The sequence below is a fragment of the Dreissena polymorpha genome, chromosome 14, assembly GCF_020536995.1.
Source record: "Dreissena polymorpha isolate Duluth1 chromosome 14, UMN_Dpol_1.0, whole genome shotgun sequence".
Classification (NCBI taxonomy): Eukaryota; Metazoa; Mollusca; class Bivalvia; order Myida; family Dreissenidae; genus Dreissena; species Dreissena polymorpha.
In genome coordinates this window covers 39651500-39787146 of record NC_068368.1, presented here as the reverse complement: position 1 = coordinate 39787146, position 135647 = coordinate 39651500, and the positions used below count along the sequence as shown (strand labels likewise).

The following is a 135647-nucleotide window of genomic DNA, read 5'->3' as shown; positions in this document are numbered from 1 at the left end:
GTTTAGTAGAAATTCACTCTTTTACTTGAAGGTTGGAGACTACATAAGACTTTGGCAGATGGTGGGAAACTCTCATCAACAATAGATGGCCGTAAAACAGTGAGTTTTGATTCATGTCGATTTCTTTCTAACATCCGCGAGACCTATCTTTTTATTGCCTAAATAATTAGGCGCAAAAGTTTGACTTTATTTTTCGTTAAAATTATTGCTTGTACATTGAATTTGTTAAGAAATCCTTACCTATATCGTAACATAAAATTTGCGTATAGTGGACACATCATTGAGGCATGCTATGTTGTTCTCGTTCGACACAAGTCGCACGGATCAAACAATATCGTTCATTTTCCGGTACACCTTCATAACGTCCTGTTCCTATACGAAGAGGTGCGACAGCACAGCGGCATTCGACCAAGGAACTACGTTGTGCTCGACTTATCGTGTTACACCTGACGTATGGCTCGTGCTCTGTCTTAAACTGCCTTTAGTTCCGAAGTTTATAACCCCCATTTGCGCCTAATTGTTTATAAAAGTCAAAAATTGTATCAACATTTATACACACACATGCTTATGGTTATTTAAGAGACTTTCTATTTTGAACAATTAATCAGTCGTCAGGATGAAATCCTAAAGTAGGCATATATTTATACATACATAATGTTCCGTTTTAATCTATATGGTTTAAATTTCCCATTATTACTGACATAATTAGTTCATTCTGATAAAATAACCGTATCATTATTTTGTACAGTCGTTTGCATACCTATTCAGACATGATGTAATCCATTATGTTTGTAGAACCATAACGTGTTGTCATCAGAGAAGATGTTTGGAATTATATCTGAGTAGAGATTTAACCCATTTATGCCTGGCGTCTAGAAAAAAGACCTTGGCAAATAGCGTAGACCAAGATGAGGCGTCTCATCCGAGTCTGCGCTGTTTGCTTAAAAGAATTTTTGTAAGAAATATTCTAAATATAGAAATAAATATACTAGACATCCCTAACTTTGGAAATAAATTGATCCAATTTAGAAGGATATGAGAGTCCACTAGGCATAAATGGGTTAATCTGGAATTTTCTGATCGCTAGAAGATCACGTAAGCGAAAACGAAAGAAAGTAGTTGATACAATACAAGTATGTATGTGCGAAAATCAACCGAGTTTTTAACAATGTGCGTTAAAATACGTTGCTGTTTTCTTAAAAAAAATGAGTTTACAAAGTTTATAAATTTTATTAGTCTAGTTTATTAAAGTCTCATCAGCATATATACAATCACAACATAAAAGAAAATATGAGCATAATAATAAATATAAATTGCTGCCACTCGGAAGTATCGATGTATAAGATACTACAGCATCATATAAACACAAGAATCATTATACAATTATAGTGAAATAAAAGGGAGCTAACCCCTGGATTCATATTACAGAAACTGTAACATGAACTACAGAGTTACCTCTCTTCCAAATGCAATAAAATTATATGGTCTCTACTAAAATCTGGACATCAGTTAAAATAGCTTTGTACAATCTTAGAGTTATGAGACTGAGTCACATATGGCTCAGTACAGTTAAAGGCTATATTACATAATAGAATTTTGATTTCCCCCACTGACCTTACGTTATAATTTGCCATAAGAAATTAACCATAAAATACTGAAAGCGAAAATAAAGCACAAGTCAAGAAGAGGTGTCACAGATTTGTTAGCGTCATTGAATACAGGAGCCTCATTGATGCGTTGGGCGGCTTCGTTCAGGCCAGGATCTTCAATGATGTAAATGTCCCCTGTACGTCGCATTGCTTATATTTGAGGCGACTCCATTAGTTTACGTTAATTATTACAATATTATTATAATCAGTAAGGAAGCCTGAAGACTATTGTCTACATGTGTGTTGTTATTGTATAATTGGCATTTTGAGGATTTCGGAATGCACACTGGAGTTGTGAGGCCGCTTACATAGCGATCCTAAAGACGACTCGTATTGATGGAGACAAAATTCATGTTAACTGTTGAGTTTCATCGATGTGTGTATATCTCTATACAATCTTGCAAAATCTTTCCAACGAATATTCAACCAAGTTATTTGGCGTCGACACAAGTAAATCTGATTGCAAGTCAAACATCGTCGATTCGTCTCAACGTACTTAGGGATATGTGGTCCAAATAGCTATATGCAGAAGGGAGTAAACCATACTCGAAATATATTGTTGAAATTGCGCGTTGATTTATAAACTTATATGTTCCTTTCATCAGAGGAATATAGAAGTATAACTAGGTTTATAGTTTAATTCTCACTTTTGATTGACCAATTATAAATAATATCCGACATTTTATTTGCTCTACGTTTGAAATTTCTACTTATGTTAATTTGCAAATATTGTAAACGTCTATGTGCTACTTTATTTAAGTCTGGTTTGATTAGTCCACTATACTTGATCAAATTATACAGGCCATTGCTCAAACTTTGAGTACAGTATTATTCATAGATATATGTGCGTTTTTATTGAAAATACCAACGTTTACCGGATATGAAGTCCCTTTTATGCATGACATGTTTAATTCAATACTTTTAATCAGTTAAAAAATCATTTAAGCTAGGAGAACTAAATTTCATATAATGCATTCCACTCTGCTTTTAATAAAATGATAACCATACTATTTTAAAGTGACTATTTCAAACTTCTTGGCCTTCTTGTATAGATATCCCTGCTTAAATATGACATTATATTACTATCTGAGACAAGATCTAAATTTCGCATATTATAAAACGAATGACACATTTATGCGATACACTGTACGGATAATAAATCCGAGTTTAATGGCAAATATTTCATAAATAACAAAATGTGGGTGCGGCTGAATCTACTAAGAATTTCTGAAACTATAGAGATGATGGATATTAGACAGTTGGGAACTTCTATTAAATAAGAGATATGTCGATATGTGCATCGTAAACATAACCAACCTCCTTATAGCGGCCATTGACTTTCGTACTTCTTACTCATGTAAACAACGTTTCAGTACACGTAGTCCCTTAAGTTAAACATATATGCTTATGTAACTAGAATTTTTTGGTTGGATTCAAATTGTTATGATTTGAAAATTAAAGTTCCGACACAGTGTGTCGTTTTAAATTTCACGTAAATTACTTATTAAAAAGGATACATAAAAAGCTGAAGTGTTTCGGCATATGTTATCAACAAGTATTAAATGCCAGTGTGTGCAATTTTATATGCATGTATGTACAACAACATTTTTATATATTTTCCATCAGAGGGCCATTGGTAAGTATGGCCTATTTTTTATGAAGTATTGTTAAAAATTGTCATAGATGCTCGGCTATCGATTAAACAGTGCATACGGAAATAATAATCATATTAAATGTAACAAACTGCACACAAAGTGAAGTGTATATACTTGTAAGTACATGCTTGCGAACGAAGGCCACAACAATGTTCGGAAACGTCTATGCGTTGTTTTTGTTTTCTTCAGAAAACAGGATTCAAAATGCAAACGTAGTACATTCGTAAGATATTTGTTATAAATACAAACATACAAATACAGTTCAACGCAAACAGGTAAGTTCTTGTACATTTATTGTTTAAAATCACTTCTTTCGATCTTATGATGAGTGCGAATCATGACGAATCATAACGGACATCGGTGTGTTATAACCTCTAAATAACAATTATACAAAAAGTTTTTCGATTCTGTCATGATTTGCGAATGTTTCAACGATATGCTACCTAAATATAACATATTTTCCACTTAAATCCAACCACATAAAAGAAAGTCGACACTTAAGTTTCGTTTACTTTTTTACAATTCTCCACTTTTATATTTATACTATTAAGCATTATGTTTTATTTCTTTCATGTAAAATTAACTTTAATTTTAGCAAATCCTATTGCATTGAGAAACAAAAGTAATATATTCACGCCTTTTTACGCTGTCCCAACGTTTGGCAATTCCTTACAGGACATGGTTTTCACGTAGAATCGTAGGACGTAATGTGTTATTAGTTTAGATGAAAGCGTATCAGGTAAGAATGATAACTCTGATATGAAAAATAAGACAACACAATACACACACAAACAACTATTCTTATTCATCATCGAATATGTTAAATTAATGTTAAATTGAAAAACTTCAACGATCGAACTTTTTGTAACAATTGTCAAAAAAGAAACTGATAGTTTACTCGTATGTTTTAATATTGTATCTTTAAAATGTAAAAGACTATTAAAAATAGCAAAAGCATTTGCTAAAAGTTAAATAGTTAATGACATATTAAAGGGATCTTTTCACGCTTTGGTAAATAGACAAAATTTAAAAAAGATGTTGAAGATTCGCAAATTTTCGTTTTAGTTATGATATTTGTGAGGAAACAGTAATACTGAACATTTACCATGGTCTAATAGAGCCATTATATGCATCTTTTGACGATTTTAAAACCTAAAAATTATAAAGCGTTGCAACGCGAAACGATTGAATAATTTGGAGAGTTCTGTTTTTGTCGTTAAATTTTTTGAAACTACGAAGATTGCTTATATAAGGTATAAAATACGTTAAGCATGTGTACTCGGCGGAATAGCTCAGTAGGCTAAAGCGTTTTTACTTCAGGACTCTGGCAGGACTCCAGGGGTCACTGGTTCGAAACCTGGTCCGGGCAATGTTCTTTTCTTTTTTTTAATTTTATTCTTGATTTTTTACTGGAGCTTTTACGATCCAATGTTTACATTTATCGATATAAAGCAGTTAATGAATAAGTTAAAAAATGCCAAAATCTGTGAAAAGGCCCCTTTAAATTAACATATTAAAATTATTTTTTCTTCTGTATTACGGAAAAGGATAGTTCGATATTACAAAACATGCTTAACAATGAGCGATCATATGAAAATATGACTTAGAAACAATTGGTGTTTATCGCTTCAAATAGAAGTCTCTATTGAGACTATATTAAAATAATATTTTGTACGCCTCACACTTTGCCAGTCATGTCCGAATATCCTCCTCGCATGGCTCTGATAATGCAGAATGCGAACACGACACAGATTATCTGCAAATACATCAAGCTCAGGTGTGTAACATTCACATGGGTTGTTTCAACTCATTTATGCCTAGTGGACTCACACATCCTTCTAAATTGGATCAATTTATTTCCAAAATAAGGGATGGCTAGTATATTTATTTCTATATTTAGAATATTTCTTACATCGATTCCTTTAAGCAAACAGCGTAGACCCTGATGAGACGCCGCATCATGCGGCGTCTCATCTGGGTCTACGCTGTTTGCAAAGGCCTTTTTTTCTAGACGATAGGCATAAATGGGTTAAGAAACATCAAGTTACAATCTTTTTTTATCCCTACACATTATTTTCTCTGTAAAATAATCTTTACAAATAGTTTTATCTTTAAAATGTGTATGGTAGCATGTTTCATTTCATTTGCTACTTTTTATTTGATGTTCAAGCACGTTACGTGATTTTGATGCAATGATGTTGCAACGTCAAGAGACGTATTCCGATATAAATCACTATCCAGTTTTAGCATGGCGTTTAAGTAAATATTTTTCTAAGCTTATTTAAAAGCACGTGATTTCAAAATTCGGACACTTGTCTCTTCAATCAATTATTTACTTAACGCGTCCTAGGTATTTGTTAGTAAGCTCACCTTTTCGCAAATACCTGTTATCGAAATGTATATAATTGGGTTTAAACATGTATGTAAATATTATTTGTAACTAGCCACCATTAACAAGATACTAACATGTATGCATAAATATATTTCAATCCAGCCAGTGGTTTATTTCGACAATGCACGTCTGATGATGGGATAAATCGAATACTACAGGTCGGTGCCGAATAAAGCGAAGTTTATTTTGCTCGTGCTCGGCCCGAAAATCTGAACCACTCACCAAGGCTCGTGGTTCAGATTTTCTAAACATTTCAAAATCAACTTCGCTTTATTCGGTTCTATATTACGTTCAGTTCTAGAATCATATCAACTTGACTAAAGCGTATCGCAATAAATACACTCATATAACAAGTGCAAGAACATCACCTGAATAAAAGAAAGAAATCAAGCGGGAAATGTCTCCTCATTGATTTCCCGAGATTATGCACTATTAATTAACCCATTTATGCCTAGTGTCTAGAAAAAGGCCTTGGCAAACAGCGTAGACCCAGATGAGACGCCGCATGATGCGGCGTCTCATCAGGGTCTGCGCTGTATGCTTAAAGGAATTTGTGTAAGAAATATTCTAAATATAGAAATACATATACTAGATAGCCCTAATTTTGGAAATAAATTGATCTAAGTTACAAGGATGGGAGAGTCCACTATGCATAAATGGGTTAATATACAATAGTACTTTGAAACTTACTTCCGAGACCAAGATTCCGGCTGCTATGCCGATGACGACTCCGATGCGACTTTTCAGGTAGTCCTCAATAGAGGCCCAACACGGCTGAAAGTATATAAATGTTGGGTAATCATTATTAACTAATATATGCCTAGTATACTCTCCCATCTTTCTTAATTGGATCAATTTATTTCCAAACTTAGGGACTTTTAATATATTTATTTCTATATTTAGAATATTTCTTACAGAAATTCCTTAAAGCAAACAGCGCAGACCCAGATGCATCATGCGGCGTCTCATCCGGGTCTGCGCTGTTTGCCAAGGCCTTTTTTCTAGGCATACATGGGTTAAGGGTGACATTTTATTACAGACTTTATACTTGATGTATGACTTAAAGATTCCGATTCTGTATTATTTTAGAAATTGTGTTGATGCATCTCTTGTTAAATACCTTTGATACTGTTTCATGTTCATTACAAACCCATGCTGTTATCAAGTTAACAACAACACAAACAACAGCTCAACATGGCCTTTGAAAAACAAGTTTTTTTCTTGATTTTTTTTATTAACACTCTCACTCTCCCGCTTTGACAATTATCTCCGTAATATGTCCGTATAATTAACTGCTTATTGCCGCTCAGTGCTGTTTCCGTAAACAGGTTTGATAAGACTCAGTGCATTGTTAACTGTTTATTAAAGATACGACTATTTAGTGATTGAACCCTCAACCAAATTATTGTTTGACGTAATGATGAAACGTTATCTCAAAATATAACTGTTTTTAGATTGGATTTATACAACTTCAGAAATACTATCATGAGGAAAATTAATTAAATTATAGTAACATTCTGCTAATCGCTTTATTTAAAAGGGCATATTTCGTATCGCTAAAATTCATGAGCATTGCATTCAGAACTATTAGACTTTCCATATTTTTTTCATTGAACTGATTACTCTGTTCATGATATATCTTAAGTGGTGTAATGGCTGGCAAAACACCACACTCTGAGAGAGACTCTTGCTTTTCGGGACAACAATTCAGATATTGCTGTTTGTTTTTGAAAGAAAAATACTAAAGACAAGGTTTGATTAAATAATAATCAAACGATATGCAAAACATATGTCGAATTGTGTCATATGTGCGTGTCATGCATAATTGGAAAGCTTTATAAGAATGCAAAACATTTATCGACACGGCATTCGATTTTGTAAATCGTGTTTTTGGATAGAATGATAATCATTTGATACTTCACAAACAATAGTGCGGTTTATATTTGAATAAGATCGTAGGAGATTCATAAGATTGAAGTTGTATTTAATGTAATAGTTTCGTTTAATATAAATGTTGTTATATGTGTTTGTGTGTGTGTTTCGAAGTTTGTGAGGTCCTTCCGCGCCCAGGGCTGCATTATTTGAAGACCCAGACATTGTCCCAGGACTCCTATCTGATGAACTCTAGACTCACGAAAGTTGGGACTAATTTTGAAATACAACTGTAATTTATATATATTTGTATTTTAATGCTGTTGTGGGAAACCGGGTACCAGGGGGAAATCTGATCTGTGAGGTATGGCGCCGACCTACCAGCTAACATGCTCTCAAACTCAAAGGGATTCAACCCGGGTCGCCTCAGTGAAAAACGCGGGAACCAACAACTGCCTAGAGTGCCGAAATGTTTTTGATGACTACTTCCTTGAGTAGTGCAATACCAAGAGTTATTAGGAAAGTCATGCTAAACAAATCACATACATACAAATGAAAAACACGCTGTTTTTACAGTGAACAGTAAACAATAATATGCTTGTGTGTATGCATAATTTAAAATTCTTAACTTAACATCAACAACCCACAATAATTCATTTTGAATCATTTGTAACTGGCATGTTCAACAGAGAAACACATCTTCATAAACAATAAAGTTATGCACAATATTGCTTGCAGCTACAAATTTCAAACATTGTTCACAATACACCTACGTCGAATCTTGAGCTCATCGATTTTGTCATTGATACACAAAACAGTTATTATGTTATGAAAGGATACTTTTATTACAATTATGTTGTCGCTTTAAATTCAATATAAAGCCACATGGAACTCGCGACAAAAATTCAAAATGCAACTCAAGAATGTTAGCTTTCCCGACCCAGTTGATTAAGCAACTAAACTCAAGAGCTAGTCGTGAGTATTTTTATATAAGATAAATCACTTCATATTGTAAATAGTTGATAAAAATCTCAGTGATAAGAAATCCAGTGGTTGTGATAATTCAGAAAGTGAATGATTGCCTATTTGCGTTGATATCACACTAAGAACCCATCCGTTAATGTAGACTGCTGTATTCTGTCAGCGCGTGTTACTCGGTATAATAATGAACATTGATTTTTGTAAATCTAACGACTTTACCGCTTCGATTGTTTGCTAATGGATTAATATGAGGTTAAGAGTTAGTTTTATCATTTCATCTTGTACTATTTCGTGTGTGTCATTTTAAATACACATAGATCCAAATTTATGTCATCATTCTATCGCATTGGCCTAATGTTATGTCTGTTATTATTCTTTTACATGTATAGAGTCTCGTTTTTAACATTTAAAAAAGGCTTAATAAACAGATTATAAGGTTGATGACTTTTGGTATGATGTGATATACGACTTGTCCAATATATAGCGGGTTCGCATTCTCGGAAACCTCGCTTTTTCATAAGCATGACCAGCCTCGTCTGATAAACTATGTTATAAAAAGTCACCAACCGTATATACTCTATATGTGTCGTGTTTTGAGAAAACTGAACATAATGCATGTGCGTAAAGTGTCGTCTCAGATTAGCCTGTGCAGTCCACACAGGGACGACTCTTTCCGCTTTTATGACATTTTTCGTTTAAATGAAGTCTCTTCTTAGCAAAAATCCAATTTAGGCGGAAAGTGTCGTCCCTGATTAGCCTGTGCGGACTGCACAGGCTATTCTGGGACGACACTTCACGCATATACATTATGCTCAGATTTCTCAGAACGCGAGTCATATACGAGTTGCACGAACGAGAGCAATAACGTCGTGTTACAATTTTTAATAACGATTTGTATTATATTATTTATAGAATACGTTATAAAAAGACAATAATAATATTTTTGAAAATCCCATTACAGAATAAGCCTTGTTTTCTTACACCCACCTTGTTCATATTAGAATTGATTGCAGTCGGGTTGTAGGGGCAGTTCCAGTCAATCGGCTCATATTTCTGGTGTTTCAATAACGCGTCCTTGTCCTTCAGTTTGCAACAGGCTGGGGGTATTTTCATGGTCCCTTTTTCACCCGTCTTCTTCCAGGCAGAAGCTCCGTTGAAATCTGCGTAGCTGTCGATACCACAGCATTGGAACTGAAATACAAAGTAATACACTAGACTTAAAAATTGTTCTAAGATTTTTGTATTTAAAAAAAATATAGTTTAATTTATTGACCTTAATATTTAATATGTAAAATAGTCCATGGTAATTATAAAAATCAAACCATATTGCTTCCTCTACAATAGGAGAACATTTTTAAGTTTCCACTGCACCGTCCAGCAATTGAATAAGCTCTGTCAGTAAGGACGCATCGATACAAATGTTACAAACTCTTTTGTTTTATTTCTGATTTTAATTATAATTACTTATTTAAAACCGAGATAATTGTTACAGTTGTATTGGTCAGGAGTGTGTTCTTGATTGTTTAAAGAGAGTGCGTGAAAACTTGATATTGAACTGTCCATTTTATAGAATGTGTCATCTTGCTCAATGCAAACCTTTTCAGATATAGAAGAATGTGGTATTTCCGACTATGAGTAGAGTTTTCATCGTTTGTTTAATAAAATTATATGCGATAACAGAACAAAGTTGTTTTATTTTTTTGCAAAAAGAGGTGACAACCCCCTGAACTGCAGAAAGTTGACTAAATACACACGATCGCAATTTCACCTGTTGAATAATGTCTATTTTTGAACGTACCCACATTCAAGCTAAAGTACCTTGTGAATAACGCGCGACATAAGTTTAACAAGTATCTTATGGGTAAAAAGGAAATTACTTGACTTAAAGTTTCAAGTAAAGCAAATTTAGACAAGATACGTCCTTAAGTGCCCATGCTGTTTTATAAGTTTGGAAAGTTTAATCAGTCAACAAATCAATAATTATCGACTTACGCTCGAAAAAAAATAATAATCCGATAGACGGAAGGGCGGAATAACGGACTTAAGTGACTACTTCATAACTATTCCACATACTAGTTTACTTAATGAGACTATTAAAGCAACTTAGATAATTTTGTTATGGCATAATCATACTGATGTTACATTTAGAATTTAAAGTTTATACTTGTTTTCGCATAGAGGGTCACTGGCAAATCGATATTTCCCAACAACCCCCCCCCCTTCCACACACCCACACACAAATACTTAAAGTGTCGGCGCATCTAAAGAACCTCACATTGATAAGTCAAGCTTTACTATACACTGTTCTTTAAACCTAACCAATAAATCTGTCTTCAATTCCCAAAATACTTCCTCTTGATTGAACGGCTCATTTTGTACTCAACGTTTACTTACATAGACCTGGGCGTAATCCAGTGCAAGTGAAAATGGCTCTTTTGTATCCACCCTGCCCTGGTATTTGCTGTTGATGGTCTGTCTAAGGAACGATTTCATCTCTGTGGTAACCTTGAAATACAAGGCAACGTTTACGTAAAACGCCGGTGCTTAAAACTGAATTAAAACCTGCGCATTGCAGTTTAAATCGTAAGTCCAAAACAATATTTTAAATATGAAACTTTTACAAGGGTAATTCTAATTGTCTTTTTTCCGATGAAAAATTTAAAGAACGCAAATAAATTTACTGAAATTTGAATTGTTTATTTATGTATGCGTAAGCTGGCCCCTCCTCTAATTTGGCTTGCGAATGTATTTATAGTCTGTTAAAGATAATCTTGAAGTAGAACTAATGACTTTCCTCATAGGATTTATCTCCCCTATAGGGAAAGAACAATGATCGGAAACATTCAAATACAAAGAGGTTTCATAACGCCGAGTTAAGCTTCATTACATTTTTTTTTTATTGATAATTGCTTTACTCATATGCTTTATATGTATTGTATCATTTCCAATCGTACCGTTTTACATTGTACATTGCGTTTGCCGAGTGGGTAATTCTAAACGGAAACATCAAATATATTTTTAATTTTAATGTTAGAAAACGATTTGTAAACAACAAACTCTGGTGTCAAACACTTGACCTTAATTTTACCGTTTAATAACCTGAACATTTCGGTTCAAGTTTGCTTATGTCATTAGTTACACTGAAAACGTATTTCTATTTCAGCTCACCTTTCCCCTGAAGGAAGCTGCTATCGCAATAGCTGCGATCTCCAGCACAACTATCAACAGCAGGAATATGGCGTACTGGAAATTTATAAATATCATTTGTATTAGAACAACAGAAAACAAGATCTTCTGTAAGCCGATTGGTTAGCATCAACAACTTATGTATATATATTAGCCGCTTAATGACAAGTGTGTATAAATGACCAAACTCTTTGGTAACATCTAATTTGGCAGATGTTTAAAAGGCTTTACGTTTCTTCCGATTCAAACAAAAACAGCGACGATTTAAGTCAATCAAAGTATTTTAAAAAGCTTAAAAAAGCTGACATATTTTCAATTTGGTATTAACTCTTTCAGTGCTGGAACCGTATTTTGAAGGCCTTTGCAAACAGTTTGGATCCAGATGAGAGACCACAAAACGTGGCGTCTCATCAGGATCCAAACTGTTTGCTATTGTGATAGTATTCTTTAAAAAAATGAAGAAAATATTAATTTTAGAAATTCAGCTGACTACATTTTAGCAGACGACAAATTTCCCAGCATGCAAAGGGTTAACTGCCACATACCGAGCACAGCAAGCACTTCTTCTGCATTATTGCACCGCAACATCCGAGGAATCCGATTATCATAACGCACAATCCACCCACAAGTAACACAATTGCTGCCGATTCTAAAAGCCCTGTTATTATGAAAATCGTATGGAAATGTAATATTATACTTCCTAAAAAGAACTTTGTGAGTTCCAATGAGTTCAATAACGGCGGTTGTGGTACTTTAAACACATTTGGAAACGAGACCGTCTTTTATGATGACAGTACGCTTACGTCTTTTTTGTTTCTAAGCAAGACAATATAACCCAGGGTAGTTGTCAAAATCACGACCTCCATTAATGTTTAAAATGACATGCAAATACCACTACACAATTTATATATAATCATATTTAAAAAAGGATATACATGTAATAATCTATTCTTTTTAGTCTGCATGACTTTTATTTGTCTTGATTTTTTTTAATGGCGATTCGGTTGTTTAATTGCAAACAAAGTAGTGGTTTCTTTGCGTTGTTTTGCAGGAGCAAATTAATAAAATACATTATATGATATCAATTTGAATGGTTTTAGTTATTCAAACATGCCTTACGAAGCAACATAAGACAAATGTATTTTATGAAAACCCATTTAAATCTTAGTCATATATATGTATAACCATTTAAGGGCCCATCCGTAATTGGGAATCTTGAAATTCAAAAGTTAAACATATAAAGTAAAGTTATTTTAAATAAAAAGACTCACACTATAATTTCTATTTTTTCAAACAATACAATTCAAGTTTTTATAAATGGTGTATTACTTGTTACTGATAGCCGTACGTGATATTTACTCCATTATGTCAGGGAAATCAATAAGAATAGAAAATACGTAAAGGAGGTTATTTAAGCCTAATTACTGTACAAATTGATCGCTGAAATTCGTAAATTAATTTTGTATATAATTGGCTTATTTACTCAAAGTATTTTCAGTTGTTGTTCTTTTCGTCGCAAATCGGGCGATCGCATTTTCGATCAGGCGATTGGTGAATTTTGAATAGTTTAATTTACAGGATAAATTTATCATTGAGACATAATCAGCCTTATAAGACACATAAACAACTGTGAAGTTTGTACTATCAACCATCCACGTTTGTCGGGCGTACTAAGCGAGATGGTAAATTGAAGACAGTCTGGCCCATCCTCTTGAGTTTCTCCAAAGCCTAGCCACAGCACATGTAGAAGATAGGGTTAAGAAGGCTGTCTAAACACTCACTAAAATATGTGATGGAAATATAGAAGTTGAAGTTGTCATCTATATTTGTGTCAATTATTATAGGCGTAAATACTTGCACTAAGTACTGGTTAACCACTTTAAACCTTTTTGCATTTGTCAAGGAAACAGGTAAGTAGGTTCGCAGCAAGCCGTATTGAGATTAATCTGTCATTTTTTACAAACGGATAATTTAAGAAAAAAAAAACAACTGCCGTACTTACCATTGATATTGAAGTTTGAGCTTGCGGCGCCAATCTTTGTCAAGACATTCATCTTGTATTTGTCGACAAGGGCCCATATTCCAAGACCAAATGCTACCGCACCTAAAGCCTTTCAAAGTAAACCTAGGCTAAATACAATAATAACACAGGGTTATTTTATAATCAATTTCGGCAGTATAATATAATAATCCTGCTCCTCAATGCCGTAATCATCCATACAAACGACATTCATCGCCATCATCAGCATCATTTTCGACTTAACCCTGTTATGCCTAGCGTCTAGAAAAAGGCCTTGGCAAACAGCGTAGACCCAGATGAGACGCCGCATGATGCGGCGTTTCATCAGGGTCTGCGCTGTTTACTTACAGGAATATCTGTAAGTTATTTTCTAAATATAGAAATGAATATACTATACATCCCTAATTTTGGAAATAAGTTGATCCAATTTAGAAGGATTGGAGAGTCCACTAGGCATAAATGAGTTTAAACAGTAAATAACCGCAAACACTTATTAAGTGTAATAAAAACGATTGCAAGCTATCAATATACATTCTCAATTATCATCCCGCGCAGATATGTCATCATCGTCATCAGCATCTGGAACTACGATGCAATGAATGGGGACAATATGAGTCGCGTTCTGAGAAAACTGGGCATAATGCATGTTCGTAAAGTGTCGTCCCAGATTAGTCTGTGCAGTCCACACAGGCTTATCAGGGACGACACTTTCCGCTTTAACTAAATTTTCGGTAAAAAGGGACTGCCGTTAAACGAAAAATACCAAAAAGCGGAAAGTGTCGTCCCTGATAAGCCTGTGCGAACTGCACGGGCTAATCTGGGACGACACTTAACGCACATGAATTATGCCCAGTTTTCTCAGAACAAGACACATGTTTACAGGTTCGCGTTGCATGTTGCCTGATTCTTAGATTTGGCGTTCCAATTATTCAAATTTGCCTAAACTTACACTTTCATTTTTATAAAAAAATACTCACGAAGAATATACAGTTGATAACGAACAACATATATTTCAATGTCTTCCTCCCACAGTCTAATTCCACCATTTTGAATCTGAAATAAGTAATTATATGCAATACAGAGCTATTCAGCTGCTATTGTTCATTGTACTTCTCATTCTGCGTTTAACCTACTACTTCTACACCTACTATCACTAATACTGCAAGTACTGCAGTCACTATTAGAACTACAACTACTACAGGTACAACTTATACTTGTACTGTAACGACAGGAACCACTTATACAGCATCTAATTCTATTTAATAATAATGTATTCATTCTTACCAGTCTACTTTTTTTCTCTCGTGTCACATTAATATTCGTTATTACTACTTATAAATAACACTGTTTCGAAATATAAAGTTAATGTATTGTTGTATGCAAAATATAAAAGGGATTTTTATAACGACTCAATTTTAAAATTTGAATACACTGGGCATAAACTACTTTGTATACCTTTAGGCTTTAGCCTTAGTAATCGATATATATTTTTCTAATATTTCGTCAGTTATACCATCAATATGAAAAAATCTCCTGTTAAATGCACGGTCATTATTCACATTTTATTAAGATTTTTTGTAATCGTCGTTGTTCATGTTCTTATGCTAATATACATGCAGAGCACACAATCATGAACTTCAATGGCGAATACACTTGTGACAAGAGAGCACAAAAGTAGACTGATTCCGATAAATACATGTACATTTTCATGGTAAAATATTCTAGTTTATTGTTTTGAAAATCTCTGCATTCTTTGCGTACTTTCACAAAAAAAAACGTTCTTGGCGATCATGCAGTACAAATTCGACAGTAAACAAGTTGTAATCCGGTTCCTGACATCTTTGCTCTCATTTAATTATAACATTTGATATGGCATGTTATTTTGAACGGTCGTTAAATGCGTTAGCTCAATTGGTAGATAGATAGTTAGATTTATTTCAGTATATAAAATACATATGGCATGGTACACAGCATAATACAACATTTCTACATATCATGAAATACAAATGCAAATATCACAGATAAGCTTAAAGACTAGAGCTTAAAAGCAATTTGATAGGCATCATTTGGTAAACAATACATAATTATTGCTTCTTATAATATCATTTGTTAAAAATGTAAAATTGATGCATCAAATATTAATTACTATCATAGTGTACCAGGGTATGTACTCATATACCCAGGATAGCACAAACATTGAATGGGAATTACCTTATTTGTGGTCCTGGATGAATGATGACATGTACATGTTGGTATCCCCGCATAAGTGTTTTGTTTTCAATAGGTGGTATCCACATATTAAACGACAATTTCCTTTTTACAATCGATGTCAATTACTTGATTTTTTGTCCGAATCAGTTATTAATTTAACTAGGACGATGTGTACACACACCGCCAGACACTGGCGTTTTGTTTGTAGGGAATTCAGTCATCAGGACCATCTATTTTAAGTCCGTGTAGATTAATTGGAAAAATCTTTTAACCTTTTTTTGTATCACACTTACTTTTACTTATATCCGATTTCAACGGGCTTTGAAAATAAATACATGAATAAACGTGCGTAACTAACCCCTTACTGTTGTTTTTGAAAACTTGACGACGTTTTTTAAGAATATGGTCTTATTTCGAAAACATTTAAAGTGAAACTGTATTTATCGCGTTTATCTTTAAATTAACCCATTTATGCCTAGCGTCTAGAAAAAAGGCCGTGGCAAACAGCGTAGACCCAGATGGGACGCCACATGATTCGGCGTCTCATCAGGGTCTACGCTGTTTGCTGAAAGGAATTTCTTTAAGAAATAATCTAAATATAGAAATAAATATACAAGACATCCCTAATTTTGGGAATAAATTGATCCAATTTAGAAGAATGGGAGAGTCCACTAGGCATAAATGGGTTAATGTGTGCTTTCCTTTGAACACGCAAATCTGGTTAAGTGGTCACAAAGGTTACGTGGATATCACACACTTCGTTTGAATTGTATCATTTAGATGTTATTTTCGATACAATATTATTCTAAAACATTTTTCAACAATGTTGAGCATTTTGTGTGTGTGATAATGCGAATTATTCGTTAAATATGACTACAGATTATTTGAAAGAGTATCTGAAGGAAAAAATATCAGATACAATTTGAAGGGTTTTTATATAAAAGATGTACAGCGAAAACATTTCGTAAATGAAGGAAGGAAAGGGAAGGAGAAGGATGACTGAAGTAGAAAGCTTAATATGCAGCCTAGAGGAAAAGATATAGTAATGCATTATTGGTAAACAAAGATACAAACATAAATATCTTTGAATGCTTTTTCTTAATCATAACATACCACGATTACTATTCCCTTCGCAGAAGATAAATACCGGTAGGGCCGACTATTTTTCTTTAAGACGCAAATTGTCGATAATTTTTCCTTAACACTTTTTGTTCCGATGAGACGTAAAGAACACAGCTTTATAACAACAACACTGTACGTCAGCGGAAACTTAATCCACTTCAAGAGATCGGAAAATCCGTTTCCTGTTATTTGAAGATTTACATATTTTAAATGATACTAAACACACTAAACACACATGGGCAGTCTATGAATTTTGTTCAAATTTGACATTGAAATGTAGCCAACAAACGATTTGATTGCATGCACATACCCCGTTACACAATCAAATCAAACTCAATAATAAAGTTTTCCTCCATACATTTATTTCTATTAACGCCCATTATTAAATGTCAAATTATAGTAAATTATACATGTTCTCAAATACGCGAGTACGAATTCGGACATCAAACCTCGCTCAGTGTTAAGTGTGTCCAGGGGTAGAGACATTGCTAGCATTTCTTTTCCTCTGGTTGAATAAAAGAAGTTATATTATTGTTAGAAGATGATAAGGGTATTGCTGTAACGGCTTCGGGTTTTACTTTCAATTTCAGTGTATATGTAAGCTCCACGATTTAAGTGATTTTGAAGGCTTTGAAAACCACTTCTCGAGCATGTCACGCCTTATATACTTTCATCAAAGAACCTCCTTATAATGCCAACAAAGTGCATAGTTTATCATTTAGGGGGTCCAGGGGGGCAAAGCCTCCCCCCCCGGAAGGAAGCTCCACGATTATGATTTTGAGGCTTTGACAACCACTTCTCGAGCATGTCACGCCTTATATACTTTCATCAAAGTAACTTCTTATAATGCCAAAAAAGTGCATAGTTGATAGTTTTGGGGGTCCAGGGAACGAAGCCCCCCGATAGCTCCACGATTTTAGTGATTTTGAAGGCTTTGGCAAGTTTGAATAGGTGATTTAGATCTAGTTAAGTGTGAAACATCAAATGAATTGACTTTATTATGGCGATTTTAGGGGGGGGGGGCGTACGCCGCGTCCGTCCTCACCCCTGGATCCGCCTATGTGTACCTGCAACATCGGAATTAAATTGATATAGAATCAAATCACGTATCAATACTTCTCGAGCAGAATGAATGCATTCATTAACAACTAAATGGTAGTTATACGATATACCTTGTGGCATAGACGAAAAAGACAAAACAGAAACTTATTTTAAAGCTTTTTATTTAAACTCGATAGCTAGGAAAGTCTACGGCTGATTAAAAAGCTCTCGAGTCCGTTTATTGGGTTCAACAAATGCTTGGTGTCTTTGGGTGAGATCTTAAGATCGCTTGTACAGTAGCGATTAAACCGGTGACCCCCAGTAGCTAAGTGGACACCATAATACTTTGCAACGGCCATCTTTATAACCAAAAATTTAAAATTAAGCTTAGAACCAATACAAATTATTATTTCCATACATAAAATTGTTCATAAGCTTAAAATAATTAAATAACACGCATTAATATTCGATATAGGTACTGCATATTATATCTTTATATACGTTATTCTGAATTTTAATAAATATGATATTTTTTATATAATTATTAAACGTGTATGGGCGATAGATTCCGCAATCTACGTAAAACAAATAATAACTTTAACGCCGAAACTGATATGAAGGTTAATCAGCTTTATGGACATAAAGTACAATAAAGTGGCATCGATTTTACATCGTCACAGGATATACATTGGACATATAAGTAGTAAAAAAATTATTCCGAATTTCTGGTCATCTGGACCTATCATTATATATGTGTCGAATGGGTCTATACAGATTAGAAAAATCCATCAAACGGAAAGTATATTTTATATTCGTATCTGATCTTTGACGTTTGATATTAAATTGTGTTTTTAAACATGTTAAGGATGTCAAAGAACAATAATGACTCTTTATGCCCTAGCTGTACTTATAGATACTTGTACATCAAGTGTAATGTCATTGTAAACCATTGTACGGAAGGACACTCACTCTGACGAAGTCACAGATCTGTGTACAGTAAAATATCGTCTTTCCGGTGTTATCACTGATACATCAAAGTCAATTATCATTTTTAAGTACGAAGCCGTCCGACCTGTTTGTTAAAACACTCAACAAGGCAAAACTTGAAAAACGTGTTTATTTCGTAAAACACAACGACCAATTAAACTGTTATTATTTTATATTCTCACTCGCTATATATCCTAGAAAAGTAATGAATATATATATATATATATATATATATATATATATATATAATATATATATATATATATATATATATATATATATATATATATATATATATATATATATATATATATATATATATATATATATATATATATATATATATATATATATATATATCACTCACAGAACAACACTGACAATATATCAGAAAAACTTAAGAAACAATTCGGTAAACACATTTATTTAGTACGTCGTTGTGTGGGTGGTGTGGTGGTTGAGTGGTAACACTCTGGTCTACCATTTCAGAGGTCCCCGGTTCAATTCCTGGCCGGGGCACTAGAAATTTCAGAAATGCTTCAAGTGTTTCCCACCCGACTAGAGATGTACTGGTATGAAACCCAGGTAATTCTCGCGTGTATCGGTACTATACACAGAGCACGTAAAAGAACCAAGGGATCTATTCGCAAAGAGCTAGGGTGTCGCACCCGGATTCCTTGTATCTCAATACTGTCCCTTCTGCTTGCTGTCTCTTCAACAAAAAACAAAGGACCCCATTGGAAATAAGTGCTTGCACTTTCATGGGTTATCCTTGACTGGAAGGTCAAAAGAAATACATACACATACATCAAACAATACATTGTTATACACCTATGTACTAGATTTTGTATTTTTATCATCCAAGTTTAAAGAAAATTAATATTACATTTAAATATTGATATAGATCTAAGGCTACTTTTATTCACACAAACACATATGGTATATTAATAACTACGATAGCAATTCTGCAATCTAGATTTCAAAGTTTGTTGCTTTCTTTAACAACATGAATTGATTTATTTGTGGCTACTTTATAGCTTTTTTAAACTCGTGAGAACAATTAATTGATTATTTTTAAGGATACCTTGGAGTTCAATCTAATGATTCTAATTACAATATGGTAGTGTTTATTAAAATAAACAATACATGTTTCTTTCTATATATATTTATTTACTATTGCTACTATATATGGTATCTATTAATTACAGTGTAGGTGTTGTTATGTTTATTTCTTGAGTTCGAACAAATGCATTGATTTTATTCCTGCATGTTTGCAAATGTTTCACGTACCTTCAGCCATTGCCTTTCCCCAAACCAATGAGTGCGCATGCGCGAAAAAAAAACACGAGTGCAAACAATAACAGGCAACTTGTCTCTATCCGCCTTGTTTCATGACAAAAAACGGCTTCTTTTGCACTTCTTAAGTTGATTGACCTTTGTCCGTCTGAACGTTATTCACTGTCTCGGGCAGGACACAAATAAATTTGTAAAGCATACAATGTTGAATTATGAATATGCTTTATCGATTACATTGACAAAGCAACGTTTTGAAATGCTTTCATCTAGTATTTACATGTTACGTATGTTTCCGCCCGTATTGGTATAAATAAATATATTCTTTGCATCAACCGAAACTTGCTTGTATACTTGTTTTCTATTTGTATATATTCGTTAGTTGAACACAATCCTTTAAACCGTTATGTTTACACATTGAATTAAATAAAAACGTGTAAACACACGACACTCAAAAATGACGTAAAAAAATCGACAGGAAAATACAAGTTAATTATACTGGTTTATATTTTAATTATAAGATGTTCACACGCATTTATGATTATCCCTTAGTTTATTATCCATCGCTATAGGCGGAGGGATATTGTTTTGGCGTTGTCCGTCCTTCCGTCCGTCCTTCCGTCCGTCTTTCCGTCCGTCTTTCCGTCCGTCCGGCACTTTTGTGTCCGGAGCCATATCTTGAAAGTGCTTTGGGGGATTTCATTGAAACTTTGTATGAGTATAGATATGGATAAGAGGATGAAGGCCAAATGGCATTGTACACCATCTGTTAACAACAGAGTTATGGCCCTTTGTATCTTGAAAACATGCTTTTAATGTAAGTTTAGTGCCTTATCTCCATTAACACATGAGCCAGAGCCATGAAACTTGCCATAGTTGTTCTCAATCATCTGGGAGTGCTTCACATTTATCATTCATAATCCTATGGGCTAAGGTCAAGGTCACACATTGAGGTCAAAGGTCACAACTTTTGTGTCCAGAAGCATATTTGCGGGGGATATCAATGCAACGAATTTGCTTGTTATTTCACCAATGCCGCAGAGTGTTTGAGATAAACATTGTTTTTTGTGCAACATAGATTTTTAAGGCAATAATATCAGTACAGTTGTTTGACAGTAATGATGATACACATGAAAGAAGACGAACCGTGATTTGTTTGCTTTTTTGTCCACAACGAATTTCCTTTTTTTTTCCACGCATTTCAAATAAACACAAAAAAACTACGCCACTGGTTAAACCAATTCGAATACTGGTATTTATATTTATTTATTGTTATTAAGTATTCTTATGTTGAAGCTTAGGTATGGCAAATAACTGACAAAAACAAATGCACTAAGCACTCAGGCATTAATTGTAAAAGTTTCGTGTTCCAAATTTGGTAAAGTTGTTAAAATTCGAAAAGCAAAAGTTACGTTTGCTTGAATCTGCTCAGTTCTGCTGGATTAGGTGACCAGAAAAGTATGTCCATTCCTGATCTATCTGTTCCTGTCCCGAAAAAGTATACTCATTTTGTACCCACAACTGGTCCCCAGCCTCAAGCTGCGCCGTAATAGCGAGTGTTGACGTCGTATAGGCGACATTTGATTCGTCATCGGCTAGCACCTGTCCCAACGATTGACCATTTCTTATGAGTACGACGCTTGCAGCATGTCCCGGGGTATTTGTAAGGACCACGGAGAGTGCGTACGCACCTCGGACTGGTGCGGTGAAATGGCCAGAAACTGGACTGTATCCATCTCCAATGTTGGTAATCACGCGGTCGAAAACGATGTGTTGATGATCTCCCACATGTTCTATTGTGTTAACCAAGGTAGCTGTAAAGGCAACTGGTCCCTCAACAACTGTAAAACAGAAACAGCTGCACCAAATCTGTACCGTAAAAGTAACGTTTGTTTATTTTATTCACCAGTCAGTTGACATTCAATATTTTAGATTGTTTATAATTAATACATCAATATGTAAAAATCGTATTTTAGATCGTTAATAATTTTTACATCAATATGTTAAAATCATTAAACGTCATTTATAAACCAGTTATATTCAGTTTTATATGTATTTCTTATTATAAGAACAGAACATAAAACACACTTTTTTCCTATTTGTGTTCATCGGGACACATAAAATAAAACAGCACACGTGCTTTGAAAACGAAAAGGAAATACACGAAGAAACACGAGCTGAAAGTTTTGAAACAAGTGAAGAACGTTAAGCATGCTATTGTATCAAAGCTGAACTTACTAGCACGTTTGTTGTTTTCCAGAGCTGCCAATCTTTCTGTTAGCTCATCAATCTTCTGCAAAAGATCCTGTGCGTCCAGCGGGGCACTTCTTCCAATACCTAGGAACAACAGAAACACAAAAACCTTCACAATCAACATTCTACTATCGGTGCTCGTTTTTCAGTTAGATATGTTCCAAACACAATTGAAATTTTTTAAAGTTTATCAGCACATACATATATATATATATATGAGCACGAATGTTATAACGACAACGGAGGTATTTTAGATAACGAATGCTCTCCGCAACATGAACGGTTTGAACGCACCGGACTCTTTTTATACCACTAATGCTTGTATGACCCTGCCCAAGTCAAATCGTAAACATGATTCATTCAAACGGAGACATTATAAAAAAAACACAAATATAATGTTAACCGAAAGCTCATGTACACTTTTTTATTTCTTGGTATATATTAAGCATCCAAGGCCGTGTGCAAGCATTGTTTTTATAAATGAACTAAATTATTTATATGTTAACAAAACAAATTATATTTTTGTTATTGTATAGTGATTGAATTTACGTCAAACACAAACACACATGAAATAACGTTTTGCAGTTAAATCAACATAGCAATACGATTGCGCCAAAAGCACCATAGACAAATCGCTTGTAGATATTTAATCTTTATATTCCGTGCCGTCTCGCTCTTATTTAGCTGCTCCTTGAAGGATCGTGTAGTTTACCTTGTATACTAAGTTATGTTTTCTGAAAATGGAAACAATTTATTAAATAAATGACTTCATTAGGCACGACCTTTCTTGAACAGTATAACACCCTCTATACCGATGTAAATGTGCATACCTTTTGTTAGTATAATCACATGCTACATAGTTTCATGAAAACCGCCTCAACTAGTTGTCTCGAACATACAACTGGCGACTGATTACAAACATTTATCCTATATATTTTTTAGCATAATTGTAGACATAGAGTTTGCTCACAACATCACATCCTAGTACTGATCATGGTGTCATCTTATTTGCATTGTGTTTGGCTTGTTTACAAAATATGTTGATTCTTGAATTAAACTAGCTGTTCAGTCAATTCCTTTTCTGCAAACTCACCATTCGTATGTTTGGGAATTTTCTTGTCCGATCACTAAATACTTTAAGTCTTTTCCGACTATGGATTGTCTTTATTTTAGGATTCTTGTAGAGTTTTGATTTTTGATTTTAACAATCTCGTAAGTCTACGAAGAAATCTATCTCTTATGCTTAAATGTTCTTGACATAATCTCACGCACTATATAGCGCTTATAACCACCACTAATATAGTCCATTATATTTTACTTTTTACGGTCTGTTTCTGAACGATTCTGCATTAATTTGCATAAAGTTGCCATTTTCTGAACTGAAACTCATAACATATTTCAACAAGCACGTCTGTTTTTATATAATTAATTCCAACCTGGAGACGCTATGTTACTGTTTTGGAAATTGTTTGTTACGCCTTATGGATATAGTTTTGCGTTTGAAAAAATACTTCCCAAATTCGATTATGTGTGACATAAACAATTAAAACAACAATCAACACAAAGAATAATTGCACCATGGAACATTTTGTAATTTACTAGATATATAATTTTGACTACATGGGTTAAAATAAATAATTTTATGTTAGTTTAAGAAGTTGATTGAAATTGGTTAATCGAAATGAACGCCAAAAAGCAACACTCTGACAGCATAAGGAATCGTTTCGGTTTACCAAATGATACCCACTATTTACAAGCACAAAAAAGTTTATCGTTTTATAGAGAATATGTTGTGAGATTTGGTTAAATATCACGTTTATCATGCGATGCTTAGACCCATGATAGCACGAGGCTTGGTAGGAGCCGACTATTGATCTTTATCCCAAACTCACAGAATATTCTATTTATCCTTTTATTTCCTCCCTTGTTCTGTTTAAAACTATCAAATATTGCATTTTTTGCTGATTATCTCTTCGGTAGTAGAAAAAAAATGATTTTCCAATTTTGAAAAAAACGAGTGTGTCATTCCGCGTAGATTTTATAACAAAGATGTCCATGAGATAACAATTTTTTTATTGAACAAACAACCTTTGTAACATAAGTTACTTGTGCTTGAATGTTGAAAACGAGACAACGCTTATTTAAATCAATACTAATCAATCAATAACGAGTGTTCTATATAATTTTCAGAGTTCGCAGAGCTAGTCAGTAGGCTAGGATAATTTGACCCAGCATTTGTAAAAATATTACAAGATATGTACATTTCCGGAAAGGAAATTCATTTCTGCGTTGAATAAGATCTAGTTCATGGAAATCGCTGCACAGCACACTAATGAAGTTATGGCTGTTCAAAGTGATGTACGCTGTTTTCGGGTCATTTTGAGTTGAATACCTTATATATTATATAGTGATTGTTTTCAGTTTTTTTTGTTATTATTTGATTACTTTTTATTTAAAATTACGTTTTTATTAAGTAATAGTATAGCTTCACGCAACGACCTGGGATACTCACCAATGATATAGTTCACGTTCTAGAACAATGCATGTTCGACTCCATTAAATGTATAAAGCGTTCTATAGTGGGCTAAAATAATATTCTAATTATATATAGATTTGATCTACATAGGTTTTTATCTAATCTTAAGTTCGAATTACACTAGCCAAGTATATTGTCTTAACTGTCAGGATTTAACATCATTAAAGCAATTTTGTTGTCTAATTGTCTTAACTAAAGCGTTCGGTAAAGTAATAATATAACAAACGCAAGGGTAATCATACGTGAATAAACGAATTAAGGCGATAGTGATATGTTGTATTTCATCACAATCAAGTCAATTAATTTCCATTGGCCGTTTTCAATGGCCCTTGACAATATTTGAATTTTTCGGGTTAAGGAATAGCCAGAAGCAACTTATCATTAACCTCAAAGAACGCATTCTGGCAGAATGTACGGATATGTTTAAGTTTGTTAATTATTAAAGCATTTCTTAAGTTATTGTTCTCGCAGTTTACCTTACAATTTGGAAAAAAATCTAATATCTTCAAAATTTGAACTACTCCGATGAAACCTGCTTGTTGTATTTAATTTGGTTTACGTCTGCTGTTTAGCTATTTTATATGACTAAACTTTTTTCATAAATAGCAAAAATATTTCTAGAAAAAAGTAATAACAATTTGGAATAAAAATTGGTTTATCCGAACTAAATTGTTTAGTGTGTTTGATTTAAACATTTATATTCGATACTCCTTTGCTTTGTGATGCCGAGTATTTTTATGTGTACTTTATTTGCCAATTTAGTGGTATGAATGAATAAACGTTACTTGATCAGACATAAAGATAGTTCTTCTTGTAATGTGATATTTTTCTCATGTTGGGTTTCTTTAATTTCCAATCAAATAAATAGACGACCAACTATTGAATTATTTTTTACGATATGTAATATATGGATATGATTTTCATAATAATAAAAAATGTTATAAATACTAATGTTCATTTTTTGTCAAACTGTAATGCTACATATTCGAAATAAAATCCATCCAAACAGTCATGCTTTGGACTCTGCCGTTAAAAGTGCGTTTAACAAATTATTTTTCATTAAATCGCTACGTTTCCGAATTTATTCCTCGTCACTTGATAATGAACGTCGATGTTATTTTTGTCAGGCGGGTTACTGAGAAAATCGTAAGACGTTTGGATAGTCTTGCAATTTTCACGGTCTAAACAGTATCATGCTACACCGGCACGTCATATACCATGTCACATGTACACGCTATATAGGCACGTCTGATATCACGTCACATTTAGTGACTGCGTGATCAATGCGATGGGCATCGTAACAAGTTGCGGATAAATGTTTATAAACATATAAGAGTCAACGTTAACCTACAATTTTAAATGAACGCGAACATTTAAATACACGTTAGAGTTGTTAACCTATTTGCTAGATATGCACCTTAACGTTTGAAAATTAATTGCACATTAAGGATTTTAAATTGCTGAATATTATTATGAAGAGAAAACGTTATACTGTGAACAGTAAATAAATATTTTAATTATAAATTTTAAATATTTTCTGATTAAATATTGAGTTTTAATGGGTAATGAGTGAGCTACCTGTGTACATTTCTTCGTTTGGTTAATGATATATGCAACTGTGCTTCCTAGTAAGTTCGCTACGCTTACACAAGTGTCCAAGTGTATTCGTAATGTTCACTAAACAATAAATTCAACTTAAGAGACATCACTATTAATATACATGTAATATATTTCATAGTCAAACGGTATTTGCTTAACGGCACGTTTTTTCCCAGTTTACCGAAAAGTTTAAGAAAATTGCCCAGACAGTCTAACACTCAAAAATCGCATAGACAGGCTGCTGTTCAGCAAATCAGTTGTAAGGCACTCAAAAGCGTTAAACACTAATCATAATAACATAGTTTCGCTTGCCAAAACAAAAGCCATAAGGACATACATAAATGGTATAAATGGTATATATAAATCATACATCATGAATATGAATTGTCAAGGCTAAACATCGCGTTCTTTCTTTAATTTGACAATTCCTTGGTTTGTGGAATGCTTACAATGCGAGACTGCCCAGTTCTGCTGAATACGGTGACCAGAAAAGCACGACTAACCGACGTAACCATGTAGTTGTTCTTTGTCCTAAAACTGAGCCTCATTTTGTACTCAAACCTGGTCCCCAGCCTCAAGCTGAGCCGTGACAGCGAGTGTTGACATGTGTTGATTCGTCATCGGTTAGCACCTTTCCCAACCATTGACCAATTCGTTTGAATTCGACGCTTGCAGAATTTCCCGGATTATTTGTGAGCACCACAAAGAATGCGTACGCCCCGTGACTGGTGATGTGAAATGTCCATTAAATTGGCTGTAACCTTATCCAATGTTGGTTACCACGTGGTCGAATACGATGTGTTGATGATCCATGTGTTCTATTGTATTTACCAACGTAGCTGTAAAGGCAACTCGTCTGTCGAACGTTGTGAAAATCATAAACGAAAGCGCATGTGCCATCAAACTTATTTTCTACACCGATCAATTTGATTATCCTGGATCCTTTCGGTATTGAACAACTTTAATATTTTGAATATGTAGTTTATCCAGATCATTAATATTACGTACATTATTTTTGCTGATGATTACCAGATAAAAAAACAAGAACCCAACATTCGAGCTTCATACATGTATATTGTGGTCACTGACAGATAGCATGCTTAGAAAGATTGCGAATGATCAGTGAAAAGAAATAAATAGTCAAAACAAATTTAACATTTAAAAGGCGATGTCAACATGTAAACCATGCTAAATTTGATATGCGTATCTTATCTGACATTACCAGCACGTATGTTGGTTTTGAGTGCAGCTTCTCTTGCTTTCTGCAGACGAAACGCCTGCAACAAATCCTCTTTGTTTAGAGGAGCAGCTCTTCCCAATCCCAGAACCAACAAAAATACCAAAAGCTTAAAACGGCCACCGGAAAAACTTTGCGAAACCGAAATTTCGCAAACTTAAGTACCCTTTTTCTTAAAGATTTGCTACTTTGAGACATAGTATGCGATAAAAGTCTTATCGTTGATTAATAATTGGTTATTTTCACTCAAAAAACGCGTATTCTTCACTATGAAATTTATAAGCAAAGTTGGGGTTCCCATGGGATTTTTGCATTTTCCCATGGGATTTTCGATTTTCCCATGGGATTTTTTCTCCCATGGGATTTTTTTTCTCCCATAATTTGCAAATGGGAAAAAAATCCCATGGGATTTTGAACATTTTAAAAAACGTGTTTTATTTGCGTTTGCAAGTATTTTAACGTTATTTAAGGACTGTATATTGGTTTTATGCCAATTATATATAAAAATATTTAGTAATAAAAAAATCCCATTTTAAAATGGGAGAAAAAAATCCCATGGGATTTTTTTCTTATTTTGAGAGATTTATTCATGAAACTTTCAGAAACATCATATTTTATGAAATTATGAACAACTACGATATTTTAATGCGTTTAGTCGTGTTTAAAAAAAAACAAAAAATCCCATGGGATTTTTAAATCCCATGGGATTTTTTCTCCCATGGGATTTTTTCTCCCATGGGATTTTTTTCCAATGGGATTTTTCAGTTTCGTAAGCCGAATAAGTTTCTTAATGCGAAAAACAACAATAAAGGAAATAATAATTATAATTTTGAATAATAAATTGAATAATATAAAAAACATGAATATTTTTCAAATGAGTTACAATTAAAGGTTTATGCTAGTAGAACTTATCATTTCTTGTTCGAGCAGATGGTTGAGTCCAATTGGTGAGTATGCCAGCTTAGAACCAGTATAAATGCATCGCAGACAGACAACGCTGTCATACTGTACACACCGCTGAGTAACAATCTTTATTGCATTTCATTTTGCAACAGAAAATGAACTCCGTAGTATAATTGATCTTATATATGCCCTCTGCTTTTGAAAGCGTGCAACACATTAACATAACAATAAGTCCATGCCAAAAACTATGTGCAAATTCCATTCAAAGCTATATACACATTATAAAGGTCAGATGACCCGCGTCATGCGAAAATGGGTCTTATGTCATATGCGGCCGAAGTTGGTCCATCCTAGCTTGTCCAACCGCGCAGTCTGGTCAGGTACTACGCTGACTGATATATAAAGTCAAGCCATGATTCGTGGTCTCATATCCTAACTCGGTAGCTCCTGTGCGAAACTTTCACCGGAAACGACGGCACCGAGACGGGCGCTCGAACTTTGCGGATGCGCGTTATATGTTATATATAATAGCGCGATGTGTTTTTTCTTGCCTCAAATTAGTAAGCCCAATCAGCGTTTTATTGTGTTCTTTGCTTCTACTATTAACAAGAACTTCAACTGATACGAACATGAATTTTATTTTAATATGTTTATTTAATGCTCGGAAAACTCATTGTATATTTAGACTACTACTTATAAAACAAAGTCGGGTTTTCAACATCTGTTTTCGGCATAAAAATTGTTATTCCAAACCAGATTTTACGCACTTTACTGTACAAAATACCGTTAGGGCCACCGTGGTTACTCATTAAAATCCAGAGGGCGAGAATGCGAGAACGCGAAAGTACGATGACGACAGTGCGACAATACGATGGCGACAATGCGTTCGTACGATTGCGAAAACGCGCTAGTACGATGACGACAATGCGACAGTGCGACAATACAATGGCGGCAGTGCGATAGTACGGGGGCGACAATGCGATAGTCATATCGTACTGTCGCCGTGGTATCATCGCAATGTCGCCATCGTTCTATCGCATTGTCGCCATCGTATTGTCGCACTGTCGCCATCGCATTTTCGAATTGCCGCCATCATACTATCGCGTTATCGCATTGGCACCATCGTACTATCGCACTGTCGGCTATCGCCATCGTATTGTCGCACTGTCGTCATCGTATTTTCGCACTGTCGTCATCGTATTATCGCACTATAGAACTGTAGTATTGTCGCCATCGTACTATCTCACTGTCGCCATCGTATTGTCGCACTGTCGTCATCGCACTGTCTGATTGTCGTCATCGTATTATCGCGTTCTCGCATTGTCGCCATCGTACTATCGCATTGTCGCCATCGTATTGTCACCCTGTCATCATCGTATTGTCACATTGTCGCCATCGTACTATCGCGTTCTCGCGTTCTCGCCCTCTGGATTGTAATGTGTAACCACGATGGCACTAACGGTATTCCGTAATACTGCTAAAGCACAGTATGATTAGGTCACTCCCAATGCTCAAATCTCTATGTCTATTTTAGTAACAACACATGTCTATGGAAGGATATTTAGGTAAAAGTTACATCATTCGTGGTGAATATTTACATTATGACCGATGCTTATTCTAATTTGCTTTATGACAATTCCAACATGCTTGTTGTCTATTCGTTTATACTTGATGATTGCTGCAACATTACATCATTCATGAATAATATTTACATTATGCGTGATGTTTATTCTAACATGCTTCATGACAGTTCCAACGTGCTTGTTCTCTATCGGTTATACTTGATGATTGTTTCAACATGCTTGGTGACTATCCAATGTTTGTGTGTTCATTATTCCTGAAACCAGTCATAATCGGTTTTGCCACTAAGCGTCATTAACAACGGCAGTTAGCAACAGGCAGTAAGCAGAATGCAAGTTACTAAATTATGACATCAGGTGGCGCGCGTTTATTTTCCGTATGTTGAATAAATTACTTTTCGGAAAAAAAAGCGAAAACATCCGAATCATTTTGACTAGTAAACTGAATAAGCTGAATTAGTTCCCTTCGTTATATAATCTCCATTAAACTAAATACGTTCATTATTGCCATGAAGACCAGTAAGTTTACACAATGAATTGACTGCCGTGAATGTTTTTGATATTTGTAAGATGCAATTGGCACTCAAGAAATTATACATGTATTTTATTCAGAACATAACGGGGCTGATGTGTTGGAATTGTGGCCCTTCCCTAGTCCAAATAATTACAGTAGACGTAATCTACCGATGTGCATTGCATATCGACCTCATATTTATAAAGTAGCCCAAACCCCCATTGCCACAGACCTGTGCGTGAAACTTTCAGATTTCTCTAGTCTGTTTACCATGCTATAATTACAATTTCTATAAACACATATTTATCATTTTATGACTATATAATGTCTGTGGTATACAGAGAAACCTGAAAGTTACAAGTACTCGTGTCTAGTACTGTACAACTATTGTACTCCTCGTTGAGAAAACAACTACTTCATCTACATGTATTAAAATATCATAAAACATAATTTTCAATCAAGTTGGAAAAAATCAATAAATAAATGTCATATAAACAGGTTTGTCATGAACGTTGACGTCGCTCTTGGTTACCAGAAAATTCCCACGCACGGATTTCAACCGTCATTGTTTACAATCAATTAAGTGCATAAGTACTTGAATTTGTATAGTGTTTTTTAAAAGTGTCCAGCTACAGGTGGTTAGCGTGTGGCTATAATACAAGTTAGTGAAAACATATTTTGGAATGATAAGTAATCATATTATAACGAAAAATCAACTTTTCTTAAAAAAAATAAGTTAAATATATATTCAACAAGGTATCCAACTCGAAATCATCCGAAAACGGGATGCATCGTTTTAAACAGCCATTACTTCATCAATTTTGCAGCGATTTTCACGATCTTGGTCTTATTCAACGCAGAAATAAATTTCCTTTCTGGAAATGTATATGTCTTGCAATATTTTTACAAATACTGGGTCAACTTTTAAAAAATAACACGATACACAACTCGCGTGACCCAGCTGTGATCGATCAGACAGTATTCATGACTGAAATCTTCACGGGGAAATGGGCATTTTCCCTGCAAAGTTCACGAACCTCGATACCATAATTCAATAAAACGTATGAAAAAAAAAACATTCTTACCGTGCTTGCCGTAGAATTATGCATCAAAACTAACTGTCCAGCGCATTTTCAAACCTTTGTTTACATACATTTCAACCAACTGACATTTTAAACACAAGGGTGATTTCATTGCTCCAATTCGGAGTTGTGTCTTTACAACTGGAGATTTCATTCATAAATACGGTCTGATCGATAACAACTGGGTCAAGCGAATTATGTATAGCTTTATTTCTTAAAATTTGACCCAGCATGTGTAGAAATATAACAATATATATACATTTCCTAAAAGGAAATTCATTTCTGCGTTGAATAAGACCGGGTCATGAAAATCGCTGCAAAATTAATTTAGTAATGGCTGCTCAAAACGATGCACCCCGTTTTCGGATGATTTCGAGTTGGATACCTTGTTATATATAAAACGGTAGTGATTTTTTTTTATATAGAAAATTTGATTTTTCGTTTTAATATGATTATTTATCATTCAAAAAGATGTTTTCACTAATTATTATCATAGCCACACGCTAACCACCTGTGTGTCCAGCACGTGTGCCGGGAGAACAGGGCTTAATGTATTTTTTGTTAAGCTCTATAATATTTATATCCAATCTGTATGAAAAAATGTCGGTGAACATTATTCCGGTGTTAATTTTTGAAAATATTGAGGCATTCGTTAATTATGGATCTAAAACGGAACATTAATCCGCAAAAAAAACACCGGGCATATTGCATATTAGATCGGACACATGAAATTATTTCGAAAGAAAGCAATAAGAGTTTCAATTCTACAAGAGTAAGTCTCGCTGTGCACGATTACGCTCTTACTGCTCGTATATATTTGACTCTTGGCAAATACCTAGTGTTTTATTTTGCTTAATCTAAATTGTGTCATGCATCTATATGTACTTAAAGCAGCATGACCAACAGCTCTTTCATATGTGAAAGAGATTGACACGAAATACCTACCCATCTATAATAAAGTTTATATGTGCACTTCAATATTATAGTTTTAAAGCATTTTATGTGGTGCAATATAAAAGTACTCTAGTAAATTTGAAATTATGTAATCGATTTCCTCTCAACATACATGCAAAGTTCCAGATAACTTTTTCAGCAAAATCTTGGTTTACACTCTATAATAATCCAGCCTTAAAGTCTATTATTAATTCTTTTTTTTCATGTAAATATAATTTTTGGCACATCCGCATTTAGGTTTATAGTCTAAGAAGAGCTAATGACAATTGCCGGTTTACAGCAGACTTTTTGCGATAAAAGGACCAGATAATGGAAAACGTTCGGCTTTTCGACTGTTGTAAAGATGGTCTGTTATTCATAATAACGTTAAAGTGCTGTTGATTTCATAATTGTAATGAGGGCCTAGACGAGTGGGAACTCATTGATAAAATGTTTACATTATATGCATTGATGTTGAGTTTTACGCATGATCACACATTTTGAATTCTTATTTTATTTTTCCAATGTGTAACCGTACGCACAGAATTTAAGTCTACTTTTTTACTAAATTTAATTCAATTTTTTACGACTTTAAGCGTCTTATCTGGAGCTCTGCATACATGCATTAGTAGCATATATTGAAATATATCCATAGACTTTCTTTGGTTATTGAAGGTAAATTACTGTACAAAAATTATGGTTAGTCATTAACCAAAAAAAAGTTAAGTCTACAAACACGCGGTTAATTTCGGTTCAGTAGCAAATATCTTACAAAGGTGCGCAACTTCTCCTATAACATAAAATTTCCGTTATACGCCGTAAATTTCCGTAGTCCTCCGTAGCATTTCGGAATGACTGTCAATTGACATCATTGTATCATGCATGATAGTATGTTGCTTTGTGCTTGGGTGAAACTCACATCTTACCATCGCGTTAATTTATTAAACGCATTAATATTTGATTTCATTATGCACTGCGCCTATTGCACAAGTCTCTCTGCACAAACCAACATACACATATGCAGCATGCAATTAACGAACAAGAATGTTGCATCTGTACACATGCATGATACCATTAAGCAGAATGTAAATAGACATTGGACATCAGGCAAGATGTAAGTGTCATCAAGCATGAAAAGGTGTCTACATATTAATTGAAAGTACCATCAAGAATCATGACACAGTCACAAAGAAGGATGTAATTTTTACCTAAATACCCTTCCATATTTGTCGGCACTGTGTGTTTGCTTAATTTTACTGAAGGACGTCTACTGGTAAATCTTACAAAAAAAGTGATAAATAAGACTGAGTAGCAATTTTTTCGGCGTTGCTGTTTAACGTCAAATTTGGCCTTTCAACGAACTTCTTAAAAGCCCATTGAATTTTAATGAAGAAGTTTCCCGCTTGTAGGTCCGAATGAATTAAATCAAATTTTGCAATTGGCAATTTGATAGAAATCCCCATAAAACATTGCACATAGCTTTCTGAAATAAACAGGCCACATTGAACGCATTCACGATATCCAACAGCTCTCTTTGCAAAGACCTATCTAGTGTTTCTTGGCCGTGTAAGATCTATAATTAGAACATCGTCACCTAAACATCTACTAATAGAAGAGCATATTTTGGGGAAACAAATTCAATAAGAGTATAAAACGTCCACGATCAATAATGTGTAGTTTGTTAAAGATATCACGGCAGTAAAAACATAGCACTTTAAAGAGACCACAATCTGGTACATTTGGTCAATTGTTGCGTCCGTGGCGGACAATACATTTTTAAAAAGAAAGCGTACAAAAAAGCAAACACAAAGTTCTTCGTAAGCTTGTTTTAATCTTAAAAACACATAATCGACAGTCATTCCAGTCAAATACAATACTAACAGTCAGCACTCTAGAGATCAAAATTGCGGATATAAATATTTAATTCAGGGATATCAAGTGTATCAAGTTCGAATTCCGGAAAAAATAGCCGGTAGTCTGGGGCATTAGGTCCCTTACAGGGATAAAAGGTAAATCCCCGCCCGAGCCGTAGCTAACTGATTTATTGTAGTCTTTCTAGTTGCAATTTCTGGTGAGTACAATGCGGAATATTACGGATATTTGCAACATGTCGAAGATTTTCGGAAAGTAGCGAAGAGGTTTTCGTCAGTTAATATTCATGTCCGTGCCGGCCGCTAACTTATCAGAATCAATAAAAAAGAACCAGGAAAAATCGGTACCGATCGCAAATTTCCGGAATTCCGATAAAGCTTCAACATAATTTGTTCTCAAATGATCGCGTACTCGAACGAATCTGTCCCTACGCCTCAAACTCCCTTTAAATCTCATCGGACGTACATTGATCTCAAAATCTATCCTTGACGACTCAAATCATATTTCCTGAATAGTTTGGCCTATTGACGTCCCTGTAATTATAACAATGGTCTTTTGGATAAACACCGCTAAGTTGTTGCAATATAATAACCGTTTAAAATAGTTACCGGTTTTCATTTAATAAAATGATTAAGTCATATTCGAGATTTCAGCGATTGCCAATATTTTGCTTTTGTTTCTCATAAGTATATGGTGCTTGGTATCTGCTATTGACTCCTATGTAGATTGCAAATATTACATAACCCTAACAGCGGCCGAGCGCAGATATCTGCATTTGGCCGCTAAAAAGAAAAATCTTTGCGAATTAATTTAATTCAAATCTCATTATCATAATCAAAATCATCATCATCGTCGTCGTCGTCACTACTACCACCACCACCATCATCATCATCATCATCTTCTTCTTCTTCTTCTTCTTCTTCTTCTTCTTCCTCCTCCTCCTCCTCATCATCATTAACAACAACAGCAACACCAACTTAACATCATCATCAAACAACAATAAACATCGGTAGCATACAATGTGCTTCATCAACCATACATAATTATATGCGTTAAAACACCATAATAGAACAGCATGAATGAAGCTGTCTATTACTCTTTTATATTTCCTATACCAATATTTTTTTTTCGTTAATTGAAGGACTAGTTGAAATCTTCTATAAAAGCCCTCCCACCCCCCACCCCCAAAAAAAAATAAAAAATAAATAAAACATAATAATAATAACCCTAGCAAACAACAATAAACATAGGTTAGTTAGTATACACTGTGCTTTAGCAACCATGCATAACGAATGTTTATGACTTCGGACCGTTGTGATCAAATTTAAAAAAGCAAGATGGTATGTATGCGGCACACAACACATAGATAATTATAGTTTTATACCTTAAACGTAGTTCATCAAAATAAAGATAAGTTATTATCTATGTAATACTTAAATTAGGTTTATAACGTATGCATATTTGTCTAAAACTTGTGAAATGTGATTCGTAAGCCGACGACAACATTATCATTCGGACCCTTCTCCCCACCTAACAATCGAGATTAAACACCTGTGGAGATCCCGATCTTATCAATGAATAAACCGGTTCAATGATGTCAAGTCAAATAAAACATACTATTACTATCCAAATAAATATCTATCAAAAAATGTAAATTGATATACCTACTTAACTAAAACTAAACTTAAACGATTAGCAAGAAAAATATATAAAGAAGAAGCAGGCAAAGTAGACAAATTAATTGTAACATATGTTTTCTCAGTCTCCCACTGTTGAACAATATAAATAGTATTTATCGCCACCCCAAAAGGGATCTTTATCACACGTTTGGCTCAACTAATATATAATCGTGACAGGACAAACTGTCAACAAATACCTTGTTAATGTTTTATACATAACTCCAATCAAAGGTCAACTTCCAAGGAAACTGCGGCATGTTAAAACTGTTGATTATGACAAAATGTTGTTTAGTACAAATCAGTACAATAGCGTCTGTTATGTGGCCTATACTAATCCAGTTAAATAAAACTTTAATCGCAGAAAAGTTTAGATTCTTTACACCTTTAAAGGGGCCTTTTCACAGATTTTGGCATTTTTTTTTAACTTATTCATTAAATGCTTTATATTGATAAATGTAAACATTGGATCATAAAAGCTCCAGTAAAAAATCAAGAAAAAAAAAAAAAAAAAGGAAATGTACATTGCCCGGAGCAGGGTTCGAACCAGTGACCCCTGGAGTCCTGGCAGAGTCCTGTAGTATAAACGCTTATGCCTACTGAGCTATTCCGCCGAGTACACATTCTCGACGTATTTTATACCTTATATAAGCAATCTTCGTAGTTTCACAAAATTTAACGACAAAAACAGAACTCTCCAAATTATTCAATCGTTTCGCGTTGCAACGCTTTATAATTTTTAGGTTTTAAAATCGTCAAAAGATGCATATAATGGCTATATTAGAGCATGGTTAATGTTCAGTATTACTGTTTCCTCACAAATATCATAACTAAAACGAAAACTTACGAATCTGAAACAACTTTTTTCAATTTTGTCAATTTACCAAAGCGTGAAAAGATCCCTTTAAGAAAATATATATAACAGTTCTTTCCTGTTTTAACAAAATGATACATTTAAAAATAAATTATGAAGCATCGCTAGCAATATTAGAAAGAGAAGTAGAAGGAGAATTATTATCAATAGTAGCAGTAGCAGCAGCAGCAGCAGTAGCAGCAGCAGCAGTAGCAGTAGCAGAATCAGTAGCAGTAGCAGTAGCAGCAGCAGCAGCAGTAGCACTAGCAGTAGCAGTAGAAGTAGCAGTATCAGTAGCCGTGTCAGTAGCAGTAACAGTAGCAGCAGCAACAGCAGCAGAAGCAGCAGCAGCAGCAGTAGCCCTATCAGAAGCAACAGCAGCAGCGGCAGTGGCAGCGGCAGTGGCAGTGGCAGTAGCAGTGGCAGTAGCAGTGGCAGTAGCAGTGGCAGTAGCAGTAGCACTATCAGTAGCAGCAGCAGCAGCACTGGCAGCGGCAGTGGCAGCGGCAGTGGCAGTGGCAGCGGCAGCGGCAGTGGCAGCGGCAGTGGCAGCGGCCTTGGCAGTGGCAGCGGCAGCGGCAGCAGTAGCAGTAGCAGTAAGAGTAGCCGAAGCAGTAGCAGTAGCGGCTTTTTGCTTTTTTGTTTTAGAAGTGTTTGTCGTATAAGAAGAACGCAAGGAAGACAAATTAATTGTAACATGTGTTATCTTAGTCTCCGTTGTAGTAGTATTTGTTGTATCTACACAGCCATTTTTCAGTCACCTGAGAGACATGTTTTTATAAGAGATTTAATTGTGGACCAATACATCGTGTATTAATATCAGTGTACACACTGGGACACCACATGGGGCGAGGATTAACAGATAAACTAGGCCTTCAATTAATTATGCGCCTAGAGGCAAACAATACTATAACTTACTGATAATTTTAGGATTGGGATGTGTTTGTATCTTATTTGAAATTAGCTAGCTTAATTCAAAAACTAATTATAGCCTCAATATTATCACAAGAACATCATCACATATTCATTGTGCAATATATAATCATATCACCATCACAATATGCCAGAGCGTTAGTATTTATTGTGCATACATATCCTACAGCAACATTTACAAAACTTATTACAAACCAACCGCTCAAGCTTTAATTAAGATTGATTTTAATTTATATTATGACATACATTAAAGATCACTGTCAATTAATTAAAAAATAGCTTGATGCTTCGTACTCAGCGATTTAAATAAAAGAAACGTTGCGTACACAATAATTGGGGTTAATAAAAAAAGTCTGCAATTAAAATAATCAAATTTAAATAATACAAGATTTAGTTTCAAATTGTCGCTCAAAAAATGTATCAGTTATATCAGTTACTAGGGAATCGATTTGTTTAATCTCCGCAATCCAATAATAATTATGGTGTTTGTATGACAAATTAATAGCTCTTCGTCATTGAATGTATGATACTCATAAAAATATTGAAACAATAACCACAACAACAACAACATATGTGATTATGTATATATCTTCTTCAGATACTCTGTGTCATACTTTCAAAATTATTCTCATAAGATTCATAATAATAAAATAAACACTATTGCAATCTTAGTAAAAACCAACTAAGCCGTTATGCTAATGATTTTATGTTCAGTATGCGTGTACATTTCAATATTATATAACAACAAGTGTTCACAAATACCTATGTTTAATAAATATTAAAAACATGAGAACTAATGAAGGTATTTCATTTTAATAGACTAGTTTTACCGTGTGTGTACATTCATATAAAATCTTTTGAAAATCACACTTGAGATAATGTCTTTAGGTTTTGCTATTTCTAATCGATTTAAACACCATAAAACCACCGTATTTTCTCTTACATTCTAAATTTTCTTACATTTCCTTTTTAAGCCAAAATATTTATGTTTTCATGATTCTAAATTTTCGGACATACGGATTTTCGTACAGTCAGTTAAACAGCGCTATTTTATCAGATGTTGACCCTGTTTTTGCTTATCTGATGACCCTGCGGTCATGCATTCTTACAACCGGATTAAAGTAATAAAACAGAATCATGCCTAAGGGCAATCGACCATTACATTTGCGTACTTGGGTAAATTACCTTGTAAACCTCTAATAAGCAATGGTTCCTTCCAACAGCGTTTGAAATGATATCGTATTCAGAAAGCCAAACGTTTATTGTTTTTACTTTTTATATATTATTTCAGTTGATTGCAAAGCTGTTAAGTTGCATTTTTAAAGTAAAGAACGAAGGGAACAACACAATAAAATTATGTACACTGATGTATTATTTCTACTTCAATTAAATAATTGACAAACAAACATAACACACTTGTCTCTAAATATTTTTCGTATTTAAATTTTCCAATACGAAAAACAATATCTTTAAGTGAACGGAAACTTATAATTATTACGGCATATAGTAAAAGCAGAGTTGTCTGAACCATAAGTAAAATAAAAAATAAAAAATGACACAGCTTATTTTTCCCTCAAGTGTTAATGATAATATGGATAAACAATTAAAAATACATAAAGTCAATTGTGTTGATTACTCGTTATTGAAATATTGCAATGCCAATTATAAGACATCTGATTAAAAACAAAATGTATGGTGGAATACCTAATCTGGAAATACAAACTAATGATACTATTAATGCAACAACAACAATCACATCTTTTCAAGCGCAATCAGAAAACTGCTACAGCTTTGTATTAACAAACATAAATATGTTTGTGCTTATAGATTTAGATAAACTTCAAATCTTTAAGCGTGCTATGAATTGAATATAATTTATATTTAAAAGTTTTGCTACTCTGTTGATAACTAGCAACAGCAAAAAGGAAGATACCATTTTTTATCATCTAATTTTATTTATATTTCATTGTTTATTTGTTTATGATCACAAGGATTGTTTGGATAACAGAGTGTGTCTAGATATACCGGTACCCTTAAAAATATTTTTATGAATTGCAATTAAGCGTAGAAATTAAACAGGCCCTAATACAGACACCATTTTTATCGGAATGCGATTATAGTTTCAATAGCAACTCGTAACGCTTTTAGCGACAAATTGACTTGGTCAAATACTGCATCTTAAACGGATAAATAAAATTGAAACCATTTATTTTCAATATTATCAACATTATTATTTGGTTATTAATACATTAAGCAGCAAACTCTATTAATCAAAAAGATTTGATATAACATCCGAATTCACTGCAAAAATGAGCTGAGCGATAGGTTTTACGGTTGTTGAAATTGTTCATGATGAGAATGACGATGACGACGATGATGACGATGACGACGACGAGGAGGAGAACAACGACGATAACAATGACGATGATGATGATGATGATGATGACACTGATGATGATGATCACGACGATGACGACCATAACGATGTTGTTGGTGATAGTGACGATAATGCTGCTGCTGTTGCTGATGACGATGCTGCTGCTGATGATGCGGTGGAGGCGGAAGAGCAGGACGAGGACGAGGGCGACGACGACGACAACGACGACGACGACGACGACGACGACGATGATCATTGTGCACAGGCTAATCTTATTTGACGTGCATTAAGCCTCGTTTTCCATGAAAGCAGCCAATATGTGCATATTTTAATGATAAACACTAGACTGGCCAATGGCGTTTACAAGCTGGTATATACATTCACTGCTAGAGCAGAATCATTTGTCGTCTGCTGCAGACAGGCAGTGGTAATCGTTCCTAGCAGAGTGAGTTGTGGTTCTTGCCGTACTTAAGTCTTCTAAGCACCTACTGATTTGCATTTATTACCCATTCTCTTGAAACGCCGACTAATAAAGTGCGATAAACCGCCTTTAAGCACTTGGCACATTAACAAATAAGAACATTCCACACCTAACCGAGAACCGACGTCTTTAATCGCGAAACTATTACCAGAAATTGAATACCGCCAGAAACAACAATGAGCTCACTTCGATTAAATATAAATACACTATATTCATTGCGTCATACGCAATCAAACATATCAACCGAAAATACCAGCGAATACAGTATTATATATGACATCGATCTTATATATCGCCTCAGACATGCGAGAGCGCCACGATGAGTGAAGAGTGTGTGTATGAGAGTTTGTTTACTGGTCCTACTGGCCTCTTCACGAGATTTGTGTAGCCCGACCTGAATGATGAATGAAATGGATGTAGTAACAATTATATGAACACGATATATCCGTACAAATATCCATGTGAGCATATACTAATAATAATTAATTTTTTAATCGCCATAAGCTTGAAAATAAACGTAAATAGATACAACAAAGACCAATTCGGAGACTTTAAAATTTTTTAATTACCTCCCCTGCAATAGAAAATATATATGGAGACTCGCATTCTATGGAATATCAAAATCTCAATATATCTTTCTCCGAAATTTTTTTCTGGTAAAAATCATCTTAAATTTAGCTGTATATTCGTATGTAATTAATTAAACAAGAGTTATAAAAAGGCATTGCAAAAAATATCGCGTTTTACTTGAATAAGTTACCTCCCTTAAGCCTATCGGAATATCAAAAATACGTATATAAACAAAACGCGTTCCTTGCATAAGTGATAATAAAGCGCGTGCCCGTGCCACTCGTCCTCCAAATACTTACTAAATATAGTACAACGTATCTACAATCATTGCGACTAACTCATACCTCAGTAAATAAGTAACCAGGATAAATATACGTTTAGGTAATTAAGATATAAAACATACATATAAAAATTTACATGTTCCCTGTCTGCCGAACCCGATCCATGGACTATAGCCACAAGAGGTTTCTATGTACCTATGTAGCCGGATTGCGCCCTCAGAGCGCCCAACACCGACACAGATCACGCTACTCTCCGGTCAAACACAATACTGCATAGGACTGCTGCCTTTGTCACCATATTATCAGAATCATTAAAGTGCAAAATGGAAACTTTCAACTGTCCTTTCACTTCATACATAAGCCATTGGCGATCTTCAATGATCGCTTATTTCCGAGAGATGCATTTTATTTTTTTCAAACTTCGAATTTTGATATATGTTTAACTTATTCATTTAGATTACATTATTTTCACTATAAATATTGACTTTGATCCAATTATCATCTGAAAAATACGATTTCGCGATTTCTTCAAAGATCGAGCGAGCCTTTTTACCTGTTTACTTATATATATCTAATTTAAGGTTACACAGATGTAAAGTTGTCGTGGCCGAGTGGGTAAGGCGATAAAATTGAAATCTTTTGGGATTTTCCCGCGCAGGTTCGATTCCTGCCGACATCGCATACTTTTTGCGACGCGTTTTATTTCTTTTCTAACGTAATTTGATTTAATATAGCACATAAGCTATGTTTATTGTTAAATATGTTGAAAATTGTATGCACATCCTTCAATTTTAAAATTAAAACAACGTTATGGCTAAATTGATTAATTTACTGCTGAAAATACGAATGATGCATGTTGCATTTTTATTTTTATTTCAAAAAGTAAACGGTAAATCTGTCTATTTTTTGGTATTTTTGCTGTATATAGTGTTTCTATAAAAACTTAATTTAAAATATAACTTAAATGATACTATTTTGAATTTTATGACACTTTGTTTTTAACCGACCCAATTTTTACTTGGCTGAAATCACTTACATTTCATGGCGCTATTCCATAGATTAAAATTTGTAAAAAAAAAATGTCTGTAAAAGAATACTTATTTCATCTTGTTTAAACTTTAAACACCTTTACTGCATCTGTACACACCAACTGCATGCCCATATTTGGAAATTTGAATGAATTATGGAACTTTTATATACCCCAGGGGTGAAAATAAACTGGACAAAAGCCGAGCGTGAGGGTGGTTTTGAAAAAATCGGTTTATTTTTTTTTAAGCATGGAAAGCTACCTACAAATTTGCATGTAGTTTAGTGAAATGATGCTGATTAGGAAAATAATTAATTAAATTATATTTGGATATGTGCCCATTAGAGGTGCGCAAGCTTAAAAAGGTAGAATTACCGAAATTTCCGTTCTTACACGTTGTAGCATGGATCGGGTATTGAACACGATTCACGTGTGTATTAGCACCCTACTGTAGTCCCGGCGGGGTTATCAACTGCACCAATACACCGGTAAGCAACCAGGGGAATATCATATGAAAAAAGAACTATCATGCATGTTTGATTTGTTAAAGTGTGTCACAAAATTTCCCTAACTGCCGATGTCGGCTATAATTTCGGTATAAACATGCAAAGAAATTAACATATATATAATGTTAATGCCGATATGTTATTGGACATTTTGTATGTCAAATGTTTATTATTTGCATTAAAATTAAGACGATTGTATTGAACACGATACACGTGTGTATTAGCACCCTACTGTAGTCCCGGCGGGGTTATCAACTGCACCAATACACCGGTAAGCAACCAGGGGAATATCATATGAAAAAAGAACTATCATGCATGTTTGATGTGTTAAAGTGTGTCACTAAATTTCCCTAACTGCCGATGACGGCTATAATTTCGGTATAAACATGCACAGAAATTAACATATATATAATGTTATTGCCGGTATGTTATTGGACATTTTGTATGTCAAATGTTCATTATTTGTATTAAAATTAAGACGATGCTTATTTGCCAGAAAGCGTTTATTTCAAATTCAAAACAAGCAATAATCATACATAATACCAAAATATAAAACTAACAAAATGACAACACTCTCGCTTAACGCAACGTTCAGAAGCACGCGCACTTAACAAAATTATTGCAACTAATGCAAGCTGTAATTAATATGTGACTACTTGCTATACAACCAGTATCATGCGAAAATTGATCTTATTTAATTGTGGTTCCCTCTTTGAATTTATGTTGCCTGTCGACTTTTTGAATAATGTGTCAGTAAGAAATGTATTGCTTGCTCTACAACCAGCATCATGCGAAAATGGATCTTATTTAATTGTAAATCCCTCTTTGAACTTAAGTTGTCAGTCGACTTTTAGAATAATGTGTCAGTAATAAATGTTTTTCTTCAGTTTCACATGTTTTTTAAGAAAATTTAGTGAAAGATGCAAACGTGTCTTATTTATTTTTTTCTGTGTCTTCAATGTATCTTATTTATATGTGACTGCGTGCTTATTTTTTTTTCAAGAAATGAAAGATGCAAATGTGTCTTATTTTAATTTTATCCATGTCTTAAATGTGGCTTATTTATATAAGATAAAATGATATACTGCCAGTGTCATGCAAAAAAAGGATCTAATTTCTTAATATCCACATTCACGCTTTGTTCTTTATTAGCACCGTCTTTAATTAGGCTATCTATTTAAAGTACAGATTACTGTGAACTTAATAATTGTGCAACGGTGATGTTGATCCATTATCGTTGTTAATTTAAAATGTAGACAACAAGTTAGCAATTAATGAAATCAGTTATTTTGGAAGTAAATCTAATTGTTTCTGTACAGTAGCCAGGTGGATGTGTATTGAGCGGATAAGATAGGGATCACCACAACAAGTTTCTAATACACAGTATAGACTTCCCCTATTATTATTAATTACCTGATTGGAATAAATAAAGTGTTAAAGATCATTTCATGTGAAAAGCAGGATTTCTGACATAATTTCAATCGTTTTGCTTTTATACACAATTTCATGGAACAATGAATATATTGGCGCGATGGAACACAATTTATAAATCAAGCTGACAGTATAGTATCATTTTTTAATTATGTGTAATTTAATTCGCATCTCTCCCTTAACTCGTTCAATGACACGTGAACTTATATCAATTATAAAACATCACGTGCATCATTAAATATTTTTTTTTAATTATGAAAACATATATGTTCTACATGGTTTTGTTTAGTTTTTTTTCTCAACCAGAGAGACATTATAAAACATTGTTATATATAAAGCGCTTTACTTTTCTACATTACATAAAGATATATCGATTTTTTTGTTAAGTGTACGTGCTTGACATATTTATAAAAAGGCAGTGTTTATTTTTGTAATAAAATCGAAAATTGACATTTAATTTGATGCAATCCACATTGTTTAGCGGCCAAGCGCAGTATTCCGCTCTCGGCGGCCGATGGTGTATTGCAATATATACAATGAAAAGCTGGGTTTCTGACATAATTTCAATCGTTTTGTTGACGCGGAAGTGCTTTTTGGTGGCCAAAAATACTATTGTTCCCTTTATTTAAACCTAAATCAGTATTTTTTTACACTTGAAGGTTTGTACAGCGGGGATTTCGGTACCGGCGCGGGTTTATGTGCTTGTTAAGAATTACCGAAATCCCCGCTAAGAGGCAACATATTATCCTGATTTATGCTTTGATTAAACATTGATAACTAAATTGCAAAAGTGTATAGCATATTGTAAATAAGGTAGTACGATATCATTTGTTTCATCAGATTTGTTTGGAAAATACTTTCTGAAGACTTATTATTACTATGTCATGGTATATTTACATATACTTTTGTGTAACCAATGTTTTAAATGTACATTTTACCTTTTTTACATTCGTTTACACATTTTTCACATTAATAAACTATTTAATAATGGAACAAATATTCTGATAAGAGTGTTTAAATGATTAACACTAATATGATTGTGTACAAATCAACATTAATGCAAAGCCAAAACCCAAACATAATGACATATAGACCCTTTAAGGCGTAATATGGGGGATTGGCGTAAACATGGGTGATTTCGGCTCTGGGCGTACGAATGTAGCAGTACCGAAATCCCCGCTAATTATTTTCCAAAAGAAGTAACCGAATGGGAGATAATACATGTCACTGGTTGCTAATGAAAAAAAACACTATAATAATTTTGTTGACACTTGAAGGTTTGTACAGCAGGATTTCGGTACCGGCGCGCGTTTAAGTTCTAGTGTAGAATTACCGAAATCCCCACTGAGAGGCAACTTAATGCTGTCAAGAGTGCTTAATAATTAAAATTAATATCAAATTTGTTGCACCTTAACATTCATGTGAAGTCAAAAACCATTCATACCGATGACCTATTGACCCTTTAAGGCGTTAATATGGGGATTTCGGTACTAGGCGGGCGAATGTAGAATTACCGAAATCCCCTTTTCATCATCGCACATTAGTGTAACATAAATTTTAACACAATATATGTAGGGAAACTCATATGATTCGCGTAATGTGAAAATGATTATTATGCTATAATTCGACCACGAAACTTGACGTGACTTAATACCGGACATTATGGAATGGAGCTACGCTTGCCGTATTTGACATAAGACCCATTTTCGCAAATTATCTTATCAATGCTTATATGAATTTGATTGCTATAATCTTATGCGTATTCGACACGGAATTATTGTCAAGGTTTTTCATTTTGTCAATATTTATCATAGCAGGGGACATTGCTGACATCAATATGGATACTGTTTTCATTTTCTGTCGAGAAATGATATGACTTATTATCAAGATTATTTTATAGTACGGTAGCGTTCTCTTCACAATTGAGATTTATTTGTACAGGTAAATTGCTCTTATACTCACCATTCGGACTCGACGATCGGCTCGAATAAAAATGTTAGTCGCTTAAAAGTACAAATTCATCATATTGAGCACGATTATTATTATTATTATTATTATTATTATTATTATTATTATTATTATTATTATTATTATTATAATAATTATTATTATTATATAGCTTTTAGAAACTTATACCTTAAAAAAAATCCCATTGGAAAAAAAAATCCCATGGGAAAAAAAATCCCATGGGACAAAAAAATCCCATGGGAAAAAAATCCCATGGGATTTTTTTATTATTTTAAAACACGATATAACGCGTTGAAATCGCGAGAAATGCTCATCATTTGTTAAAAGGTAGTGTTTCTGAAGGTTACATGAATAAATCTCTAAAAATCAGAAAAAAATCCCATGGGATTTTTTTTTTCCCACAAAAAAATGGGATTTTTTTTCTATCAAAGTAAATTGAACGAAAATAAGCACAAATGCTTTAACAATGCTTAAAATCGATAACTAAGCACAAACGAACGTGTTTTATGTTTTTGAAAATCCCATGGGATTTTTTCTCCCATAAAAAAAGCTGGAGAAAAATCCCATGGGAGAAACCAAAATTCCCATGGGATAATGAAAAACCCCATGGGATATTACAAAAATCCCATGGGAACCCCAACTTTGCAAATAAAGTTCATAGTGAAGAAAACGCATTTAACAAGCAAAAATAACCAATTATTAATCACAAGTTAGACTTTTATCTTATACTTTATCACAAATAAGCAAACCTTCAAGAAAAAGGGTTCTTAAGTTTGCGAAATTTCGGTTTTGCAAAGTTTTTCCGGTGGCCGTTTTAAACATTTTCTTGCGACCAGCGTAGGAATTATTTAAAATTTAAAACAAAACGAGGACCGGTGAAGTTAAACATCGCATTGACGATACAACATGGCTTTGCATTGGGATACGTTGGTATTTTTGATAATGAATATACCATGAGTGATAATTTACTCAGCGTTTCAGGCATGCTTCAACCGTTTACTTTATATTAGACCATGGATACTTTTTCACCACGTATTTTTCACTGCGTTTATATGACAACAGCCCCAACAGTTTAATTTATTTTAAATAAATAAGTAAACGCAATCCACGCTTTTATATTTTATTTAATTTTCAACGATGTTTTTCATGTTGATGTTTTTTTCCTTTGCTTATTTGTTTGCCTCGCAAGCTCAAGTATGCGTTTTCTTTTTGTTAAAAGTTGTTACACCGTAATCTTTATTTTAAAGATAATTGACCATACTCAAAGATAGAAGCAAATTAAACAAGTAAGCTAGCTTGACCTAAGATCTCCGCACGTAGATAAGTAGAGATGATTAATAAAAAAATGATTTAGAAAACCTTTTTGATGGATTCAACGATAAAATAATTAATTGTTTACATAATTTCGTACTTATTGTTTTATCTGACGAAACCATATTGATAAGAGCAATTAACAATTATTATAATAGCAAGTTAAGGACGGGATAAACTACTTTGCCTATGCCATGTTCGGAGTCTGTGACCGTAAGGATCAATATCTAACACGCTGACATTGCATCAAGCTTACTTTCATTTTAATATGTGCGTTTTTGTTTCACATTTTAGCAATTTACATAATATATAATTTTGAAATTATCGACCTAAAGCGTAAGCCTGCCATTATTAATTGACATGTATTCTCAATGTTTACTAATAGGTATCGTTGCTTCTTGTATGATGAAGCGCTATATTAAACTGTAACATGCCTGAAATTTAAAATTATTATGAAGTTTAATCTCTAGTCAGAAACGTGAGAAAATCTAAAGCATTATCCTTCACTATTAAGTTTGTATATTTAATCTTATGCATTAAAGGGACATTTTCAAAGATTTTAGCAGATATAGAAATTTGTAATTAAATGCTTTATCTTTATAAATGTAAACATATGATCTCAAAAGCTCCAAGAAACAATAATAAAATGAATGAAATATAAAAGTTACCCTCAACTGGGCTCGAACCACTGACCCCTGGAGTTAAAGTCTAACGCTTAGACCACTCGGCCATCCGTGCTCATGCGATGGTCGACGTATTCTATACTTTATATAAGCAATCCACGTAGTGTCACAAAATATAACGCAACAACAGAACTCTACAAATAATGCAATCGTTTTGCGCTGCAACGCTTTATAATCTTCAAAAGATGCAAATAATGGTTATTTTAGAGCATACTAAATGTTCAGTATTACTGTTTTTTCACAAAAAGCATTACTGCAACAACAAAAATTGCGAATGTGAAACTGTTTTTATTTTGACAATTTACTAAAACGTGAAATGGTCTCTTTAAATAAAATGCAGACATATTTTGCCGTTTGGTGCAATGATAAATATAAATAAGTTGCCCAGTATTTTACCAAACGCTGACTTATGTTTCAGAGTATATTCACATGGTTCAATACAAGAATATTATTATTAAAGAAACATCACATATATAGGAGAAACCTTTGACAGCGTCGAACGGCTTTTAAATTTACAGACAATTCCCGTTTAGTACACAGGACAGTTTAAACAAAGCAGACACACAGTCTTAAACTTGATACTCGCATTTTACAAGCCACTGTTAAGCAAACCTGGTTAAGTTAAACGGCATTTAGACGTTTGAAAAAATAACATATACAATACATAAGTTCAGTTCATTTTGAGACCGTCAATAAAAAATCTCGGTCTTTAAACGTCAATTTCAATAATTAATGAATAGTACAAATTAATGTGGTGTTCTGGTGTGTTTCATCGCAAGCGTTGATTGTAAGTTGTTTGATTTCACGAGCTCGCTGAGTAAGTTGAATACAATTTTACTCAATAAATGGTGTGCAATAAATCATTAAAAAAACAAACATAAAATACTGTATTTATCACATGCAATCGTTGAGTCATAATAAAATGCACGTTTTCTGTAGCATTCATAAGTCCGGCTTATCCGACCCATATCACGTTGAACGGATATCACAGCGTGTAATACGGGACATGTATCTGGCCGTTTGTCTATAGATCAAAACATTAAATCATGAAACTTATTCATGATCAAAAAGTCCTTGGTCATGACCGAAATAACCGTTTAAGTCCTCTTACGTAAAAACATAAGCGATCGTATCAAGACACAGTTTTTTTGCGCTAAATTAAAGAGCATATTCCCTGGTCGTTTGCAATTATTCGTTTTAATTTTGGCAACAGCAAATTATAAATCCTGTCTTACCCTAGATATAAAGCTTGCTTAGGATGCAACTAAACAGGAATGAGCCTTAGTCGAATACCGAATTTATTTAACGTGATCTCTTTTAAAATCACTGATACCAGTATGATATCTCATGCCATTTAGTATCCTTTTGTTATCTTCTTTACATAGTTTTCCTCTACTTAGTTATAAGACCATGTTTATATTGGGAATGAACACACTTATCGTTACTTATCTTAAATCTGGGCTATTATAGCAGATTACAGATTTAACAAATTGCAAAGGCTTCTTGTCGTGTAAGATGCTATTGTATATAGTTATGAATGAACTCATTGGAACACAAAAAAACCATTGCATTTCATAAAGAAGTGTTAACATACGACGCTTGAAAATTAACTTTAAGGACGCATACAAATCAGCAATACGTTGAATAAAAATTATACGATGTTAACAAGCATCTATTCCTATCCCACGGTTTGTTATTACATCGCTGTCGCAGTGAGTATGGAATAAATCATTGTTACTTTCGCAAAATTATTGTAAAAAGCAATACAATTAGCACAAATTTCATTTAATACACGTGCTAACTCATTTGCAATAATTTCTTGTTAGTTATAATACACATATATCCAGACATAAAACAACTTGTTTGCAGGTTTTTGTCAACTTCGAATATACATTTCACGCTTACATAAAAGAAAAACATGAAACTTAGGTCATGGTTTAACAATTCAAATCCTGCGATTTAATTAAGTTTATTTTTCATATTGTTAACTGTTGTAGAAGCATGGATATGGCAAAACAATCGACAAAAAACAAATGCATTGAGCGTTCGGGTAATAATTGTCAAAGTTTCGTGTTGGGAATACATTTCCGAAAGCATATACTCAGTTCTGCTGGATAAGATGACCAGAAAAGCTCGTCCAACCGTCGTAACCATCTATTTGTTCTTGGTCCGAAAACTTATACTCATTTTGTACCCAACCCTGGTCTCCAGCTTCAAGCTGCATCGTGACGGCGATCGTTGATGTCGTAAAGGCGACATTTGATTCGTCATCGGCTAGAACACTTCCCAACCATTGGCCATTTCGTAGCAGTTGGGTGCTTGCTTGGTGTATTGGTAAAAACAACAATGAATGATTATGCCCCTCGGACTGGTGCGGTGAAATGCCCGTGCTCTGGACTGTACCCGTCTCCAATGTTTGTTATCACGTGGTCGAATACGATGTGTTGATGATCTCCCACATGTTCTATTGTGTTTACCAAGGTAGCGTAAAAGGCAACTGGTCTCTCCTCGAAAACTGCAAATCAGAAAAGTTACACTGAACTTGTACCGTCATGTTTCTTTTGTTCATTTATCAAGTTTCCATTCCGTACTTTAGAAGGATTATAAGGTATGAATTAAAGTAATATTCATGAAACGTGATTTATTTAGTACAACATCTATTTCCATGTGCTAAGTATTACTGATACCGACAGAATATAAAATACATGTATGTCTTCTTCAAATTTGAATGGATATTGATTTAAATATATAACCGTTGTCACTTAAAAACAAAAAAAAGAAACATGTACTGAGAGTTTGCAAACAACTTTAAAGCGCTTAGCATGCTTATGTATTATATGTGCATCAAAGATTAACATACTTGCACCTTTGTTGATTTTAAGTGCCGTCATTCTTGCAGTTAGCTGGTCACTGATTGCTGTTAGCTGATCGATCTTTTGCAAGATATCCTGTGTATCCAGCGGTGCTGATCTTCCCGTACCGAGGTACAACATAAAAACAAAACACTTTAACATTCTACTGTCGGCGTTCGTATATCAGATCAGATATTGTCCGAACGAAAATGAAAACTGTTAAATGTATCATCATATATATATACAAAACGGATGTGTTTTGACGACAACGTCGGTATTTTGATAACGAATGTATGCCACACCAACTACCTCGACGATTGTTTTTTTTAGTTAAATACTTGAAACATATGTTAATTGAACTATATGGTTTAAATGTTAATATGTCATGTAAACGGATTGAAAATTTATCGCGAAAAAACAACAACAATGTTTACAGAAAAATCATGGACACTTTTTCTAATTTTCTCATATATTTTCGCATTAAAATGGTTAGGCAACGATTGTTAGAATACTAGACTAAATCATCTACAAAGTAACTCAACAAAACCATATTTAATTTACTGTGAATTAATTGCATTCATGTCAAAACCAAACAAACGTGATATAACGTTAAAAACCGAATCAACAGGGACATTCAGTTGCGCCAAAATCATCATAGACACATCGCATGTTGATTTTAAACCATTATATTTGAAATTGAGCTTTTGATTGGGCTGAAAGTAGAAACAAACAACGTATTTGGCCTTACAGATACCACTCAACACCAGAAAAATTGCAACAAAAGTTTTTTTTTAAACTGTTCTTGGTAGGGTAGAATGTCTTATATTACATATCAAAAGTCAAGATGGCGTTTAAGATGGCCACCCAAACCGATTATTGATGATAACTTTGTGAGAGATCATGCTGTAAACGTATAAAGTAAGGCTGTGATGATCTGCAATCCTGAATCAGATTGTTACGTGCTTGATGGTGGCTTTTTGCGTCATCGTTTACCATGTAAAAAAGTTATGAGGAACGTGCCACACTACCAGGATCAGCGAAAGTATCTTTTGAAGCAATTGTTGTTGTTTTTTTTTTGGGGGGGGGGGCGGGGGGGGGGAAGGTCGAAGTGTATTATTTACCTGACTATTATGCAAATATTCACATAATAAATGTGGTAACATAACCAAACAAACACTCGATCAATTTTGTAATTGCACTATGGAACTGTATATAATTTACTGAATGCGTTAGTGTGATTACAGAGGTAAATTTCATCACGAAAAAGTATTTTCAATTAGTGGTTCGATATTGCATGATCGATATAAACGCATAAAAACATTCAAAGGGAAAACAAAATAATTCAAATTTTAACTTTAATAAAATAATAATACCTTATATTTCATTTAAACAAATTAAACGTAAATTTTTCCTCAGATTAATATTAAACTCACATTTATTCTCAAATCAGTTTTGCGAGCAGTAAATGACAACAGTGACATTGCGAAACATTAATTCCATTACATCTCCACATGTAGCGTTATTTGTTTCTAGCGTTTTTTTCATACAAGTATGCGAATGTAATCGGTATGCTACTATATTAATCAATTATATAAGTCGCGCGTTTCTGACGTATTTTTCATATATGTATGCGAATGAAATCGGTATGCTACTATATAAATCAGTTATATAAGTCGCGTTCTGAAATATAACATGTTCGACTGTGCATAAAGTTTGCAAAACAGGCTGATATAACAGTAATACAAAAAAATATTGCGTCCCGCCGATGTATGATATTTATTCAGATCACGTTTGTGTGCACGCCGTTCGCCTCTGTTTCACCTTCGTGCATACAAATCGGATGTTAATTAGCCACTTACGGATGTGTATGTTCTAATTATATAGTGGCTTAGTTGCAAATAATTCACAGACAGCATATAACGTTAATGTTTTGTAATGATAACCCAGAGCCTTTTTCGCGACTGAATAAGGGGAAAGTAACCATTTAACAATAGTTTTCACAACCACCGAGATCAGCCCACCGAGATCAGCTCCAATTGTGACGATTCCCACGACTGTTAATCGTGCGCAAATGTTGAAGGTCGCCGGATAAATTGTGGACATCCAATAGCGAGGAAACGCGTTTTCGGAGATAGAAAATCTATTGAAATAAAACACTCAATAACAGCAGGGTAAGTTTTGGCCTTTAAATTGATAAAAACGAAATACAGAGGAATTTCGATCAAACTGTCCAGTCTACTTGAGGCACTGGTTCGATTGCAGTCTCGCCATTATGTTTACATCAGTGACGTCGCACTGACGACAACGCTGTCCCAAATATTGGCATAAGTACAAATACTGAGCGCAACTGTTACGCTTTGAACGGCGATTGACTGTTTGCCATCGAGACCATCGCCGTTTTTTAGATCCCACTGCCAATAATCGTGTTCCGAGGTTGAAGGTCGCCGGATGTACAGTTAGTCTGCATGAGCGAGAAACGCGTATTAGCAGTCAATAACACAAATCTATGAAGAAAACACAGGTTTACAGCTAGTATGCGCACAAGTGTGTCAATTATAAAATAAAATAAGTTATTGGGGCATCTCGATAAAACTTTTCAGTAAACAAGGGTCACCATGAACGCTGCATTCGGTCTGTCTTGCTTTTACATTGACGTATTGATATCGCTTTGCATCATAAACATACTCTTTGCAACTGTTTTCGTATTAGGACAGAATGAGATATCTAAAACATGTCTGGTATACAGCAATCAGTCTAAGCATAATGTAAGGGTCAGATAAAACTTAAAGAACTGTATCAGTGATATAATTTTATATAACAACTCTTACATTAAACAGAACCAATAATAACGAATATAAATCTGCGCTATTCTAGAATGATCCAAACTTAAGATTCCGAAATTATGGCCTCTGAGTAAGAAATTGGATTAAAGTTAGTTCAATTGCGGAAGACTGTATATATCGGATAATCACTTTCGGATATTTTATTTTTAGATGTTGTGTGTGCTATTTAAGCTTGATTATGTTATATGGATGTATTCTGTCACATTGCTAGTGTTTATTCTATTTGACGATAATCGCTGAAACACATATTTTGAAGATGATAATAAGAAATGGCATTGTCCTTATTAAACATAAATTTACATAAACCAAATAATTCTTAATGTTAATGAAAATCCTGTTACATGTAGGTCGAAAATTAAACAATATTTATTGCAATATATTGTTTCCTAGTCTTTTTTAATAAAACAGTTCCTTATTCAGTTTGAGTAAGGAATTTGGAACTGGTTCCTTAAACCTTATTCAAATCGAATACGGCACTGGCATTTTCCTACTAAACAATAATAAAGTGAACCAAGGAAACAAATACATCAACGAAAACATTTTAATGAAGGTTGTGTATCAAAAACATTAATTATAGTACATTCCATTCCATAAGTCCTGCCATTTTCTTTCACACACACACACACACACACACACACAATAATGACATGAACACAATAGACTAATACATGAATGATAATCATTGTAAATGTTCGTCGGGAATCAATTATATGTATTGTAGTACAATTCTACACAGTTTGTTTGTGTAATGATAACAATTTCCTTTTCGCAGATGAATAAGGAAAAATGAACAAGTTGCACTTGCTTCGGAAAAATAGGAAATTTTACCACTGAAACCAGGGCAAGTTTGTGAGTTCCAACGACATTTAGTCAATGCCAATGTTGAATGTCGTCGGATTTATAATTGGGATCAAAGATAGTCGAGACACGTTTTCGGAGATAGCAAATATATGCAAATATAAACCCCACAATCACGCATTGTATACGCATTAGTTTTTTAGTAACAAAACAAAATACGGAGGCATCTCGAAGAAACTTTCCACGCTTCAAGAGGCACCTGGGCCGCTGCATTCGTATATGTCCGATTATATTGTAAATGGTTCAATTAAGAAATAACAATGAATCAAACTTGATACTTCATGATGCTATATTCTTAAATCTTTTTCTATGAAGAAGGAATGTAGTTGACACTTGTTCATAGTTTCATTCCATCGTTCCTCAAAACGTTGTAACTTTATTGCTCTGGTATCTTCAATACCATTGAGTAATTAAATGGTAATTAAATTGAATGCGTTTTAATTCCCTTTTATTATTGTTTAATTTGAGTTACAATGCTATGAGGTTAAATTTAATTTACACTTCAATGTATTATGAATATTGCTGGGCCAGGTGTGAGGTTGAGCGCTCCAAAACCGGTTTAAACCCCCAATGCTTTACATTGACCGTTCCAAGGCGGCGACCCCAGCTTTATTCTTATTTGTGTTCATGTTGTTTTGTATTGTGCTGTATTGTGTTGTTTTGTACTGTTTGGGCAATCGGTCACTTGCCTTAAATAAAGGACCAACTAATTGTTTATAATAATAATTCAATACTACTCCGGCAGCTGGAGTTTCACTTCTTTATATTGAGAGACATCACTATGAAGAAATCCTTTTTAAAATCCAAGGGTGTTTGATCACGGCAATTTCTTTTTATGTATACTAAATCAGTTACAAGGCATTCAAAAGAAAAACATGATAATCATAGTCACATATTATTTCAGGCTGTAAATACAATAAGTTATAGGAAATATAAAAATACTTATCGCACAACATTAAAATGACTGTCCAATGTCTTGGAACATCCTGCTACATTATTGAATTTGACAATGTGCTGCGTTTCAGTATATACATACGACTGCATAGTGTTGCTTCAAATTGTATGTCATTGAGATGTGCAATTAGGCAGGTATATCAGATAGTTGTGCAAATGAATTTATTTTAGATAATACACAATATGCATAAATGCAAAAACTTTTTTAAGAAGGAAAACATAATCAACACATTGGTTATTTAATCAACGTTCTCATATATATTTAGAAGTTGTTTGTTAGTTATGATATACAGATATCTCGATAAAATATTAGCTTGCGTAATTGTCTCTGTCCACTGCACATAAACATGTTTTAAATGAAACTACACTTCTTTATGAATGGGAATTGTTTAAAAGATAGAACACTCAATATTTTTTTATTTCGTTTTTAATATCCCTTTTGCAGTCAATTGTGTATGGAAAACAATCGAAAGCAATGCTTTAAGCTTCAAATTATTGCGGTTTGTCTGATGCGAATTATTCGGAAAGCAAGTGCTACGGTATTGTGCATCTGCTCAGTTCTGCTAAATAAGGTGACCAGAAAAGCTCGACCAACCATCGTAATCATCAATTTGTTCTTGGTCCGAAAACACACACTCGTTTTGCACCCAATCCTGGTCCCCAGCCTCAAGCTGATACGTGACAGGGAGTTTTGAGGTCGTTGTGTGTGTTGATTCGTTATCGGTTTATTCGGCTACCACCTGTCACAACAACTGACAATTTCGCTTGAAATCGACGCTTGCAGAATGTCCCGGGGTATTTGTGAGCACAACGAAGAATGCGTACGCCCCTCTTACTGGTGATGTGAAATGTCCATTCACTAGACTGTAACCATCTCCAATGTTGGTTTTCACGTGGTCGAATACGATGTGTTTATGATCCACCATTTGTTTTATTGTATTTACCGACGCAACTATAAATACAACTGGTCCCTCGAAAGCTGTGAAAATCTTAAACGCAAGCTCATGTACCATCAAACTTATTTTCTACTCCGATAAATTGGATTCTTTTGGTTTCTTTCGTTATTGAACAACATTAATATTTTAATCTGGAGTTTATCCAATGTTCGATGTTTGGGCGTAAATTCACGTTTTTGTAAATCATTTTTTTGCTGATGATAACCTAAGAAAAAAATCCAGCTTCAATATTGTGGCAACTGACAGATAGCATTCTTGGAAAAGGTTGCGAATGACCGGTGAAAAGAAATAAATAGTCAAAACAAAGTTGAAATTTCAGAAGCGATTTTAACATGCAAACCATGCTAAATTTCTCATCCGACCTTAACAGCACGTTTTTATGGCAGCTACACATTCTTTTAGCTGACGAATCTCCTCTAGCAAATCACCTCCGTTTAGAGAAGCTCTTTCAAATCCCAGAACTAACACAAATACCAAAACAACGGCAATATTTTGATGGCGACGAACGTAGGAGTTGTTTAAATAAAAAAAAACGATGAACGGTATAGTTAAATATCGGCTGAGCATTTCAGCAATGATTTTCAATTGGACACGTTGGTATTTTGTAACTTAATGTCTCAACTAGTGATAATTTACTCAGTGTTTTAGGCATGCTGCAACCGTTTATATGTTATCAGACCATTGATATGTTTACACTACATGAACATATCTAAACGTTGACACAATTAAGATAAACTTTATTTGAACACATTTGTGACATCCACTTTTATCCTGTTTTTATGTGCAAAAGTCGCGTAAAACAGTGTTTGATTGATATATTAATCTATCTCAAGTCTTGTTAAAGTACATATGTTTATCAGACTAGTATTTTATTTCAACTCGCCGGATAACAAAACGCCATAGCACAAAAAAAAAACTTTTGTTAAAACCCCTACTTTGTGTTTTACAAACACTTGGTGTTAGCGGGGTTATTGTTGTGAATAATCATTGTTAAATCCACTATACCAAGAATAGGTTTACTTATGAAGAAAAGCCAATACATACGTTTCATTTGAATATCGATACATTGAAGAAAACGTAATTCACAATTTTATATTGAATTTGATTTGTCAACGATGTTTTTCATCTTAGGGTGGCAAAAATGCTAAAGTATAAGCTAATTTTCTTAAAAAGTTGTTATACAATGATCTGGATTTTGAAGATAACCTACCAATACGCATACTAGACTAATTGATTTTTTTTCTAATTTTTAAAAAGTTTTCTGATGGAAAATGCTTACAACAGCGTATTCATTTACGGAAGCGTGCACAGAAGCCATAGAAGCACAACGTCATGCGCATAGACGGCAAAACAACTGATTATGTACAAAATTATACGCACGAATGCCTGCTGACATGTTTCCGGCAGCAATCGTGCAGTTTATTCAAGTAACCCAGTTTGTTGTACGATCGCCGCACGTCGATAAGTACAAAGGATTTATATTAAACAGATTCAGGAAACCTTTATGGAAAGTTTTTAAAATGGAAAAGTACTTGCTAACATAATTTCTATTAAAACTTGTTTTTTTTTTAACACAGACATATTGTTTGGAACAGTTACAAAATAGTAAAATAGCAAGTTAAGACCGCAAGGATCAACATCTAACTCTCTATGATTGCACCAAGCACTTTTTTATTTTAACAGGCATGCTTTTGTTTGATATATTAGTAATTCTCTTTTGTTTTCTCCAAATTATCGACACAAAACGTAACCCTTTAATTTTTTCAACGATTATTATTTAGTGATTATTCGTACGTGAATCTGTATGTTAAATCGTTTTCTTCTATTTGTATAAGTGGCCCATACAATTAAATACTGACATAGAACACGGGGTATATAATATTCGATTTGAAATACTTAAAAATGAAAAAAAAGAAATATAAATAAATAAATTAGTTATTTAAATTGCGGCTGCATCGAGATGAAAAGCTCCCATGTATTGAGACATTGTCTGGCAGCCACCTTCACTCAGGGCGACCAATGAAACCCAAAAGCCATTATTATAAATAACTTCTGATACATTTAATGATTTGCAATAACTTAAATTCAAAAGTTCAGCTTATCCGAACAATGACTACTGGAACGAATTTCACATCGTAGAATACTAAAAATTTATCTGGCCATTATTATAGATCAATATATGAAATCTTGAAAACAAGATGATTCAAAGTCATTGGTGAGGACCGCGCTAACCCGATATGTTATGGTTTATAAAACAAGCTAGACCAAAAATGGGATAATAAGCGAACTGTTGTAGTTATCTACATATATGATCGTATCAAACCACTTCCATTTTTCGCGGGTTTGGTGGAGTTCTTAAATGCCCTCATTCAAAATAAAAATTTAAGCTAACTTGGACAGCAATTATATCTGTTCGTTTGGCAAACAACAACTTCCATCTGTCTTTGTGATGACTGTTACAGCAAGTTCTGAACTAACGATACAACTAAACAGAAAAATTGTCGTGGTCATTAAGGATTTATTTAGCGTGATCTTTTTTCAAATTGTTGATTTAAATATGATCTCACATTGGATAGCTTATCTATTTGTTCTCTTCTTTAAAAGGCACACACAGATTGTTCCTCTTTTCTGTTATAATCCCATGGTATTCCTCTTAAACCTCTGGACTAGTATAGTTTAGCCTTATAACATAAATAGCGTAGGCTTCTTGGTCGGCTCTGGTTGCTAAACAAATAAATTGAGCGATGTGTTTTTAGCGATTGTTAAAGCCTTAGCCTTGCTAGATTAGTTATATTTGTTAAAAATGAAACTCATTCGAGAACGAAATACAAATTGCATTAAATAAAACGTATTCACATTTGACAGTTGATAAACAACTTTAAAAACGCTAAAAAATAAACAATAGGGTACCAATACACTTTGCATGTGTTAATTATTTAACGACGTTAACACGCATCCATTCTTATCCAACGGTTTGTTATTGATCAATGTCGCAGTGAGTATGGGATAAAACATTTTTACTTTCGCAGCATATATTTTAAAAGCAATAACACTAGCGCACATATCATTGAAAACACATGTAACGCATTTCCAACAGTTGATAGTCAGTGATTTGTTTGCGTATGGTTTGTACTCTACGAATATACATGAAACACTTATTAAATGAAACGCAATGAAACAACGCCACTTGTTTAAACAATCAAATCCTCTTATTTTGTATCGATATTCTTATTTTTATTTTACTTTTGCAGAAACGTTTGTATTGCGAATCAATCGGAAACAAAACAAATGCATTAAGCTTCGATGCATCAATGGTCAACATTTAGTGTTGTGCTTAAAATTCTGAACGCAAATGTAACGTTTTCGTGTATCTGTTCAGTTCAGCTGAATAAGGTGACCAGAAAAGCTCGTCCAACCGTCGTTACCATCTATTTGTTCTTGGCCCGAATACTTATCTTCGTTTTGTACCCAAACCTGGTCCCCAGCTTCGAGCTGCGTCGTGACAGCGAGTGTTGACGTCGTCCAGTGAGTTGTTTCATCATCGGCTAGCACCTTTCCAATCCATTGGCCATTTCTTTGGAGTTCGGCGCTTGCAGAATGTCCCGGGGTATTTGTGAGAACGACAAAGAATGCGTACGCCCCTCGGACGGGTGCGGTAAAATGGCCGTGCAATGGACTGTACCCGTCTCCAATGTTGGTTATCACGTGGTCGAATATGATGTGTTGATGATCCCCTAAATGTTCTAACGTGTTTACCACGGTGGCTGTAAAAGCAATTGGTCCCTCGAGATCTGTTAAAACAGAATAATTTCACTTAATGTTCATCGTCATCGTAAATGTTTGTTTGTTCATTTATTTGTTTGTTTCTTTTTTTACAACGTTTAAGAAGTATACCATAAAATGTTAAATTCATTTAACGTTATCTGTATACAATTTTAATCCAAGCGTGTGTTTTTAAATATTATAGCGACAGACCATAACACACATGCCGTTCTTAGCATCGTTTTGCACCTGAACACATCCTCATCAAAATATATAGCCCCTGTCAATTATGACTGTAGAAATCCGAACTGAAACTTTGAAAACAAGTTTAGTGCACAAAGAATGCTTATATTGATATGTGTATCAAAGCTTTACTTACTTGAACGTTTCTTTATTTCAAGGGCCGTGACTCTTTCTGTTAGCTGATCGCTGAGCTCTGTTAGTTGATTGTTTTTCGCTGTTAGCTGATCAATCTTCAACAACAGCCCCTGTAGGTCTAGCGGGGCAGATCTTCCTATACCGAGAAACAACAGAAACACAAAAACCTTCAACATTTTACTGTCTGAGCTCGTGTATCAGTGATATATGTTCCAAACGCAAATGAATACTCTTCCAGTTTATCATTACATATGTATAAACAAATATGTTTTAACGACAACGTCGGTATTTTGATAACAAACATTTGCCTAAACATCTTCGGTTGTTAACAAAATTGACCCTCTTGACTGGCGCAGTATAAACCGTAACCAAATGATTAATTCAAATAATTTGAAAATTATTTCGTGATATATTTAGAATCAAAAGGCTTGTGCAAAGATTGTTTTAATAAATAGACTACATCTTATTTATGTAACTCAAAAAATGTGTTATTGTATATTGATGACATTCAAGTGAAAAAAAAAACACAAAAAAACATGATATACATGTAACACCACACAATCAATTCAGCAGAGACATTTAGTTGAACCAAAATCACAATAGACAAAGCGCATCATGAAATTAAACCATCATCAACACATTTCTGTTTATTGCGATGTTCTGCGGTATTGCGATCGCTGAAATAAAAGTTTACACAGCGCATTACCTTCATACTGTCCTTATACTGTAAACGGGTTATGCAATTGTATTTGTGTATGTGTGTGTTGGGGGGGGGGGGGTCGGCGAATGTTTCGTTTATGTTGACACATGATGTGTATACGCCCCAACTAAATATAACGTCCATGGTCGTCTTGACGTACGATTAAGAATATTAGGCTGATGCCAATACATTCTACTAGTGTTAAGTAAGTCCAGATCGGATACCAGAATATCTTCTGATCAAGGCATATTATTCAAGTGTTATCTAGTTCTGTCTTAAAGAGCGTCTCGCAATAACCTTCCTTAATATGGATAGGGATGATAAACAACACTTATAAGTGCTTTGTAATATGTTCTTTGAAAGTGTGAAGTTTAGTTTTAACAATATTCATTATAGCTACTGGCATATTACCTTATATGTCTTTGACCCCTAAAACAAACACTGATTTTTGTAATTGAATGGTTCGGTGTTCATAAAATAATATATTCCATAATTGATTTATACATTTAAAATATAGACACATGGTCAAGATAGGTATGTAATTATAATTAAAATAGTTAATAGTCCGTGTATAAGAAAAGCGTTAAGATCAAATGTCCAACCTACCGACCCTTAAGGTTTCCTACCCTATTGCTTGGGATGTAAGTGGAAACAAATAAACATGTTTTGCATTACAGACATAGGTTTGTGTTTGTTTGAAAGCATTCTCATTAAAGAGTTGTTGACGTAGCCCAAACAAACTCCATAGTATTGTCATTGCACTATGAAACAGTATAGACTTAACTGATTGTGTTAGTGTAATTACATAGGTAAATGTGCATATGTACAATTATTTAAGTTCGAAAAAAATAGCACAATCAACATGTTATTACTAAATATATAATGAAGAGAAAGCACAAAACATAAATTAACATTTCAACACTGTTTCTTATTTTTAGATTCACATATGTTATTGTCGCAGACTATTCTGACCACATAACTTATACTTTTCTGAAGCACGTATCAATAATGAAAATATTGGTAAATTGGATTTTTCGCGAACATGTTTCTTATACATCTATTATTTCATTATACATGTACATGTATATCGCCATTTCTCGCGATTCCTATCACTCCGGCGTTTCTAGATCACTGAGTAATATCCGAGTTTCTTGATATGTGCGCGAAATTTATAGGTCGTTTCTAAAGACAGCAATGCTTATTTATGGAGCGCGTATATTATAACAATAATGTTCGCTACTTCTTGCGCATACAGTTTGCAAATTGACTGAAAAAAACAGTATCTTCTAAAATATTGCAACTCGTTGATATATTATACGTATTCAAATCACGGCTGGAGCACACGACGATATCAACTGCTTGCCGTCCGCATGTATCCCATATTCGTGCATACGCATCGGATGTTAATTAACCACTTAGTAAGTAATGTGTATGTACTAAATATATTATGGCTTGGTTGAAATTAATGCAAATACAGCATGTCACATTATACGGGTTACAGCGATTCACATGTCCTGTCATTCCGCGAGTCCCATATTTTAACATTGTAACTGTCAGAATAAAAAATCTGTATTAAAAAAGCTCACTAAACAATAATGGAATTTGAATATAACATGTGTACATCAGAATTGAAAACATTTTATGGTGGGTAAATGTATACACGATATAAATCCTATGTGTGAACGTTCGTTGTACAATTAAATTTCACTTACTTCATTTTATTGTCCTAAGGACTTGTTCAGAGGCTGTAAAATGACAAATATAAAAATAACAAAAAGTGCAAGATGTTAGAGAATACAAAGTTATAATTTAACACACACACATGTTGTAGAGCACATTTGACTACAATACTATTAAATATCATTTTGTATATAGATAATCATAAATTGAACCATGCTAAATGTTGGAGAATATATCATTATAATTTAACACACAAGAGCAGTGTAGAACACATGTAACTAAACTACTATTCAAAACCATTTTGTTTATAGAAATTCATCAATCGAAAAAATAATATATCGTTTGTAACGCATTTCTTTGGTAATTTGCAAAAAACTCGCATTGAGGCAACAGGGACCAATTTTGCTCGGTAATATTCGTTCGATAACGCCATATTTGGAGAGCGTTCGGCAGCGATTGGATATCTACATCAAAGTCCGGAAATATTATTAAAAACACGAAATAAATTAGTTCGTTTTAATTAAACACATACAAATACGACATAATATGTGTGTTTTTAGATCGTGATGTGTTTAGATGAATTTTCTTTAAAATTAAATTTGTTTGAATTAATTCGTTTGCGGCTGTGGTTATTTTGTTGCAAAAAACCAGGCGGTTTGACACATGGACTTGCAGTTTGGTTTCTTTTTATTTAGTGGTCTCAAATGCCACGTGGAAGCATTGTCTAGAACATGTTCAAGAGGCAAGTTTGAATTAGAGTCAGCCAAAGTAACCCTTGACCTTGGAAAAACGGATCTACGTAAGACAAACTTGTTGTTGGACTTTAACCATGCGGATAAAATAAAACTCATTTACATTAAGGTTATATATTTTTCAGAGTTTCAACATTTTATCATGTTACATCATGCAACACATATGTTAATGTTTGATAATTTGAGGTGAAGGAGTCTTCTATTTGTGAAGTGCTTTTTTGTCCTTAAAATTGATTGTTTCTTATAACAAACAATCCTATAAATCGGTATGACAGTTAAAAAGGGATCATTGAATTCATGAAAAAAGCATTATGTGATTTGTTTTTACAGTTCGAGGTACAGTGATTCCGGATATTACTCAGATTATTGATGTGGATTTGAAAACGGGTTCGAAGTTCTCCACATATGTTAAACCATCAGTGCCGAATTCTGCAGAAGCCACGAAAGTAGATTGCTTCTCTGTAGATGCTAATAGCAACTTGTCTGTAAATGGTGGCATTGTGGATAGTGTCTCCATTAGAACATATACTTTCCTTGCTATATTAGATTTAAAATAAATTGACATTGTCTGTTGAAGTGCGGCTGTATGCATTGGTTTCATTTGGACTTTAGATGACCTTTAGATTATATTATTAATGCATTATTGTATCAATATAAAGCCAGATTTAGCAACATCGAATCTTATATCAGAGTGTGTTACTGTTGCTTTAAATTAGCAACTAGAAAAACCCAAAATAGATGTGATATACAAATTTATACTGAAATCCATAGCGTGATAATTAATGGGGGTAGGCATACGCAAAGTGTAATTTCTTGAGATAGAAACGGTAAAACTTTCTGAACTGTATTATGTAAGAAATATATTGTGTTAAATAAATATGTACACTATATGCATTTCCAACCACTTCAAGTGACATAAAACGTAATAATTAAAGATACTTGGCATTGAACGATTTATTGTCGTTTTTGCCATTTTATCCAGATGAGTGCACATACTATTACAGATCCAATGCACAATTCGCTTTCTGTGACTGCTAGCACATTACAATTGATAAAAAGTTAACTGGCCGGTTAAACGTTTTTAAATTTTGCTGAAAGTGATGATATTTATTTTACAATAAGGAAATGATAACGAATTATGTTTCTAGAAAAGTACCCATTAGGCTCCCGCTACCTTAAAATTGAGTCGTTACAATTAGGCGATAAAAATCTTTGTCTGAATCGTGGTTACATCCAGGTGATCTTATTAGATCTTAGCCAGCATTATCATGTCCTGAACGGTTTAAAATATAATGTACTTACGATCAATTGAGATCATAAGTTAATTGGGATCATCGTCTTAAATTGTCTCATTCCGTATTGTATAGTATAATTTGCATCAATCTTATCCAATTCGTATTTCCGAATTACTGTGATTGCAGTTGATCTTATGCAAGAAAAAAGCATGAAATCGCGGATGATCTGACTACAATTATATCATAAATTATTTAAAAGTATCAAAGAAAAATAAGACAGAAACATATTCCATACGACCCTCTATAACTAGCACATGTTTGCGTGTAATTTTAACGCAAGACAAAATCTTGCACTCTTCATCTCCTGAAAGGAAAACTACAGTTGCATCATATGACACGAACACACTTGTTGTAGAAGTAATAAAACATTTGCTAGATGATATTCATTAAAATATATATATATATATATATAATAGTATAACAAGAGCAGGCACAACACGACAAGACAATTTATTTCGTAATTAAAGGCCACCGACCCGACATACAATATACTTACATGCCGCGATGTACATGATGAGTAGTGAATAGTTTAATGTTTATACTTTGCAAAAAATTTCTTCAATTTCAGAGAATGTTTCGTTTTCGGTATAACACGAATAATGTATATGTAAAAACAACGACGTGAGAGTTCGCAACAGTTGTAGCAGTTGAAGTACGTGCGGAAATTCTATGAAAACCGGACCGGAGTGCACGGACGTGTAGGGTTAGGTTCTGAAGCCAAGCAATACATCAAATTGTTTACTTTAATAAGAAATTTGCGAATTGCGTCAACAGTTGTAATATGTTTGATACGCTAGAGAACCATCTCTTAATATAATTGCTTCGAAAGAAGCTGTTTTATACATAAATCAATGATCCACTAGCTCGTCGCGGAAATCTACGCAATGTCTGCCTTCGAAGAAAAACTGATACGGCGACTCTCTTTGAGCGTGGTCGCATAAAAACGATGATACCACTTATCGCTTAAGGCGCTGTTGTTAAGGATTCGCATGCATGATTTTGTTGGCATTAGTTGTGAACACATTCCAAATGTCACCACATTTCAAAGAGTTTAATGTTATAGGTAACGATATCATAGGTGTGTTCTTCAATTTTCAAAACACGAATATGCCTTCTCCACGTAAAGGGTGTCTTAGTCATTGTCTTTTCACTGTTGGGGGAACGCTTAATATTGCTTTTCCTTATATAAAATATATACATTTCTAGAAGAGTTATGTCAAGAGAACGCCTTGAAAAAAGAGCAACTTAATTTTCGTGCGCGTTTATAGGATTCAAAAATATTCACACAATTTAATGAAAAATTTCCGATTCTATCATCTGACTGACACACACCAAACATGTGGATTCGATTTATATAAATATTTATCTTCTTGTTCTCATTCTCTTTTGATGTATTCGTTTAGTGTTGAACATGTTATATAACTTGGTTTTTGTATTTTAAATTGCATATGGGCTTAATCAGATCTCCGTAACTGTGATGCATAATATGCTTCACAACTACATACAGTCAACTTAAAATGATACTTATTGTGAATATATAAGGGCAGTTCGTGATGAAAGTCACTAAATAAACTTCTTACCTTCATTAAAAATGCATGGTCATTTGAAGCAGTGACCGAGCAATGAAGCCCATAATTATCATGTTTGAATAATACTTTTAATTCATGAAACAATTTGGAACACACGATTATGCTTGACGACGTTCAAATACATGCTTACTTTGTATAGTGAATATAAAGGGTACAACGTCTCAGCTCAGTTTGAATTTCCAATCTGGATAAATATCCAAGAGGTAAAACGTATGAATATTTTTGTGAACACTTATGTTTAAAACAATCAGTGTGGTGATTACATAAATAACTTATTTAAATTCGTAAACAAGCATTCTTCGTCTTCTATAGACTTCGTTTTCTTAAAAATATGACCACATCAATCATGAAACAAAAGTGTTCACCGTATATATCTTGACAAATATTGGCATAGAAGTTATGTCATTAAAGCACTTAACAACCACTTTATAGGTGCGTAATTTTTGTAAGTGCTTAAGTAACCTTAACTTCAGGGCGACATGAACGGCCACCACAAAGACAACGGCGAGCAGCTGAAGAATTTAGCTGCTGCTGATGATGCAGACGAGCTGGATGTAGACGTAGAGATTCTGAAAGACACAGAATGCGGTTTAGGATCATTCCGACCCAAAGGACTTCAGGTAAAACTAATATCCTCTAGAAAGAAAAGAAGTATGTATGTTTATATGATCATTTGAGCAAATAATGCCGATACGCCATTCAGGCTTTTAGTCAACGATCTAAATATAGGATTTAACAAACATGTATAATAAATGAAGAAAGTTCATATAGCATTTGGTCAACTTTTAAAACGTTTACAAAGTAATGAAGAGAATGCCAAAATATAGATGCACTACCTTGGTTTTTATTCAGTCCAATATTTATGAAGTGCCTAAATAATATTGAATTATGTTTATTGCAACGCTTTAACACATAATATTGTATTGGATTTATTTGGACAACACTCCGATTTTGCGATGTAAATTTGCCGTAAACACATATTAAGCAAGTACAAAGGAAACCTGTTCATGCGAAAACGGAAAACTCATTGAAGCTCCAGTCAAGCCTCCGCGCCTCCGCGCAATCTAGTTTGGAGCCACCCTCAAGATTTCGTGGTCTAATAGACGGAAAGGGTAGCTTCTGACCACACTGCGCTAATATGAAGGATTTTCTTGAACGCATATGACATAATACCCGTTTTCGTACGACTTGGCTCATTTATTATTGAATAAAGAATATGAAACATATACATTTTGGTTGTTTAATAAATATTCCGAAGACAAACATTATGCTATTTACATACTTAGTGAAAATTCTACTAGTATACAAGCATTGCGGCATTTCCTCCTTTTTGAAAGCATATTTTGCAACCAATGTGTCATACATCGATACAACCAACATATTAGTAATGCAATATTTCGATATTAGTTAAATTCGTACAATATTTCTTAACTAAAACGCAACATCGAAAATGAACGTCAGTTGTAGTTGAGGTCTGCGCACTGTGATAAAATAAAACGTGTTCTTCCATAGATATGCGCAAGAATCGGAGCTTTCATTGGAGTCTTCAGTGTGTCAGGTCTACTCACACAGACACTCACAACATACGTGAACTCACAGGTAAATCATCGCTAATAATCTATTTCGAAGTAACAATAAAGTTTGTTTGTTTATTTGGATTGTTCCTCATTTTCAAAAAAAACTATATCCTACCTAAAAAGTCCTGAAACCGACTCACTTCTTGGCAAAGCTTGTTTACCAATGTAATACTAGTTTTTGAACTGTATAACATATCATTTATAACATATCATTTATATAGTGTTTAATTGTTGCGTGAAATATTCGATCTAGTTTTAAGATTAAACATTTTACACAGGTTTTGTTTTATTTGCAATTACGCTCATAAACATCTGCTTGATATATCCGATCTGGCAACATGGATTCCAAATTGTACAATATCGCTTACACCAGGTTAAATGCTTCTGCAATCCACATGATCGCTACTCAGCCATTGGTGTACATAATCGAAACAAGGACATTTGCTCATGCCTTCAATGTTTAGAAAATAGCTTTTGGTAAATCCACGATTTTGGAGATTAACCCTTTGCATGCTGGGAAATTTGTCTTCTGCTAAAATGTCGTCTGCTGAATTTCTAAAATTAGCATTTTCTTCTATTTTTTTCAAAGAATACTATCAGAATAGCAAACAGTTTGGATCCTGATGAGACGCCACGTTCTGTGGCGTCTCATCTGGATCCAAACTGTTTGCAAAGGCCTTCAAAATTCGGTTCCCGCACTGAAAGGGTTAACAATTATCCTTCTACGTTTAGTATAGACCGTTTTATGATGTGACAGCAGCTGTATTATGTATGTGTGTTGTGATTGAGTCTAGTGATTTCTTTATTTGCCATGCTGTCGGGCGATTATCCATTTGTTGAACTATACACTATAAAAATGTCAACTCTTAACTTTAACTCAGTGTGTATTTAACAGGAAATAGATTTTGTAACATGTAATTCGTTTTGGAAAAAATGGGCGTAATGCATGTGCGTAAAGTGTTGTCCCGGATTAATTATGCAGTTATCACAGCATAATTAAGGGCAATACATTCTGCTTTTATGGCACTTTTCGCTCAAATGAAGTATTTTCTTATGGAACATTTATTTTAAGCGATAAGTGTCGTCCGCACAAGCTTATCTGGTATAACACTTTACGAACATGCATAAGGCCAAAATTCCCCAGAACGAGACCCATATAATTTAACCATTTTACGTCAGGTATCCATGCTGGAGAAGCAGTTCGGGTTTAGCAGCGCCGAGTCTGGTCTACTGATGAGCTGCAATGACATCGGCTTCCTGTGTTGTGCCCTGTTTGCCGGCTACATCGCGAAAATCGTACGCAAAATTCAAAACACACTATTCTATAAAAGCCACTTTCTTGAAAACTGGATGTAATGCATGTTCGTAAAGTATTGTCCGAGATAAGCATGTGTTGTACGCACAAGATGATTAGGGACTACACTTTCCGCTTTTATGAATGTTTTTCAAATAAACGAAGTCTCTTTTAAACGAATATCCAGTAAAGGCGGAAAGTGTAGCCCCTAATTAGTATATGCGGACTTCACAAGCTCATCTGGGACGATACTTTTACGCCTATAATTAAAGTCTGGGTTTTAAGTTATACAATATTACATGTTTGTAATATGTCTATCTGAATTTTATAATGAAGTCTATATCTTTTACATCTTAGTAGTTGTCATTCTTCTCTTTTTGCTCTGTATAATGGCAGACAAACATTTACAAAAATTCAAATACTTGTTCTTTAGGAAGGTTAAGTAAGTTTAGCAAGACTAATCATTGAGAACCTCGTTGCATATATTAGGTTCACATACCCCGTGGATTAGGAATCAGCACGCTTCTGTACGGTGTATGCGGCATCATGTGCGCCCTGCCATACTTTCTACAAGACCCGGCCTCCTATGCTTTAAAGGGCAACACAAACGGGAATGTGTCAAAGTCAATCAGGTCAGGTAACCTGTAATATAATTACAGTTGAGGACTTTGTTACAGCATAAAACTATTTCAGGGTTTATATCCTTTAAAATAGAAAACCATGCGAACGTGACTTGTTAATTCAGGTCAGGTCATTAAAAGCAGACTGTTGACGATTTTGTACAGCACACAGGACCGGTAGTCCTACACTAAACATGGCAACGCAGGCGGATATGTTACTGGTTCATCCAAATCATGTTATTTGTTACACATACTTATGGCTTTTATTCAGCATACACCACAATTGCTTTGCTCTTATTGACAACGTTAACCAAAATCTAACAATACAAACTATTTCATGTCATACAGTTAACAGGGAACATAATTAACGGAGTTTCCGGGGTTTACACACGGGCTGGACAGAATGTTAAACACCGTTAAGAACATTATTTTCCAAATATCTCAAGCTATTTAAATACATTTGAAAAAAAATCGTGTGTGCATAAAAGACAGTTTTTGTTGCAGTTTGTGCCGATATCTTAAGGTATAAGAATAAATCCTTGAATGCGTATGAATCCAAAGACACAATTTCACGTTGCGTGAAGCATAACCGTGCAGTACACGAGGAATTTTTTTAACAAGAACACAGGTTTATTAAATAAAGAAATTATGATGTATTTCACATTGCCATAAGCCGCATAAAAATCGTCTTTTATGCAAAAGTTGAAATTCTTAAGAATATTGTCTCTTTTTTATTTTTTGAAAAAAAAAGGATCACGTGCCGACGTGTTTACATCCATTAACATTTAATTGGGAACCCTAAAACGTCACGTGCTCCTGAACCCCGGTTAATGCTTTTATACAGCATACACAAGGCGTATTCTGGGCTATCAATGACAACGCAAGCGGAAATATGACAATGCCAAATATGCCATTTAACCATTAAAATGTATATGGGAAATGCATTCTGATTCAAAGTTAAGTTGTGCATAAAAAATAAGACTTCGTTAGCGTTAACTCAAATGATTTCACACTGCAACCTACGACCGAAACAATATTTTAATCCTACATAACAACAGCGTTAACAAAAGGTGTGCCATAACCTTGGCACATATTATACTATTCAAATGCGACCCTTGTTATGTGCAGAATTGTGTAATTGAGTCGCGTTCTAAGAAAACTGGGCTTAATGCATGTGCGTAAAGTGTTGACCTAGATTAGCCTGTGAAGTCCGCACAGGCTAATCTGTGACGACACTTTCCACCTTAACTTGAACTTCGGTAAGGAGGGACTTCCTTGAAACTAAAAATGTCATAAAAGCGGAAACTGTCGTCCCTGATCTGTGATGACACTTTACGCACATGCATTAAGTCCCGTTTTCTCAGAATGCGTCTCAATTTATGTGCAGAATTGTTTAATTAATCAAACATGTGTTAACAAGTACTATTTATAAGTTCGTGTAAGGAGTCGCGTGTTTACAAAATCGAGATAACAATCAGTAACGTCAACAAAAACACTCAAATACTATGAATTATGTAAAGTTTCATTGTAACTGAACGATGTGTTGGGACATTTTCGTTCATATTCGATAATTTTGAGTATTGTGCTTTTTTAGTTAAAAGTATTCAGATTTTAGAATCTTAATCAAATGTCAGATAAACTAACTGAATATCTGAATGTCTGTTTTTCTTTTAATTATAGTTTCCGGTCAGCGGGCAAGGAGGCGCCTATGTGCCAGAACGTTAGTATGTTTCAGGACGACACAAGCTGCGACATGGCAGGGGATACCGCCGAGGCGAATTCAGGTCGCGAAGAACTGCATATCAAAAGCGTCGCATTTGCTTTGATTGCATTCGGAATGGTAATTTCAATCGCATATGACAATTTAGGAAGTAATTGCATAAACACAAAGCCTCATTAATATTTGACAGCTTCCCCCAATTTATAGATTATTGATTGAACAATTATTATTATTTTAGTTGTTTTAATTGTTATTCTATTATTAGTATTATGAGTATGAAAATAATAATAATAATTATTATTATTATTATTATAATAAATAATAATAATAATATTATTGTTATTATTATTATTATTATTTTATTACTATTTGTATTATTTTTAATTCTATCATTATATCAAAATTATATGCGTATGAAAGGCTTGAAGAAACGACACAATGAAAAACATTATCTATGAAAATCATCTAATTGATTTACCCACTAAATCCATAAAATGTACGCTATTTTAAATTTTAATGTAAGAGGTTCAATACTTTCATGTTTTGCTATCACAGTTCCTTCAGGGTGTAGGCAAATCGTTTCGATCACCGTTCGTTACACTGTACATTGATGACGCTGTCGACAAACGGAAAACTGGCTTCTACATGGGAATCCTGATAGGCACAGGGATATTTGGCCCCGCCTTGGCTTATCTGCTTGGTGGAGTGTTTAGCAGAATCTACATCACATTGGAAGGTATAGTGTTTGAAGAAAATATATATAAGGATGTATACGATTTAATGCCAACATTTTATTTTAGCAGTCTTAAACTAACACATGATTAAAATTATGAAAGTTTTGAAAAACTTGCTATCTTGTGTTGGTACAATAAATCAAATGAGGTATAGGCTGATAATGTCAGGTTTGCTTGAATTAGAATGGGCTAGTTGTTTAGATCCGTATGAATAAAATAACTAGTTGTAAGCCCGACATTTCTGACAACACGCGTCTATACTTCTTACAGACGGCTTTTCCACTACGAATTACGATATAAAATATTTCGAATCAAACACGATCTTATAGACGTGTTATGTATTGTATATGGGGCTTCATTTAACAATTCTTTCTACAATGAACATGCACTCCCTCTCATTGATGTGATACCACAAAAAAAAAACATCGATTGTATTCAAAATAATTGAGAGAAAGGCGTCTAATTTATTGAAAACAGTTGCACTTCATTTAAACGAACACTTCAGTTAATGTAACAGTTCTCGAATAAACAGCTTAATAACGTGTGTGGGTAAATTTAATTATAGATAGTAATATTGCATTTAATAATTTTATTACAATACGTTGCACAGGAAATGTCCAAAGAAAGTGTTTCAAAGTTTCCTTTTTTCGGAAACCTTTTGAAGTTGTTTTAAAATAATACGGCTCCGTCCACATATATCGCAGAATAATGGCGCTTGATTTTCTGCTTTGTCTACAGAAAATAACCAGTTTACTGAATATAATATAAAATGTGCATGTATTCATATATAAAAATAGACTAATACAAAAAGATTTTGTCAGGTGTATAAATATTATATTACCCGAGTGTAACAAATGTTCAGCTGTCGAGATATGGCCAAGCGACTAATGTTACCCACGAATTCTTGTTTATGTTGTACTAACTACCAGTTACTAAGCGAATGTTTGTTTCTGATCCAGCTGTCGACATATCTCCCAAAGACCCTCGTTGGCTCGGAGCATGGTGGCTCGGATTCCTAGTGTTCGGAGGCTTTGCCCTGCTATTCAGCGTCCCGACCATGTGTTTTCCGCGATACTTGAAATCCAAAAAACGGAAAGGGGATCTAGTTATTATCGCGAAAGAAAGACGACTGCAACGCGAGACACAGGTGTCCGTTTGGAAATCACTGTTACTTGAAATGAAAGGTATGCCACCTATGTTGGCCGTTCAAAGCGTATCAGATTCGCAAACAAACTTTACAACTACAAAAGCTATCTCAAAATTGTCAGTTTATAACATTCACCAATCATACCACTGACAAATATTAATATTTTTGTAAAGGCATCACCACTAACATATATTTTGTTCCATGCACATGGGATGAGAATTTCAAAATTGAACAACAGAGTCATTCAATGTGCATGCGACTGAAAGGAAACCCATTTTTGATATATTTATGTATTTATATACATGTGTGAGTTTATAATTATCTTCCATATTTAGAGTTTGTTGCCACTGGCGGCCGATTGCTGAGAAATCCGACGTACATGATACTGATTATTTCAACGGTCGTAAATTTGGTGGGCGTTGCCGGTACAATGTCTTTTATGCCAAAGTATCTGGCGTCACAATACACCATTCCGCTGTGGCAGGCTAATATCATCTTATGTAAGTCTTTTTCAAGAAGTTGGTGTTTCAGTGTGAGAATGATGATCCACACAAAAATAATCGGGATAATTCACTTTATCCTTTGCTTATCCGCTATGTAAGGATATTGACCTACTAATGCGTAAAGAACAACGCTTTAAATAAACACGAATAAAGCTAGGAAGCGGTTAATGCAAATCACGTGTGTTGACCTATCATAAGCATGTTAGAAATATTGAACCGTATATATATACAATGTAATCAAATATCTAATTTGTATGTATGCAAATCACAACTCATGTAAATATACGCAATCCAAGACATATTAATACAAGTCATTTGCAGACAGACGTATGCAACAGTGAATCCAATTTTGTTTTTAAATACATAATTATACTTAAGTCAAACATGAATGCATTATGTAGAAATCACGTCGATGCATTAGTATTTATTTTAAATATCACTGTACATTGAATGATCTTTATAACGATAAAAAGGAAAGCGTATCACAAATATAGTCTCATATATTAGTCGTTTGATTTCAACAATTAAGTTATTTGTTCAAGTATCATAATGAACTGTCTTGTTTTAATTGTTGGTAGTTCCTTCTCGTTTTTCAGCTTTGAGTTCGGTGAGTGCGGTATCCTTGGGAACATTTTTGGGTGGGGTAATGACGAGAAAGATTCCTATGATGCCACAGACAACGGTGAAGATGTTGCTGATATTTTACACCGTCAACACCGTCTGTATCGCAGCCGGTTTCTTCCTGGGGTGTGATCAGCCGATGTTAGTTGGGGGAGGGCCATCGAATGCGTACGTAATTTATTGTATTTTATTATATTATTATACATTAATTGAAATAGAAGAATGGTGAAACCGTGTGGACGATACTTAAATGGTGTGAGCGATCATATCAAGCTCAGACATATACTATTTCCTGTTTTCAAGTGTTGCTACGCAAATTTTAAACCTTCTTTAGTTATTATACAGGGATAATATAAAATCACATTACAATACTAAGAGTCGTTAGAAAATAACAGTCAAAACACTCCTTTACTTTCGAGTTAAAATTTTAGCTTTACACTTGGTGTCAAAAATGTATTAATGCAAAACTAAGTATTATCGGTATTGTGGATATGTCGGTTGACCAAATGACCTACTTTTAATAAGCAGGTGCCATCAATATATTTAAGTATATTGAAAATATAACTTGCCATACTCATTAAAATTATTTTGAACTTTTGTGTTAATTAAAAAAACTTGGCATTTATCTAGTTATTATACATACTATAAATATCGGGTAAATGGAATGTTTTAGAATTACAAATCAGTAAATAATAGGTTTTGCAAGTGTAAATGCGCACAATTCTTTTGGCCAGCTGTGGCTTTGTGTGAAAATCGAAAACTGTATTTTCGAGTAATATATCATAAAATAGAAAAAATAAGCTTACAATAAAAATATTAAAACTTTGAAATTGTGGAAATAAGGTCTTAAATGTCGATTTTCCCGATTATATTCTTGTTTCGAGGTGCGCATTATTACTTGCGAAGGAAAAACGGTTATTCGCATGTATAATACCTCCTCTGCAGTGGGAACGCTAGTATGCCCCTGTACCAACACATACAATCACACTGCGTTGATGGCTGCACGTGTGACGCCGAGCAATATTTCCCGATCTGTGGCGACGACGGCCGGTCATATTTCAGCCCTTGTCATGCCGGATGTACAGGGAAATCACCTACGGTATATGTTGTGATATAATTAAGAAAAAAATAATAATCGTTCGTTTTATAGATAGGGAAAGTATAAAACTCATCGAGAACATTTGAATATACATATTACAAGTCTTAACAATCACATACAAAAAAATATTAAAATTAATTTTCGTTAATTCACTTAAATATTATTGACTTGATATGAATACGATAATATAAATACGAAAGTTTATACTAATAATAAATGTCACAAAACAGAATCATGTCATGTTTTGTTTTAGTCTGTGTTTCTCCCAAGAGCTAACCAAGTTATCAAAATAAAAAAATGACTGTGCGAAATTGCATTAACAATTTGAACTGGTAGATATTTTTAACGAAAATCCTGTTGATTTCATTGACGCTTTTTCAGCTTCACTTAATTGACGCTTTGATTTAAAGCATTCGGGTGATACATACACAGATATGTATTAATTTCATTTAATGATCGAACAGTATATCACTAAAGTTTGTAGAAAAATCCTTTCACTTCAATCTTTTCACGAGTTCCGTAGACTCGAGTGTATATCCTGTGTATTATTTGCTTCAATCAAATATAGAAAACTAAACATATGCACGAGATGTTTGGTGGCGGATTAATGCAATGTGAAATACATCAAAATTACTTTATTAAATGATCCTGTGTTCTTTTTAAAAATTAGATATGTACTACACGATTTTGCTTCATGGAACGTGAACTATTGTAACCGATTTCATACGTGTTCAATGAGTTATTCTAATACATCAATGCATCGGCACAAACTGTGAGAAAAAAACGTATTTTATGCACTTAAGATTTTGTGCAAATGTATGTCATTGCTTGAGATGTTTGCAAAAATAAAGTTCTTAACGATGTGATTACATTATGTCCAGCCCGTGTGTAAACCTCTAAAAACCTCGTTGATTCTGCACCCTGATATTGTTCTGGAGTTATGGTGGGTTTGACGGTGCCAATCGAAGAATACACCACCACAACATAATGTGCGAGGCACGTCATTATGGTCGTAATAGGGCCCTTTGCGTCGATCTTTCGGGCGTATTTATGGTTAATTTATGCATGCTGATTTAAATGTGTACTCTGATCAAACATTCGTACATATTTATTCCATTTAATGCAACATTTATTTCTAACGTTTTTCTTTATTGCTTGTGGGTAAATGTTATATGTTTACTGTGGTATGTCATTTTTTGTAGGATTTCTTTAACTGCACGTGTATCCCAAGCGGCCATGCGGAGTCGGGCCTTTGTGACCAGGGTTGTAATGGAAAGCTGTATGCATATGCCGTCTTCACCTTTGTCGGGAAACTGTTTACTGCCTTTAAAATAGTGCCCACTGTCATAGCCCAGATAAGGTAAAACGTGTTCAAAAGTAAAACTTTTGTTTACAAACGTACGTAATAGTACTACACTTAGCAAACTCCGTGAAGTTTAGAAATATTTTCGTACGATCACATATGATTCGAATCTCGTTTTCAATTAAGAAAAGATTTTTACCGCGTTCTCTTGACACATTTCACACTTTATCCAGATTACTTAAGAACTTCTCAATAGCAAATATACAGTTTCAGACGTGTTTATTTAACCTTCTTTTGCAGCTACAATTGTCTTCAAAGGAAACTACCGTTCGTGTTCCTATATTTAAGCGCTAGAGTCTTTACAAACACACGCTTGTCTGTCTATATTAGACACAAGAACAACTCAGTCCAGTTGCGAGAGGTTATCGATGAAATTGTTAGTCGTCATTCATTCGAATGTACTTTCACAAACTAACACTGCACATTTATAAAAACATAAGAAAAATATGGAGGGAAATATGTGTATTCTTTGATTTGTCGAAAGGGGTTCAACTCCGGTCTGAAAAATGCAACTGACCATTGAACAGGATTTTTAACATTGTGTATTTTATTGCAGGTGCGTTCAAGAAACGGATAGGGCTGCATCAACAGCGTTCGCCAGCTTTGTAACCTCCGCGTTAGGTACTGTACATACAAGTGTTCATAGACTCAATAACAGATGGAAAACAAACACATCTAATACGTAGGTCTAATGGTAGGACGCTGGCTTAGGGATCGAGAGGTCCCGGGTTCGAATCCCACCCTGACCACTGGAATTTAATTGAGCAAGAAATTTATCCCATATCTGCTCCTCTCCAACCAGGTGTACAAATGGGTACCTGTGAGGGAAATAAGCCAATGTGCCGTGGCTGAATACTGCGCCAAGATGTTAACGGACGACTTATAAACCCAGTGATCAGGGAAAAACATGTAAAGCGCCTTTGAACGCAAATCTCGAGTATGAAAGGGGCGCTATATCAATGTGGTATAAAAAAAGGTTAAACAACGCCGACAAATGTTGTCCTCGAAATAGAGTTTCTTTAAAATAAAATAAGTTCATAGATCTGTAATTTGTAAGAAATTTGAAAATATTAGCTGTATTTGCACATACATATATACTTACCCCGCACTAAATAAAAGGCGACCGGTTTAAAATCGTCTCATAATCACATAAAGTATAAACGATGATTATCTTATTGAAAACGTATAAGCGTTTATAATGGTTCGGACTTGTTTCTACCTCAGTGTAATATTTGTTTTCAAAGAAGTGGAGATGCGGATAACAACTTAGTTTTGTTCACTTAAGTAAAGGCCATTTCTGAGTTAGCCTATAATTCTTAAACATGAACTAATTTCGGTAGTAATTATTTTGAGAAGTGTATTGATAGCATTTGATATTCTATTAATCTTTTATTCGTGAAAATATTCTCGCTTATTAGTATGTCTTGTTCAAATATAACTTTAGGGACACATGCCATAACATCAAATAACTCTCCACTGAATCATAATCGCTTGCGATTCGGCGCAATATTTATAAAACCAGCATGCTCAGAGGGTGTAATCACGTGACACATAAGATGGCGACGTCCGTGCTGATACAGGTATTTGTTTAAATACCGCTCACTTTCAAGCCATAAATTAGAAAATGCTTAGCGGTTATTTCGTATTTATATTCGCTTTATATCTCGACTTTAATCTCTACGAATTTTATTAGCAGTAGCTGTACTTTTGTGATCCCGCTAAGAAATTTTGCAGCAATTTAAGTCGAGATAAAGAGTGAATATTAATAAGAAATAAACGCTTATCACTTTCATGCTGATATGGCTGGAAAGTGAATGGAATTAAAAAAAACTTATAACAAGTTATAAAGGTTATAAAACGGCGAAAAATACATGTCTCGGAATGGACTTCGGTCTCTTGATCGTCACGTGATAACCCCATCTGATAATATGTAAATATTTCAAATAGGATATGCAGCGCCGAAAATAATATAAACTTGTCTTTATCCGTAGGATGGATGCCAGGGCCGATTATTTTCGGTGCAATTATCGACGACACCTGTCTGTTGTGGAAGTACACCTGTGGGGAACGCCAGTCATGTCGCCTATATGACCTCGCCTACTTCCGGAACGCTATCCTTGGTTACGGCGTGATAACGTCCGCACTGGCGACGTTGATTCTTTCCTCGTTGTTCTTTTACTTCAGGTACAAAAACACGACGGAGTGGCACCAAGGTGCACAAAAAGAGGACCCTGTTGCAGATGTTGAGTTGATTGTGAATACCGATAATGCTAATGATCACGTTAAAGAACATTGAGCATTGGTTATAAACCCTATGATGCAGCATAACAGTATGTGTATGTTGCGCAAATGCTGAACTGTTTAAATGTTTCCGAATTACCGATTGTAAAACAAAATACAACACATCGATGCTATTAAAAATAAAAAGCAAAGAAACAACACAATCAATGCTAATATTTTTAATTAGCCTTTGAATTAAGACGATCACTTCAGAAACAAGTAAGCTATAAGAGTGAACCGTCTAAGTATACCTTCACACAGTGTCCTGATGATCCCAGTTTACTTTGGTTAATGTTTGGTTAATTCTTTGGTAATTCGGACTACTGTAGTTTATACACTGAATATATCGTTCACAAAATCTAACCAACTAGAGAGGTTGTGTATATCATGCTTAAATATCAAACAGTTCATCCGCGATGTAAGTCTTGATTTGTTATGCATATTCGATAGTTGTACATGTATATGCACATGTTCATATTTAATATTACAAAACGTTCATAACTAATGTTAAGGATTTTATAGTAATAAAGTGGAACATTCACATGATTAATATTTGTAACCCCATACTTATACAATCATTTTAACTGTTACGCAATTAAAGGAAATAGACTTAACAATGATTGATGTACATGCCTAATGCATTAGTTTGTATTATAATGAAATTCTTTGCATTATGTGATGTAATACGTGTGAGACGGTTATTGTTAATGCATTGTATAATTATACAACCTATTATACTATGCAACTAAATAGATTCCATTTGTATTGTTTTTATTGGTTTTAATTCAACTGATATCCAAATTAAAATACTAGAAACATTATTTTCTCCCTAACGTATCTGTCTAATAGCCGGACAGAACACACTCTCGACAGGAAACGGAAACTATCGTCTTTCCGAAGAAAGCATGGTTTACTTTCGCTGAAATAGTTCTAATGTGTTACATTAGTCAATACTAATTTGCTGCAAAAAGATATATAAATAATGATATATTTCATAAGTACAAAGTGCGGAGACCGCGTATCAGTTTCGTTCGTTGATGGATTAAGAGTTTCAATTGTCAAAATAACATTCAATCGATACAGGTTTTCAGAACGTCATACTTACACAATTTGCTCAATGTAACCATTTTGATTGTTCAGTTATTTGTAAAGGCATGTGATTTTTACTTGTTAAATAAAGGTACGATTTGTTTGCACTCTACTTTAAATTATTACGCTGACCAAAAAACCGAAACATACGTTTCGAGTTCATGCGCTGTTGAAAGAAAGCATACAAAAAATGTATGGATAGTCATTTAAAATATTAACCTTAAAAATAACGCTTCGGTTCGGCACTGGTCTGTAATATTGAGCTTACACAAATAACAAACAGGTTGTTAGGCTTTATACCAATAAACCAATAAAGGGCAAACAACATATCTTCCTTAAAATGGTAACCACACATTTCGTTAACAATCAACATTAAAATTCATCATGCAAACAACCTTGAGTGCTTATTGATGTTAATTTTTTTATATATAAACTACGATAATTGATCACAGTATCAATACGTATTAATAGAAAACGTACAGTATGATATTGGTAAAGATCTTCGTCAAATATTCAATAGAGAATTTTTAGCTACTCACTGGGTTCTCGTTATATGTGCAGAAATTAATACACAGACTTTAGTTAGATCTTTATCACATTTGCAAATATGAAGGCATAGCTATGCGTTATATCTGCCAAAGATCATATGTTTGAAAAATAGCGTATACCTTGTAACCCGGTATACACCAGATTTGCAAACTAAACAGCATAGTTACATGTATGCAGTTGATCTGCATTAGCCTTTCAAATCAGAGTGCATAGCTGTGTGCTATTTCTTCATCGGATGTTAAGAACAGTATGCAAAGCTATGAACATTAATTTTCATAAGAACAGATTTCAGCTATATAAATAATATGTTAATTAAGCAAAAAGGACCAAACAATCAAGCCAGCGGTGTGGGACACATGTTAGAATGCAATAAGTACCAAACACTCAGTAAACTCGCACCGTAAAACGAAGTTTACGACACAGAATCTATAAGCGTGCATCCTTGTGGCTAGAGAGGAGACCCATTTTGCTATTGTTTTACTTTTCACATTTTTCATTGATGTGTTGCTCTGCAGATTTCGATTTCTTCAGTTCTGTTTGTGTCTAGGAAACATACGACGAACATACAGACTGTCAAGCAGGCAGAGAAACTTACAGGTGAGGGAGCAGGCGGACAATCAGGCATATTTATCATTTTTCTTTCTCTTATCGATACCAACAAATGTAATTTAATGCGATAGCTTTTTATTTGAATGTAACGGAGGTTTATGCGCAGGATAATAATAATATTATATCAGGAAATCAGTGTTTGACTTTTGACGAGTATGAGTTAACGGTAACAACGCCGACTGTGATATACGATTTTAATCCAGCTAGATACAGAGTGAGCGCCGTATGATATGATGATAGTCATTGACATTTGTTTAAGAGCGCATTCCAAAAACACATGACCAATTTAGAGATGAGCTGCATGTATTGACGAACTAACGTACGCCATTTTCAGTAATGTAAATAAGCGACGAACTTTAAATGTATCCAATAAAATTGTCACGTTATGGTAGGAATTTGTAGTTGGAATATTTTGGGATTACTTTATTGAAACATGACAGTCACAAAGTGCACATATGTACTAATAAGCTTATCGATGAGGGAGAGATTAAAGAATAGTTGACACAAGGCCGGGTATCAGATAAAGCTTGTAAATATTTGGGTGGTTTGTTTATCCCGTTCCCAGGTTTTCATTGATTCAGTTTCTTTAGTAATCTAGCCAATTAGCAATAAGCACGCACAGAACACTTACCAATGGGATTCATAACTGAGTTTCACGGGGCAAATGTTAGAGGGAAATAGTGAGTTAGCATTTAGATCTAGAGGTGAACAGATGGAAAAAGACACAATCATGTAGCAATCACAACGTATTTGTACAACTGAAAATATTAGTTACGTCAGACATTATACTGGATTAGAAACTGATATATGTGTTGTTGAATATTTTATCCCACATTATGCAGAGAAATTAACATTAATAGAGAGGGACGGACTTGTCCCATGCGCGACATGGGAAAATGGTAGTTAATGCAAATCTCGTCATCATGGCAATATGCGCATGATGAGATATTGAATGATAGGCTACACACCAGTAGTTTGAGAGTAATGAACATTGCTAGTTACTATGTGTCGACCATGAACTATGAACGATTACGTGACAAAATTAACTATGTTATCTTCGTATAATTTTGAGAAGTGACACGAATTAAAAAATGGTTAGCAAATACTTCGTGATGAAAAAATATATATTCAAAAGCACCTGGAATATTTTACTAAATTCTTATACAAGGCAACACGTTGTCGCACGTGTTATCATTTACATGACACTGTATCGTACAGTGATGTCAATTAGATGTGAGTTTTATAAGCCTAAATTTTTCATGTCGTATATACGTCTCGGTTCAAACAAGTTAATTTATGATTATCATAGATCAACTTAAACGTTGTATCGTGATTGACATGATAGTATCAAGGCAGTTTACAGACCCAGAAACCGAGCATACAAAAACACTTAAAAATTTCATTAGCATAGCTTTACCGAACAAGTTTGATAAACTGAATTGCATAGCTCATACCATCAAACATGACACAATAATAATATAATGTTATTAATTAGTTCAACTCATAATGACAATTGCATTAATTATGTTTATAATATTACTTTGTATTCTAATTTCAGCAAGAAAATCTTAAATTTCACTTTCAAATTACAGGATTTTGCTATTTAATGAAGTATGAAGTTTTGAAAAATAGCAAAATATCTGTTCTATATACCTGTGTCCCTGTTTGTATTCCCATGCACAATGCTTTGAAAATGTTATGTACACCAAAATACCTTTTAAGAGATATCTTGTTAATTTAAAACGAAAAATGAATATTGTTGCAAGAGGAAACATATGCTTCATGCATTTAATTGCAGAAGAATAATTATTATTTCATTAATATTGTAACACGAAGGTTATATTACCGATAAACTTAAAAGCATAGGAACAATAGCATTTAAACTTAGTATATGACGAAAGATGCTTTCAAGACATTACATGATGCACGAAACAAAATTTGACAGGTCGCGAAATTATGCCAAATTTACCTGACTTACATTCCAGCCACACTGGATCCACTACCGTTGTTTTAAATAAAACTCAGAAAGACAATTAGGATTGAAAACTTACTTATTGCCATTAGGAATTGCATTTTTAATGTGTAAATCATCCATGATTTCGAATTAATTTTGCTTTCGGCGCTCACTGAAGCTTGAAAATATTCAAAGTTGATATTTATGTACATATGCTCAAATATTGAACCTTACTGCTGTGGTTACACTGCACATTTGTTAGTGTAGAAAAAGGGCGCTTAGTATATTAGGGGCTAAGTGCTTTAAGTAAACTGCAATATTATATTTTTAAAGATTAAAACATTTGCACCAAAACTAAGCATACAACTTCAAAATGGCGTCCAAAATTGTCGAAAGTTTATATTCCCATATAAGGCCGAGTATTTCCTGGTTTCTGATTGGCTAAATCTCGTATTGGCCGACCTTTTTCCGTATTGGCCGTGTTTTTCCATATTGGCCGCCTTTCTCTCGTATAAGGCGATCTCGTGCTTTATTGGCGATCGATGCCAAACTTGTAACGGGCGAACAAATTGAACACATTCTCGTCTAATATTATAAAGTACATTAATAACTGTTTGAATGTATCGCCGGTCAATATTTATTAGCCCGCCATGTGTAACATGTTGCCAGCGACATAAAAACACCGATTTAAAAATTAACTTTAATACTTCATAAGTATTTTTATCAATATGATAATGACACATCGATTTATTACTCTTTTCTTAACATTTTTCAATGTAACAGCACTAGATTAACATGATAATAAATTTTTGAAATACTTGTTAATAATTGAACTTCCGAATTTGGATACGACACTGCATATTGTGTACGTGAAGTCAGACAAGGATTTCCTTGACAGTGAAGAGCGCACTTGAAACACACGGAGGTTCTAGGTTTAGATTATAAACACTTGTATATGGGCGTGTTTGTTACATTCAAATAATTTATGATACGTACTGTAACTTCTGGATCCCACGCCTAACGCGTTTTAGGTTGATTGACAAGAATCGTACTCGTTGTATGCTTATTACTTACTGTTGATTACACGCAAGTGCATTAACAATGCTGCTGGGATTTATTGTTTGTTTCGTACTGATCAATTTGATGACATGTGAGTTAATATTTTTATGTTTGAAGTTTAAACTGAATGCATGAGATAAAAAAAACCAGTAAATAACCGTCATTGAAATAAGAACCAGTTAGTAACCGTCATTGAAATAAGAACAAGTTAGTAACCGTCATTGAAATAAAAACCAGTTAGTAACCGTCATTGAAATAAGAACCAGTTAGTAACCGTCATTGAAAAAAGAACCAGTTAGTAACCGTCATTGAATGAAACAAATTTCGGCATTCGATAACATCTCATCGCGTACAGGAAGTACGTTTGCAATTATATTATCTTTTAGAAATAAAACATTTTTCCGAGTTATATTCGCTAAAGTGGTTTCTTAGCTATAATAAGTTAAGACTGCTTTTCATTATTTCGCCATCGCTCTAATGGACTTTTAAAAACTGAAGTAATTGAAAATAAATAACAACGCATAACATATATTAGAATACTTTATAATTTAATTTGAAATATTGCATTACCTTTATTTTCTAGTGCGTATATAATGATCATAAAAGTCCGTTTATACTTGTTAACAGGTTTAAATCCCAAATCCTTGGAAACTTAATTCTAAAGCGTCGAAAATCTCACAGTTGCAGTTTTCATTTAATTGGAATTAACTTATATGTGCATATGTCTTTTATAGGTCAGGGAGTAGAACCCTGTGACGGCCAGCTGAAGGCTCTCCATCGTGCATTTGATGGTCGAAACTGGACTCTAGTTTTCGAACCAAAGAATTTTACTGGCACTATGTCTGTAGAGAGGTGGAAAGGATATGTGTACCCGATCCAGTGGTTTCCGCTGCAGAGAAGTGATAAACACTATTCGTTTTGGTCGGATAAAAATGCCTTTATGATGACGATCAATAAAGTTGTCTCATTTAATAACGGGTCAAAATTTATGGCGCGGATGAATATTGAAAAAAAATATTTTTGTGATTCAAATACGCTGACTTTATCGGTCGAAGGTAAGTTCATCAGAGTTTTATCATTCATGAAATGTTATGCATACACCACACTCACATTAAACAAATGAATGTTAATATATCGCGAACCACCTTTAAAAGGGAAATTGCTCAATTTTGAGCTTAACAAAACATTCTTCTTAAAAAGTACCTTATTTTATAGCGATTCTAGGATTTTATAAACGATGAGCTATTTAAAGTTTTTATGATAGAACATCTGATACGTTTGGTACGACACAATTGTGTATGACCCTTTTTATTGTCAAGTAATTTAATATCAGTATGTGTATGTCAATACAGCAAATCCTTGCGGTTCGGTAGTAATAAACAGCGACCGGACGAGTTCACCGATTGTTAAAGATACAGATGTCTACATAAACTACACACCGAGTAATGTGATACTGCATAACAGAGAAGCCATTACCACTTCGTGGGTACAGGATCCAACTGGCGATGGTAGGCAGACGAAGATGATGGAAAACACCAGTAGTTACACGATTTTACAAGAAAATGATGGCCGCACGAGTGTTATGATACGAGGTAAACACTATTTGCAAAAATTAGAATAACATTGAATTTAAGTTGCATTAATCTGATTAGGAACTCCATTTCCACGATGCCCGCAAGCATTCATTTTAACTATAATTCGACCGCCAATGGCAAACAAATAAAACATTCGCACGATACATAAGAGCTAGTAAACAAATGGTATCTCTGATGACGTACCGTCATCGTCATTAATCCGTCGTAAATCCGTGAGGCATATTGTATTGTGGTTGCATCTACGCGGAATTCAATAAGCATGTTTATAAATTAAAAAACTTAAAAACACGAGTTTGAAATTACGATAAAATGTAACAATAATAAGGCATCAATTACGTCAACAATATAATTCGCATTAAAAGTGAGCTCATTTATTATATATAATTTGCAGGTGATATGGCATTTCATTTATAGGAGTGTGATCGTAAAAAATCAAATAATCATGCAATTCTAATACAGTCATTTATTTAAGATCAGGTCCGTGTCCAATTGTATCATCCAATTAACCCATTCATGCATAATTTTAAAATTATACGACTTCGAAAATAAATAAATCAATATCCGGCTGTAAACTATATTAGTATACTTAACATGACCACGGATTTTGTGCGGCTATAGAAGAGATAAAATACCTGAACAACTTTCTGTATTGTTACCCGAATGAAACTAGATCAGCAAGTATACAAATTGACCATAAATTACCAAAGTTAGTACCATGTAGATGCTTTTCATTTGATTTAGAAATTAAACCGCCCATTAATTTTAAATAAATTCAGTACATTGTATAATTAAATTAACAACACACGGAAGTCAAGGTGACAGCACCCTTTCGATTGATTTTAGTATTCTCGGATTGATAGTATTTGTCGCATAATTGATGTTTAGATCGTGTTCGCAATAAAACATGCCCTGGTTTACGTCAGTATGGCCGGAACTCATTAAGTTGTTGACAGTTGATGTACGCTTGTAAATGGGTTCAGTCAGTTTAAATTATGTTTGTTTTCGTGTCGGTGCAATTACTAGATAATAATAAATACGCCCGTATATGCATTTCAACAAATTGGTTTGATCCATCAAGTTGACACGTGTATTTAACGATACATGTTTATAAGCAATGCTTCTTTTGACGCTAATACAAGAAGGATTTTACACATAGGAGGGACGCTAGAGGTTTATATTCAGGGACCCCTTAGGGGTGGGGTCCTATTAGGATGGATTTGGACGGATTGTGTCTTGTCTTGGAAATGTTCTTAGTTACTTGGAGGATTACATGGACTTGGAAATATTGCATTAACAACTAATTTAAAGAATTCTATGGAGTTGGTAACTTTATGTTAACAACTGAATAAAGAGCAAATGACTATCCATCGACCTGTCACCCTCGCGACCGTGTGTTGTTTATATAATTAACCCCGCGTCATCATCGCGAAAATAGCAAGGGATTTAATACGATCTATATTAAGTTATAATCGTGCGAAAAGTACATGCATAACACATTTAACATTAGCATATATATTGCAACACATTATTTTACGATAGAAGTATGTTAAAACATTACTAATTTTTAATAGGAATGCGTTCGGAGCTTAACGGATATTATGGAGTCAGGTGTTTCCAGGTCGGAACCCAAACGGAAACATTCACAAATACAGAACCCGTTATTATACCAGGTAATTTACCAGCCTACCCTTACATAATGTTTCCACATATTTGTGTACACTAAAGATTTTCTTAACAATAGCTAATAGTTATATGAATTAATAAACTGAGATCATTTTCGTATCTAATATATATATGTATTCAAATTGATATGCATATAAACTTATATAATTATTAAACACAAAATAGAAAGTTGAAAGCACATGCAGTGCTTTTTGTAAGAGAGCATTCATGGAGCCATTCATTTAATGAACGTTTTTGCAGACAAACCAACATTAGGAGCCTTCTGTTTTGATGGACAAAGGAATAGTGGTTTTTCATGTGAAGAAATGTTCGCGATCCTAAATATTAACAATACCGTTATCTGCAACACAACGGCCGGTATGCATCCTTACCAGGTCGATGTACTTCTTGACGGGAACGGTGTGAAAACATTAGTCAGCGGAGATTTAAGAAAAGTAGACATTCGTATAACGGACGGCAACCAGCCCTTTCACGAAGTGAATTGTACCGCCAGCTATATCGGTTACAACTACAGTTTTTCTATTGTAAAGAAACTGCATGTTATCGGTGGGTATTGTCTTATTCAAATACTTACACTTAACACCAATATTAAACTGATATATGCTGTACTAATAACAGAAACGCTGGCATATTAATATAAAACACGAATATTTTAAATTGTGGACGCGCTTTTGTATCAAAGTTTTGTGTATTTGATGCATGTTTAATCATACTTTTTATTTACACTGATTGATGTTAGACTATTAATAAAAGCATGTTCATCGATCTGCGTTTGAATTCTTGTACTTGTTAATTTTGATTGAGATATGCAGCGCTCTCGTCATTTTTGCTTTGTTTTGAAACAGCTTGAGTGTATTGGTTACAAAGGACCTACATAAAAAATTCGTTATTCATTGCGTTGGACGATTGTTTGACTGACTTGTCTGTCTCTCTACTTCAAAATATATGTGACGCAAAATATTGTATTTTTGTAGATACACGAAGAAAGGAAACTTAGTATTTATTTGATGCATTATTTTTACAACTGCTAAGCGACCTATTATTATAATATGCCTTTTAGTGCCTGCAGAAAAACCGGAGATGCTGATAAGCGAGTTTAAGGACCTTTCTATAAATATCACGTGTAGTTCAATTGGAAGACCTACTCCATACCTGAGCATCCTTATTGGCAAAGAGGTAGGGCAGGATCTCATCCAAACAAATCAGTTTGATTTGTCAAGAGGAATGAACAAGAGTGTTATTTTTATGAAATACAAACCAGATAAATTGCAGTTGAATAATGTGACTTGTTGCTCACAACAAATGGTGGATATAGTGGGATATCAGCGAAACGTGTGCTCCGACGCAAGGGAGATCAACATAGAATGTAAGACCAAACGCAATGTTATTCAGATGTACACAATACTTTGCCTTATGGGGTTCACAGAAAGAATAAGTACACACAATGGGCGTAAACATAGGAAATGGTGTGTATACCAAAGCCACTAGTTTGAAATGACCAAGTTAAAATAGCTTCCAAAATCATCTCCAAACAACTGTCCTTATTTCATAAATTAATGCCAATGCCAATTAATATCGTATTTGATATCGATCTGTAAATGTTTGTAAACCAGACACTAAATAAGTATATTCCTTCTGTTAGCCAAAAGCAACCCCTTAGTATAAAAGATGGTTCAACAATAGTAACGATGTTTAATAAAAGATACCGGAAACAGACATATAAAACCAATCTCTATAACACACAAATAAAAACTGATAAATTATGTAAGGTCATTTTGTTCACGTTCGTTTAAGGAATTATAACTCATGCAAATACAAGTAAATACGTATGGTAAACCACATTAAACGCCGTTACAATGATACGAACATTTGCGTTTCATCATTGCTCAACGCATCTGTTTGTAACGAATTGATAACCTGGTGCACAGGTGGTTAGCGTGTGGCTATGATATTAATAAGTGAAAACATCATTTTGAATGATAAATAATCATATTATAACGAAAAATTTGCAAAATACGTTTTTCACTATCAAATAAATATTTAACAAGGTATCAAACTCGAAATCATCCGAAAACCGGGTGAATCGTTTTGAACAGCCCATATCTTCATCAATTTTGCAGCGATTGTCACGATCTCTGTCTTATTCAACGCAGAAATGAATTTCCTTTCTGGAAATGTATATGTCCTGCACTATTTTTACAAATGCTGGGTTAATTTGCGAGTTGTGTATCGTTTTATTTCTTAAAAGTTGTCCCAGCATTTGTAAAAATAGTGCAAAACATATACCTTTCCAGAACGTAAATTCATTTCTGCGTTGAATAAGACCAAGATCGTGAAAATCGCTGCAAAATTGATGAAGATATGGCTGTTCAAAGCGATGCACCCCGTTTTTTTTTTGGGGGGGGGGATTTTGAGTTGCATACCTTGTTATATATATATTTGATAGTGAATTATTTTTTTAGAAAAGTTAATTTTTCGTTATAATATGATTATTTTTCATTCAAAATGATGTTTTCACTAATTAACTTCATAGCCACACGCTAACCAACTGTGGCCTGATATGTAGTATTTGGTCGGAGTTATTGCAGATGTAAGTTATCGCGCTAACGTTTTTTTTAGTTTCAGAAAATATAATCTGAGAAAAAGCATGCTTTACACAAATATAAGTTAATGCTGTTTTTTTCGTTGGCATATTCATTATTTAGGCAACTGAATTTGATACTCTTTAATATCTCATGGTAAAATACAATAATATATTTTCGTTTGGAGTCAAATTTAAACGACGATAAATAACTGTTTGCTTAGAATAACGAACTGTTTTAAACACTTTAATCAGCCTATACGGTTATATTAAAAATAAATAAGTGTTATACGAAGCCATTATTTAACATAAAAGAGATATATGATTTGTTAATTTCTAGATCTCCTAGATCTCGCGCCTTATTGTAAAGAATACCCATACATTTCTTAATGATTCAACACCTTGCAAAGGATTTCCTTTATGTAGGACTTGTATTGGGGACTTGTTTGAAATATTTCATTAAATATTGACAAGTACTGAATTTGCTCCACACATCTTCGCAAAAACAAAAGATGCAAATTCAAATACGAATACCGAACAAAATTGAAATATGTTACTGTGTTTTGCATTTCAGATCCCCCTGAGGTTACGTTTGATTTCCCCGATGCATTGGTACTAAAAAACAATGAAACAATTAATGTTATGTGTACCGTCAATAGCAACCCTCAGTCTAATATTCTCTGGAGAACCGATTACAAAGTATTGAAAGAATGCAACAAAACATCTCTGTGCTTGCTTTCGGTTAACGGAAGCGCAATGAAGGGAGAAGAATTTGCCAATAAAACGTTCCGCTGTCATGCTGAAAACAAATTAGGAAACAGCACAAGGGACTTATTCGTCAGTTTTGTTGGTAAAATCATCAGCATCGTCGTCGGCATCGTCGGCATCGTCATCTTCGTCATCATCATCATCATCATCATCATCATCATCATCATCATCATCATCATCATCATCATCATCATCATCATCATCATCATCATCATCATATCATTATCATCATCATCATCAACACTATAATCGTCGTCACTAAAATCAATTGTCTTTAATAGTGTTATAACGCTTGTGTTATAGACTATTAGACTATTAATACTGTCTATTGTGATCGGCTAGGGCTCAACGAACAGGAATCCACCTCAGACAGGAACGAAAATACGAATAGTCCAAGTCTGATTGTTTGGCTGGGCGGCGGTATCGGTGCTTTTGTCATAGTCATAGTAACTGGAATTTCTTTTGTGTAGAAGGAAGAGTTCAGACCGAAAAAAGCTTTTGTCGTCACAATCAGGTAAATGTAGTTGTGTGCTTCAATGGAACACAGGCGGTTTTGCGATGTTCATGTTTAATGTAAGTTGTTTATTTAAATGTAAACTACCCATTGCAAAAGTGTGACTCTTGTTATAACAATTATTTAACAGTATGCATGTCGCGTTTACTCAAGTGAATTGAAATAAGCCAATCGGCGTTTGCAATCATGTTATTAATTTACCTATGCATAACATGTCGATTAATTTGGTAAGCATCGCTGGTGGGATTTCAATATGTGCGTTGTTTCGAACGTTTTTACTACTTATGTACGAGTGTAGATTAATTCCTCCTTGAATACAGCCTGTTGCTCTTTGAAGGACTAGATTTAATTGTTGCCGATACATGGGAAAATGTTCGTTCCCGTTTATGGTTTCAACTAAATTTACCGCATTTTGACATTTTGTATTTGCTTCAAAGACAAACTGCAATATCAGCTGATATACTTGTTAATATCAGATGAAGGTGCTATACCCTTGACCACCACGAGTGCATCTGCCCGAGTTGATGACGGAAGTCAGCAAAACAAAGAAACCGAACGTGAAGGTTGGTTAATGTTTTAGACATATATAAAAAGTGGAAGTTGCCATTGGGAAAGCAGTTGTTGTTGATGTCGTTGTTGTTGCTAATACAAATGCTTGTATATGTTATGATAATTTGAATAGCGTAGACCTCGGCCGCTGTTGAGTTGTTCACGTCGTTGCTGATGTTTACTCATTTGTTTATAAATTTTACGTCGAATTTTGGAAATTCAGACCTCGGCCGCTGACAAAAAAGACGACCAACACGTTTATGATGAGCTTGACAAAACAGCATTATCCCGGCACTCTACAGAGTACGTGGACATTAACTTCAAAGAAACCGAGGAGCTGACCAAGAAAACTTCAGGTTAGAAGGTGCAGAATGTGGACGCTGATGCTTATACATATATAAACAATGGAAAAGTCAAGTCACGTTCATAGGTCTTGTTGCGCACACTTGCAACTTGAATTAAAATGAGCCAATAGGCGTTTGCGATCATGTTATATATTTACATATGCATAACATGTTGATTATTTGGTAAGCATCGCTGGTGGATTTTAATATGTACGTAGTTTCGCAAGTGTTTACTATTTATGTACGGGTGTGGATTAATTCCTCCTTGAACACAATCTGTTGGTCTTTTGAGGACTAGATTTAATGTTTACCGATACATTGGAAAATGTTCGTTCACGTTTATGGTTTCAACTTCATTTACCACATTTTAGCGTTTTGTATTTCATAGTTTCGCTGCAATATCAGTTGTTATACTTGTTAATATCAGATGAAGGTGTTATACCCTTGAACACTACGAGTGCATCTGCCACAGTTCATGCTGAAGTCAGCAATTCAAAGAGACCGAACGCGAAGGTTGGTTAATGTTTAAGAAATATATACAAAAGTTGCATTTGGGAAAGCAGTTGTTGTTGATGTCGTTTTTGTTGCTAAAACAGATACTTGTATATGTTATGCTAAATTTTATTTAGTAGAGCTCGGCCACTGTTGAGTTGTTCATGTCGTTGCTGTTGTTGACTCATTTGTTTATAAATTTACTTCGAATTTTGGAAATTCAGACCTCGGCCGCTAACAAAAAAGAAGACCAACACGTTTATGTTGCGCTCGAAAAAACAGCATTATCCCAGCCCTCAACAGAGTACATGACCATTAACGTCACAGAAACTGAGGAGCTGACCAAGAAAGCTACAGGTCAGGAGGTGCAGAAGATGGACGCTGATGATAAAACATATTATGTGAACAGTGGTGAAGTCAAGTAACGTGCATAAGTCTTATTGTGCACACTTTGTGAATACAGAATTATAGATATTTGACAACTTAACAAAACTTAAGTCTCTGAAATCAATTATACATATCGTTTTTTTGTTGTTTATATAATTTGATAATTATATTTTCTCCGGAGAGTTGTCTTGTCTTAGGGCCATTGAGCAGAGTAGGGCCAAAATTCGACATATGTTCTTATAAAACATACTGCAATAGAATAGACAACTATACCTGGGTCGTTATAGAAATGTCTAACTATTCTCATATTTTATATATTTAGATATTATTGTTCACTGTAATAGCTTCTTTTTTACAGTGATATATGAACGACGCTACGTGTATATGTAAATGGAAAATCATACCTTTTGAAAATATTTTATTTTACTCTAATAAAAATAGCTATACTCAGTAATATTTTGAAACGTGAACACAAGATGGAAAAAACGATAATGTTCCTGAGATCTGTACTTAACACAATACACCCGCAACGACATTTAGTGTTTCAGACTTTCTTAAGCGTGTTAATATGTTGCGCGGACTGAATCTCACCCTTTTTTAACCACCTCGCGATCACCTGCCATGTTTAATGTTAAAACTGTGAAAGACGTCTTTCAATTAACGGATAAAACAATGAACACATGTTTTAATATTTAGTTTTACATCTTCAAAAAATTGAAAACAAAACCTTGTTAGTATATACAGCATATATGATTGTTTTTAATGGCGTGTTCGTTCCTTTTTTTATTTTATAATTAAGTATGTTTTTATGTATTTGTTGTTATTGTGGTGTTTATATGCAAATGTATCATGATACTTTTAATGGCATGCGTACTACTAGTAGGATATCACTGTCTATGTCCTTATTTACAAACAATGTTTTTCATAGCTTTATATTTGTACAACTTGTTTCAGTATTTTGCTTTTCGTGTTATTTACATGTTATAAACATGTTACAACTTTAAGTTTTAGTCGTAATTCTTAACAAGCTTACGATTGAAAGCTTATCCGAATATTCAGTTAAAACTCCACAGTATAAAACATTATTTCACATTTCGTCCCATACAAAAATAGGCCTTTGAAACCAAAACACTAGATACTACAACAAACAATGTTCAAATTTTTAATATTGTTTGCTGGAAGACGTTCATTGTAAAGATTTTTATCAGTTGCATTGTTTGAATTATAACGTATACAACTTTTCAAGTGCATACATTTGTTACACAAATCCTGATTTTATTACCTTATCCACGATAATTGGAATCTTGCACTTTTGGAGGGAATCTTGGAGTCAAACATGACACAAATTAAAAGGACATGAAATGAACAAACTGGTGGAAACGCAAAATTGATCCTCGCGATTGGAGACTGTTTATATAACTATACATTGAACTTTTTGTCCGTATTATTTTTTAACTTGTTGTGCATGTCATTTTATTTCCAGGACATTTATTCACAAAGTTTCGCGACATAAATACACTGCCAGTACCCGGGAAACTCGATTAGAAGAACCGACTAGAAAGCCAGCGAACTTGACATACGTTAATATGCAGAGACAGAGGGATAATGATGTAAAAAGACGGAACACTGACAGACGAGTGCGCAGCCGGACAAGTAAATATTAAAACAAGAGCTGTGTTTGTGAAACACCATGCCCACTACTGCGCCCCTTTGAAGCCATTTATTTAACCTTTGACCTTAAAGGATGACCTTGACCTTTCACCACTCAAAATGTGCAGCTCCATGAGATACACATGCATGCCAAATATCAAATTGCTATCTTCAACATTGCAAAACTTATGAACATGGTTAAAGTTTTGTGACAGACACACAGACATACACAACAATGACAGACAAACAGACAGACATCCAAAAAACAATATACCCCCGATCATTCGATCCGGGGGCATAACATTATTTCTATTTACTTCTTCAGCAGAGAATCTGGTGATCTAACACCAGCAATTCAACTGCGAATTCAGGTTATACATATGACAACAACTTTAATGACAAGCATTTGCTACATTTATTAAAATGAAACGGATGACTGTACGGAAGATTAAAGTATAAAATCAGGAAATGAGGGTTCGCATAATGGATGTCCTGACTAAACGATAACAAGGCGGCATGCTAAAACAAGATTTGCGTCCTATAAGCGACTGAATATGAGAAACGAAATATAATAAACATTTATAATTAAGAACTTGAAATATACGAAACCTTAACCTGATTCACTTCTGAATAACTAATACACGCTCTTTGTCGACAATCGTAAATGCGCGCTTTTAATTTGCATTTAATTCCAAGAATATAAACATGTTTGTAATCGCGAAATCTGAGAAGTTATGCGAATCGAAACGGTTATGAAATATGTTGTGAAGAATATGTTAATATTTAAGCGCCCGTTTAGTAGAAAAATATAATTTCCATTAGAGCTGTGAATTTGTGTAAGCCGATATTGTAGTTAACTCCAAACGCTTATAGTCTTATATTCTAAATGAACGTATATATCATCGGTTCAATGCTAGTGATATAACAGGGTCAAGTCAGTTCACAGACCCAGACACAGCACACATATCTGCAATGGATTTACACTTGAAAGTATCTTGCGCGTTCCTTACCTGACAAAAGTCAATACACTTAAATATAACATAAATTTCTTCTTTATTTCATAAAGTACAAACACAAATTAACTTTCCAATTATACAATGTATAAAAGTTTGAATTAACCGCGAGTCACTGTTTATTAAAGCCTCACATGTATATATCACGACAGTGTTTTTCTGTGCATGTTTTTATTTTAATCATCGACATTACTATAAGGGAAATGAATCAATTTTAAAACGTTAATCGTGTTTCATTTCATAAAGCCAATCAATTTACTTCTCACTGCGTAATAATGATCAGCGTAACTGTATAAGATTTAATTAGATCACTTAAATTTCAAAACAATACACGTTTGAGTTAATATCTTATAAAATAATCTGTTACCTGTGTGCTTATTTTGGGTTTTGCTAGCCGTCAAACGGTAAACAAGAAATATTTTTAAAAACATTTCCTGATTTTAAAATCCCATGAAATCACTTCTTGAATTAATATGTTGCACAACTGCCAAACATACAAAACAAAAACGATAAATGAGCCATACGCAAATGGGGCCTTATTTAATATCTCGAAAGCGTATCTCCTGACCAGCCAGTCATTTTTTCTGGTTAGGATCTTCCCTGTCCGCTTTTATGACCACCATATATTGGGTGATAGTTGAGCGGACAGGGTAGCCCCTGACAAGGATGCGCAGATGGTCAAGAATCACATTTTGCGCATGTCGCTTTAAACCCTTTTTTGTACCACAAATGTCAAATAAGCATACAATTCCTAGGCAATGCTTATTCAAACCCCTCATGTATATCTTTTTTTTTAAATAGATTGAATACAAATATCATGGTGTGTTTTTGTGTTTTTCAATGCGACATCCTATTACAAATTTACATATATTAAACAGCGTCAACTTACCTATACTTGACAAATACATGTAGAAACATATCAAATCCTTTTCGAATAAAATAAATAGCTTCACAGGTTAATCTACATATTCGTTTTTAAAAGCTCCATCAGCGTCAATTAATTTTCGCGAAAAAATATGAACGGCAGAGAATCATATTTATTTAGTGACAACGGCGAATGAAAATCATGCATTAACAGCGTTGAATACCCTTTACTTTTGGAATCGGCGTACCATCTGGTTAGGTCGATAAATAATGTACATATAATCGAACTGCATTTTGAATAATGATTTATGTTTAAACATTAACTAGGGGCCAGATATATTTTGATAATTACATGTGGACATGCTGATTAAAAAAAAATCAGTACATTTTATGCCGTAAACTTTGCGCCGAACGATACATTTAAGTAATTGGAGATTTCAACATCCTGACTAAATCATATCAGATGACATGGTAAATAACAACGTACTTATTTGTTTGGTTTGTAATGACTAAGCATGTCACATATGCATCTTCTGTGTTGAAAAGCACCCAAATGTTTTCTTTCCTGTAATATTTTGGAATTATATTACTGTTTATTACGCATACAACTATGTCAATATGAGAAAAAGGATATTCATTTGTAATTAACGAAGGTTTTACTTATGAATCATTTATGCCAAACGTCATATGAGCTGTTTCATTCATGAAAATACTCAATATTTATTTACTCCATTCAAATCTGTCTCATTAACTTAACATTATATTGCCGTTACACTAATACAATACTAAACAATTGAGTAGTTTAATAGAATTGCAATTGAATACAAAATTAACTTGATTGATGTTGACTTGTATACTTTCTTTGTCCAAGTTATTTTACTGGAGTGTTTACATTAATGATTAAAGTATTGGCATTTTTTGACAGGTTTAGATTCCCAATGTTTTGAAGTGCGTAATGAAACAGCAGCAACATCACTATGTTTTATTGTGATGCGTCTGCGGTTTCTACATGTTTTATACATATATCAACCGCGTCATTCGAAATAAGGTCTTCTGCCATATGCGGCCTGCGTATTTCCAGACAAGTCGGTGCATTCTCGTAGTCTGATCAGGGCCTCGACTATGCCTTTTTAGCGGACACGTTAGTTTCTGACAAGTCCACGCAAGACGAGACTCGACAGTCTGTTATTAATATTAATGAATTAACTTGTGAAGACCAACTGAAAGCGCAAAAAGCTGACTTAGTCAATCGAAGTCTTACGTTCATGTTATAGCCCCCAAACTTTACTGGTTGTATAGATGTGTCTTGGTTGAAAGGATATCACAACCAATTGATTCGTCTTCTATATATGGTATTGCTACTTCTTCATATGATGTGTATACATCTTAATATGCTGTGGATATTTTTTTATATGATGCGGATATTAATTTTAATATTTTGTAAATAATTGTTTATATTTTGTTGCTACTGCTTGAAATATAGTGAATACTTTTTGAAACGATGTTGGTTTGTCTTTCTATCCTTTTGAAACGCTTTCAATTGGTGTAGACACTTCATTATATTGTGTGGTCAATCCTGAATGCAATCTGGATACTTCTTTAACTGGTAAGATTACTTCTTAATACTGAGTGGTAGTACACGAAATAAATATGCAACCATCAAATCAATAAACGGGGCCGTCTTAAGTTTATATTTTGCCCAATGATAAACATATTTGGCGAAAGTTTTATCACATGTAGTAATTAGAACTTTAATCACAATTAAAAGAGCAATAACCACCTAGCATTGAGCAAAATTTAAGACGAACAATATAAAAATTTTAACTCGGAGATATATGGTGATGAAATAACGAAAATATCACGAAATGTAAATTTGGTCAGTCGCAAGGGACTATCAACCCCGATTACTTATGCAATCTGATTGTGAATACTTAAACATGTGCATATATTAAATGTAGGCGAGAGGTTACTATCGTTTCAGTAAATAATAACTTCGCCAAATACACTGCGGGGAATCACGTGATCACAAAAGTACATCGTACGCACAAAAATGGCGGAAAAAGCTCTCGATTAATGACGAAAATCAAGGTATTCTCATATTTTATAATATCAAAATAAATGACAACTTTGCACAGAGTACCCGCTTAGTCGCCTTATGTACTCTGTTAATTGTCGTTTTTCTTAGATTTCTGTAGTTTTCTCAAACATTCAGGAACAATAAACAATGAAAATTGTACATCGTCTGAACATACTTTATTTTGACGTGTTTTTTTTCTATTCAAGACGACAAACAACGAAATAAATACATTTTTTTTTTGCTTGATAACATGCTTAGAATATTTCGTACAAGGGTTTGCTCGTTGTTTAAGCTTTTTTAGATATGTGGCGAGGAATTTGGAAAATAGTACATCGTCTGAACGTTTGATGTTTTCGTACATCGTCTGACCGGTTTTGAGTACATCATCTGAACTGCTTCTGTTTATACTTTTTTAATGCGATGTTTATCATAATAAAATTGTTATAACATCTGTGAGCAGCCAAGCGATTTTTCGTCCAAATGACGTTCCGTACTATGATCAGCAAACACAAAATCAAGTGTTATTTTACATGTTTACATAGTGTTTTATATTATTAAATTAAATTTACTAAATTAAATACAAGTCACGCTCGAGAAAGGTTGCTATTTATATATATAAAAGGCATGACAATAATGTAATACGAGGTATGTCATTTGGACGACAGATCCTTTGCTTTTCACAAATTTATATTTACATAGACCAAATGTAGTTTGCAGTAAAACTATACTGAACTTAACATTTCCTTTTACATACTTGGCACATGTGAGTGCTTATTAAAAATATAATGCTCGGCTCGAAACAGTGGCAGCTCTCAGCTTGCGGTGATTTTTGTCAAGCTTCAATAATATATATAGTATAAATTATTAAATGTAAATCTTAGTCTGAATTGCATATATGTGGTATTCGATATATAAATATTTTTGTTAAGATTTAATATTGATGTCATCAAAAAAGCTGATATAATTAGATGTCTGTTATATAAAGCTGTTTTTTTATTATTTCAGAATGCACAAAGTCAAGTCGATCGCTTCATCGTGAAAGTGCTTGAATACATCGCAAACAATACGATTAGTTACACCAAATGCATTTCGTCAACTGCATGTCACACTGGGTCCGTATCCACAAAGATCCTTAGGTATTTTCTTAGTTATTCACTTAAGTTCGATAAATCACCTAAGGCAAGATTTTCCCTTAAATATTCATCCTAAAAATTCCTTAGGAAAAAGATAAGGTAAGTTTTTGTCTCGTGCATTTTTTCCCTCAGTGAAACATAATTCGCCTTAGGAGTGACTTAAGTTTGTTGTCAGGGACATCCCCGGGTTCCCTGACATAAAAATAGCATCACGATGACGTCGTCATTATAACATACCATGAGATTTCTCGGCACATAAAAATGGCGGTTGTCTCTGTCTAAAGAGAACCGGTCGAATTTTATTACGTGTTTTAATTTCCGTAGGTGTCACAAGGAGTTTTTATGGAATATATAAAGGGAGTAACTTTTATTACATGCATACAATGATTGTGAATTTAAGCAGCAGTAACTGCCATGTTTTATTTGTAATTCCCACTGTCGGCGTTTTGGTTTTTGGTGGATCTTAAAATAGCACTGAAGCGAAACCGGATGTTTATAGCAGACGGCAGTTTGTCAAAACACGAATTACCCACATCTACCCAAATCTACCCAAATCTACCGAAATCTTCCCACATCTACCTAAATCTACATCAAATATATCCTAATCTTGTAATAATAATTATTGAACATCATGTTTGTGTTATACTTCATCTTTACTCGTCACAATGTTAAATTCCCCCCCCCCCCCCAAAAAAAAAATACTTCAAAATCAAATATAGGTTACACAGCACTTACTATTTTATCTCCCAAAATCTACACCCCAAATCTTTTAAAAATAAGTATGCAACGTCTTGTTTGTGTAATGCTTCATCTTAACTCGTCACAATGTTAAATTTCACAATAAAAATACTTTAAATCAAATATAGGTTACACACTACTTAATATTTGATCTTCCCAAATCGACCCACATTTACCTAAATCGGCATCAAATATACCCAAATCTTTTTAAAATAATTATTTTACATCATGTTTGTGTAATGCTTCATCTTATCTCGTCACAATGTTTAATTTCCCCCAAAAATACTTTAAATCAAATATAGGTTACACAACACTTACTATTTGATCTCCCCAAATCTACACAATTCCAAACTAATTCAAGCTACTTTTGTCATAATTTTAGTGGAAAATATTGAAAAGACCAACAAATGTCTAAAAAAAAAATTATAAGATAGAGCTAAATCAAGGTACGCAATAAAACATAGAACAGGCAATCAATATCAGCGTACTGAAAGAGCAGTGTCAGTATCGAAAGCGAACTGTTAAATGTAAGTACTGAAATAATCAATTGACCAGTTAAATTTTCAATTATAGAATAACATGAAACTTTTTTTATTAATTCATTATTCATGGACTATATCGTACGAATTTGATGTTAAGCGCGCTACATAATGTCAATGAACGATGGCGCCCACTAAAACACTAAAACAACATGCCTCAATGATTACGGGAATCAATTGCGTGACAATAAACACATAAATAAAGCACGGAACGCGCATCTTTGTTGTTACAAACAGGGGTTAAGTTTCGATAATCGGTACTATTCGTATGGTATAGTTGCAAACATTTAACTTGAGATCGGGCGTGGGGTGGCGTTTAGCGTAGACGTAAATGGCGCGTTTTTTTTAAACTGGTAAAGGCAATCGATTGAGACTTCGGTGTGATTATTTGATTATTAAATCTTCTCAAATCTACCCAAATCTACCTTGATATTTGAACAATAATTATTTGACATGGTGTGTGATGGGCACTATTGTTTTTGTTAATGCTTCATCTTAACTTGTGACAATATGTAATTTCCCCCAAAAATAATACTTTATATCAATTATAGGTTACACACCACTTGCTAATTAATTTATTTTCTGGCTGCTCTGGTACCCAATACATTTTGGTCATTAATGTTATCGTTGTAGTTTATGTTATTGTACTCTAGACAAAACTTGTTTAACACTTGTGTTTTAATTTGTTTGTTGCCGAACTCAACAATTTCAACAATCACCTCGAAATGTTTGGCTATTCAACTACCCAAATCTACCGCAAATCTACCCAAATCTACACAAGTCTTTTAGAAAATCTACACAAGTCTTTTAAAAATAATTATAGTACATAATTTTTGTGTGATGGACACTATTGTTTTGAATGCTTCATATTTACTCGTGATAATATGTAATTTCCTAATAAAAATAATTAAAATCAAATAAAGGTTGCACACCACTTACTAATTGATTTATTTTCTGGCTACTCTGGTATCCAATACATTTTTGGTCATAAATGTTATCGTTGTAGAATATGTTATTCACTATTGATCTTTAGATCAAACTGTTTCACATTTTTATGTTTATTTGTGTGTTGCCGAACAGTTTTAACGATCAGCTCGAACTGCCTGCTTAGTTTATTACCTAAATCTACCTAAATCTTCCCCGAATCTACCCAAAATCCACCCAAATCTACACAAATCTTTCAAAAAAAAATAAAATTATTTTACATCATTTTTGTTTGATGAACACTAATGTTTTTGTCCCCTACCGGTTTCATCGTAGGAGACTTATGGTTTGCGCTCTGTGTGTGTGTCAGTCAGTCAGTCAGTCAGTCAGTCAGTCAGACGGTCGGTCGGTCGGTCGGTCGGTCGGTCGGTCGGTCGGTCGGTCGGTCGGTCGGTCGGTCGGTCGGTCGGTCGGTCGGTCGGTCGGTCGGTCGGTCGGTCTGTCTGTCTGTCTGTCTGTCTGTCTGTCTGTCTGTCTGTCTGTCTGTCTGTCTGTCTGTCTGTCTGTCTGTCTGTCTGTCTGTCTGTCTGTCTGTCTGTCTGTCTGTCTGTCTGTCTGTCTGTCTGTCTGTCTGTCTGTCTGTCTGTCTGTCTGTCTGTCTGTCTGTCTGTCTGTCTGTCTGTCTGTCTGTCTGTCTGTCTGTCTGTCTGTCTGTCTGTCTGTCTGTCTGTCTGTCTGTCTATCTGTCTGTCTATCTGTCTGTCTGTCAATCCGTGACACTTTTCTGGATCCTGCGATAACTTTAAAAGTTCTTCATATTTATTCAGGAAACTTGAAACATGGATAGATGGCAATATCGTAAAAAAATTTGGGTTTTATGGCATATTTTATATAATAAAAGAAAAAAGACCATTTGTATATACCACTGTTGTCACATATCAACCAAAGTTTAAGCAACACGATAGCTGACGTCGTAAGCTATTGGATGAAACTACTTTACGCGCTACATGGAAAAGGTATATATTCTATTTCAGACACTTCAGCGTTTGTGCATTTAGAGAAGGCTTACGTTGGATAGAGGTATTCTGATACCCAATTGATCTTTACAGCAACATTATACTCAGAAAACGTGCTCAATTACGAAGATCACATAGCGCATGCGACGCAAACCAGCATGGCTTTACATCTGCTATATGCCTTACGAGACCGTTCAGTCGGGGGCAAATTACACTGAAAAGCAACGATCCGTTCGACCATCCGACTACTGATCAAAAGTACCTAGAAGATGAAAGAGATAAGAAAAAAACTGATTAGAGGGATACGTGTATGGGAGAAGCTTATTGAGACACCAGAAATGAAGGCACTAGGTGTTTGAGATTTTGGTAAATGTTCGTTAACCATGTATCCAAATGTCGTTGATCTTTACACTTACATAGCGTTTCTGCTCGAATGTGTATTTAAGCCAATATGTTTTATATGCATATGTCTGTTAATTAGGGGGCATAATGTATATTTCAAGAAAATAATAGAGTTTTAACTCTAAAAACTGATGTATTTTATGTGGAGTCAGAACATGCGTATGGTGTCATATGCTTAATGAAACAATATACACATGTACCACCCATTTTATTTGAACGAAAGATTTTCTATTCGTGTTTGAGATTAATTCATTTTAAGAAGATGATTGAAGTCAATATCATCAGGAATTTCCAAGCATGTTAATAGTTGCTTTAAATGTTTATTTCTAAATATGTCATTTGTACACGACTTCTAATCTTATAGTTACTTGTGAAAAAAGTATTACATTTATATTTACATTCACCCCACGAAGTGTTGTAGATAAAAACATACACGTTGAACGTTTAATTGGATAATAACTGAATTCGTCAATTGAAAATCTTAAGAAACGATATCTGTACAGTTTTATTTATTTTTAAATCACTTTTCCTGTAAACAACGATGTGTCAATAAAAGAGGTGCTTCAGCTTTTTTTTCAAGATTTTAAAGTTGTCGACAACACTTATGATATCTTTTATCGAAACATTGAGGTTTATGCTAATACAGGATCTTAATATACACCCAATATTTATCTATGATTATTTTGCCGGTGAACAAGGATACGTTGAGAGTCGAAGTGGTTCGTGTTTGTTTTTTTTGTTTTTTTAAAGATGTACGTCATAATTTGTTTAGCAAGTGCAATAGCACGAGATTTACTTCAAATATCTGTAACACGGTCAAATGTTTACATCCCTTCCAACCTTTAAAATGCGTGCCACTGCGTAGGTTCTGACCTTGCCCGAATTATAAACGTATATATTTTAAAAGCAAATGACTAATGATTTCCTACCCGGACAGAGTTCAACCTATCCGGAAGACACTTACTGACCAACTGCGTCAAAACTGCATTTTTTTTTGGAAAACAAAAAACGCTGGTATACTTTAAATTACATTTCCATGAGGCGTAAACAAAGTTGTTTGCTTCCCCTAACCCGACCGAACCATTTTTTGTGTGCAGTCCCTTAACATGTTCTGGTATTAATGGTTAAGTTTGTGATAATGTTTGATAAATTTGATCATACTCATAAAATAAACTATTAATTTTTATTTAGTGTTTGTAACATGCGATCATGTTTGCTAAATTAACTTTGAATTAACAACAAATACATATTTACTACTGTTAAATAGAGATTGGGAATGTTTCTGCATGTCTTACATATTCGTATTAAAGTGGGAATCATCAAACACATGTTGAAGAACAAAATTTAGCCGACCTACTTATCGTCATTCTTATTGTGATGTTAGTTGACACAAATTGCATTTTCTATTTTGGCCTGAGGTTGAATCTTTGTACTTGTTCTTTATATGAGATACAGGATATAATATACATTCAGGATATAATACTTTAGCCGATTTTCAGACATGATTACGGATGTTTTGCAAAAGCAAAGACGTCTGCAGATGCAAATAATTGACACGAGCTACTTCATCCGGATAGGCAAAACACTTATTTTGTCGTGTCATAGAAAATATGTAAGTCGTTAAAGGGGCATACAATAAAGTAAGATTATAACATCAATATTAAAGCATTAACAAACACTCCACAACTTTTAACATATCAGTTATTGTACTAGTACTCTGCGATATCAACTTTTTGTTTAAATATATGAGGCTTTATTTTGTATCCCTCCAATACCTTTGCCTTTATCTTTAAGATCTTGATGGCAGTGAGAAACTTTAGACTAAAACAAATTTGGTATTATTTCAAGATAATATGATTACACTTTAATTTAGATTTCGACGTAACTAAGATTGCATAAGTTTGTAAATCGCGGTTTGCCGGTGCAGAACAGTAATTTATTAATTCGGGCTTACTCGCGGGATTTTTTTTTAAATCAGTGGCTATTAAGATCTAATATACTCGCTTTAAACATAAGAGATAGTTTTTACAATCTTGGTGACCCACACTTTTATGTAAACAGATGGAATGTCACGCTGAATGTATCGTCCTAATAACTCTCCTTAAAGACTAGCAGATGTTAACAAGACTTTTTCTCCTTATAATTATGTAAGTGAGTAGCAATTTATTGTTTTCCTATACAAATTTTATATCGATCTATGTGAATTAAGTTTGATCAGACGACACTTTTCGCCTAAATGGACTTATTTGTTTAAGGGAAGTCTCTCTTAACCGAAAATCTAATTTTAGTTTCGTCTGTACATGCTTATCAAGGACGACTCTCGAGGCCAAGCCTCGAAGGCTTTTTTTAAGCTTAACTCATATTTAGTAAATTTTCCAACAATTTTAATACATAGAAAATTAGAGTTGAAGTCTTTCACAAAGACAATACAATAACTGATTAGAATAATGTTATATTTGCAACATTTCAACTTCGTTTACATTATGTAGTCACTATGAATTAACCTCATCCATGTGACATTCTCACTCAAACATGTTGTATGTCATACCTATTTCAAATTGATCTCTCCTCAAAAAGATGTATGTTGTGTATACATGTATAATTATAATGCATTTTTATTGCATATGTATGCTTATGGCGATGAGCTGCATGCTTAAGTCAAAATAAAATATTATGTTCTGTTCCATTTATCTTTTTACACTGACCTGTTATACGCTTCCTGAGCGTTATTAGCAGGTCTTACATAAGGCGTCAACAGCCAGCGTTTGCAGGGATACCCACTATCACCCAGAAGAAAGTGGTCATTCTGTGGAAGCAGGTTTCTTTCAAAACTTGCCACAACCCACTTCCTCTAAGGATTCTGCTATCGTGGGTACTTCCTGGCCATCTGGCGACAACGTCCATTATCATATCATTATGATCAAACACAATCTGAAACAAGCAAATTCATAGAATTTATATGAGGTGAAGAGACAGAGCTTTGGAGGGACAAAATCAATTAAGGGGACAAAACTCATGAAAATCCAAACTTCAATTACTGTGAAACAGCTCTTAAACTTTTGACGGACACTGTCAAATAACATCCAATTGTTTCATATGGGTGTTAATAAGGTAGTACCGGTAAATGACTTTTAAGTATCGCACTCGACACAAGCAGCTATAATGTAGACAAGAGCACCGCATAACGGGTGCAACTCTTGGCTGCAAAAGCTTGTCAGATTTCTTTGTTTTTTTAAGAGGTCACAGAGACCTTGACCTTTGACCTAGTGACCCAAAATGAGTGTGGTGTGTAGAACTTATCAAGGTGCATCTACATATGCAGTTTCAAAGTTGTAGGTGGATTTTAGAGCCAATGTTAAGGTTTTAGCACGACGCCTAGGGTGGACGGCGGGCTGGCTATGACAATAGCTCAGGTTTTCTCGGAAAACAGTCTTGCTAATAAAATAAACAATACTACAATTAAATGACACTGTGTGCATAAAGAAAGTCAAACAATAAAAGGGTTAAAATCAACAATTATACAATTAAATGGCAGTGTGTGCAAAAAGAAAGTCAAACAATAAAATAGTTTTATCACAATGCACATGGTCTTTTCATATGGGGAACACACAATCTGTTAAATACACAATGGTTTACACTTTGTGACATATTTCACAATTTTAAGAAACATTACCAGTGTGTTGATGGAATGGTAACACATTCTGTTCACGTACATGGGTTCATCAATATATGGTGCCTGGATCTGTACATGAGTCTCATCTATGACACCGATCACTTTTGGGAATCTAATTAAAACAACATGCAGAAAATGCAGTTGTTAATAAATTGAACAAATACCTGTTGCAAAGGCACAATTTTACACAATTATATGATATTCCTATTTTATAATAGGATAAATCAAGTATTTTCATTATCAGAAATGGAAACAACATAATCTTATAAAGTGAAGTACCTAGCAATATGAAAAAATCCTTGTTTATTCCTGTTTAATGACTCGATGGTTGTTGGGAATCTAATGTGTCTCCTCACAACATTTTGGGAGCTCAGTGCATCAAGTGTTTGAGAGACTGCTCTCGAAACACTTGATTGAGCTACAGAGTGCAGATCACCGGTGTTGAGCAGTATCACACCGGTAGCCAGGTACCTCAGTGTGATCAAGACCTTGAAGCCAGTAGATAGGCTGTGGCTCCTGCCAGAATTGGGTGCTAAGGCAGCATCCAGCTGGGCAATTATACATGCCAATGTGGCATGGTTGACACGATATCTCTTGTACAGATCATCATTTGTCAACTTTGCAATGTCCATTCGATCACGATACTCGCGAACTGCCATTTTGCTGCAAGCTGTATAACCAAAGTGTTGTAAATATCACAATGTACTGTATGAATTGCTATATATAGAAAAGTAACTTACCATCAAATATATCCTACCATTTATGGATTGATTTTCATTATCTTGCAAGGCAAAGTACATACAAATACTGGAACAGAGTTCGTCCCGATATAGTATAGATTAAGCCCAGCAAGATTTGTAATCTTTATTTCGTACAGTTTCATCTTGGTGACCGGATATTCCGAAACGCCAATGTTGTTTTTTCCTCTCCAAATTCAATACAATGTGCGTCTGTCATTTTGTAACATAACGTTAAAAATGGCAATTGAATTGATAATGGAAAACATAGTCAGTTTTAATAACTGGTTAAAAAATGATCGATTAATGCTTACGAAATAACTGAAAATGCGTAGCTACGAATACGAAACGGCTATGCTACGAAATGACCGTAAACACAATTCAACATTTCCTGATTTTCCTCGTTACTGACTCAAACAAACAAGTATGATTCTTTCATAAACACAAAAACACTTCACACCAACTGCTTTTAAATCAGTGTATACATTTGTATACCAAAATAACAGCTTGAAACCAACGTGCAAAAACTTCCTCGATATAAATGCTATCAATTCCTAATTTTTTTTACATACGGAAGTAAACGTTGCAACTTCCTGTCTCGCTAGCAAATATAAAAGGGTAGAAACAATTATTATTTAAATCAACTGCACTATCGATATATTTATCGACTCGGTCAGCAGCTGGAGCGTGCGCGTCGCGACCGAAGCGAGAGTCCCCCGCAGAGGATCTTCTTAGAGGGAACTTCTGCGAGTGGCTCTGCTAATCCAGCTGAATCCGCTACCCTCGAGCCGGACGTCTTCCACATTGCTGGGATTGCTGTCTTCCCCAAGATGCAGCGGTCGTACATGCCAACTGCTGTTTATCGTCGGGAGCTCGCTTACCCGGAGGGGGACGGGAATAGTGGGACAGCGAGACCACCAGTGTGGAGGAAATACGGGGCGGACTAGAACAGGCTTCTTTCCTGGGGAGGTATTGAAGCATGCCTGGAACTTCAAGGGGGTGGCCTTATTGAGGGACCCCGGGACAGCGGTACTCAGTACGCTCAACGCACTGGGGAAACTGTCTCGGGGATAAAGACGACGGCCGGTGACAGCGAGAGGGGCCATAAAGGCAAAGCTGCTTGCTTGCACTCCTTTGGTGGAGCTACGTACAGACAAGAATTTGTCTTTGTATTGTCAACTACCAATGCACATTAAGGTCTATTATATAAAGCTGTTTTTTATTTCAGAAGGCACAAAGTCAAGTCGATCGCTTCATCGTTTGAAGAGAAAGTGCTTGAAAACATCGCAAACAATACGATTAGTTACACCAAAATGCATATCGTCAACTGCATGTCACACTGGAGTTTGTCTGCAACAAATAACACCTGTGCTAACGCCCATTTAGTCACCATTTAGTTCACCAGTGTACAAAGTATTTCCACCCAAAAGCGAGCAAAGAAATGCATTTCTGCAAAAGCTGTTTTTGAGCAGCAGCCATCTTGTGAAAAAATATGCCGTGGCTTTCATGACGCTACTGGATCATATTATCTTCTGAACATCAACAATGGCCATGTGAGCAAATATGCCCACCCCCTGGCGGCCATCTTTTTCAACGAACCTGAACCATTTTCAAAGAAAGCTGAAATATCATTAAGACATACGTTTTGACCAAGTTTCAAGAAGATTGAACTATTAATGTGAAGTCTAGTGTTAACAATATTTGTCTTTATTTTGACCAAGTGACCAAGGTTTTTACCTGGTGTGACCCAGTTTCGAACACGACAAAGATATAATTTGGAGAACTTTTCTTATCAAGTTTCATGAAAATCAAGCAATAAATGTTACTTTTAGAGTGTTAACAAGGTAACATGTTGACGACTCATTAAGGACAAATGGTGATCCTAAAAGCACACCATGAGCATCTTGTGCTCAGGTTAGCTAAAAATAAGAAACTTAACGTTATATGTTTTATGAAACAAATGTAATTTTTATTTGCACTAAACTAAATTTCCAGTACTTTATATTGGTTATGTCATAGTCAGAGTGGTAAAGATTATGCACATATACAGTACATAGATTGGCATGTTCACAAATTCAAATATATGACTGTTAGTTTAAATAAATTCTTTATCACAGTCATTCTCAAGATTTATTTAAGTCATATCACGGTGATAATTTTCTCATCAATCCCTTGACCGGTTCGGCTGTTGGGGGGAAATGAGGGGCAGCAATACAGAAATCCTCCTCCAGTCAAGCCTGTTGTGTGCTGCTTAGAGTAATTCATCCATGGAAAGGGATGTCCACTCTTGCATCATCCGTCCAGCTTTTCTTCTGACGGCCTCGGCGTCGACCTCCCTCTAACGTGCCCTGGAGAACAGTCTTGCACAGAGATTCGTGCGTGGTTACGTGTCCAAACCAAGCCAGCTGTACCTTAGCACAAATATTCGTGGTCATGGTAGTGAAGTTATTAAAGTGCCCTTACTGAAGCTTGTTTCATTCCGTTCACTGTTGTTTATTTCTCAATATGAAACAATCAAAAGCAATCCAGTGTAATTTGTCCACTTCATATTGATGGCTTAATTTATTTGCCCATCGACATGTAGAGAGAACATTACCGGATTCGATATGCAGTTGGCATATATTGTAAAGTCTTCTTGGACCTTGTGTAGTACAATCTGATCTCAGTTCTAAAATTTAAAGATACCGGTATAATAGCATACAGTTGACAATATAGCAGCAAATACATTTTTAACCCATTGAATAAACACGTATTCACAGATGGGCATGAAGGATTTCTTTGTCTATTAATTTTTGTAGTAAAATAAAAAGAATACTAGCGTCATAAATAAAGTTATTGGCTGATCACAGATGTTATTACAATTTTTATTATGATAAACATCGCATTAAAAGTAAAAACAGAAGCAGTTCAGATGATGTACTCAAACCCGTTCAGACGTCGTACTCAAACAAAAAACGTTCAGACGATGTACTTTTTTCCAAATTCCTCGCCACAGATCTAAAAAAGCTTAAACAACATGCAAAAACTTGTACGAAATATTTTAAGCATGTGATCAAGCAAAAAATGTTGTATTTATTTCGTTGTTTGTCGTCTTGAATAGCTTACACGTCAAAATAAAGTATGTTCAGACGATGTACAATTTTCAATGTTTATTTTTCTTGAATGTGTGAGAAAACTACAGAAATCTAAGAAAAAAGACAATTACCAATGTACCTAAGGCGACTAAGCGGGTACTCTTCGCACAGTTATCATATATTTTGATATTATAAAATATGAGAATACCTTGATTTTCCTCATTAATCGAGAGCTTTTTCCGCCATTTTGTGCGTACGATGTACTTTTGTGATCACGTGATTCCCCGCAGTGAAATACTACCCTTTCAACTACAGAAGTATGTAATTAACAATACTATTGCCAAGTTTTAAAAATCCCCTACCGGTTAAACTCCACCATTTTCAGCAATATTTCTTCTTTATTTTGCCATAGCAACCATAATTCTTGACGTAGGAACAAAATGAAATGACATGCATAATCTCCATATTATCTGTCCATGTTACAAGTTTCATAACAAAATATGAAAAAGATTTTAAAGTTATCGCAAGATCCAGAAACGTGTGACAAACTGACTGACTGACTGACTGACTGACTGACTGACTGACTGACTGACTGACTGACTGACTGACTGACTGACACACAGAGCGCAAACCATAAGTAAATAGTAAATGTAGTGTATAATAAATTATGTTATATTGTGTTTATTTGAACATGTAAATAAACTGATTTATAAAAAATAAAGAATACCAAGCTTCATTTCGCAACGGTTACTCAAAGATTGACAATTCATGTACAGTGCTCTTTAAAGCATGAAACATAAATATAGCAGGTGGTTAATTGTATGTTTTATGCTTGGACCTCTGAAAAGCCTTCGATAGTCTTATAATCGGTCAATTATTTACGACTTTGTTTAAACATGGCGTAAAGGTAAAGCATTTCAGTGTTTAAAAGCTGTGTATACAAGTTAACGCGGATGTTTGCGAGTCCATGATAATAATGCAATTCTAAACTGTAATTGCAAAATTGGTACTAACAACAGGGAAGTAAGCAGCACGTTTATATTTGAACTGTTGATACGAGAGTTATCTCCCTTCGTAAGATCTAAAGGTCATCCGAGTATTTTTTTATCACAGTGTTCGCGAGCTCCGCCGATACAGCAAATATGTAACGAACAAATTGAAAACTATCTATTTAATTTCAAAGGGAACAAGTTAGTCAGCCAATCAAATTTTGCGTAGCATGTGCAAATATTCTGCATGCATATATATAGCTGGCCAAAGCGGGCTTTTACTCTTGATGATTACTTCCCTGTGTATATAGATCACCATGGACAACCATATGGAACAATTTGATTGGCTTACTAACCCGTGGCGTAACTTAGCTAAGTCCAGAGCTTTTTAGTTTTCTGCACACAGCTTTGAAATGATTCAGCAATATAAGCGTTTCTAGAATATGGACTTAATTGTAATGTTGGTCTGACGCACGCGGGTAATATTTACAACATGTGATAAAGGATCAAGAATGAATTCTTTGTCTTGCATTATCCAGTTTTAAAAGTAAACTTTTCTTCGTTTCCGATTTATCGTAAGAAAAGCTGAAGATTAAGACAAAACTGTTTCCGAATGTATCAATATAAAGTTCACAATCATAATGGTTATAAATTTTGCTATACGGTTCTATTTTGTCTACCGTGCTTTTGCGATTAGTTTATATAATACGTTGATATTTGAACAATATGTATCGATTGCATACATTGACAAGGTATACATCTTTCCTTATGCCTATATATGATATTAACATCGTGTTTGTTTTAACGTTATCCATAATATATTATGGACCTTGCATCTGTGCAAGAAACCTAGTAAATCAAGAAACAGTGGATAGTAAACGAGACGAACAAATATGTTAGGGCGCAAAAGTGACCGTCACGTTTGGAGACTGTTAACATAAATATAACACTGTATATGATACTTGATCCGGCGTCCGTCTTATTATTTTAATAGATTATTTACACGTCGAATTGTTTCCAAATCAAACAATGAAGCTCAACTTTTGCAAACTAATACAACATAAATGCACCGCCAGTGAATGAGTCAGAGTTAAAAAAGAAACAACTTGAAAGTCAGCAAACCTGACAGATGCACATACAGACAGTGATGCAGGCAGATAAACTTACAGGCGAGGTAGCAGACGGACAATCAGGCATATTTATATTTTTTTCTTTCTCAGGCAATACATATACCAGCAAATGTAATTTAATACAATAACTACATTTATTTGGATGTAACGGATGCTATTGCGCAGGATAGTAATATTATTATATCAGGAAATTAGCGTTTGACTTATAACGATCATGATTCTACGATAACAACGCCGACTGAACAAATACTATTTGAATCCAGCTAGATACAGAGTAAGCGCCGTATGATAAATCATTGATGACAGTCATTGACATTTTTTAAGAGCGCATTTTCAATTGATCCAATAAATAAAACATGTATTTTTCGTAAATTTTTTAGAAGTGACCCAAGTTGAAAAATTGCAGTCAAATACCTCGTGATAAATTATTTCAATTATATATGCGTTATATAAGCCTTTATTTTCAATGTATTACATACCACTCGTTTCAAACAAGTTAATTTATTATTATTAAAGATCAACTTAATCGTTGTTTCGTGATTATTATGACAGGATGTAGGCAGTTAACCGACCCGGAAACCGTTTGTGTAATATCTTTACTAGCGACATAAAAACAACGGTTTAGAAATAAACTTAAATACGTATTAAGTATTTTAATCAATATTATAATGATGCATCGAATTACTATTTTTTGATTTACAATTTTCAATGTGACAGCACTAGTTTAATATGATAACTTTCTTATAAAATACTTAATAATTAATAATTGAACTTCCGAATTAAGGTCCATGCACTCTTTTGACTGAAGCGTGAGGTTTGCTGGTCGTCGACAGGTAAAAAAAATAATATGTGCATTCCGTTGCTAGATGTTGATCCTAGCGTTTGTTATATTTTACAACTGAATTGTTTGTATTGTTCTTTTTCGTATAGGTGATTGGGAACCGTACCTTAAAATTTATAAAATACAGCTTTCCTAAATTTATTGTCCGATAAAGCTTCAAAGTTTCATTATTCGAACATTGGCCAGTCAAGAAATACAGAAAAAACATATTTTTAATAATTCAACGTTACACCGAATGGCATATATTAAAATATATAAGAATAGTCTGCATAATAACGAAATGGAAGAATGTCGTGACAATCAGACATAAACACGCTTCAAAGACTATTCGAACGGTGAGCATTACGGAATCAGGATAGTGCCATCTATAATCTCGTCCTTCTTTCATCAAGGGCGACACACGAAACACGAAGCGATACAAGATATTGTGCGCGACGCACGAAGCGACACACGATATTTTGCGCTATACACGAAGCGATGCGCGAAAAAGTACCATGAAATATAGCCCTTGTGTAGGTAGCCCAAAAGCGATATATATCGTGGTTAATATCGCATGTCGCTTGTTGCTATTTGGACATGGCGCTGAACATTTTGTATGTAAAGGCAAACACGGATTTCCTGTATTAACAGGAAAAGCGCACTTGAAACACTTGGAAAATCTAAGTTTGAATTATATACTTGTATATGGCCGTGTGTTTACTTTCAAATAATTGATGATACGTACTGTAACTTGTGTTTCCGCGCCTGACACGTATTAGATTGGATGATATATATCGTATGCGTTGTATTCTTATTGCTTACCGTTGATCAAACACAAGTGCATAAACAATGCAGCTGGGATTTATTGTTTGTTTCATTCTGATCAATTTTACGATATGTGAGTTATTATTTTTATGTTTGAATTTTAAACTAAATGCATGAGATAAATACAAGTTAGGTACTTCATTAAATAAAAAAAAATTGGAATTCGATATTTCATCGCGAAACAACTATTTAGAAATGAAGACAGGAAGTACATTTGCATAAAACGCCTCATTTAAAGAAGAAACTTGTTTTCCGTTCTTTATTCGATTAAGTGTATTTTAAGTGATAATACGCATTGCCAACCTTACATTATTTAACCATTGCTTTAATAACATTGTAATTGAGCATAAATAACATTGAATTGAATATATTAAAATGGTTTTTAATTAATTTGAAATATTGTATTACCTATAATTTTCTAGTGCGTATATAATGATCATAAAAGTCTGTGTATACTTGTTAACATGTTTAAATCCCCAATCATTGAAAACTTAGTTCTAAAGCGTCGATAATCTTACAGTTGCAGTTTTCATTTCATTGGAATTAACTTATATGTGCATTTGTCTTTTATAGGTCAGGGAGTAGAACCCTGTGACGGCCAGCTGAAGGCTCTCCATCGTGCATTTGATGGTCGAAACTGGACTCTAGTGTTTGAACCAAAGAATTTTATTAATACTATGTCTGTACAGTGGTGGAAGGGATATGCGAGCCAGTGGTCTACTCTTCAGAATATTGATAAACTCTATTCGTTTAGGTCGGATAAAAATGCCTTTATGATGACGATCAATAAACTTCTCTCTTTTTATAACGGCTCAATATTTAAGGTGCAGATGACTATTGAGAATAAAATCTGTGATTCAAATAGCCTGACTTTATTGGTCGAAGGTATGTTCATCAGATTATTATCGCTCAGGAAATGTTATAGATCTACATACACTACACTCACGGCAAACAAATGAATGTTGATACACCGCGAACCACATGTAAAAGGGAATTGCTCAATTTTGAGCTTAACAAAACATTCTTGTTAAAAAGTACCTTATTTTATAGCGATTCTCGGATTCTATAAACGATAAGCTATTAAGAGTTGTTATGATAGAATATCTGATAAGTTTGGTACAACAGCATTGTGTATAACCCTTTTTATTGTCAATTAATTTAATATCTGTATGTGTATTTTAATATAGCAAATCCTTGCGGTTTAGTATTCATAAACAGCCAAAGTACGAGTTTACCGATTGTCAAAGATACAGATGTCTACATAAACTACACACCGAGTAATGTGATACTGCATAACAGAGAAGCCTTTACCACTTCGTGGGTACAGGATCCAACTGGGGATGGTAGGCAGACGAAGATGATGGTAAACAACACCAGTAGTTTCACGATTTTACAAGAAAATGATGGCCACACGAGTGTTATCATACGAGGTAAACTCTATTTAAAATTAGAATATCATTTAATTTTATATGCATTAATTTGATAAGTAACTCCATTTTCACGAGGCGCGCAAGCATCCATCTTAACTATAATTCGACCGGCAATGGCAAACAAATAAAACATTCGCACAATACATTAGAGCTAGTAAACAAATGGTATCTCTGATGACGTTTCGTCATCGTCATCATTCCATACATTAGAGCTAGTAAACAAATGGTATCTCTGATGACGTTTCGTCATCGTCATCATTCCGTCGTAAATCCGTAAGGCGTATTGCATTGTGGTTGCATCTACGCGGAATTCAATAAGCATGTTTATAAATTAAACACTTAAACACGAGTTTGCAAGAACATTACAATGTTTACATCACGTACTTCAACAATATAATTGCATACAAATGTAGCTCATATATATTAATTGTGATGTGTAATTACATGTATACGATTGTGAATGTAATATTCAAATTATTATGCAACTGTAATATTTCCATGTATTTTACCTCAGGTCCGTCTCCAAATATAACATCCAATTTACCCATTCATGCATAATTGTAAATTACCACGACTTTTAAAATAATATATCATGATCAGGCTGTAACCTATATAATAATACATTACATGACCACGGTTTGTGTGTGGTCATAGAACAAACAACATACATTGGACAACGTTTTGTATTGTTACCCGATTGAAAATTGATCAGCAAGTATACAAATGGACCATAGCTTAATAAAGTTAGTACCATGTAGACGCTTTTCACTTGATTAAAAAAAGCAAACCACCCATTCACTTCGAATAAATTTCTATCTAAATGTGTCGTTGTGTTTGTTCTGTCTAATTAAATTAACAACAAATGGAAGACAAGATGACAGCACTCTCTCGGTTGATATTAGTTTTCTCGGGTTGATATTATTTGCTGTCATCCTCGCAACCGTGTGTTGTTTATATAATGAAGCCTGGGATTTAACATCGATATCAGCTTAAAATCGTTCGAAGCATTTAAAAATGTACATGCATAACACATTTAACATTGGCATATATATTGCAACACATTATTTTACGATAAAACTATGTTATAACATTACTCATTTTTAATAGGAATGCGTTCGGAGCTTAACGGATATTATGGAGTCAGGTGTTTCCATGTCGGAAACCAAACGGAAACATTTACAAAAACAGAACCTGTTATTATACCAGGTAACTTACCAGCCTACACTTACATATTGTTTTCACACATTTGTGTACATTAAAATATGTGTTAACAATATTTGATAGTGATATCAATGAATTAACTGACATCATCTGCGCATTTAGCATATTATGTACATATGTGTTTACATTGATGTGAATGTCAACTTATATAATTATTAAACACAAAATAGCAGGTTGAAAGCAGATGCAAAGCTTTTTTAAAGAGAACGTTGCTGGAACCAATATATATATATATATATATATATATATATATATATAATTAATATATAAATAATTTACATATATATATATATATATATATATATATATATATATATATATATATATATATATATATATATATATATATATATGTAAATTCACACATATGGCCAGTTACGGGGGTCTCTGAGTAAGAAATAGGTCATGGGGTTCCCACTTTACAAGTATCGTCATACCCATTATTATCCGATATAAACACGAATTAAGGTATATAGGGGCACCTATATATTATAATATATATTTACGGCATTCATTTAACGTCTTATACAAGGAAATATATAGCGAAATTAATTGCGGGGTATATACATTTTCATTTTAAGACCCGATTGTGATTTTCGATATAATCCTTATTGTGCAATTTGATTGCATTACCTCCCCTATCCCCCCGCCCTCCATATTAATTTAAGGTGTCTAAAACGCGGGGTTGTATACAGGCCCCGTTTTTCGGCGTAGCTGATTAGCGTCACTTTGAAACTTAGATGACCTTCATTCATGATAGGTCCGAAATGAATAAACCCGAATTGTGTATTGGCTAATAATACAAAAATCACCGTAAACATTGGTAGTCTGGTACCCAGACTAAAACATTAGATGCATATCATTTGAACTGAAATAGATCTATGAATATATTGCAAATGACAACATTACATCGAGACGTTTCTCCTTAGTTTACAAAGCAGTATAGCATTATTCACATGTCTCTACAATTAAAAAATCTATTGTTTACATGACGTAGCGGCCACACTAAACACTACAAAAACAGGCTAGATTGCACTTTACCGGTACGCAGTTGATTACCACTATCGACAAAGCGGGGATTTGGGGGCGGTAGCCCGCGATACTAAGGAAATATATAGGTGTTGGAAATATATCTGTCTTTGATTTATTATAATCCATATTTGCGTTTATTAGTGTAAATATGTTTCCTTGTACTTTGTTTTGTTCATGTTTTATATAAAGTTATGTTTTTCTGCAAAAAATTCATAACATTATGATGCTTGCAATATTGAGTCTTTTATGTTTACATTCTACTAACATCTGTACACATAAGAACACATAATCTTTTATTTCATTCCAACATAATGTTCATAGTATTTCAGTGGCGAATATGTTTTCTTTTCCTATTGAAACTAATGTGTTACTCGTTAAATTATGAAAACCTAGACATTACAATACCTATTGACACTAAAACATACAATTGCACCGCTTCTTCTTCATTTTTATTTGCTAATACATTAAAATCTATTATCTTATTATCACTCACTACCTTCATTAAAATACATGGTCGCTTCATTCCATCTCCTTTCACTCGTTGCAAACATTACAACATCAACGCCGTATATTTTTTTTAAAGATATTTCTTGTTTATATTGACCCCGTAAGTATTGTCTGAAAACTGCCAAGACCGCGTAACTGGCACTATGTATTAGTATATATATATATATTGCAGACAAACCAACACTAGGAGCCTTTTGTTTTGATGGACAACGGAAAAGTGATTTTGCATGTGAAGAAATGTTCGCGATCCTAAGTATTAACAATACCGTTATCTGCAACACAACGGCCGGTACACGTCCTGACAAGGTCGATGTACTTCTTGACGGGAACCAGGTTCAAACATTCGTCAGCGGAGATTTAAACACAGCAGACATTCGCATTACGGACGGCAGCCAGCCCTTTCACGAAGTGAATTGTACCGCCAGCTATAGCGGTTACAACAACAGTTTTTCTATTGTAAAGAAACTGCATGTTATCGGTGGGTATTGTCTTATTCTAATACTTACACTTAACATCAATATTAAACTGATATATGCTGTACTAATAACAGAAACGTTGGCATATTAATATAAAACACGAATATTTTAAATTTTGGACGCGCTTTTGTATCAAAGTTTTATGTATTTGATGCATCTGTTATCATACTTTTATTTACACTGATTGATGTTAGACTATTTATAAAAGCATATTCATTTGCGTTTGAATTCTTGTACTTGTTAATTTTCAATGAGATATGCAGAGCTCTCGTCATTTTTGCTTTGTTTTGAAACACCTTGAGTGTATTGGTTACAAAGCACCTACATAAAAAAACGTTTTTCATTGCGTTGGACGATTGTTTGACTGACTGGTCTTTCTCGCTACTTCAAAATATACGAAACGCAAAATACTAGTATTGTATTTTGGTAGATACACGAAGAATGGAAACTTATTTGTTTGATGCACTATTTTTACAACTGCATAGCGACCTATTATTATAATATGCATTTTAGTGCCTGCAGACAAACCAGAGATGCTGATAAGCGAGTTAAAGGACCATTCTATAAACATCACGTGTAGTTCAATTGGAAGACCAACTCCATACCTCAGCATCCTTATTGGAAAAGAGGTAGAGCAGGATCTCATCCAAACAAATCAGTTTAACTCGTCAAGAGGGATAAACAAGAGTATTATTTTTATGAAATACAAACCAGAAAAATGGCAGTTGAATAATGTGACTTGTTGCTCACAACAAATGGTGGATATAGTGGGATATCAGCGAAACGTGTGCTCCGACGCAAGGGAGATCAACATAGAATGTAAGACCAAAAGCAATGTTATTCAGATGTACACAATACTTTGCCTTATGGGCTTCACAGAAAGAATAAGTACACACAATGGGCGTAAACATAGGAAATGGTGTGTATAGCAAAGCCACTAGTTTGAAATGACCAAGTTAAAATAGCTTCCAAAATCATCTCCATACAACTGTCCTTATTTAATAAATTAATGCCAAAATATCGTATTGGATATCGATGTGTAAATGTTTGTAAACCGGACATTTAATAAGTATATTCCTTCTGTTAGCCAAAAGCAACCCCTAAGTATAAAAGATGGTTCAACAAAAGTAACGATGTTAAATAAAGGATACCGGAAACAGGCATATAAAACCAATCTCTATAACACAAAAATAAAAACTTTTAAATTATGTAAAGTCATTTTGTTCACGTTCGTTTTAGGAATTATACCTCATGCCAATACAAGTAAATACGTATGGTAAACCACATTAAACGCCGTTTCAATGATACGAACATTTGCGTATCATCATTGCTCAACGCATCTGTTTGTAACGAATTGATAGCCTGATGCACAGGTGGTTAGCGAGTGGCTATGATATTAATAAGTGAAAACATCATTTTGAATGATAAATAATCATATGTTAACGAAAAATTAACTTTTCTGCAAAAAACTTTTTTTACTATCAAATATATATATAACAAGGTATCCGACTCGAAATCATCCGAAAACGGGGTTCATCGTTTTGAACAGCCATATCTTCATCAATTTTGCAGCGATATTCACGATCTCGGTCTTATTCAACGCAGAAATGAATTTCCTTTCTGGAAATGTATATGTCTTGCACTATTTTTACAAATGCTGGGTCAACTTGCGAGTTGTGTATGGTGTTATTTCTTAAAAGTTGACCCATCATTTGTAAAAATAGTGCAAGACATATACCTCTTCAGAAAGGAAATTCATTTCTGCGTTGAATAAGACCAAGATCGTGGAAATCGCTGCAAAATTTATGAAGATATGGCTGTTCAAAGCGATTCACCCCGTTTTGGGGTGATTTTGAGTTGCATACCTTGTTATATATATATTTGATAGTGAAATATTTTTTTTTAGAAAAGTTAATTTTTCGTTATAATATGATTATTTTTCATTCAAAATGATGTTTGCACTAATTAATATCATAGCCACACGCTAACCAACTGTGGCCTGATGTATAGTATTTGGTCGGAGTTATTGCAGATGTAAGTTATCGCGCTAACGTTTTTTTTTAGTTTCAGAAAATATAATCCGAGCAAAAGCATGCTTGACACAAATATAAGTTAATGCAGTTTTTTTCGTTTTCATATTCATTATTTAGGCAACTGAATTTGATACTCTTTAATATCTCACGGTAAAATACAATAATATATTTTCGTTTTGGAATCAAATTTAAACGACGATAAATAACTGATTGCTTAGAATAACGAACTGTTTTAAACACTTAAATCAGCCTATACGGTTATATTAAAACTAAATAAGTGTTATACGAAGGCATTATTTAACATAAAAAAGATATATGATTTGTTAATTTCTAGATCTCGCGCCTTATTGTAAAGAATACCCATACATTTCTTAATGATTCAACACCTTGCATAGGATTTCCTTCATGTAGGACTTATATTGGGGACTTGTTTGAAATATTTCATTAAATATTGACAAGTACTGAATTTGCTCCACACATCTTCGCACAAACAAAAGATGCAAATACGAATACCGAACAAAATTGAAATATGTTACTGTGTTTTGCATTTCAGATCCCCCTGAGGTTACGTTTGATTTCCCCGATGCATTGGTACTAAACAACAACGAAACAATTAATGTTATGTGTACCGTCAATAGCAACCCTCAGTCTAATATTCTCTGGAGAATAGATGACAAAGTATTGAAAGAGTGCAACAAAACATCTCTGTGCTTGCTTTCGGTTAACGAAAGCGCAATAAAGGGAGAAGAATTTGCCAATAAAACGTTCCGCTGTCATGCGGAAAACAAATTAGGAAACAGCACAAGGGACTTATTCGTCAGTTGTGTTGGTAAAATCATCAGCATCGTCGTCGGCATCGTCATCGTCGTCATCATCATCATCATCATCATCATCATCATCATCATCATCATCATCATCATCATCATCATCATCATCATCATCATCATCATCATCATCATCATCATCATCACCATTATCATAGTCACTAAAATTAATTGTTTTTAATAGTGTAATATCAACGCGCTTGTGTAAAAGATTATTAATTCTGTCTATTTTGATCGGCTAGGCCACTCCAAACAGGAATCCACCTCAGACAGGAACGAAAATACGAATAGTCCAAGTCTGATTGTTTGGCTGGGCGGCGGTATCGGTGCTTTTGTCTTAGTGACTGGGATTATTGCGTTTGCTTTGTGTCGAAGAAAGAGTTCAGACCAAAAAAAGCTTTTGTCCTCACAATCAGGTAAATGTAGTTGTGTTCTTTTATGCAACACACGGTTTTGTGATGTTCGATGTAAACTTCTTTTGATGTAAATTACCCATTGCACAATTGTAACTTTTGTTATAACAAATATTAAACAGTATGCATGCCGCTGTTGATACAGTGAATTAAAATAAATCAATTGGCGTTTGCAATCATGTTATATTATTTACTTTTACATAGCATGTCGATCCATTTGGTAAGCATCGTTGGTGGTATTTCAATATGTGCGTTTTAAGTGCGTATTATTTGTGTACGCTTGTGGATTAATTCCTCCTTGAATACAGCCTGTTGGCGGACTAGATTTAATTGCTTCCGATATAATGGAAAATGTTCGTTCACGTTTATGGTTTCAACTTCATCTACCGCATTTTAACATTTTGTATTTCATAGTTTCGCTTCAAAGATAAACTGCAATATCAGCTGTTAATGTACTACTTGTTAATATCAGATGAAGGTGCTATACCCTTGAATACCACGAGTGCATCTGTCCCAGTTTATGCGGAAATCAGCAAAACAAAGAAACCGAACGCGAAGGTTGGTTCATGTTTAAGACATATATACAAGAGAGGAAGTTGCAATTGCGAAAGCAGTTGTTGTTGATGTCGTTGTTGTTGCTAATACAGATACTTGTATATGTTATGCTCATTTTAATCTTGTAGTCCTCGGCCGCTGATAGAAAGATACCAGAAGCCCCGATGTATTCTGAAGTCAGCAAAGTTAAGAAAATTAACACAGAGGTTGGTACATGTATTGTGACTAAGTGCTAGTGTTTAACTGTTGCGTTCTATATGTCGTTGCTGTTGTCGATTCCGTTGTTTATAAATATACTTTTAATTTTGGAAATTCAGAACTCGGCCGCTGAAGTAAAGGAAGACCAACTCGTGTATGTTGAGCTAGACAAAGCAGCATTGTCCCAGCACTCAACTACCATAAAACTAGAGATTCCAATTGAACTAACAGAGTACGTGGACATTAACTTCGCAAAAACGGAGGAGCTGGCCAATAAAGCTAAAAGTCAAGAGGTGCTGAAGGTGGACGCTGATGATAAAACATATATGAACAGTGGTGAAGTCAAGTAACGTGCATAAGTCTTATTGTGCACACTTGTTTTATGCAGAATTGTCGATGTTTGACAACTTAGCAAAACTTAAGTCTCTGACAACAATTATAAATATCCTTTTGTGTTTGTTTGTATATTTTGATAATTGTATTTCCTTTGGAGAGTTGTCTTGTCTTCAGGCAAGTGAGCAGACTATAGACATTATTCGACATAACGTGTACAAATAAAACATACTGCAACAGATTAGATAACTATACGCTATAGAAATATTAAAGTATTCCCATATTATAGATATTTGAATAGCGCACAATTGAAACAGAGGATTTTACTCTAATTAAAATAGCTATACACAAGCTAATACCCCTGACAGTAATATTTTGACACGACGAAACAATATGGATACACGAATGTGTTTTTACCCGAAAATCTGTACTTAACACAATACACCCGAAACGACTTATAGTGTTTTAGACCTTCGAAAGCGTGTTTATATTTTGCGCGGGCTGATTTTCACTCTATTTGACCGCAAGACCCCTGTCATGTTTTAATTCCGTTATTGTGAAAGACGTCTTTCAATTAACGGATATAGAAAACGAAAATGAACACATGTTGCAATATTTAGTTTTACATCTTCAAAATCAAAAACCAAACCTTGTAAATATATACAGCATATATGATTGTTTTTAATGGCGTGTTCGTTCCTTTGTTTGTTTTATAATTAAGTTTTCAAGTTATGTATTTATTGTTGTGTATATATGCAAATTTATCATAAAACGATACTTTTAATGGTATGAGTACTTCTAGTAGAATATTGTTATCATTAATGTAGTATACGTTAACACGCTTTTTTCTCGGTTAACGTTAAACAAAACGAACTATTTAGGACCGCGTATTAAGAAAAAAAAGCGAAATAAACATGCCTCAAAAATGAGTAAGTTATTTAGAGAAAACAAAAGGCATCACCAATAAAGTTTGATAATATTAATAGATTGGTAGAATTCTACTATTGGTCATTGTTGTGTGTTTTTCTTTGAAACGTTAAGACCAGCTCTAGATATATAGTTATAAATACGATACTACAAATTTACAAAACATGTATGTCCTTATTTACAAAAAATGATTTGTCAACGCTTTTATATTAACACAACTTGTTTCTGTATTTACTTTTCCTATTATTTATAATAAACATGTTACGCAAACTTTAAGTTTTATTCGTAATTCTAAGCATCCATACGATTGAAAGGTTATTCAATTGTTCACGTAACATTCCAAAGTATCAAAGACATAGATTCACATTTCGTCCCATACAATTACGTATTTGAAACCCAAACACTAGATACTACAACAAACAATGTCCAAAAAGTTTTGCCGATATCGTTTGCTGGAGGACGTTCATTGTTAAGTTTTTTTTCAAAAGCATAATTTGATTTACAACGTATACCACTTAACCAATCCGTATATTTGTCATAACAAAATCCTGATTTGATTACGTTATCCACCATAATTTGAATCTTTCACTTTTAAAAGGTGAACTTGGAGTCCAAAATGACAAAAATGAACAGGAAATGAAATGAACAAACCGGTTGGAACGCACAATTGATCATCGCGGTTGTTTTATATAAGTGAACTTTGAATTGTTTCGTCCATATTAATTTTTAAATGGTATGTACGTCGTATTGTTTCCAGGACAAATATTCACAGTTTCGCGACATACATATACTGCCAGTACTTGAGCAAGTAGGTTAGAGCACCCGACTAGAAAGCGCGCGAACTTGACAGACGTAAATATACACAGACATGCGGACTTTTATGTAGATAGAAACAACCAATAGCGGAGGATTGCGTAGCCGGACAAGAAAACATTAACAAAATATTCCTCTGTACTTCTGCAGCATAAAATCGGTAGATTTAACATTAGCAATTCAACAGCCAATACAGGGTATGCCTATGTTAACAACTTTAATGGCAAGCCTTTGCTAGATTTATTTAAATGAAACTGATGAATCTACAGAATATTTAAATATAAAACAGGACATGATGTTTCGCATAGTGAATATTCTGACTAAGCGATAACAAGGCGACTTGCTTAAACAAAATTTGCTTCGTACTCAAAACTGGATAGGAGAAACGAAATATCATTGTCATTTTTAAGTGAGCACTTGAAATATCCGGGCCCTCTCTCCGGATTCACTTCTGAATAACTTATGAACGCTGTTTGTCAACAATCGTAAATGCGCGTATTTAATTTCCATTCAAAACCAAGCATATGAGCATGTTTGTAATCGCACAATCTGCGAATTTATTCGAAACGGTCAGGAAATATGTTAAGAAGAAAATGTTAATTTGTAAGCGCACATTTAGTAGAAATATCTAATTTCCATTTTTGCTGTGAATATTTGTAAGCCTGTATTATTATTGCGTTAAGAATCTCCACATAAGTCTATTATTCTAAATTAACTTATATATAGCATCGGTTCAATGACAGTGATATGACAGATTCAAGTCAGTTCACAGACCCAGACGAAGCACACTGATTAAAATGCTACTCTAAACTGTAATTTCAACATCAGTAACAGGTTTGGGGAAGAAAGCTGCGCGTTTATCTTTAAACTGTCGATACACGAGTTGCCTCCCTTCGGAAGATCTCGAGGTCATCTGGGTAATTTTTTATCACAGTGGATACAGAAGATGTAATATGCTAACATTTTGAAGACGTCGTCGCGAGCTCCGCCGATACTTTAATCATGTAAGTAATACAAACAATTTGAAAACTCTTAATTTCAAATAGACTGAATTATTTGGATTCAGAAATGGCGGTTCGCTTCGATCGTACACACACTGGCTTCATGATTGTAATCTCATAAATATGGCCAACATTATCATGAACTAACAAACAACTTGTCGCCCAGGCCCGAAACCTTTTATGCAATTAAATACTATAATATAAACTATTGAAAATGTTGAAATAATGATTATGTTAAATTGTTTGATTCTACAGTCAAACCTTTGTTTACTTATGGATCGGAAGTAGATGGTATGCAGCTAATGAGAACATGTTCAAATTTGATATTCTGATATTTCATGTATGTGAAAAACTATTTTAAGGACAGTGTTTGATTGGCTGAATGTGATACAAAACTCCTATGTAAAGAAAAAGATTTATAATGCGTAACCTATGTATGCCAGTAAAGTTGTATGACAGAAGATCGATATAATAAAAACATGCGATATAAGTAAAACCCACAGGATGATAGCGGTAAGAATTGGATGACGTTTGCAAAACATATGTTATCCCATTTTAACAACGAATTCGGTCGAGTAAAGCCCCGTTGATTAAATTTCATCTATAATCAACGGCACGAAATGACGTCATCAACTGCCGAATCGGGACTACTTTTTTTCCCACACACCTTGTCACCTGTATTTGCCAAGTGCATCATAAATAAAAACAATCTCAACTATTTGTCAATTTTAATGATCTTAAAACAACTACAAGTAGTAAAACAACGTGTTTGTTGTCATTCATTGTCATTAAACCTCTAGTATAAGGTAAATTTAACACTATGTTACAAATAAGTTCTGTTGTTGTTGCTCCCGTTTGACGGAGTCAGTTCGAGTTGCTCTACTTTGACCATAGTGTTAACAAGCTAGATCAGATGCTGAAAGCCATGGCAAAAGACGCCGGATTTCCCGAGCACAAGAGAATAACGAACCACTCAGTTCGCAAATGTATGGTCCAAAAACGAAATGCAAACAGTCCACCCACTGAAATCATGGTCATAACAGGGCACAAACATGTCCAGTCCATAACCAATTATTCCACTATATATGTTGAACAGCAGCAAAAGTGTTCCAACATTCTTGCTCAGTCCAGTAAATGTAACAATCAAACATCGTCCTTTTAATCACCTTCATGTACTAAATGCCGATATGCAGCCTATACAACCATTGTCTTCCGTTGAAAAGTTGATCTTGATGTTCGCCCCACCCAGTCACTTCCCCAGCAAATGTCTCACTCTCGTTCGAACAACTTTGCCTCACAATGCTTTGGTGCCACTTTCCACATTCAAAATTTTAATGTATATAATTAGCTTAAATCCAAGTTTTCATTGTTATTTTGTCACGAAATAACCACATAGTATAACAAAGAAGCAAATATTTTGCACCTCGTGATCGAGTTGATAGTTTGATATCGAAAGTGAATTGCGTGTGGTGTTAGGCTACGTTGCAAACAGATGTAGTTCCTTGTATACAACAACTAAATGTTATATTGATGTTACAGAACTTTTAGATGTGCAATTCAGTATGAATAAAATTGCAATTAACAACGCACGATTCTTTGTCACAAAACGATATTTAGGTTTAAAAAAATGATTATTTGATCAGCGGTTATTTTTGGAACGCGGAGTAATACACTGACCTTGGTTACACTACAGTAATTATCAAAGTACGACAAACACTCATGAAAACTAATTTTGTTTAAATAAAAAGGTTAACTGAATAAAAAGTGGGATAAATAGAATAAAAGGTTAGTGTTGATTATAGATCAGGTTTATCATGCTCGGCACGAAAACGAAAAAGCACTCGCCAAGGCTCGTGCTTTTTGTTTTCTAAGCCTCGCACGATAAACCTCATCTATAATCAACACTAACCTATTATTCTATATGTGTACAAATATGAATTTTGAGTTGTTTGGCTTAGTTAAGAACGTGAAAATAAAACATATTGATTGCTTGTAAAACCTGTGTTTGATACCAATAAACTGTTATAATATCTATCTAATCCAAAGAAATATTAAAGACTAGTATGTAATTTTGCATTCTTGATAAAGTAACTAAATAACGTTGATATATACATAAAAATAATCCACAAACAAGCACATATTACTCGTCGACATTTTGGATTTAGGAAGTTACCTGGCAAAATCTGAAGAAAAAAATGGTTTCACTCTAGAAGGCACATGGTTGGCTCAAGCTTGATAAAAATTGGTCAAAATTTTTATCCTGACAAAAGCTATTCCCAGACGAAGTATGTATCACTGGTTTTTAGAAACTATGTCATCAGGGCGGACTAGTATAGTGTTCATTAAGACAATCATTGCATTTCCTTTAAAGAGTGAAGAACATAAGTAACTATGTCATTCAGTGGGACAACAAGCACGTTGAAAAAATAAACAATTCAATATGGCATTCCATTTAAAATATTAAAACATATACAATTAATTATATACATGCAATTAAGACTGATTGTAATGCTTAAGGCCTCATATATTGTTATTGTAATTGTAATGATTATTGAGACGTAAACATTAACTTGAATTCGGTCATGGTTATACACTTGTTTAATGTATTGCACATTGCATATCGTATATCATGAATTAACAATGAATATTTTTTCTGAAGTGTCAACAGTTGTGTCCATGTTAACAAAGGCGAATGTGGGCGAACGGGTAGATGCGGTGTTGATGTGGACGAAAGTTCTACTGGTCAGGCAACTGAGCCGAACATGCTGGCTGATGGGTTGGATTCATGACCTTAGTCGACAAAGTCATGTGTAAGAATGCATATATGTCGATGTTGATGACATAGTGGTAATAATAAGCATAGTCGATGGAACAAGTGTGTTCCAAATCGATGATGGAGGGGTGATAGCAGAATTAGAGGTTCAGACCGGATCGATGAAAATTACGCAATAGCAAACGCACTAAATAGCAAACGCACAAGTGCGATTGATGAATGCGGTCTAATTTGGTGTCAGAGTGGCACCTGCAGAGGTCCGTAGTACAAACCTGGTCGATGTAGCTGACGTTGTGATATTAGTACATACGAGGCTGATGTTAATGACGGAGGAGTAAATTCAGATGCCGTCGGGCAAATCTGGTCGATATTGATGACAAAGTGGCAAAATCAGTCGTCAAGTTCAAGCTTGGTCGATGTCATAAAGGCATATGTATGTGGTTCAGACATGGCCGATGTAGATGACGGAATGTTAAAAGTAGATTAGAGTTATCCGTACAGTAAACTTACGAGTGTTGATGACAGTGTGGCACAAACAGGTGTTCTTGATACAGGCATGGTCGATGTATACGACGGACTGTGGTCGAGTTGTCAATCGCAACATGACCGATCATATACGTCAAAATGACAATCATCTGAATACAACAGTAAATGTAAAGCATTGACGTCGAGAATACTGTTCATTAAATGAAGCATGCGTTATTTTACGAACATGGATATGTGTCTTAATAGACTTGGGGCTCATCAGCACATGGTACGCATGGTAGTCTTTATAAAGACTGTTTGAAAGTTTCTAGAACAATATTTGAAAACAGCCCATACATGTACCACCGAAAAACACAATACATGAACTATTCTTTCTAAAATAGAAACATAAAATTGTGTTTACTTATTATCTATCGCAAATTTGAAAATTTCTCATGAAGAAATATGTTTCAGTCTATTGTTCGATATCCATAACCGAAAATTCGTTTAAGAATAATATATAATTTATTAACAATTTCGCCAGTGATAAAGTTTGTCGTTTGAACAAGAACACGGATCAAACCCGTGACATATCGTATTAACTTCGCAGATTTGGGTAGTAAATTATTATACAATTGCATGCTGCGTGCTGGATATAATTTTTATACAACTATGTATAAACACGACCTTTGAGCAAGGGATACTGGTATTACAAGTGTTATTTGCTGTCGAAACATGGTTAACTCAGGGAGGGTACTCACGGTAAGAAAAGAAGTCAAAATGGCGACCTGCATGTCGAGATAGGTATTTTTTGCCGTTTATACCCTTAATTACTTGCTTTTTTTATAATTAAATATAGCTCATTTTCATCCATATCAGCATTAAAGTCATTAGCGTAAATTTCGTATTTATATTCGCTCTATACCTCTTGAGACGAATTTCCTATCGGGAACACACAATTTCAGCTTCCGCTTAGAATATTAGTAGCAAATTAAGTGGATATAAAAAGCGAATATTCACGCATAATAAACGCTAATCACTGTCTTACTAATATGGCTGAAAAGTGAGTTTAGTGGTATTTTTAAACAAACACATTTAATAATGTTATAGGATGGCGACAAATACATGTTTCGGAATGGACGTCGCTATCTCGATCGTCACGTGAGTACCCTCTCCAAAATTGTTCGGATAATCACGGACAAAATCGCGAATGCATGTCAAGTGTTTTGTTACGACAATGTGTTAATAATGATTAAACACAAATCAAGAATCGAACAAAAAGATTGTAGCAATTATTTTACCGCTAGAAACAGTAGAAATCAGGCTGCATAACGTAAGCTTAATTAAAACTCGACCATCAAAGGCGTAAGACAATGAATTGTATTATTATCATGCATTTTAGTTTCTGCAAGTGATCAGGTACTACAGCGTAAGACACAAACCACATATCAGCACAACACGCGCTCAGAAGTCATTAAATCTGATAACAGTCCACAAATTGTTTGAATAAAGTTAATATTTTTTACAAGGGAAACAGGCAGTGTTAATATAATAATTATTGTATAAAACGCACATTTGAAAACTCGGCTTAATAGAGGTCGATGCTGTTAGACATCGCGACTGTCTTCAGTTCTCTATTTGGCATATTCTGCACTTTATTTGCATTGTTGTAGAATCTGATCGCACTCAAGCGGGCAAGTTTAAGCATTTCTGTGAAATGGTTTTACCGTAATGATCAAACCTCTCATATGAATCATTAAGTGTTTGTATGATCAGTGCTGTCAACAGTTTTGATCAAAGTAGCATTTTGTATTAAATTACAAAGATTACAATGAAGCCGACGTTTCAGCAGGGAAGAAAGGAAAAAGATGAAAGAATGCAAGGCTTCAATTGTTAATTTGTGTGTGATCATTTTGAAGATGAAAAGCAGCAGCCTCTGCTAAGGTACATACTTTTGTATCACTTATATCTTTGTCAAAGACTTATTCAATCAAATTATCCAAGAAAAACGTGTCGGCAATTAGTGAATGCGACGATTGCAAGTTGTGCGCCGTTTATCTAGTTTTGCATCCTCTAGGTTTAAATTAGAAATTGCTTTTCATCGGTTTGATATTTGAAGATGAAAAGCCTCGGTGTCTCCAAATGCACCAAGAAATAATATCACTAATAGCTTTGTCAAAGACAAATGCCGTCAAATTATACGACGAACGCCAATCATGCAAAATTATATGACAGTAGTGCGTTTTGCGTGATATTTATCTTTTTGCATTTTATAATCCAGTACCTATATTATTTTTAAATTAATAAATGTCAGTAATGGTTTTGGTATTTGGATATTAAAAATCCATTGATGCCTCCTAATGTACATTAAAGGATGCTCTTCGTAAAAGCCGACATTCAAAACACAAATTGCTGGCGCAAATTTAGCTGATGGGTTAACAATTTACTAAAACTCAGTGTTGATATTCAGAAAATATCTTAAGGATTTACTTTTTAGTAGTTAATTAAACATTCGAGTCGAGGCGAATCCGAGGTCAATATGTTTTTTTTTGTGCGATGAATTTCAAATAATATTTTATTGTTTTCTAGTCAATGACTATATGACCTCACCTGAATTCGGAATGTCATGCGCATGACTATCCTCTTGTTTGTTTTTTTTTGCAGTCGATCCATTTTAAGGTTTCCTTTTCCTATGCAGTGTCTGCATTTTTTTTAGATAAACAAAAATAAATATTGTGGTAAAAATGTTAAAGCAAAATATCTTACTGTTCATATAGCGTTATATTTCTAAAGAGTCGCCATTTTAACGAAGTTTTAACCCATTTATGCCTAGTAGACTCTCCCATATTTCTAAATTGGATCACAATTTATTTCCAAAATCAGGGATGTCTAGTATATTTATTTATTTATTTATAATATTTCTTACAGAAATTCCCTTAAGCAAACAGCGCAGACCCAGATGAGACGCCGCAGCATGGGGTCTACGCTGTTTGCCAAGGCCTTTTTTGTAGACGCTAGGCATAAATGGGTTAAACAAAAACTGCCCTAAAAGGATCAATAGTGTTGACTTTCGTCTGTGAAGAATTTCGTTAGGTATTAGATATATATATACTATATAAAAATTCACATCAAGAAATTCAAATAAATCTACTAAAACAATCCTCTGACCAATTATCCCCTACTTACACGTATTCTGTATGCCCAATGAGAAATAATGTTACATCCATTGATATTGAATATAAACGAATATACTATTTGTTTTGTCTTACGCCGATCTCAAACCTTTGTATCTCTGATTTGTTGTAATTTAAGTAAATGTTAAATATTATCATATGTGTCGATTTTATTTTACTCATCACGCACTTTGCTTCCTTATTCCATTTGTCCAAAGCAACACTTCTTAGTATATTTCCCAGGAAAAATGGAAGGAAGGAATTTAATATATAAGACTATGGAACTCAAAAGGACTTTTGTCCATACTTATTTTTATTCGTTCATACGCCAGTTTTGTTTGCTTCACCTACGTCGTTTAAGTATACGCAAACACAACTGTGTTCGAATAGAGTTAATAATGTATGTTTACACTATCGTTAAAAAGGAATAATATTCAATACATATTAATTAATTCATATGAATGATGTAATAACCTTGTATTTAACGATGCATATACGATCACTATCTGCATGCTTTAATTTCCTTTCTCGCAAATTCTCTCTTTCCTCACTCTCTCACTTAAAGTATTGAGGGAAAAGACATGGAAACTATATCTTAAAGCAGTCGACAGGAAGTAGTCGTGACAATTAAACCGTAGGCGAAACCAATAAAAATGTGAATTATAATATATAAAGGCAGTTGACGAATACATCGGCCCATTTTTGCGGTATAAGCTGAAGCCACTCATCAATATAGATGAATCACAAGTATTCCACTGTCGAATGTGGTGGAGTTAGTGCATTAATTATCACAAAATTTTAAAACAAAGAAAGAAAAGACCAATATTAATATTAATCAATTGTTTTTTCAAGTGCATTTATAAAATGGATTAGGTTATTATTTGCGAAACTTATCTTATATTATATTAACTATATAGCAACATATGGTGTCATGTATTATGATTCTTGAAATAAACTATTGATGACAACTAACCATGGGAATAGTATACCCTTAAAGCAAATATTTTAATTTCGTCGGAATATTAATCTATTAAGTATCCATTGAATAACAACACTTACTTTATATGTGTTTATTGAATTGTTTCTTTACGACTTGTAATGGAT

At 34.2% G+C, this 135647-nt stretch overlaps 6 protein-coding genes and 1 long non-coding RNA gene across 14 annotated transcripts; 3 read left to right on the top strand and 4 right to left on the bottom strand.

Annotated features, from left to right (window-relative positions):
• Positions 1-3580: 3580 nt before the first annotated feature.
• LOC127857647 (tetraspanin-18-like) lies at positions 3581-17379 on the bottom strand. 2 transcript variants are annotated; one of them, XM_052394221.1, is made up of 9 exons: positions 17080-17368; positions 14733-14808; positions 13738-13846; positions 12281-12393; positions 11718-11792; positions 10944-11054; positions 9537-9740; positions 6387-6470; positions 3581-5060 (listed from the first exon to the last, which is right to left on the bottom strand). In XM_052394221.1, the coding sequence occupies exons 2-9, from the start codon at positions 14799-14801 to the stop codon at positions 4983-4985; spliced, it is 843 nt and encodes a 280-aa protein (XP_052250181.1). In that variant the 5' UTR covers positions 14802-14808; positions 17080-17368; the 3' UTR covers positions 3581-4982. The 2 variants fall into 2 exon arrangements, with proteins under 2 accessions (XP_052250181.1, XP_052250182.1); XM_052394222.1 differs by lacking the exon at positions 6387-6470 and having other exon boundaries at positions 17080-17379.
• Positions 17380-21656: 4277 nt separating this feature from the next.
• LOC127858566 (C1q-related factor-like) lies at positions 21657-22924 on the bottom strand. Its single transcript, XM_052395778.1, has 2 exons — positions 22648-22924; positions 21657-22250 (listed from the first exon to the last, which is right to left on the bottom strand). Exons 1-2 carry the CDS (start codon positions 22784-22786, stop codon positions 21838-21840), a joined length of 552 nt encoding a protein of 183 aa, XP_052251738.1. The 5' UTR covers positions 22787-22924; the 3' UTR covers positions 21657-21837.
• Positions 22925-50746: 27822 nt separating this feature from the next.
• LOC127858852 (uncharacterized) lies at positions 50747-52428 on the bottom strand. Its single transcript, XR_008039129.1, has 2 exons — positions 51876-52428; positions 50747-51530 (listed from the first exon to the last, which is right to left on the bottom strand). It is a non-coding gene; the product is annotated as an uncharacterized LOC127858852 (long non-coding RNA).
• Positions 52429-60435: 8007 nt separating this feature from the next.
• On the bottom strand, positions 60436-61861 carry LOC127858154 (complement C1q-like protein 2). Its single transcript, XM_052395120.1, has 2 exons — positions 61620-61861; positions 60436-61269 (listed from the first exon to the last, which is right to left on the bottom strand). The coding sequence occupies exons 1-2, from the start codon at positions 61792-61794 to the stop codon at positions 60854-60856; spliced, it is 591 nt and encodes a 196-aa protein (XP_052251080.1). The 5' UTR covers positions 61795-61861; the 3' UTR covers positions 60436-60853.
• Positions 61862-68112: 6251 nt separating this feature from the next.
• On the top strand, positions 68113-80964 carry LOC127858226 (solute carrier organic anion transporter family member 2A1-like). Its single transcript, XM_052395209.1, has 13 exons — positions 68113-68254; positions 69147-69233; positions 70391-70507; positions 70995-71137; positions 72806-72965; positions 73401-73581; positions 74539-74763; positions 75062-75226; positions 75826-76018; positions 76796-76949; positions 78152-78309; positions 78869-78933; positions 80304-80964. The coding sequence occupies exons 1-13, from the start codon at positions 68114-68116 to the stop codon at positions 80606-80608; spliced, it is 2094 nt and encodes a 697-aa protein (XP_052251169.1). The 5' UTR covers position 68113; the 3' UTR covers positions 80609-80964.
• Positions 80965-85766: 4802 nt separating this feature from the next.
• LOC127858308 (uncharacterized) lies at positions 85767-126528 on the top strand. Of its 7 annotated transcripts, none has more exons than XM_052395329.1 (11): positions 85767-85943; positions 86587-86907; positions 87205-87444; positions 118907-119005; positions 120732-121037; positions 121549-121854; positions 123622-123897; positions 124135-124308; positions 124778-124863; positions 124989-125066; positions 125178-126528. In XM_052395329.1, exons 1-11 carry the CDS (start codon positions 85895-85897, stop codon positions 125406-125408), a joined length of 2166 nt encoding a protein of 721 aa, XP_052251289.1. In that variant the 5' UTR covers positions 85767-85894; the 3' UTR covers positions 125409-126528. The 7 variants fall into 7 exon arrangements, with proteins under 7 accessions (XP_052251289.1, XP_052251288.1, XP_052251291.1 ...); XM_052395328.1 differs by lacking the exons at positions 118907-119005; positions 120732-121037 and adding exons at positions 89019-89117; positions 89371-89676; XM_052395331.1 differs by lacking the exons at positions 118907-119005; positions 120732-121037; positions 121549-121854 and adding exons at positions 89019-89117; positions 89371-89676; positions 90200-90496.
• On the top strand, positions 93003-95769 carry LOC127858309 (uncharacterized). Its single transcript, XM_052395333.1, has 4 exons — positions 93003-93556; positions 93766-93898; positions 94314-94399; positions 94603-95769. The coding sequence occupies exons 1-4, from the start codon at positions 93518-93520 to the stop codon at positions 94801-94803; spliced, it is 459 nt and encodes a 152-aa protein (XP_052251293.1). The 5' UTR covers positions 93003-93517; the 3' UTR covers positions 94804-95769.
• Positions 126529-135647: the final 9119 nt, after the last annotated feature.

What these genes read in the sequence shown, in the direction of transcription:
- LOC127858154 (XM_052395120.1), bottom strand. Translation starts at nt 61,794, where the DNA reads ATGTTGAAGGTTTTTGTGTTTCTGTTGTTTCTCGGTATAGGAAGATCT. An exon ending in TGAAATAAAGAAACGTTCAA is followed by an intron (nt 61,270 to 61,619) that starts GTAAGTAAAGCT and finishes CTGTTTTAACAG; the next exon opens with ATCTCGAGGGACCAATTGCT.
- LOC127857647 (XM_052394221.1), bottom strand. Translation starts at nt 14,801, where the DNA reads ATGGTGGAATTAGACTGTGGGAGGAAGACATTGAAATATATGTTGTTC. An exon ending in TTATCAACTGTATATTCTTC is followed by an intron (nt 13,847 to 14,732) that starts GTGAGTATTTTT and finishes TTACTTTGAAAG; the next exon opens with GCTTTAGGTGCGGTAGCATT. An exon ending in TGGATTACGCCCAGGTCTAT is followed by an intron (nt 9,741 to 10,943) that starts GTAAGTAAACGT and finishes TTTGTATTTCAG; the next exon opens with TTCCAATGCTGTGGTATCGA.
- LOC127858226 (XM_052395209.1), top strand. Translation starts at nt 68,114, where the DNA reads ATGAACGGCCACCACAAAGACAACGGCGAGCAGCTGAAGAATTTAGCT. An exon ending in CAACATACGTGAACTCACAG is followed by an intron (nt 69,234 to 70,390) that starts GTAAATCATCGC and finishes ATTTTACGTCAG; the next exon opens with GTATCCATGCTGGAGAAGCA. An exon ending in AATCTACATCACATTGGAAG is followed by an intron (nt 73,582 to 74,538) that starts GTATAGTGTTTG and finishes TTTCTGATCCAG; the next exon opens with CTGTCGACATATCTCCCAAA.
- LOC127858566 (XM_052395778.1), bottom strand. Translation starts at nt 22,786, where the DNA reads ATGTTGATTGTGAAGGTTTTTGTGTTTCTGTTGTTCCTAGGTATTGGA. An exon ending in GGAAAACAACAAACGTGCTA is followed by an intron (nt 22,251 to 22,647) that starts GTAAGTTCAGCT and finishes TCTGTTTTACAG; the next exon opens with TTGTTGAGGGACCAGTTGCC.
- LOC127858309 (XM_052395333.1), top strand. Translation starts at nt 93,518, where the DNA reads ATGACGGAAGTCAGCAAAACAAAGAAACCGAACGTGAAG. An exon ending in CAAAGAAACCGAACGTGAAG is followed by an intron (nt 93,557 to 93,765) that starts GTTGGTTAATGT and finishes TTGGAAATTCAG; the next exon opens with ACCTCGGCCGCTGACAAAAA. An exon ending in GCTGACCAAGAAAACTTCAG is followed by an intron (nt 93,899 to 94,313) that starts GTTAGAAGGTGC and finishes TGTTAATATCAG; the next exon opens with ATGAAGGTGTTATACCCTTG.
- LOC127858308 (XM_052395329.1), top strand. Translation starts at nt 85,895, where the DNA reads ATGCTGCTGGGATTTATTGTTTGTTTCGTACTGATCAATTTGATGACA. An exon ending in AAGGGAGATCAACATAGAAT is followed by an intron (nt 121,855 to 123,621) that starts GTAAGACCAAAA and finishes TTTGCATTTCAG; the next exon opens with ATCCCCCTGAGGTTACGTTT. An exon ending in TTAAGAAAATTAACACAGAG is followed by an intron (nt 125,067 to 125,177) that starts GTTGGTACATGT and finishes TTGGAAATTCAG; the next exon opens with AACTCGGCCGCTGAAGTAAA.